This window comes from Paramisgurnus dabryanus, chromosome 3 (assembly GCF_030506205.2).
Source record: "Paramisgurnus dabryanus chromosome 3, PD_genome_1.1, whole genome shotgun sequence".
In the NCBI taxonomy this organism is placed as follows: domain Eukaryota; kingdom Metazoa; phylum Chordata; class Actinopteri; order Cypriniformes; family Cobitidae; genus Paramisgurnus; species Paramisgurnus dabryanus.
In genome coordinates, this window is record NC_133339.1 from 48,518,090 (window position 1) to 48,629,720 (window position 111,631).

Below are 111,631 nucleotides of genomic sequence, written 5' to 3' on the forward strand. Positions count from 1 at the left end.
CAGTAAAGTATTCACTATATTCACTGAACTTAACTTGTGATTACAGTAATAGAGATTTTTAACAGTATTTGTCAAGTGTGTTGTTATGTACAATAAACATTTATTTTTCTGTAAGCAGATGTCCTGGATGTTGTGTTTTCCATTTTTATTAAGTTAGTGTCTAATGGATGCTTGTAGTGTTTTATATTATAGACTTATGTGTGTATGATTTGAAAGCTTAGTTTGATTTTGAGTACAAGTGAAATGGGTTTGAAGGAATTGTTTGATTTTGCTAGAAGAGTCAGGGGTTCTGTGAATTTTGTTTAAAATTGGGATTTGTGTTTAAGGTTTTGAGAAAATGAGTGATGGTTTCAAAAAATGTGTTTTAGCAATTCAGAAAAACTGTAATGCAGGACCTGCTGCATTTTTATAGTGCTTAAACCTGATTGGTGTGTGTACAATTTAGCAACAGTGTGTTTGTGCACCGTCGCTCCTCTATGTTTCTTAGTTTGTTTGTTTTATATGTCCTTTTAAATGTTTTATTTTGTCCATGCCAGTCACTGTGGGTCTACGACCACGCTACCCTGTTTCAGATTCGTTCGCATGTTGAGGACTTGTCGATAGGCAGTGCAAACAAATGTGCCTTTTCCTTCAACACGCTGCCATCGTATCTTCAGCGCTCTTTGGAGGATGTGTGTGCTGTAGGCTAAAGCGGCGCCGACGACGAGGGAGACGTGCAGGTGCTCACGTGAAGCAGAGACTTTGGCGGAGGTCTTGTGCTGTTGTGCTGTGGGAAACAGCTGGCGGCATCATGGATCGGGCAGCGGAGCCTCGGGGTTGGCGGTGTTCTCATTTGCTGTCAGTATATCCGGACGGAGGTTTGTCAGCGATGAGGTTTTATCAGGATGCAAAGTTTTCACCACATGTCAGAGGAGCAGACTTGGGCAATTTGATCGGTGTGAAGATGGTAAAGTCGAGCCTTATTTCAGCAGCCCCTACGGTTGCACAGACTTTACAGATGTCGCTTGTAAATGCACGCTCGATCTCAAACAAGACATTTATCTTAAATGACTTTATATTACATAATGTCTTGGACTTCCTATTTATTACAGAGACATGGATAAATCGGGATGAGTGTAGTCTTTGCGAGGAAATTTGTCCATCTGATTATATGTTAATAAATACACCGAGACTGATGGGTCGTGGCGGGGGTATAGCGACTGTTTGCAAGCAGCAGTATAAATGCCGCCGTTTATCGACCGCATGTTATTCGAGCTTTGAGGTTCAGTTATTAAGACTTGAGTTTTATAAGTCTGTCCTGGGAGTAGTTGTTTATCGACCCCCAAAGTATAGCCAAGTTTTTATTCAGGAATTTTCTGAGTTTTTATCTACTATTTTATTACTGTCTGATCATATTTTAGTTGTTGGGGATTTTAACATTCATATCTGTTGTCCTGGGAAGCCTTTGGAGAAGGAGTTTTCTAATCTGATGGACTCACTTAACTTTATACAACATGTACTTGGTCCCACACATGAACAAGGACACACTTTGGACCTTGTTTTTTCTTTAGGTTTGTCTATCTGTGATGTTGCCGTAAATGATGCCTGTATTTCAGATCATCTGCCTGTTACTTTTAACGTAAAGGTCCAAAGTGAGAAGGTGGAGAAACAGTTTTCCTATAGACACTCCCGTACAATCACGCAGTCCACACCACAGGCGTTTGGTGATATTTTTAGTACTTGTTCTAATGTTTCATGGCCTGAGTCTGTAGTTACTACGACAGACCCAGATGAGTTACTTACTGTTTTTAATTTTGTGTGTTCTGAAATTTTAGACACTGTTGCTCCATATAAGATCAAGCATAGTAAAGTTAATCATCAGCCGTGGTTAAATGAACAAACTCGGACTCTCAGACAACAGTGTAGGCAAGCAGAACGGGTTTGGAAGAAGGAAAAACTTGTGATCCATCAACAGTTTTTACGTGATTCACGGGTGGGATATCAAAAGGCTGTAAAGGATGCTAAATCAGCATTTTTTTCCAAAATTATATCACAGCACTCGAAATCACCAAAAATTTTGTTTCAATCGATTAATAGGTTTCTAAACCCAAACACTGTCTCAATACCACCATCCACTGAGTGTTGTGAGAAGTTTTTAAATGTCTTTTTAGATAAAGTAAACTCAATTAGATCTGGGTTTCAGGACCGAAATGACTTGTCAGGAGGTATTTTTAGAAATGTTAGTACGTTTGATAAGTTTGATTTGGTTTCAATTAAAGACATCAGTCTTATTATTTGTAAATTAAATCGCCCAGCTGCTAGTTGGGACGTTTTACCTTTTGATTTGCTGGCCGCGACATTTGATTACATTGGGCCTTGTATTACTGCCATGGTTAATTGCAGTCTTTATACAGGCATTTTTCCTTTAAGTTTTAAGCAGGCGGTTATCCAGCCCCTTCTTAAGAAGCCCTCTCTCGACCCGTTGGATTTTACAAATTATAGGCCCATTTCAAAGCTGCCTTGTATCTCTAAAATTTTGGAAAAGGTAGTTTTATCTCAGTTAAACACTTTTTTGGCTAGAAATGAGGTGTTAGATGTCTTTCAGTCTGGTTTTCGGGCAGGACACAGTACTGAATCAGCTTTACTGCGAGTCTCAAATGATTTATTACTTATTGCAGATTCAGGTAATGCTGGGGCTCTAATTATGTTGGATCTTAGTGCTGCTTTTGATTTAATTGATCACGATATTTTAATCAATCGTTTGCATGACGTTGTAGGGCTGAGAGGTATGGTTTTAAAATGGTTCTCCTCATATTTAAGGGGTCGTTCAATTTGTGTCAGGGTTGGGGATTTTTCCTCCCGGCCAGCTTCTCTTGATTGTGGAGTACCTCAGGGTTCAATTCTGGGTCCTATTCTCTTTTCTTTATTTTTGTTGCCTTTGGGCCAAATTTTTAAGAAATATGGTATATTTTATCATCTATATGCTGACGACATTCAGATTTATTTACCGATTGGAGCTGGAGGATCAAGCCCTACTTTATCCCTGGTTGCTTGTTTAAAGGAGGTGACTACTTGGTTAGAGCAAAATTGCCTGCAGTTAAATGCAAGCAAGTCTGAGGTCATGGTGTTTGGTATGAATAAGGACGACATTAGTTTAACGGACTTCCTAGGTACATGGGAAATATATGTTCAGCCTAAAATAAGAAATTTAGGTGTAATCTTTGATTCTGCACTTATGTTTGACCATCAGATTAAAAACGTGGTAAAAAATTGTTTTTTTTCAGTTAAGGACTATTGCGAAAGTAAAATCGTTTTTGTCTGTTCCTGATCTGGAAACAGTTATTCACGCATTCATTTCTTCACGCTTGGATTACTGCAATGCTTTATATACAGGCGCCAGTCAATCTCTTATTTCAAAATTGCAGCTGGTTCAAAACGCTGCAGCGAGGCTTCTTACTGGTACTAAGAAAAGGGAGCATATTACACCAGTTCTGAAAAGGCTCCATTGGCTCCCTGTGAAATATCGGATACAGTATAAGGTTTTGTTATATGTTTACAAAGCTGTTCATGAGTTGGCCCCAGAATATATCAAGGATCTGGTGGTTAAGAACTCTGGCAGATCCCAAAGGTCTTTTAACTGTTTACTACTATATGTTCCAAGAACGCGTCTCAAGACGAAAGGGGATCGAGCGTTTTCAGTCGTTGGCCCTAGGTTGTGGAATGCTTTGCCTCCTGATATTAGATCTGCACCGTCAGTTGATGTTTTTAAAATTCGTGTGAAAACTTATTTGTATTCTGTATCTTTTAATTCTTGATGCTCTATTGTATATTGTATTTTGTATGCTTTATTTCATGGTTTTAATTGTACAGTCCTTTGGTCTACGTCGTAGTGGAAAGGGCTATATAAATAAATAAGACTAAGACTTGATGGCTGTGTTTAACAGATTGGCTAGGGTGTGGTCATTTGACAGTCAGTCAGTGCTTTGGAATTGCAAGGTAGTGTCATCCTGATATATTTCTGTGTCTAATGTATACAAGTGTGTTTAGTGTTTTGCAAATCACTGTGTGTAATGTTTTGCAAATAGTGTGAAGCTGACAATGTGCTTACAGTTGTGCAAATCTAGCCTTGTGTTTTGCTCCTTGAGTGTTAGGTTTTAATAATTGTGGGAAAAAAATAATTATAGTGTGTAAGCAATTGTAAAAAACTGTATCTCTTCGCCTAGCTGGATCTGGCCAGAGAATTTCATCAACATCACAAGCCATATCCTCATTAGCAAGACAACGTGGGAAGAACTATCTTGAATGTTGAATCCATCCTTGCACAGCTACGGTGTCAACTTGGTCACAGGCATCCTCCATGGCCTGAATGAGGGGTACCTGAGTCTGGAGATAGTAAACCTTCCACTGCCATGCAGAGAAAAACTCTTCGATATGGTTTAGAAATGGAGAGTATGATGGAAGATATAGTACTGTCAACTGTGGATGGTGTTGAAACCAGTTCTGGACCCCCTTACGAAAAAGAAGTTTATTGAAGTGTGCTATAAGTATTCTTCTTTTACAGTTTTTCTGAATTGCTAAAACACTAAACCCCAATCTCTGAACCAAATTTATAGTGGCCTAAACCCATTTGTCAAATCATGAACTCTTTTTGCAAAATTTTAAACACAAACTTCTCACTAAAACACACATTTCACACTGCAATGGACTTGTTTTATAAATGCTAAACACAGGCAGGCAAAAGTTGAACACAACTACAACACAGTTATCATCGAGGTAACACAACAACTCAAAATTGTACACACTTGTTTTCTAATGGTATTTTTTACCAATTGTGTGGATTGGAAACAGTCTGAGAGGCTCATGAAGAGTATGAGGAAGAAAAGGACACCAGAGACGATGCAATTGACAAAATTTGCTGTTGGATTGCTGACTTTTTACAAAATACAAGAGCTGCTTACAGTAATATTGAAAACTTACTATTACTTGCAGTACTTACAGTAAAGTATTCAATATTTTCACTGAACTAAACTTGTGATTACAGTTATATAGATTTTTAACATTATTTGTCAAGTGTGTTGTTATGTACAATAAACATGTATTTTTCTGTAAGCAGATCACCTGGATGTTGTGTTTTCCATTTTTTAAGGTAATGTCTAATGGATGCTTTGTAGTGTTTTATATTACAGACTTATGTGTGTATGATTTGAAAGCTTAGTTTGATTTTGAGTACAAGTGAAATGGTTTTGAAGGAATTGTTTGATTTTGCTAGAAGAGTCAGGGGTTCTGTAAATTTTGTTTGAAATTGGGATTTGTGTTTAAGGTTTTGAGAAAATGAGTGATGGTTTCAAAAAATGTGTTTTAGCAATTCAGAAAAACTGTAAACTTAAAATAAGAAAGTATACTTTCAGTTTACTTTTTATGTACTTCTCTAAAATGTACTTTAGGTACTTCTCAGAAATATACTTAAATTGTACTAAAGTATACTTGACCTATACTGACCGAAATGACTGTATATTTGGCCTATACTTGTTTACTGACATATACTTAAAAGTATAAAGTAAAAATGCAACAACGAAAGCTACATCAAGAAAGCTGCAAAAAGCCATATGAATAGCCCTGGTCAAAAATAAATATACTTTATTGTATTTCAAGTATATTTAACTTTGAAATAGTACATTACAAATATACTTTGAAAGAAATGTACCATATTTGAATATATTGAAAGTATGCTTACAACATATTTGCTTACAATTAAACTTTTAACATATTTCAAAATAATTATAATTTAGTATATTTTCTAAAAGTATACTTTAAAAAATATACTTGGAGTTAAAGTTCTGTGCAATTTTTAAAGTATACTAATTTGAACTTATTTTAAAGTTTATTTTAGGTATACTTTATCTGTTAAAGTTATCATTATAATAATGCACTGACAGCATATTTATAAAATACATCATTTACCATCCTTTAGAAAAAGTAAATTTTGAAAGTATATGTAGTGTACAAATGTATATTATCTTTATGGAGAATCTTTAGTGTTAGTAAACTAGTAAGTTATTAATTTTGTGCTGCAGGTATACTTGCAAGTATTCTTTTACTATACTTTTAGTTAACTAGTGTACTCATAGTGAAAGGGTACATACAAGTGTTCTGTTAGTGTACTCTTAGTAAACTAGTAAGTTACTAATTGTGTGCTGCAGGTACTTGCAAGTTTTTTTTACTATACTTTTAGTTAACTAATAGTTTACTACTCAACTTTACTTTAAGTGAACTTAACATCATACTATAAATATAAATATATTGCACTTAAAGTACAATACAATGTTCCTGTGTATTCATTTTTTTACTTGTACCTTTTAATTGTACTTTCAATTTGAAGCTAAATCTTTCGTATGCTATCAGTGAGCTAATCAAACAAAAATAATAAATACAAAAATGAAATATATATATAATGGGACACTACAGGGACACTACACTATATTAAACTTATATTTTATTCACAATAGAATATCTCTGCCCATCTTGACCTCTGAGAGACACTGCCACACTTTTTATACCCAATCATGTTGCCAATTAAGTTGCAAATTGGTCCTTTAGTTGTTCCTTATATGTACATTTAACTTTTATACTCTTATTGCTACCTGTCCCAACTTTTTGGGAATGTGTAGCTCTCATAAAATCCAAATTGAGCCAATATTTGGCATGACATTTCAAAATGTCTCACTTTCAACATTTGATATGTTATCTATATTCTATTGTGAATAAAATATTTTATTTATTTAAGTTTATGAGATTTGTAAATTATTCCATTCCTTTTTTACTCATTAAAAATGGCTGAACCCCCTGAATATTAACTTTCGTTCTGGACTCCATTTCCCATAATCCCGCATGCCTGGACTGATTAGTCTGCCACCTGAAACTCATTGAACAGCCTATATAAACTCTCTGGCAACATTCAGTCAGTGCAAAGTCTTGATTTGTACTGGCTGTCATTGCGTAGCGGTTTGCCTGCCTGCTTATCTATCAGTATTTATTAATCTTGATCTGTTTTACCTGGTTTATGAGTATGTTGCCTGCCCTGACCCTTTTGCCTGTTTCATGACTACGAGTTTGCTTGCCCTACATTGCTGTGTTTGCTGTTGTTTGACCTTGCCTGTTGGAAAATGAGTGTGTTTAATAAAAACCTGCAGATGGATCATCAGTGTCAAAGTGCTTTGTTACACAAGCAATATACAAAAGTAACATACTAGTTTACTAAGAGTACACTAACAGAACATTTGCATGTATACTTTCAGTATATGACTAGTAAACTACTAGTTAACTAAAAGTATATTAAAAGAACACTTGGAAGTATACCTGCAGCACACAATAAGTAACCTACTAGTTTACTAAGAGTACACTAACAGAACATTTGCATGCACACTTGAAGTATAAGTCTAGAAAACTACTAGTATACTCATGAGTTCACTTGCAGTACAAATGAAGAACTAATTGTGCACTAGTTGTACACTTAAAGTTGACTACTCTTACACTTATAGTACACTTAGAAGTATACTTCCATATACTAAAAGTGGGCCAATTTAGTCCCAAGTGGTATTCAAGCAGTACACTTACAAGTATACTACTAGAACATAAATGTTAGTACCCTTACTACATAAAGTATACTTAAAACTATTCTCCAACATTACTTAAGTATACTTAATAAAATGAACTTGAAGTATACTTCTTTTTCATAAGGGCCAAAACGGAATGAAACATTCCAGATGACAGTGTATTTTATCTGCTGCATTTCATACCTGCTGTGACAATGTGGTGCTATCTGTCCAAAAATGAGAGAATGTGAGATGTGTTCTAGGGCCCATTTTGGCATAATGGAGGAGAACCCTATGTTGTGAAATGGCAGCGCGAAGGGTGGTGTTACTTTTACATTGCCCTGGGACATTGATTATAGTCCGGTGGCCAATGATATTTCTGCCTCTTCTTCTTGCTGTGCAATGATAATTTTGCAAATGATCTGAAGTGTTGTGCTACTTTGGTGTAGGGTTGTGTTAATTGTGTGTAGTGTTTTGAAAAACCGGGCCCTGTTTTCAAAATTGTGCTTAAAGGGATAGTTCACCAAAAAATATTTCAAATATATCATCTTTTGTTCTAAACCTGTATGAATTTATTTTCTCTGATGAACACAAAAGAAGATATTTTGTTAAATGATGGTAAGCACACAGCTGATTGTAACCACTGACTTCCATAGTAGAAAAACAAATATTATGGAGTTATTGTGTTAAATTATGAAGAAGATATTTTGATAAATGATGGTAAGCACACAGTTGACAGTACCCATTGAATTCCATTTTATATGTTTTCCTACTATGGAAGTCAATGGTAAAATCAGCTGTGACAGAATTTTAATTTTTGGGTGAACTATCCCTTTAAGCAATCGTAAAAAAACTGTAATGAAATTCTCTGGCCAGATCCAGCTAGGCGAAAAGATAATGTATAGTATCCCTGCTGAAAAAACAACATAGACAAGCATCATTCCCATGCTGGTTTGGTGCTGGTTTAGCTAGTGGTCACCAGCACAATATATATTATGACTAAAATGGAATTTTGATTTTGTGACGAAAATCTCGGTCTGTTATTTTTTCCCCAACATTTTCTGCAGTAACTTATAAAAAAGACTTAAGATTATTGTGGGAGTATTTTTGTATTTTCAAAATACTAATTACTTGTATTTTTTTTAAATACAGTTTTCACATTAGTATTTTGTATTTTATTTTGTTACATTTCATGAGCCAGTATTTGTAGTTTGTAACAAAATAGTTTTTGATGTATTTGAGCCCACCTCTGGATAATGGTCCTGGATTCCATCAATAACTCACTGTATAGGCACTGTATAGAGTATGAATTACTCAAAAATTGGCTCTGTGTATCACCCACAGGCTCAAGGGGGCAGTAGAGAGAATTCTAAAAGGGGAAAATCTGTGCACTCATGGCCATAAGATCTAATACTAACAGAGAAATGCGTATAACTCCTTATGAAATGGTAACAGGGAGACCAATGTTCAAAGCAAACCAAAATGAAATGAATTTAGAGCATGAGGAAGATAAAAATATGAATTGAATGAGTATATAACTCCACTAATGAGCTATTTTACAGATTGAAAGCAGACCCACGTTTCCTGTGGGATTACCAGAGTAAGTCGGGAAGGCCCATACAAGGTCCGAAAAGCTATCCCAACAGCTGTTAAGGTAAAAGGTTCCAAATTGTGTTATCATAATACTCAGTGCATACAGGCACCAGAGAAAACGAACCCGGCGACTGTCTTCATGTCATCATGACAAGCTTGTCTGATCGAGATAGTGGGTCGATTTTTTCTGTATAAAAACAGGGTCGACCCAATATCCAGACATGATAAGGAACTCTGCATTGAAGCGGAGGACTGTGGTGACCGTCCTAAAAAGACGCCTATATTCATGATTCGAAATGAATCAGAATCTTCTAACAACACAACAAAAAGAGAAACAATAAACCCGTTAGAAAAACTTGAACACTGACAGCTATCAAAACCGCATCAAACGTACACCAAACTATAAACCCACAACTCTGTGATGCACATGCTGGCTTTTATAGCTGCTGATGTCATAATTCATACACTCTGTTACTATAGTTTATTATTGTCATTATATTTTATATTTTTTTATTTATAGATATGTGAATTATTCTATCTACTCTATTGCGATCTAGTTTATTTTTTAACAATAAAATGCCCAGTAGTGGCTGCCACCCTCTTAAATGTTGAGATATCTTGGTGAAAAACAGAAGCAGCTTTACAATCATATTTTATAAATATATAGATCATACAAACAACGGTTATGTTGAGCGAGCTGAAATGAAAACAGTTGTATTAGATTCTCTTTAAATATCTTAATTTAAGCCATTGTTTTATGTAGATGATATTAGGCTATACACCATGCCCATGTGGTCATTTGCAAAAGGCAGACAAAGTTAATAAAACATTCTTCATAGAGACCTGCAGTTGTCACTTTTTGAATTTGTTTTAACGTAGAAAAAGTCACTTGAATGCATTGATACGTCATGTTAGTAAAGGTGCTGTGGCTTGCATATAACAAATTAACAGCACTGACATTGTATGTCACATGTGTCTGTCACACACATAAATCACTCAATCCAGTGTCACATGCACTTGAATGTGTAATTTTTATTTAGTTCAAATAACCTAACTTTTTTAATTAACATTTTAAGTGTAGGGCTTTTAATATAATTTCCTCATTATAAAATGTGCAGTTTAATACACCTTTAAAGGGGGATGTTGTAGGGATGGTTTTATTGTGTGCACTTGTTTACCAAACAGTTACCACAATTTTTATTGTGAATTTTGTTGTTTTATTACTACATTTCAACAAATAATTTATATTCATTTATAACAGTTTTGAACTTCCTGTTTAAACCAATAGAGCTAGAGAATACACACATTTATGAATTTGTTATTTAATCTTTATGACAGGTAACCTCTTTGTCAGTGAATTAGAAATATAAAGCATTTTTTTATAAAGATAAACATTATGTGTGCTGTGCTACTGTAAAGCTCAGTGGTAGAGCATTGCGTAAGCAGTGCAAAAGGTCAAACACACATGCTGATAAAAATGTATATCTTGTAATGCACTGTAAGTCACTTTGGATAAAAGCGTCTACCAAATGCGTAAATGTAAATATTTATTTATTTATTGTTTAACTAAATTATGTATTTTGGTAGGGTATCTTATATTTTGTTTTTAGTAATAGCACTTTTAAGGCCGTAGTGATCTGAACAAATATCAGTGCTTATGTGTCCTCCAGATTCTTAAACTGTAAAACAGTTTCCCTGTAACACCAAAAGACAAGTCATATATTAAAAAAGAGTTAACAATAACAGCAAGCAGTGATAGTCTATCAGAAGAGGCTTTCTCCTTGAAAAGTTATTCAAAATAAATGTAACATGACAACCCATAGTGTTTTAATGCAATTTCCTAATGTGCATCACCCATTATATGCAAAATATTGTGTATATTATGTAAAAATGTGTATTTCATTTGCAGTAGCAAACATTTCACATTAACACTACTGATGCATCTGTTGAAGGAAATTACAAACCTGAAAGTTTTGGCTTGTTTCTGGAAAAAATTGAGCTTCTCAATCTCTTCTGCAAGTCTCCTTAAATCATCCCCCTCAAATTCTGGTAGGGCTGAAGCCTTTAGTTGTGGACAGAAAATCGGTACATTTCATAACAAAGCCCTCAAAACTCATTTCAAATAACTCTGTCTGCTACTGCTCAATAATATTAAAGAAACTTTGTGTTCTTCCCCTTCAGGTTACCAAACAATAGCATATACGTACTGTGCTGTTCATATCAGACAGGGATTTCTTCACAAAATCAGTATCTGTACTGTCTGGAGCCAGATGAAACCGACCACCTGTTTTATGAGCCAAGCACTTCAGAAATTCAGTGCATGCTCTATTAATGATCAAATAAAAAGGATAAAATTAGATAAATACAGTTCAAAAACACATAAATGTATACAATTAGAATATGGTGTAAATGTATTAAGTTTACTTTGTGTTTATCCAAGTTTAGCTGATTGGTGCCAGATTTACTATACGCTAGCACAAACCATCATTTTGGCGTTAAATAATGACTGTCGGGATTTACTAACGCACAGTGGGAACATTTTTATTTGCTGGAAGAAAATAAAAGAAGAGTCACAAAAGAAGTCACACAATAGCAGGTGTTTTAAAACTTCTTTTTTAACTAAATTGTTTGTCCTCCAGTTCTTTTTAGTGTACTATGGCTTTGTTAGCTGGGATGTTCTAGGTGCTGAACTCAAGCGCATCAGGCATTAGTAGATCACCCGCACCTCATCAGCTCTGCTTAGCACCTCATCTGACCCTGAAGTAATTTCCGCTGCTCTTAGTAGATTGTGTTGGTCATTATAGAAATCAGCTGTTGCGCCTATGTTATTTAATTTGTTTATTTGTAGTAAATAACCCGCAAATATTACCACTGCCCTGGGCGCTTTTTTAGAATTGCGCCCTTTTTGTGCTAACTTGCCCTGTTTAGTAAATCTGGCCCTAAGAGTCTAAACAGCAGAAAAACACACAATTTTTTTTTACAAACCACAATTCTATGTACATTATCTTGACTAGAACTGCACTACCCAGGTAAAAAGGTAGTACACTTTCATAATATACTTAAAGTGCTTTATTTTCGCACACTAATTTTGTACTTAATATACTAAAAGTTCATCTTTAGTACTTTTTAAGATGTTCTTTAGATTATCTAATTGTACTTCACTGTGCTATTTTGAGACACCATGAATTTGAACTAAAATGCACTTTTAACATACTATCTCTGTATTAAAAAAAGCTCTGTATTGATAAAAATGCCGCTTTTTGAACAAAATGTTTTTTAATAAACCTACCTTGAGAGGTGATAAAAAGAGAACAAATAAAGATATGATTAATTTTTTTTCTCTTGGAAAGCAGATAGAAGCTTTCATTTGTTTTATGTTTATATAATTCAATAAAAAATTCTACTTCTAAGGCATTCAACTTTTGTGAAATCATAAGCAGTGCTGGTGCTGTCTGGCAACTTTTTTTTAATGCTGGCGGGAAAGAGTTCAAATAAAAGGGCACAAAATAAAGCATTGAATTTTAGTTGCATTGCTGTACCACTCTTACACTACATTACAGTTCACCTGTCATGGCAGTTGAATGCGGTAGTGTGTATAGTGACATGTTTCTCTTTTCTCAGTGTTTCTGCCTCTCTCAGTATCAACCTATGGCTGGAGTTAGACCCTCCATCACTCATCAGATAAAGACTCACTGCATCTTCTAAACCACAGCTTGTCTGCAAACAAAAAAGCATATCTGAAAACAGCAATTGAAAAAAATTCTCACACAAAGTATTTCAATGATAGGCTTCATGAGCGTGTGACAAATTTACAAGCTTTTTTGCTGTGCCACCATGTGGCTAAACAGGGCAAGACTACCACTACTACCTATCCTTAAAGTTTCTAGACCTTGGTTTAGTCTGCATAATCAGTTTTGGGGCAGAAAATAATACAGTTTTTTCAGTCGCTAACAAGCATCTTCAAAACTCTTAACACAATTAGCACAGCATCGATCTTTTGCGGCCATACAATTCACACATTTCATGTCGTTTTTACACAATATGCAGTCAGTAAACACATTTCCACAATGCTAACATTTTCTTAACAGACAAGCTAAAATTATGGATTGTTTTTGCAATATTTACGAATGTTAACACACAACATCCCACAACAGGAAAAACAATATTCCAAACCTTAGATACATTTTAAAAACCTTTATGTTGGGTAAATTAGGCCAACCACAGCTGATTCCAGTCTGGCTTAGGTTATTTTTTCTATTACATTGATACTTATACAGTAAAAGGAGGACTTTGAGGAGTGATGTTTTTGTCTGTAATGTCTGGACGAGGAAGAGTAAGAGCAAGGGGCACATGGAGAAGAGCAGGCCCAGGGAGAGATGCAGGTGCAGTGAGATATGCAGTGAGAGGTTCAGGAGCAGTGAGAGGAGCAGGGTCAGTGAGAGGAGCAGGGCCAGGGAGAAGAGCAGGCCCAAGGAGAGGGGAATGTAGAGGTGTAAGAATGCGTGGTGGAGGCATTCCAAGGGCTGCAAGAACAGTAGTCAGAGATGAAATTCACTGATTTCAGTAAGAGAGGCTGGTGAAAGAGTGCAGCCCAATTTTAGGAGGTTGCCTCCATTATACGCATCTTTCAACAAACCAACAGGTAAGAATTGCATTTTACATGGATTGTTTCTATTCTCATTTGACATGTCAATAAGGTCATACAGTAATGCATATGTAAAAAGTTTTGTCCCTCTAAAGAATGCAACGTCTTCCACCCTCTGGGGGAAGAGGAAAGCTCCTCAATAATGATAAAGATCAATACTGTAAAACTTTTTCTGTTCTATCATACCGTACTTCCTGTAGTCAACAGTAAAGGGAAAAAAACTGATTTGCTTTTACTCGAATGCTTTTGAATGTAAACATTGCTGTGCATATGGACATACAGTTCCCAACCAAGACATTTAGCGTAAAAAAGGTGGATTGCATGTTTTGCATGTAAATACCTGTAAAACTTAAACATAAAAGTCTATGCTTTTTTTGTAATTTCAACAATAGCCAATTATTTTGAAACCTGGTGTACTTTGATTGACTGCATGTACCGTGTGAAGTGAAAACGAGTGTTATTCTTTGACAGAATAATTTCATTTTGAGTCAGATTTCCAGTGTTTGGTAAAGTTAGTGTGTGCAGATAAAGATGTGTTCTATTTTGAAATGAAGAGTTAGTAAATATTTAACAAAATGTGTTTTTGAGAAGAAAATTATCCATTTGGCCAATTGTGTTATGTAGGTGTGAGTCTGTGTTAAGTGTTTAGAAAAAGTATTGGAAGTATGGGTAAGCGCTTGTTAGGTTGAAAAAAACTAATTGCTACAAAAGCAATACGGTTTTCAGCAATTTGTGCTTAAACCCTTAACAATATGTGATCCTGTCTGTGAAATTCAGGTGAAAGTTTTATAATCTAATGATGAGATGAGGTGCATTAAACTTTGATTTCATTCGTTGATTTCACATAACCTTTGGCATTATCTTACTCTGTCATATTTTCAGGTTATATTTTCACAGAATGTTCTTTACATGATTTAGGGTGATTTTATGTAGATCACAAAAAGTTAATCACAAAAAATTTGTTATATATCAGTGCGAGTACCTGTAGTGCTTGCAGCATGCATGAACCTCCGTGTGGGCTGAGCTGATTAAGCCATAGCACAGCATCCTTACATAGATCCTCTGTGGACTGAACCAAACCAGGCTTCCAGAGCCGTACCTCTCCAGAAAATGCCACCATATTAAACCTGACTCACACACGAATACACACACACACACACACACATATGCACATGGGATTTTGAGGTTATAAATATTTTTTTATAATATACAGTACTGTTGTTGTTCATGCTTCTGTTTGGGACAGGTACAATTTCTCAATAATAAACAGATATTGATGTAAATATGGGTGTTCATATGTTAATAAACATACACTAAAAATGCTGGGTTATTTTCAACCCAGTTTTTGGGACAAAAAGGATGCGTTGTAATTTAACCTATGCTGGGTTGTTTTAACTCAAAATGCTGGGTCAAATATAAACATTTTCTAGGTTAATTTAACACAACAGCTGGGGTCAGGCCTTTTTTACCTCAACGCTGAGTTGAAAATAACCCAGCATTTTTAAGAGTGTATGATTTTGCTTCACAACCATGAAGATTCAGTTATGTTTGGTTTCAATAAATAGTATGGGGACTAGAGTAAACTTTACAGTGCAGTATAACCTGAGATGTTCCTGGGTCAACGTCACTCTGGGACAACATTTCAAAGAAATAATCAGATTTGAGAAGTTAACTTTAGATTTATAGTAAAGTTTAGGCTTACAACCAACGTTAGGTGCTTATATTAGGTACGTTAACATGCAACCAAAAATCAGTTTGTAATCGTATTGATGGCTCAATCGTATTGAAAAGCCTTCATGTAAACACCTTAATCAATACGATTGAGGTCGATTGAATGCAAAGTTGGATCGTATTGAAGGGGGTGGTGTACTCCGATCTGTGATCGGATCAGCAGGAGAAACATATCCATGTAAATGCGTGATTTAGTATTTTCTTAACTGGATGCGAAAATACATTGTACACATGCACAGAACATTTGTGTTCAAGTTCACTTCTTTTATTTACCTCATATTTACGTCTAATATAAATCTTGTCACAGAAACATGCAATAGCAAGGCCATGGCAACACATTATTAAGGTAATCGGGTCACGCAATGTACATTCTACAGCGTTCATGTATACTTTCATAATATAAGGCTACATAAAGCAATAAAATAGTGTTGTGCCTTTTGAAAATTTTGTTTATATGTGAAAACTTCTTCAGAACAACTTTCTCCAACTCATTTTAGGACAGATCAAACTTGAGCACTGCTGACTCTGTTTATAGACACTTTGAATGCGTTTGCACAATAACTAAATAGTCAAGTTAAAACAAGTTTGTATTTAAAGTCAAACAGCAAACAAAACTGCCGTTACCTAAAGTAAACTGTCTGTATATCTTGTATAGTCCTCTACACTTTATTTTAGTTTTCAAATCATGAAAACATGGTGCATATTTATTAAAAAAATTATAATTGCTATTCTGCTTAGTAGATTTGTATGGATATTTAAGGTATAAAAAGGTATTGAAATACATATGAATATATGCATAGTCTAATAGATAACTTTATACTGTATATTGGTTTAGTAAGAGGGGAATTCCTCTTCATACCCTACAAAAAAAAAAAAAAAAAAACCTTTTCTAGGAGGTGTTCATCTATAGTTTTTTACAGTTAGGGTTTTTGCAATGTAGTGTTGTCTTTTTAATTTTACTCTTTGGAGAAAGTAAAACTGTTATCCCAAAGAGGTGGTGTTTTAAATAAATTACTGCATCCACTACAACAACAAATTTGACCTGCCTTATGAACACATGTGGTTTTGGATCATTTCTAATTAAATTTGAACATAAATTTAATCAATGTGTTAACTTCATAAAACAGAAAAGTAATGGGGAAAACATGTTTAATCACTGTAGTGCCTAAATTATTTCTTACAGGGTATAAAAAACCCTTTCTCAGATTATTCTGAAAATTAGAGGGGTGTGAAGGGCCTCCAACATAAATTTTGCCTAGGGCCTCAAAATATTTAGAACTGGCCCTGCTTTGTACATTTATCCAGAGGTAAACCATGAACTCGACGAGAGATGCTTTGTGCTGGGGGGCATTGCAATGTCCTCTGCTTTATTCAAGTTCAAATTTGGCTACTGTAAACTGTCTTCACAGGTTGTTTTTTTCTGCGGATTTAAGATGAAAGGATTTTGTTTATTAGTTATTGGTATTTGGACTGTGAACATTTGGACTTATTGCATAAGAAGTTGTTGTTTTTGTGGTCTAGAGATGTATATGGAGTTGTATTTTACTGTAAGTGCCACGAGTGATAGTGTTTGCCAAACATGCACAAATATGATTGCTTAGAATGGAAATGAAGCCAAAGTCTTTACTCACTGCGCCACAGAGGACTTGCTGTCAGGCAAGGCACAAACATAAAGTTGATGCCTGTAGAATCTGCCCAAATTTGGTTAATCACACAGACAGCTTCAACAGCCATTCTAAAATCTGTGATTAACTGAAACATTGCACTAGCTGAGAATTGGACCAAGGATGTAGCTGGTTGTTACTTTGTTCAGTAACAAGGTTGTTAAAGCTCCTTGTGTGAAACTGCCATCTTGGTTATGGTCAATAACAGCAGGCTGCTCATTGGTTCAGTTAGGAGGATGTTAATCCAGACTTTGCTGTTTTTGCGGTCTCTGTTTTCATGGGAGAAATCTACCAATGCTTTAGGAGACCACAGCAACTGCACAGATATATAGAAACTCAACAGGGAATCAAACTAGATGTTTGTAAGAGATTATTGATTTTAATAGCAAGGAGCCTGTAAAGAAGGGCAGGTTAATATACTACTTTATAAGCCCCCATCATTTTAAAGACCACTTAAGTACTTTTTAACGGGAGTGATTTGCAAGGCCAACTTAATCAGCACTGAACTGAACAGCAGTGATTTACAAAGTCAGCCCAGCTGGCCCTGAACTGGACAAGGGTTCTACCTTCTTGCTGTGGTCTTGAACAAGACATTGGATTCCATGTGATCCATCAATGCTTCCTGAAAATTATGCTGCTAGAAGCTTCCACTTAACTTGTCAATTGAATAGGTTGTTGAAAACACTAGGAGAACACTTACCAAACGTGCTTTTACATGGAGACAAAACAAAACAGTTGTTAAAAGTCAGCCCAGTTGGCCCTGAACTGAACAAGGGATCTATCTTCTTGATATGGGGTGCGTTCCACTCCAGTTTTAGACACGAACTCGCAAACTTCCCTAAACACTTCCCCCCAGGGGGAATCCCTGTCACCATTTTGAAGTGCGTTCCATTTTGTCAAGTGGACGAGGGAAGTTTGTATGGAAAGACCCTCGCTCCCTCGATTTTGACTGAGGGAGCGAGTCTACTTCATATGTATTCTTCAGGCAGCTCCATATCCCACAATGCATCACTATTGTGACATAACTTCAGCAAATCGCGCTTTGGTTCAGCCGGTGGTCATTGGTCCCATAGCGGCTGGGCATCATGTTAAAGGACAGCCAGTAGATCAGTGGTGTGATGACCTTCACAGATACAACAAATTGGGATGCTTTTGCACTTGAATGTGCATTGGGATGGTTTTGATACACGAAGCTGGCAACCCTGGCTGTGCGCTTGCGCAGACGTTCGGTTTATATGGAATATACATGTAAACGAACATTAGATTGCAATATTTAGGGTGCATGTAAACTGTATTGTCGTAACCTTTATTCGTATTAAATTCAGTCGAATTGACTAAATTTTGTGCATGTAAACAGCCATTTTTATTCAATTCCTCTGTTTTTATGGACTGAAGATACAAACAATTTCCTCTGTGACAGACTCTGCCCTAGTTAGGCTAGGGTACAATTATATTTATCCAAAATAAGTACTTAGGTTAATTTTATTTACTCAAAATTAGTTTAAACTCAATTTCATTTGCGTTTCACTTGGAAAATGTGATTAAAATGTTCATGACATTATTGAAATGTTTCAGTTAAAGAAAGCAAAATATTGCTTGCTATGATGCATGCAATAAACATAATTAAATATCACTCTTATGAAATCATGGTTTATCTGACCCTAAAAGAAAAGTAATTGCAAAGCAAATGTATAAATATATTTAATTGCCATTTAAGAGGGAAAATAATTTACCTTACACTGTTTGCATGGAGCTGGTCCCAGATCAGCAAAGCCAGTCCTTTCTGAAGATCAGAAAAGCAAGAACCCATAGATCCAGAAACATCCAGCAGAATACAGACTGTCTTCTCCAGCACTGTCCCAAACATACATCTGCTACCTGACAGGCAATGATATTATTATTAGATCACATTTTTAACAAAAAGAGATACACACGCCCAGAGATAAACTCTGTGTAATGTCTCTGTTCCAAAATCAAACAGTTTTTTGTCAAATGGAGCTTCACAAATGACAGATTTAAATATTTTGAAACATGGCAGCAACTGTGTGTATCGCAAGGACATAAGACTTGATTTACAAGAATTGCTTGTAAACAGCGAATATAACAACGTAATGGACGAATATATAATAAAATATACTTCCAAAACTAAATGTTTGTCAGAACAATTCATAATTTGAGTTTATTTAACAATTGGTATGTTGTGTACTCATCTAAACATACACAAATGAAATATATTCAGTATGTCTGCCCCACATCTATAACTTTTAGGGCTTTATTTTAACAATCTAAGCACATGGTCTAAAGCGCACGGCGCAAGTGCATTTAGGGAGTGTCTGAATCCACTTTTGCTAGTTTAATGATGGGAAAAATGGTCTATACCCCTGGCACACAGTCTAAAAGGGTTGTTGCTATTTTTGTAATGAGTTATGGGTGTCTTTAGGGTGTAACATGAAATAAACCAATGAGAGTCTCATCTCCCATCCCCTATAAAAGCCAGTTGTGCTCGTGTCATGCCGATTCCCTATTAACATGGCGGAGTTTGTAAGCGGAAAAACTATAAGCCTAGGAAGAAGACCGCCAGTTTAAAATTTATGTTAAAAAAAATTGTGTGTTATTTATTGAAATTGTTATTTTTGTAATTAAAGCTTTAGTTCTCTTCAGTTATTTCAGTAATGGAGTAATAAGTAAAATAAGCAGTGTTTTATTGCTAATAAAGAATGAAGCATGATCACTGTAATCTCAAAAGGTTTTTTATAGGAATAATTGCAAAAAAAGGTTTGCCTAAGTAAAAATACTTTATTTGTAATAAACAGGAGATAAATATTTTACAAACTTGTGTAGACCCGATTCAGCACTGGGACAGCACCTGAGTGTTTTGAAAAATATTACTTAAAAATGGTTCTCATTTCACTATATCCAAATAAACAAAGTCATCATATACAATAAATCTGTGGTGTAGCATTTAAAAAAAATCTAAAGAAATGCAATATTAGGACTTTTTAAAAAAGAAAAAAAAAGATAAAGCAGCTCTTCTGCCAGATGATCTTCAGTTTCAAGCCTTCAAGTCCAGTAAACTGTCCTCTTTATGTCCAAGAGACTCAATAATATTTTTTTTTTCATTTTAATCCTTAATTGTTTTTTATTTAAAAACGTTTGTGTGCTATCCATGTGTGTAATAAGTAAACGCCCATGGTCTTCCTGTTTATAAGCGCATATTACTAAAGCGCTCTTTAAATAACAAAAACAATATGGCGCCAGGTTTAAGTTGGTCAGTGGTGTAGTCTATTTTAGTTGCCTCAAAATAGAAACATGCCAACCATGCCCGTGCCAACCACCTTGTTTCCAGCCAGCACGCCCCATGGGCGCACAATTGGGTGCAAATGGATTAGCTATTTAAACAACGTGATGCTGGACGTGAAAATGATAACTGCGCCGGGCTGAAACTAACAAAAAAAAGGGGTTATAATAAGACATTTCATGTACCTGTCAGTAACCACTCCAACCTCCGATTGTATCGCTGCATCAGTTTCTGGGTCTCATTTAGATACTGCTTTAACTCACCAGCAGTCAGATGCAAGTGTTTAACACTCCCCTGTGATAATAACCATTAAGACTGTATAGTCAACTTGTTAGCACAAATCTACTGTATGTACGATATCACTGGTGTGCTTACATTGATTTGAACGCTAGGGAATATGCCACAGTACTTAGCAGACACTCTTTTTTGGACAGATGGCACCATTTTTTTGGAATGGGAGCATTCTGGCCCAGACAGCATTTTGTGAAGGTCCATCTTCAGATTTTTTATACCAAATCTTTTCAGCCACTTAAACAATAAAATCAAAAGAAATTAATCCTACTGAATCCTTTATGATGTACGCTGATATTATTTTTTTCGGATGGGTGTTTTGTCAGTCAAGCCAACAAATGAGATGTACCTGTTTAGTTGAACAGAGGTCTTCGTGTTTTAGTAGCTTAATGGTGGTGATAGACTCACGCGTGCTTTTTGGTTTTGGATATTTCTTGAAAACAACACCTGTCGTAAAACAGTCATTACTTTAGATCATCCAGAAATGGATATGAGGGGAGACATTTTAGTTTGAATTATTTGTTTGAATTTAGTGATCCAAAGAACATCTACTGCCACTAACCTACGCTACCGTCTTCCATGTAGAAAACAGACTGTGATACTTTGATTCTCCTCTGATCAGCAGATCTCAAATGTCCTGCTGGTTTGCTGACATCAGTCGTCTGGACTAAAAATAAACACAAAAGACAAGTCTGAAAAAAATTAAATGCACCATCGGTCACACAAATAGCCTCAGTCTGATGATGTTTTAAACTGGGATAAATATAGAGCTGATAGGGGGTATGCTATTATTCCTTACAAAAATAGAGTCCTGTATACTGTATGGATGAAGTCTATTTTAAGATAGATCTCTATTCATTACAGTTTGGATGTTGGTAAGACAACAGACCTGGTGGGAAATCTGCTTTAGAGCTGCTTGGTCTCCAAGCAAGTCTTTTCTGTGCTGACCTGACCTTCTGCCTATTCTCCTGTAAACATAATAAATCATTATAAAAAATTTGACATTAAGATGACATCTTTTACTAATACAGAATTCATTCACCCATAAAAAAAATATAGATAAAAAACCCATAAGACTTTCTCCTGTGAAACACAAGATGCTGTCAGGCAGAATCATTGAAAATGCCAGATGACACAAGCATTATATTAAGTCTTCCTAACCATTTGATAGTTTCTGCAAAGAAAATACTGAAAGTAGTAAATGCATTTAACTTTGATTGACAGCCAAAGCCAGTGTATAATTTTATGGAAAGGTCTTCATATGGATTACAGATAGTAAATGTCAGATTTTTTCTATTTCTTTTATGGGTGAATTCAAGTTTCTCCAAAGTATGGCTTTCCACCAAGGAAAAGATCAATTTGGATGAGCATGAATTTGAACTACGGCTCAGGTAGATTTGCTTTTCTACTATTTAAGAAAAAAAAATTTGTGTGTGATTTTTAGTTTATATGTAATTACAGAATTTGTGTAACAGCCAATCAAATTTCAGCCAGCTTGAGGCATTTTAGATGGTTTTAAATGGACATGCTTATCCCAAAAACCATAGATGCTGCTCAAATTGCAGGGTCTTTCTGGTAAACCTGGTTTACAGTACTTTTGTTTGTTTTTTGACTAGCTGGTTGAACTTATTAAGATGATTATTGGGAACACCAGCACACCAGCATCTAAAACACACATAAACCAAACACAGTACAACTTCGGGTAGATGTCCACATAGAATCATAGAAGTCCTTTTACAGTTTATTTCTGATAACAAGGGAAATACATGACAAGTAAATTACCTTTCGTTCATATCGTATCTAACAAGTATCAACTATTACTCTGGGCTAATGTTACTGTGTAAAATGAATGTATTCAATGTTAGCTACAGGTCCTTGAATTCTTGCCTGGCTGCCAAACCTCTCGACACAGTTGTGATCCATGCTCGTCGTCTTCCCTTGTCTTTAGCAAACCAAAACATTTTATTATTTTATAAGGTATTTGTTTCAGAGATCAGTTTAGCCACTAGCCAGACCCATAAATAAATAAAGACCGGAGGTTTACTTCGGTTCAGACGCGTAACCCTGACTAGACCTGTTCGAGTCGCGACTCACTCGGATCTTTAACCCGGATCTTTAAATTAACTCATGAGTCGCGAGTCTCTAGTGTCATTAACCCGGATCAGTTGAGTCCTACTACAATTCAATGTAAAACCATAAACAGCACCACCACACACGCAAACCTCTTTCAACATTATTGATGAGACTTCGCTCGCACTACAGATCCACTCGTAACCGGCTGATCTGCGCGAGAACTGACCCGAGATTCTCACTCAGAGCCGGAAACATTGCAAACTCAAGAGACCTGCGGATCCGTGCGAGCCGCGAATTGACCCGAGTTCTCACTCAGAGCCGGAAACATTGCAAACTCGAGAGACCTGTGGATCCGCGCGAGCCGCGAACTGACCCGAGAATCTCACTCAGAGCCGGAAACAACGCGGACTCGAGAGACATGCGAATCTGCTCTGACTCGAGAGTCTCTCAACTCGTAACCGGCTGATCCGTAACCGACTGATCCGTAACCAGCTAATCCGCCGGCTGATCCGTAACCGGCTGATCTGCGCGAACTGTCTCTCCGACTCTGGGGGCTACATAAGCAGGACAGTTCTTTTCTATATTTTCTCTATATTATTATGCTATTGTTATTAGGCTTCTTTTTTAAATGGTCGACCATACACACCAAACCTAAAACCTATAAGCATGTTATTTCAGAAGTGAAAGGCTTTTGTTATGGATTTGCTTTTGAGGAGACTTCAATCGCTCTATAGATCCACTAACCGGCTCCGGCTGATCCACGCGAATCAGCCGGTTAGTGGGATCTGTAGAGCGAGTCTCATGTCCATGGTCTGCGAGTCTGCAATGTTTCCGGCTCTGAGAATCTCGAGTCGCGTGGATCAGCTGGTTACAAGTGGGTCTGTACTGAGTTTCCTTGGCAATTTAGCAATACTGACTCAAATGACTCAAGTGAATCACACAACCCGGATCACTGTAGTGAGTGACTCACAATAACCCGGATCCTTAAAAGGAATCGAGTTTGCCAGGCCTAACCCTGACAACGTGCATGCGCCAGATGAAACCATCTATATTGGTGACAAGCGGCACTGGTCTTTTCAGCAGGGGGTAATCGTGAAAAAACATAGGCAATATGACATTCCGGTAAACTGTTATATGTTTGCATTGATCTGACCTGTCTAGCAAGACTAAGTATTGTGGGTCTTGGAGGAGGTAGTTTTGCACTGCGGTCTGAAGTCTGGGGTTTGATGAATGGGCTGCTCATCTCCTGAAAGCTTTGTTCTGATCCTTTGATGGAGCTCCTCTGGATCAGAGAGTCCACCAACTCAGTGCACTGCACCAAAACATGAGAGAAATATACAGTATGAACCATACCAATTAAAATTAAACGTCATGGTTAAATCCATTTAAAGTCATTTTACTTGTGAAACGGGTGTTTTGGTAACACTTGATTTTGATTTTCCACTTTAGATATAGATAATTAGTATTTTACTGTCTGCTTTACTGTATATCTGCTAACACTTTATATCAACTTATTATCCTAATCAAGTAGTGATGAGGACGAGTCAAGACCGAGTCGAGACAGAGTCTGTTGGTTTTCAAATAGAGTCGAGTCTGAGTCAAGACCGAGTCATTGAGGAAGCAAGTCCGAGTCGAGACCGAGCTGAAACCAAGACCATAAAAACATGTTAGTTTTCGTATTCATGATTTAACATCTCCCCGGTTAATAATCAACAGTTAGGCCTACAAACTAAGCTAGATTGGGAATTGTTAAGAGGAGCAGTCTTAACATCTTAATATGGACTATGCTTTTACTATCATAAAAAATCCCTACCATATGCATCTCTTCTGCCTATTTTTCTAGAGATAAATAAACGGCTCTGATGGCAGTATCTTTGCATTGCACCATGGATGTCAATGATGTTGTGTGTTTTTTTATATGAACATAAATAATGCGCTGGTCTCGAGGGCTCGGTCTGAAATTACGAGTCCTTCTCCTCTCACTGTGGTCCGAGACCGAGTAAAGACCGAGTCTTTAAAGAAACGAGTCCGAGACGAGTCTGAGAAAGCAGAAAATCGGTTTTGAGACCCGTCTAGAGTCTTACATCACTATAACCAAGTTCTTTGGGTTTTGATAAGTTATGTGAAAGTGAAGTGACCTATTTGCCGATGTATGGTAACCCATACTTGGAATGTGACCTCTGCATTTAACCCATCCAGTGAGCAATGAACACACGCATAGCAAGTCGTGAACACACACACTCGAAGCAGTGGGCAGCCATCACTGAAGTGCCCAGGGAGCAGTTGGGGTTAAGGTGCCTTGCTCAAGGGCAGCTCAGTCGCAATTTGCCGGTTGTAAGCCTGACTCTCTAACCCAGTGGTTCTCAAACTGGGGGCCTCAAGATTGTGCCAAGGGGGCCCAGTTGTATGACCTTTTAAAAAATACATTAACTTATCATAGATTCTGTGTAATTAAACTATAGAAAAATAAGGCTACTAACCATCAGCACAACATTGTATAATGTAATATGTTTTCAAATTCAAATTGTAAGTTTTAGAAAGGTTATTGTCATAAATTTTATTTGGGGGCCAACAAAGGTATGCACCGTACACAAAGGGGGCCGCACACCGAAAAGTTTGAGAATCACTGCTCTAACCCCTAGGCTATCACTGCCATTATTTAAAGATTGTGGACACGTGTCAGGTACAGAAAACATCTCACACATACTGTACTGCTCTGATCTTACCTTCTGAGAATAAATAGCAGCCGTTTCCATTTCTTCAATCAGGAGGCTGATGTCATCACTCTCTATGATGCCTGCAGGGACAGTCAAGGCACACACATATTTTCCACCACACACAAACACAAGACTTCCTCCTGTTGCAAACCTTAATGGGCTTACAGAACATGTGGCAAACAAAGTCAACAAATTTTGTTAGACATTATTTGTTACTTTGTTACATTATTCCAGACCTACAGACATCATCTGTAAATAACAGAAATGTTTTCCGTCGTTTTAAGACAAATGAGGGCAAACAAAACTGCAAAGTAAAAATGAGCTTGATTGTGACCACAGGATATTTACAGCACCTCCACCAACCTCAAAACTTCATCATATGCTCCCAATGACAAAAGCAGAAGAGTTGTTTCGGACATTTATGACATCAAGATTATTGTAATACCTTACTGAGTGGATGCCCTGGAAGTTCATTACTAAAAACTCTAATGTAGCAGCAAAAGTTCTTATGTCAGCACAGCATTGTGACTGCTTATTAAGCACCATACACTACAGTATACACTAAGTCCGGTGAGAGAGAACAAAGTTGTTCAGTTGTTGTGAAAGTAGTGAAAATGACTACGTTAACATGCAGCCAATAACCCAATCAAATCCGGAATATTAGCAATAACCCGGTCGAGCACGTCCATGTTAACACCGGCAAAAACACGAATATGCTCATATTCCTGTTTTTAAAATCCTGAATATTAGCCCTGAGTTAGCCCTTTTCTAACCCTAAATTTTGGTCATGTAAACACGTATCGGCATATCCCCATCAAAAGGAACATCGATTTGTGTACTGCGCCTGTTCAATTCGCAAGGAATCTTGGTCTTTTGAGAAGAGGATCTTCTTGTATGCGCCAGAAAACCTGCATGGAGTAGAGGTTAGCAAGATGTAGCACAGCACCACACTTTTAGAGCGCGGAGGAAACCAATCGCAACAACCGCGCTTTTCACGTTAAATTCATAAAGCTATGCCCTTCTTGTTTTTCACATCATACATGGATAATAAATATCAAATAGATTGTCAAGAGTTAAGAGAGTAACTTGTTTTTTTGTGAATTTCAATTCAAAATGTAATACTATGCTATTCATATTTCGTTAAATCATACAGTGAATGTGTGGAAAAAGTGAAAGATGAATAATTAAAGCGTCGTCTGCATCTAGATGCAGTATCTAAGATTAAAATTACTTTAATCTAACTGATCAACACAAATACAAAGCGCCATAATATAACTGATTGCTTACCGGCATTAAAACCACTTAAAAAAAAAACTTTATAGTTTTTTTCTTTGTATACAGCGTCCGCTCCGTGGATAAGGAAGCTGCAGCCAATAACGTCGGTGGCTTTATTAGTATTAACTGACTGAACACTTGACTCTTACCTGGACATTTAGATATGAATGTTTTTCATCAACAGTATTTGGGTGAAACATTATAAACATTGATGATCATCTGCCAACTCGACTGTTTCTGCACGTCCTCTAGAGAGTCCGCTTAATAAACGCTTTTCGTTCGATCCGCGTGAGCTAAACATTTTTGTTCTGTAATTTTTTACTCGCATAGGCTATATTTATATATTTTTGACCAAGTAACACTCAGGATATAATGTAAGTTGTTATAGATAGCATATAAGCTTGATCTGAAAGGATGACAAATTAGTCTGATTAAAAATTATCTATCCAGCTTAATTTAGCCAAAATAATGATTTATTCGTTTTTATACTTTATAGATGTTAATTTATTTACTAATATATTATTGAAAATGCCATGAATAAATAATATTCATTGCCTTCTGTAGGCTATTGCATTCGTTTTGTACATTTAAAGGTGCATAAATACTGTCTAATTTTAATTTCTTTAAGACACTGTTGTGTTCTGTATTTACAGATGCTCTGTAAATTTGCACTTAAAAAACCCTCTTGTTAGAAAATTGTTCTTCAATTAATTTTTTGTTCAAAAAAATATTTAGCTGGAGGCTAGTATAGCTTGTTAATCTTTTTCTCATAAAAGGAAAGACATGTAACTTAGTCTTCCCTGCTTCTACATGGGTGCACCTTGTTCTGGATTTAAATAATAATTTTATTTTAGTAAATGAAGGCGGTAAAACCGCATAGCGCACTAGTGAGCCACGCAAAATCACTGCATTTACCGTTTAATCACAGTTTACATCGGGATATTGCCAATTTCATGTATACAGGGGTAACTCTCTCTGCTCACGCATGTAAACGGGTAATTCCGAATGTTTCAGAAACCCGACCTTAACCTGACCATAACCCGAATATTTACAGCATGTAAATGAGTCATTGTGCTAACAAATTAAAAGCATTAATAAAAGCTTTTGGGTAAAGTTAACCAGTCATTCAGTGGCTGTGGGCGGGGCTTTGTTAGTGTGACATCACATTACCAAGAGAATCAAAACAGCATGTCTAATGAGACTGCTTTGGTGTAATGGAGATTTAAAAAGCATGAGTGGGTGGATATTTGTGATTGTAGGGTGGTTGTGTTCACTCACTGCCAACACACAATTATGTCCAAACACCTTGTTAAAGTGGATTTTGCATAATATAGGCCCTTAAATATTAACATTTTGCAGATTCTGCAAGGGGTATGTGCTCTTATGAGATTAATTGTAACTATCCATGTAGGCCACCTATGGTCACTTCTCACCTGTCTCGGTCACCCAAAGAAAGCGCCCATGACCTGCATGTGCCAGGCCACGCAATGCCCGGGCAGTGACAGCTTGAGTGGAGTTGCAGGACACAGGGCATTGGATAGTGTCCTTCTCTCCGGTGATCAGGCACACATGGAGATTCAGGTTTGCAGTTCTGCAGTGCTCAGACACATAGGCGTTGACAGAAGCCTTCAATAAAAAAAATAATAATAGGATGTAAATATTGTGAATATGTTTTGGAAATTCAGAGGGTTTTAAATCATATTTTTACTCAAATGGTGGTTTCTCATTATTTTCAAAAAAATGTACACATAATTTAGGTGTTGACCCAAATGCTATCGACTCTTTGGTGATTCTGTAGTGGGCATTCTGTGGTGTGGTGGTTATCAAAAGTGGTTGCAAAGAAAGGCAACAGAAATGTATCTCTGCCATTTGGGACAGAGCCATTGGTTAGATTATAAAATAAACTCACTAACCAAATCTTGATCTGGCATTCCGGTGGTCAGAAGATAAACTCCACAAGTTAATGAAGATTCTCCATACGGTTCCTCTTCTAGAACATTCTGCAGAGCAGCTAGAGTATTACGACCCCCGCTGCTCTCTGTTCCCTGAATCCATCTGAAGAAACACAAACATACAGACTTCAAAGATTAGCTATCAAAAACTTCAATTAAACTGAAGACCCAGAAAAGCAGTACAGAATGACAGGTTGCATACTTTGGAGTTCTTGATTTCAGTGAAACTAAGCTGAATTTGAAAAGTTATTAAAAAGACGTGGTTTGGATTGCAAAAAAAAAACTGTAAAATAAAAACAAAGTTGTCCTCGTCTCTTATCCATCTTTTATTAGTAGTCTGTCATACTCCCCATTGTTGCTGCTGTCACTTCAATAAACCTTTCCATTGTTACCAGTTACATCTACATCTCATTCTTGCCTCTGAGTCAGTGTAACAAAAGACCAGACCAAGAGTACAGCCCATTTCAAGAACTGGTTGATATTCTCTGTAACCCCCTTTCTGTTTTACACATCACTGCCAGAGTGTTTAGAAATTTTGGCTTATTGACAAAGGCCCCCCATTTTATTTCCTGGCTCTGAAGGGCGTTCTTCAGGCTACTAGGTGTGACTGAAAGCCTTGCATCCGGCTACCATGCCCAGAGCAACAGGAAAAAAAATCAGGAGCTTCCTGTCATGGTCACCAGAACTTCTGGAGTGAATTCCTTCCCTGGACTTTGTGGTATTATTGCAAAATTTGTCATGTACGTTATAATTTAAATTTACATATCATAATAAATTTGACATGCATATTTTCTTAATAGTCCTACAGACAATTATTTTTACAGTAAACATCACTAATATACAAAGTTTTTTAAAAATGTATATGCATATACAGCACTACCAAATAAAAATTCCTTTTACAATCTTACAAACAACTTTTAACAGTTAGTACTGCTAATAATGTATAAACATACATCTTTTAAGTAAATTAGTTACACATCACCATACATCACCAGTCTCATAACCCCCTTTGTAGGACACACGCACCACATATGGCGGCACGCGTTAAATCAGGCTTGTGCCCAATTCAAAATTTCAGAATTGGCCTCGATTCAATTCATGAATTGGAATTTGAATTGACTCCTCCCTACAGGAAGTTGAATTTGAATTGGAATAACAGGAAGTGGAATTAAATTCATGGCAATTCAAAGAAATTCCATATTCACACAACAGAAAGAATCTCACATACATTCATTGTTAGGAAAGTAATTTGGAAAATTGTTTGCCAACCATTTTAAATACTTGGTTAAAGTAAAGCATTCTGGGAAGCATTCTGGGAAATTAAGTCATGTTCCATCGTGTTCCACAAAATTACAATAAAAAAAAATCAAACTTAATTATTTGTTATGTGACTAGAGTTTTTAACATTAATTGCTGTGGGAAATCTTTTCCTGTTAATGTAATCTGTACAAGTATTTCAAACAAATATAATGTATAGAATATGTAATGCAATCATATCTGACATATAATACTGAAGCTTCATTTTTAACACTTCACTTACTGTATAAGATGTATATGAATTTCTTTGAATTTCTAGTGAATTGCAATTCTGCTTCCTTTAATTCAAATTCAAATTCAACTTCGAATTGTAATTCTAGATCCTGTTTTTGACATCAATTCAAATTCAAGAATTGAATTGGAATTAAGGACTCATTCTCAATTCAATTCTGAATTGTTCACAAGCCTGCTTTAAATCATACTCTTACTTGCATTCCTCGGAATAAGTTGTCATACGCATGTTTTTCATTAAAGGTGCTCTAAGCGAATTGAAGCGTTTTAGACCATAAAACACTTTTTGTTACATACCGGAAACATCTCCTCACTATCTGCTTGCTGCCTGTCCGCTGATCAAACTGTAAAAAAACGCGATCTCTGTAGACAGCCCAGGCTTCACAAACGGCAATATCAACAAATGGCCAAACCTAGCAGCACAAAACAAAACAAAGTATTCCAGCCAATAAACGACAAGAAGGATTTGGGGGTGGGGGTTGGGCGCGTTCATGAAAGCACGGAAGGGAGGGGGAGGGGGAGGAGTTAGCTACGCTCTGTCTGTTTGAAAACAGTTCAAACATCAACAGGAAGTGACGTCGCACATTATTCGCTTAGAGCGCCTTTAACGCGTTAGAACCAATGAAATGTCATTTTACTACATTATAAAGCTTGGTTTTGCAAGTCAATTTAACCTGCTATTTTAAGTTTTGGCTTGTGAAAAGTTGGTATAAAAAGTTTAAATTGTTTAACCTAATTTGTTAATTTAAAGTAACTTAAAAATATATAATGATTTGACAAAAATGCTACATAAGTTTTTAAGTGTGGGTTTAGCTGAAGAAAGGAAATCATATATATCTAGGATGGCACAAAGGGTGAGTAAATTACCACAGGAAGGAATTAACACAAACATGGGCATAGAATACGCACACCCTTTTTTTGTCATCATTCCTGCCCATGTTTTATTGTTGGTAACTTAGATTTGAGTGAAGTTACATATACCCAATCACAGGTGAGCGTTATAAGGCGAAACATCTTTTAAATATGTTTTTAAAGGACGCGAGCGGGAACAGTGTAGCCCCGTCACTGCGTTGTCTCAACCGCATTGCTGTGTCGGCACAAGCGATAATTTTACATGCTTTTAGGTTTTGGCAATTTAAATATTTAAGCACAAGAAGACGAAAACAGATTTACTTACACCCAGTTTGAAAATTATGTGTGTGCGCCCTTCTGACGCATATGGCCGTTATGCCTCATATCAAGACTTTAGAGTTCAGAGTTCTTCTATTTCTTTTGCATTACAGTAGAATTGTCTTTCTACTTCTGTATTATGGCCCCAACAGTGCTTACTGGAACATTAAGAAGCTTAAAAATGCACCTTTAACCAATGTCATCATTATATTTATTATAGGTTATCACTTATTGGGAGCAGTACATGATGTGACTATACAAATCACAACATATAAGAAGGAAAATGTTGGCATTATTTTTTTACTTAATTGGGAGCAGTATGCTAGCTGGAGCCATTCACTTCCAGTCTTTGTGCTAAGCTAAGCTAGCGGGGGCTGCGTCAGACAGAGTTACAGGATGCACGGAGATGAGAAAGGTACGTATGGACTTATCTAACTCAGGGGGATACAGTGAATAAGCTAAATTCCCAAAATGTGGGCGTTTTCCTTTAAGACCTAAATGGTCATGTTCATGTGTTAAATACTTGTTTCCTGTGTTATTTCACATTATAACATATAACTTATTTTTTTGAACTTATTTGTTTTGTTTTCTTTGTGTGTATGGATTACTTGGATTGTTACCAACATCTGGTGAAAATGTCATGTCAATAGCACCTTGGAAATATATTTACTGAGAAAAAAGGTGACATGTTCAAAAATTATTTCACCCACTGTCTGTTTTTTGTCATACTCTTGCACCCTAGTAAGTCACATTGTTGTTCTCCTTTAGATAAACGTGTCTGCTAAATGCTTAAATTTAAATAATGCTTGGCTTATCAGACCCGTAACCCTACTAATAAAAAAAGACTAAGAAAAGCATGAGAAAATAGGGCACAGAAAGAGAAGTACAGCAGCTCTGTCCTCTTACTGCCAGACAGCTTGCAGGTTTTCATATGTGGTGGGCACCATCTTCTCTTGCCATGACTTGACATCTGATCCAAAACTGTGAAGAACATTAACAAAATCATGTAAAATGCTTCACAACAAACAGTACTGGACATAAATAACACTGTACAGTACATGCCATGGTTTGCTCCTGTTATGCAGTATGGGTGAATGGAGCACAAACTAACGCATGGTAACATGTAACACAGCTATTTTACGTAGTATCAGAAGAAACACAGTATATGGGGAAATAATTAAGCTTTTTTGGCTTTATCTATATATTGTATGTATTGATGCATAATAATAGAAGGATGGTTAGATGAAGAAGGATAATAGATGAATTGATGTGTGGATATCTATCTGTTATAGACTAACAATATCCACCACTAGTATATACATGTGCTGGTCATATAATTAGAATATCATCAAAAAGTTGATTTATTTCATTAATTCCATTCAAAAAGAGAAACTTGTATATTATATTCATTCATGACACACAGACTGATATATTTCAAATGTTTCTTTCTTTTAATTTTGATGATTATAACTGACAACTAAGGAAAATCCCAAATGTAGTATCTCAGAAAATCAGAATGTTGTGAAAAGACCCCTGGTGCCACACTCTAATCAGCTAATTAACTCAAAACACCTGCAAATGCCTTTACATTTTCTTGTTCTGTAGGCTACAAAGTCATAGGGAAGACTGCTGACTTGACAAAAAGACAAAAAGTTGTCCAAAAGACGACCACTTACACCTTGCACAAAGAGGGCAAGACACAAAAGGTCATTGCAAAAGAGGCTGGCTGTTCACAGAGCTCTGTGTCCAAGCACATTAACCCTCTGGGGTCTAAGGGGTTTTTAGGGCCCTAGAGAAGTTTTGACCTGCACTGACATTTGCGCTTTTTTCAGTTACTTAAAAACATAATAATGGCAAAAGATTTACAATTTCTAAGTCACTATTTGGTTGGGAAGACAATGTGCAAAGAGGCTGGAAAGCGCCTGAATAATCTGTGATTGACAGCTAAGGAAACAAAAGACCTGCATAATGAGCCTTTAACGAGCGAGTAAACAAGGATTTAAAGATGTGATGTTTGCAATCGCGTCTTTTATAGGCAGTGCCGGTCCTAGATGCTGGGGGGCCCTAAGCAAAGCTTTGTGAGGGGCCCTCTGTCAGTGCATTCAGACCCTTATAGCATAGCACACATACATCTCGGAGACGTCTATTTGATGTCTGCGTTTACATCTGCAAGATGTCTTATTTAAATTGTTTTCTCATCTGCAATACGTCTGTGAGACGTCTCCTAAAAGATGTCATATAGACATATTGAAGATGTCTGCAAGACGTTTTTGATTTAGAATGTATGTAAAGCAGCTCTTTTCCTTTATAAGATGTTTTTACACACCAGATGTATTCCAGATCTCCAGATCTTTACCAGACATCTCACAGACGTACCTGTGCTATCTGGGTAAAACCCAGTCAATGTTGCTGTTAGTTAGTTGTTAACTAACCACATAGTGTATTATCTTATAGCTGTATAATATTCCCATATGCACATTACTTTGAAACCCTGACTGATAAACTTGCTGATTATAACATGAAACATGTATTTGCTGATAAGTTGTTTTGATTTAAAATGTGTTGTGAGAAGCACTAAAAAATTTACCTGATCTAAATGAATGTAATGAATCAAATTAAATTACATATAAATACATACTGTTAATACACAGGGGTTAAATTGGGATTTGTTATGTGGGGGGGGGCTCTGTGGGGAGGGGTACTTCGAGGGGTAACATGTTTAATACTGATGACAGCAAAGCCACTGGTGTGTTTCAATGACATTCTGGACCTCTGATAGGATTTGATAAGTTTCAGCTTTAAAAGAGCATTTCACCCGTAGAAACATTAATCTTTATTGAAAGTGTTATATTTGTAGTCGAAATGTAACATACATTTAGAATTTGGTGCCTATTTGACAGAGAAAAGGGGTGTTTGTAGTCTCATTCCCTCAACAAAGACATTGCACTTCCTTCTTTCAATGATGCAAAATGATGATTTTTACATCATTGAAAGAAGGATGTGCAACACTGAAATCTGTATTTCTCCAGTCTCAGCGGCAACTGAGAAAATGATGCATGACCATTCAAAAACATGACTGGAGTTCTAACTATACAAAGCTTAATGCAAATGGGTGAAGTGTCCCTTTAAAGCTGTCACAGAGGTTGACCCCAAATATTTTAAAAATAGTGTCTGATTTTAAATATTGCAAATCTATGAGTTTGACACCCTATATCCATTTGTTGCACATGTCATTATGCACAACTGATCAAACTTTAAAGGAAGTTAAAAGAATCAATCTCCTTGAATAATTCTAGGCATAAGATGCCCAAAAAGACTCAATTAACAAGATAAGGTACAACACACAGTACTGTATCAGCAACATGTCTTAGAAATTAGCCATAGAGATTCCCTATGCTGGTCAGCAGCTACAATCATATAGTTAGGTTTGATTTGTGTAATCAAAATACATTATTTTATTATCTATACAATGAGTTATATCCAGTGTTATCCAGTTAACATACTGTAATTAAACGAGTGACATATACTTTAATCCTTTACAAATTTCAAGTCTTCTATTAAGTTTTCTCGACGTGGGCACCATTCTTACCTCTCTCTCTCTCTCTCTCTCTCTCTCTCTCTCTCTCTCTCGTCAAATTATCCTGCACGAGAGCGCGTTCTTGAAGTTCAAAGGAAAAAGCGCGTGTTTTCGCGGCAATTGTGTCACCCAATTCGCGTCATTTGAATCGCCAATGCTAAGACGCGTGTCTTTACATTGACTTAATCTGCTCGCGCAAATCCTTTATCTTGTTCCCTTGCTTCACGTTTTTTTCCCTTTATTCTGCTCCAGACGGATAGCTTTGTCTTTGTTTTAAATCAATGGTGGGCATATAATATGCGCATCGTTACCAAATCACTCTTCTGCGTCATGCACGCGGCCGTTTCTAAATTTGAAGGCTGCAACCTCCGGATCATGTCGCATATGCGCGCTGCATACGTCATCAAGCCTGATTTATTTAAGTTAAATAAGCATTTCATTTGCAAGTCATAAGCATAATATAACAATTAACCATTAACTAAGAATAATAGTCAACATTATAATTGTTAATATTCTAAAATACGTTTTTATGACGCATATGCAGCCTACAAATGTGACCTCTGAAGGCTGCAGCCTTCGGATTGAGAAACTGCCTGCATGTTGTCCGAGTACATATCAGTGATTTAAGAAATCATTAAGTATTTTTAAAAACCCGCACAAATTCGGAAGTTTGCAAATTATTTAAATTATAGCGTCTTGTTTTCATTAAACATAATAATAATTTTTCTTTGATATAATGGTTTTAAATAATTCTGAGATCAAGGGGGCCCTCTAGTGGTGCGGGGCCCTATGCAAATTGCGTACTTTGCGTATAGGAAAGACCGGCACTGTTTATAGGAATACCACAAAGCGCGTCAAATATGAGTTTGTGTGTGTGTTTGGCCGTCGATCGCGTCACACTGTCTTGACGGAAGCACAAAGAAAACATTCGCTTTTGGAGATAACTTTTTGTTACAGGCGCGACTAAACAAGTATTTTGATGTGATGTTTCCAGCACTCAGATTAAAACTCAACCAGCACTGAATGCAGAGATCAGAGATGGCGTGTCCATTACGTGCAGTTGACTAATAAATATGGATGATCTCTGCTCTTCCCATCAATGGAGCGTGGCGTGGATCATTATAGATAATGCAGTAACAGGAGAAAGATGATATCCTTCTTCTTATACTGTTAACAACAATTGACAATATTTGTTTTTCCATTAAACTTACATCATTTAAAAGTAGACATTCCAAGAATTATGTAGACATTTATCTTTTGTTTGTATGACAAGTATTCGTTAAGTTACAGTTCATTTCAGGAAAAGATGTGGTAGAAAAACGTATACAAGCAACAGGAATAACCACACCCTGGAGAGGACTGCCAAACAAAACCCATTCAAAAATGTGGGGGAGATTCAGAAAGAGTGGACTGCAGCTGGAGTCAGTGCTTTTCAAGAACCAGTACGCACAGATGTATGCAAGACATGGGTTTCAACCATCGCATTCCTTGTGTCAAAGGACTGGGCTGCTGCTGAGTGGTCCAAAGTTATGTTCTCTGATGAAAGAAAAATTTTGCATTTCCTGTGACAATCAAGGTCCCAGAGTCTGAAGGAAGAGAGGAAAGGAATACAATCTATATTGCTTGAGATCCAGTGTAAAGTTTCCACAGGCAGTGATGGTTTGGGGTGCCATGTCATCTGCTGGTGTTGGTCCACTGTGTTTTCTGAGGTCCAATGTCAACGCAGCACTATAACAGGCAGTTTTAGAGCACTTCATGCTTCCTGCTGCTGACCAACTTGATGGAGATGCAGATTTCATTTCCAAGAGGACTTGGCACCTGCACACAGTGCCAAAGCTACCAGTACCTGGTTTAAGGACCATGGTATCCCTGTTCTTAACAGGCCAGCAAACTCGCCTGACCTTAACCCCATTGAAAATCTGTGGGGTATTGTGAACAGGAAGATGTGATATGCCAGACCCATCAATGCAGAAGAACTGAAGGCCACTATCAGAGTAACCAGGGCTCTCATAACCCCTGAGCAGTGCCACAGACTGATCGACTCCATGCCACGTGCATTGCTGCAGTAATTCAGGCAAAAGGAGCCTGTGTGTAATGAATGAATATAATATACAAGTTTCACTTTTTGAATGGAATTAGAGAAATAAATCAACTTTTTGATGATATTATAATTATATGACCAGCACCTGTATAGGCAGAAAGAATAGTATTGAATGATTTGTGTTTTATTGGAACTTTCCAGCAAGTGTAACAACAAAGCCTCTTCCTAGGGCTGAAACGATTCGTAGAGTTACTCGATTAACTCGATTCAAAAAATTCCAAGGCAAAAATTCTGCCTCGAAGCCATGTTAAATTCCTATGACGCGCACTACATGCGCCGAGATCTGAGTCACACGGACCGTTGTTCAATGTTCTGGGGCCGTATTCACAAAGAATTTTAAGGCTAAAAGTAGCTCCTTACTGGCGAATTTAGGAGCAACTCCTAAAAATAATGGGGGTGTCACTCCTAAATTTAGGACTCCTAATTTTTTTCACTAAGAGTAATTCACAAAGCATTTTAGCCCTAAAAGTAGCACCTAAGTCTGGGACAGCTTAAAAGAAGTCGAGAGGACTCCTAACTCACTAAGACCTATTCACAAAAGATCTTAAAATGCCTTAGGTGCTGATCCTCCTTAACATGGACAGTTTCACCAACTCAAAAGCATTGCACATACTTAAAAGCACACTTTAATGTAAGCATATTGTTTATGACATTTGTTTCATAATTCATTACATTCATGACAAGCAGGAAGTTTTTTAGAATTACATGAAACAATAATGATATTAAATATTTAATATTATAGGCATACCTGTTGCCATGCTAGTCTGTTTAAAGGCTGCAATCTCAACCCTCTACTGCGATTATAATGCATATACCACCGCCTCTCGCATTCGTCCGGGGTCCGCGACATAAGCGGGAATGCTGCATTGATCTGCAACAAATCCTCTCCCCAGTGATGCGCGGGTTGATCCGAAATGAGCGGATACCTGAGGTCACCCGCGGTCACGAGTCATCCAAAAATATTTTTTATGATATTCGGGTCGCGTTCGGTCGGGTCGTTTGAAATAAAGATGGCAATTAACTATTAAACAATTACTACTTAAAAAAAATGCTGGCCAGGGAGCGGGTCGGGTATTTATTTTTTATTTTTTGCGGTCCGACTTGCGTGCGGGTTAGTTGAAAACGTTGGTCGGGTGCCAGTTGTTTTGTACATTGACCCGCGCATCACCGCATGTCTCACGCTTAGTTTTGCTTCATATCTCAGTGCCGAATTTCCCTCGTATTACGTTTCTTTTTTCCACCACCAACTGGGCCAGCAGCAGCAAAACTGATCCTGCATCCATTTGGGCTTTCTTTTTCGTTTTGGCGAGTTCCACCATCATTTATTTATTACATTAGGCAGGCTTCTTTAATATGGGCAACATTTCCTTGCTTTAAGTAGTCTATTTAGGCTAATAGGATGTACATTAATTAAGCAAGTGTTAATGCAATGTCGTTTTATTATTAGGCAATTGGCGGTTTTCATTTGTATTAGGCTTGATTTAATTTAATTTAATTCACGACTTTTCTTTTATATATGCATTTCGATGGCATTACTATTATTATTATTTTGTATAGGACACAGACATATTTCGATATTGTAATTCCATGATTTGGTGCGTCTGTGTTATGTTCCGCATGACAGCCCTGTCATCTAACAACCAATCACCGTGGTCATTGCGAGGCAGCTCGTGCATGAGAATTGACGTCATCCGTAGCAACGAAGACTCAAGGTGTGTTCGACTTCATGCGGCGCTGTGCAGACCGATCGGCGGCTGACTTGAAGCAGTGCAAGTAGTAAATATGGGCGACATACTGTCAAAATGATTGATGATGACCTTTGACCTCAGGGGAGGGGTGACCTTTTGACCTGCGAGGGAGGGGCTGACCTTTTGACCTGCGAGGGAGGGGGTGACCTTTGACCGGACCACCCACGTCGTGAACCTTTGACCTCCGGGGAGGGGCTAACCTTTGACCGGACCTCCCACGTCGTGAACTTTTGACCGGACCACCCACGTCGTGAACTTTTGACCGGACCTCCCACGTCGCGATGAACTTTCGAACCGACCGCCCACGTTGCTCTAAACTTTTGAACCGTCCTCCAGCGCTGCTCAGAACTTTTGAACCGACAGCCCGCGTAGCACTGAACTTTTAACCGGACCGCCCACATTGGGTTGAACTTTTAACCGGACCGCCCACGTCACGTTGACATGTTTACGTCCGGGGTTATCTCCGGGACGCGTTAAATCATGTCCTCCTACGATAAAACAATAAAAAACAGTGTTTACACAAGCGGTCTTCATTAAAACACATTCCAGGCTCCCATCATAATTTATATAAGGTGGGGGCCCCAATACGTCTAATAAAAGCCGGGAAAATCACAGTTACGAAAATCACAAACATGGATAGCCATGCGGATCGTGCGATACTACGGTGAGTGCTGAAAAACTTTAACTTTTAACATGAGCCATTTTGCAATGTGTGACATCATTATAAGCTGCCTCTCTACAAATTATTTTGATCAGGGGATGAATAGCTTCATTAATTAAAAATTTTTATGTGAAATGATCAAAGAAATTAAGTGTTCTTTCTTTTCTTTTTAACGTCATCCTGGCTTCTAAGGCTATATTTATGGTGAAAATAAACTGTAATTATATAAAGTAAGATTAGAAAATATGTTTAAAATGAACTTTCTCTAATAATCTTAGCACTATGTACGGATACGACTGATTAAAAAAACATGTTCAAAAGTATCAACATAATAAAAAAGGTTTCACACAGCGGCAGATGAAATACAATCTATAAGAATATTGAACATTGAATTCTGTCAAGATGAACATTTTTGGTGTATTTTCTCTAGAGATTAAAAACAAGGCGTCATTTTTAAATGTCCTATTCTGCATTTTGTATAGATTAACTGATTTTCAAAACAGAAATTATGTTTCGTCAAATAAATTGTTCAGTAATACAAAGATATGGTCTTCTGCCACTTACACAGTTCGTAGTCCTTGAAGCTCCATTCCTGAGAGAAATGACCGGGTGTTGGACTGGTTATTTAACACGGTTTTATCTTCGATGAGATGATATTCTATTTGCAAAACAGATACTGCAGTCTATTCGTGTGATCCGACGACACCCGTGCATAAGGAATTCTGACCTACGATAGTAAGTACCCCAGCATAATGACATGATTAAAACAAAGCTCAGCAGAGCACCGCATAACTGTCTGTAACTCGTAAACTACTGTCCCCCTAACGTCATGTTTACGACACGATATTAGCCAACCATGTTGTGAATCCAAATATCCGTGTGATTCAGATAGCCCCGGCTCAAAGTTTTGTGACCCAAAGATCGTTAGTTGTACTGTACTGTCATCCAAGTATGTCGAATTAATTAAAAGTAAGCATTGCAGCGCGCCGCGCAAGTGATTTTATCGGTTTTCACTCGTAAAACATAACCTCCTAACGTCATGTTTTTATGATCTTCTGAAGCTATGTTGATAAGTTACGGGCTCTGGGTCTTTACTGTCATCAAAACACAACTCCTTCAAGGCGTTATGCATAAATGCAGCACTCGTTCCATGGACCGTTGCTGCCCTCTTCCGGACATCTAATCACCAAAAAATTCTCCGTAAAATAATATATATATATATTTATTCGGTTTAGTTATGTACTTTGGTTTAAGTTACGTCTATTATAACAGTCGGATCGTTCTTACCACAATACGATTTCATTTAACATTTTAAAAATTTGAATATTAGTCCGTGCTAAACAAAAAAGTTTCAGCACTATGGCTGCGATGCCCCACCCATCCTTCACTATAAAACATTACAACACACGCTTCCAGGAGTCCAATTCAACTTAAACAACACTTTGAACGAGATCACTGCGTAAAAAATATGGCACACTATGACGGTGAGAGAAGGCGATTTTATTATTTGTGTTGGGGGTGATTACAATTGTATTTAGCTTTTATTATGCTATATTCCGGTCAGTTGTGACATAACATTATGTCTACTCTAGGATATATTTGTGAACGAACTTTACTATGGCATTCTCTCATATTTCTTATTAATTAAAATATTGCTAAAATTATCACAATACTATCGATTTTACGATTTGTGTTTTTAACGCTTACAATATTATAAAATCAAGTTTCTGAAAACTCACGTCTCTTAACGTTTCTCTAGGCTAAGCTAAACTGTTGTATAGCTTTTGTCTATTATTGAAAATTATCCCATTGCATACGGTTCATGTTTTTAATACTTTTGTGAAAATAAAAACTTTTGTATGTCGCATAACAATGACGTAGCATGATGCTGATGACGCCGAAATTATAGGACGCTTGACTATTGCTACATTTTTAGATTTAACTAGCTGTAATAAATTGTTAACACTTTTTTTAATTTATCGGAAATGGTTGTATTCATTTAGGAATGCGTTCGATGTGTTTGTTTTTGTTTTGTATTGTTTTTAGCCCACAGAGGTTCATTTTTGGCAACAGTCACTATAGCGCTTCAGTAGAGTGGTCGCCATTTTGGAATGATATTTCGGCAGCCATTTTGGAATGAAAATTCTCGCAGCCAAAATGGGGTGCTGTGGACAAAGTTTTCCAGTAGAGGGCGCCATGTGACTGCATATTGGGCCTTTTCATTTTGTTACGCTAGAGTGAGAACACTGTTGGTTCTGTTGTTGCTGAGCACGGTGTTGAGCTGCGGGGCGGCCGCTCTGCCTATGTAAATAAAAATTTATATTAATCTACCTCCATGTCTCTACATCTGTAGGCACCGCAAGATATTACAGAAACCGAATGTGAAACCGGAAGACGTCGCAATGATAATATATCTCTCTGTAATCTCCCCCAACCAATTATATATTTAATTTTTAATGTCTTGATGATAACAGGAATGTTTCTTAGGTTCCTGTGATGACTCGCTTATTGACTTTGAAGATCTACGTAAGTCCCTAATTGTCTTAATATCTTTTTGCAGAAAATTAATTGTGATAGTCAATGCTGCATGAAAAAATCATTTAAATCTCTTTAAAACATTTCAGAGACTGTCATTTTTATTAGTGTAATACTAAATTATTTATTTGAAATAGTGACTATACCTCTACACAACGACTACGGCAGTGGCAACGGTAAATGTTTTATTTATTTATCTTTGCTTATTTTATATATTTATTATTATTAAATTATTTTAATTAATTTATTTTTTATTTTATTTTTTAATGGTAATAATTCTGTGTTTCAGGGTTTGCCGATTCGACTACGGGTGAATTTCCACGCGAACCGAGTGTTGAACAGGTGATCATAGATTTGACAGCCGAACACGAGGGGGACGAAGCGATAGAACTTTCAGATCCCTTGTGGGAGGAGGGGTTCAACGGTGATGCTGCAGAGGTCCTGCCGCTATACGGTGAGTCATCTTTTCACTCGTTGATTATAAACTGTAGTCGCAGCTTGCTTATTTCTGATTTGTTTACTCATGCAGAAAACTGTATCGGGTGCAGCGATTGCGAGCCGGGCTGTAGCAACTCACGTCAGAGCGGATGGGGGCAATCATCCGGGGCTAGTGATCATAGCGCATGCGACGATGATGAGTCGGACTGGTCCGAGTCGCAGATGAACACTTGTGATCAAGCCTCCGGGGTTGATGACGACGAATTGCCATCGAGTGGTCAACAGACACCGAACAGTATTCAAGCTCCCATCGATGAAAACTTATACGAACAGATTGAAAATCCTCAACCGGTTCATGAATTTGGCAACATAATACTGGTTCAAATTGAACAGTTTAAAAACCATTTTGACAATCGTGACCGTGAGCTTCATAGCAGATTAGACACTTTCGACCGCAAACTTCAACAGTTAGACGATCGTGTACGTCAGATTTATGTTCAGCTGGATGCTCATGATGGTGCTATTCACTTGGGTCTAGATAGACAGCGTTTAGCTATAGAGGAAATAGCTCGTGATTTACGCCACCAAATTCAAACTATCGACAATTCAATCGGTCGTTTGCACAACTTAACGCAAGAACAGATAAGAGAAAGACGTCTAATGTTCGAAGCCGTGTATGCTATGGTTTTCCCGATATTTTATCCATAGTGTAATTTTTATAAGACATAACATTTTTACTCTATATCCGATGGTATTTTACATTTATCTACCTCGTGTTTAAGATATTACCATATATCTACCTCATGTTTTAGCATGTATTTTGTTTTTATCTAGCATTTATCTACCTCATATGTTTTTTGGTTTTAGCAATTATCTACAGCATGTTTTATCATATATCTACCTCATGTTTTAGCAATCATCTATAGCATGTTTTACCTTTTATCTACCTCATGTTCTAGCATTTATCTATCTCATGTTTAAGATTTTACTGTTATCTACTTTTTGTAATATCTGAAAATTAATGTACAATGAATAATGAAAATTGTTCAGACGTTGCACATAGCCGCCATTCTCTTTCAGATCAGTCACAGGGTGCACTGTCTGAAGAGGCCTGTAGGTCGCAACAACAATTGTTAAATGCTTATCCGAATTCCGAGTCGTCGCAGCAATTCACCCATTTTGATTCGGACCCTCAACTACAAGAACTGTTAAATACGCTTTACACATACACACACCAAGATGGCGGCGCGCTACCAAGCACCTCAGGTCCATCTACTACCTCGGCAACCCCTACAGACGCTATCGAACCCATACAGACGCCCCCTTCTGATACACCGTCACTGAGCGCAGTCGATATCGAAGCGTTGATACGCGATGGTGGAACCGTAAATGACTTTCACGTTTATCCGAGACCTCGTTTCAATAGCGTGGAACTGCAAAGATCCATGAATCTGAGAGAGATTAGAGCCACAGATTTAGCATCGTATCACATACGCCTGCACGACACCATGAACGAAATGGTAACATTCGCCAGACGAATCGGAGGTGACAACAGTGTGATCAATTTCACGCTAAGAGGTCCGCGTCTCAATTCTGATGTATCTGTAATTTTATCCCCAGGAAATAATTACGACGTCACGATATTTACAGATCAAATTGAAAAAATTTTACAGAGCGACGAGCGACTATTGTGTGATGATATGGTCGAGATAGGCGCTACCGTGGCAATGAACAGACAGGGAGGTGTTCGACGCAAACTTACGGATTTGGCTCTTGACCAGGTGATCAAAAGAAAAAAGACGAGTTTGTTTTGTCCTATGAATATCTCTAATAATTTGTGCTTTTCTATCTGTCTCGCACATTTTCTCGATCCCGCATTACCTGAGAGCGACCTGGAAAGACGCGCAGCGGTCATTCAAAATGACACGGGATTCTCGATTCAAGACAAGATAGGCCTTTGCGACATAGCGAAGTTTGAAAGTCTGTATGACGTCAAAATAGTTGTTTTTTACAGAACAACAGATGGACCGGTAGAAACATTCGCAAATCAGAGCGATCCGCATCCGAAAACGTTGCACCTTTACTTACACGATGAACACTTTTACACGATTCTCAATCTAAAGGCGTTCATAGGCTCCAACTACGTATGCAGGTTCTGCTATAAAGGGTACAACGACGTTAAGCATCACCACTGTAGTCGGATCTGCAACGTGTGTTTCGATCCCGATTGCTACAAACATCCTAAAAGAACCGTACATTGCGCCGATTGTTTGCGTTTTTGCAAATCCGATTACTGTTACAAAGCGCACAAGAAAATATCCCGGGGCAGAGACCGTGTGCCGTGCGATATGATAAAATACTGTAAGCTGTGCAATAGACGCTACGATGTTTCAGGCGCTAGAGATAATCACAAATGCAAGCCCGTCCAATGCGTCCATTGCGGCGAAGATCTCGGGACCGAGGGGCTGCATCAGTGTTTTATTCGGCCTATAAATCCCAAGGATACTAGCGAGAAGTACATCTTCTACGATTTTGAAACCCGTTACGAAAACGGAAAACACGTCGCCAACTTTGTATGCGCGATCACTTTTCAAGGTGAGAAATTTGTAGCGGAGGGACCCTACTGCGTATCGTACCTAATCAACCATTTCAGGCAACGACGATATAAAGGCTACACTTTCATTGCCCACTACGCGTCCAAATTCGATTCTTTTCTCATTTTGGAATATTTTTGCAAAGCTGGGCTTACGTTGGACATCATCATGCAAGGTTGCAAATTAATCTACATGTATGACAGCGTGTATGCTCAGCGATATATCGACAGCTACTCGTTCATTCCCATGGCCTTGTCTAAGATGCCTGCAGCGTTAAACTTGACTACTACGGAAAAAGGATACTTCCCCCATCATTTCAACAGGGTGGAAAACGAAAGCTATGTAGGCCCATACCCAGATAAAAAGTTTTACGGCTACGATAACATGACCGACAAAAACCAGGCAAAGTTTGACGAGTGGTACGCCACCGTTACGGGGAAATTCTTTGACTTTAAGAAAGAGCTGAAAGAGTATGGCGTGAACGACGTGGTCTTATTACGCGAAGCTTGCATGAAATACCGTGACGCGTTCATCGCATGCACAGAGCTCGACCCCTTCAACTTTACAACGCTGGCTAGTTGTTGTATGGGCGTGTTTAAAACGCATTATCTCGACAGTAAGACGCTGGCTCTTACACACAACAACGCATACGTTCAAAAGAGTAAGACGTACTCGAACGCTTCGATCGAATGGCTTGAGTATGTTAAAAAGACTCGAAACTTGGACATTCACCATGCCCTGAACCACGGTGAAGTGTCTATCGGTAAATATTACCTGGACGGGTTCGCGGAATTCCAAGGTACGCGATACGGGCTCGAATTTGCCGGCTGTATGTTCCACGGCCATTCATGCCAGTATCCGTCGCATTACACGCATCCCATGTCGGCCGTACCCTACGGCGTTCTCAGGAGACAGTTTGACGAAAAGGTTGATATTCTGCAGAATGCGTATGGGTTAAAAATCGAGGTGATGTGGGAGTGCGAATGGACCAAAATGAAACGAGACGATCCCTCGGTAAAAGAATTTATGAGTACCTACTCTGCTCCAGAGCGACTGAAGCCCAGAGACGCTCTCTTTGGCGGTCGAACGAACGCCTACAAACTCTATCACAAAACGGCAGAAGGAGAAAGAATAAGCTATGTCGATTTCACCAGTTTGTATCCCTTCTGTCAGTCTACGAAAACCTACCCCATCGGTCACCCCGAAATCATTTTCAATGATTTCGAGCCGATCGAAAACTATTACGGTCTTATCAAGGCCGTCGTGTACCCTCCCCGTAAATTACTGCACCCCGTCCTGCCGTATAGATGCAATGGAAAATTATTTTTTCCACTGTGTCGTACTTGCGCGCATTCTGAAAATCAGACGTCGTGCTGCAGTCACACGGATGAAGAAAGGGCGCTCTCAGGTAGCTGGGTCAGTATTGAGCTTTTGAAGGCCGTCGAGAAGGGGTACGTGATCGCTAGGATCGATGAAGTTTGGCATTTTCCCCAGCGTTCTGATAACTTGTTTCGTGAATACGTGAAAACGTTTTTGCGATTGAAACAACAAGCGTCCGGCTACCCCGCGAACGTTGTCACGGACGCAGACAAAGCAAAGTACATCCGAGATTATTACAAAAAAGAGGGGATACGTCTCGACCCCGAAAAGATCAGTTACAATCCTGCTCAGAGATCCATCAATAAACTACTGTTGAATTCTCTTTGGGGGCGCTTTTCTATGCGCGAGAACCTCCCCAAAACGCTACTCGTGAAAAAACCTGAAGATTTCACCAGAATTGTTTTCAACGCAACCACATCGCTGAAATATTTCACGTTCGTCTCGGACGACGTGGCTCTCGTTCAGTTTCAAAAACCCGAAGGCGAATTGTGCAAAACAAACGACATTAACGTGTTCGTAGGGGCATTTACGACCGCTCATGCGCGACTGGAGTTGTACGAACTCATGGATAAACTCGGCGATCGTTTGTTATACTCTGACACAGACAGCGTTATATTCGTTTCAAGGGACGGCGACTGGGACCCCCCGCTGGGGGATTATCTGGGGGAGCTGACGAACGAATTGGACGACGGTGATTTCATAACAGAGTTCTGTTCTAGCGGACCAAAGTCTTACGGCTATCGTACCGCTAAAGGCAAGGTGACTATGAAGGCTAAGGGAATAACCCTAAACGCAAAAAATTCTCAAACGATCCGATTAGACACTCTGATTGATCTGGTCGACGGCTATGCTAAATCGCGCTATAACTCGCGCTGCCTCCTGGCGCACACTGAGAACATTGTGAGAGATAAAAAGCATCTCACGCTGCACAACAAATCAGTCGTCAAAAGGTTTAGAGTCGTTTATAACAAAAGAAGACTCTTGGGAAATTTCAGCAGTGTACCCTATGGGTTCTGAACACAGGGGGATGCGGGAGGCTTCTAATTTTGATTTCAGGCTCCAACACCCTTTCTCATGCATCGTCAGTGGGCCATCCAATTCAGGAAAGTCATTTTTCGTTAAACTGTTGTTGGAAAATGCTACGAATGTGATTTCTAAAAAGATTGATCGCATTGTGTTCTTGTACGATTGTTGGCAACCTCTGTATGATGAACTGCTTAAATTGTACAACATTAAATTTGTTGAAGGAATACCACAGAGTCTGAATGATGATGATTTATTCCCAAACGATCAGAATTCGTTACTCGTGCTAGACGACTGTATGGACGAGGCTAGCGCAAACAAGGAGGTCCAAAAGGTTTTTACTCAGTATGTCCACCATCGAAATCTCAGCGCTATTTATATCGTACAGAATTTATTTGCTCAAGGGAAATCCAGTAGAACCATCAGCTTGAACACCAATTATTTGATTCTGTTTAAAAACCCCCGCGATGCCAATCAGGTCGCCGTGCTGGGTCGTCAAATGTATCCCGGTAATGCAAAATATTTTATGGAGTGTTATCAAGACGCTACCAGCCAGCCCTTCGGATATTTATTGATAGACTATAAAGCGAAAACTCCTGAACAATATCGTCTCAGAACCGGATTGCTTTCCGACAGCCAAGTGGTTTATCTCCCGAAAAAAAGAAGACCGTAATCGATCGTCATGTCTGCGAGACTTCGAAAACATTTGCCTCTGTTAAAGATGCTACATAAGGCTACGCCTAAACAGAGGTTACTTATTTTACAATCGGCATCTGACGAGCTCATTTTAACGCTGTGCGAAGTAGCTCTTAACATCTTATACGGCACGATTCCGATCAGCCCCAAAGATTATCGCAAACTGAAAAAGAGAAGAGCGGAGATTAAACTGGTAGCCGATAAAAAAATCAGCCTGTCTGCCAAGAAGCGCGTTTTGAACCAGAAGGGTGGATTTCTTTTGCCTCTACTCAGCGTGGCGGTCCCCTTTATTTCCAGCTTAATAGCTTCTAAAACGGGGTGATTATGGAGTATGCGGAGAAAATGTATTTAGTCCCGCGCCACCAACTGGACAAGCTGAAATCTGAAAACGTTCGTGAGAACATACAGCAAGTTGTCGAAAATGATCTGGACACTTCCATAAGAAACATTTTACTAAGGTCCGATTTGGATCAATACGAAAAGGTCAAACTTTACTCCAACATCCTGACGAGGTATTTAGCGGTCGTTAAACAAGGGGATCAAGAGAGCGCCGCTTTAACGCTGTCCTTACCACAAACCACCAGCATCGTCGCCGATCGCAAAGACGACAAAGACGAGGCTGAGATGGACGCTGTTGCTGACGAAGTGATGAAGAACGTACCCTCTAGAAGCGTGAAAAACAGTCGGTACATATTAGAAAAAATGACCAAAGCTAAAGATCTGTCTGCGTGGAACACGTCGGGGGAGTTTGTGTTTAAGGGACAGCCTATTCCGGGATCGCACATGCTCGATTTGATAAAAAGCATTACTAACCCCCAAAAGGTCAGAGATGATCGAAGACCGATGGGGTGGAGCGAGTTTCTACAAGCCTTTGCCGAATTAAACATACCCTTTTCCACAGTTCCGAGTCAACATGTTAGACGGGCTATTCATTCCTTAAGAGGAACGCCTTCGCGGTCCACACCCCCGATAACTCATTCTAAAAAAGCTATGAAGCGTTTACACGCGTCTACGCCGCGAATCGATGATTCAGAAGCAATGTTTAAATCCCCTTCTATCGACCGAAGAGCATGGATGGAATTTTGATGTACAACTACAGATTTTATAATAAAAACAGTAAACATAGAATGTCTTTGAGTCTTTATTTAAATACACCATAATCTCATTTATTCAATAAGCATGCAAAAGAATTACAAGTCTGGACACACATATTAATTTTGTCCTTATCATATTTTTCATTCCTACGTAATCGTTTCACAAAAAGCGATACCATTCTATCGTTTTTAATATAATCATCGCTATAAAGCTTCATCACGTCGCTATAGTCGCGACCTCTGATTAAATGGTAAAGAAAAAACACACAGTGCTGTCCGCAAACATCCGTCGTGAGATCTTGAACTTGTCTGCCCGAATATAATATATCGACGCTGTTGAGCGCTAAAAAGTTTTTGATGGTGTATGGAAAACGTTCATCCTCTGGAGGATTTCCGAAGCTGTCGAAAAAATACGATGATCCCTCTCGATCGAAATAAACAGCCAGCCAGTGTTCGCCCGGCAACTCCGAAGGGTGAGTGTTGATTATAGCCATCGAGGGAAAGACCCTTAACGGCCTTTCGGGAAGTTGATCGCACGGGAGCACTCCGAGAAAATGAGTGTTACATGAAATTTTGTCCATGATAGCCGTGAGTTGTAGAGTATTCATTTCGCTCAATAATAATCGACCATGACCTGTCTGCGGTTTGAAATCTGTATGATCGAATCAAACACTGCATAAATAATCATCGTGATGGTGCGGGGTAGTGGATTTTTAAACCGCGCTTCCAGCCTGATGTTCCCGGATTTGACCAGCGATAGATGTTGACCGCACTCTTCGTCGGGGGTGAGATTAAACGCAAACAGCGAGTATCCCGCCAGAAATTCGTCTCTATCGAACGCGAGAGCGTGGTTTTTCAGATGTCTCCCCGTGGACATTACCAGTTGGTAATATTCACGCACAGCGGAGCCCGATTCGAAATCCGGCTGCAGAGGTTTTGACGGTATTTGTTTACCGTCGGCATAGATGGCCAGGAATTCCAAATCGTAATGATTGAAAGTGAATGGGTTTTTATCATAAGATCCAGAAAAAGCGTCGTTATCAACCATCCCCAGGATGATTGATTTCGGCAGCGTACCTAGAAACAGATTTTCTTGATTCGAAACACGCGATCCTGCAGGTAGAGAGATGGTTTTAAGACAAACTCTGTCGACGGGGTACTTGGCGGTCGTGCTGAGCAGCGCCTGGGCGTGACCCAGTCTGACGGCTGGCGACACGCTTACTTTCTTGACAAATAGGGATGCCGACAAGATTTTTACTTTGTAGGCCACGTCATCGCTCCTCATCAGACAGAATTCATCCTTACCCCTGATCAGGCGTATTTTAACATCTACGCCGTTTATCAGTAATTTTTCCTGAAAGAAAATGTCAGCGTGAATAGGTACTAGCAGCTCTACCGCTTGGCTGCCATGCGTGAAAGACGATCTCTTCAGCAGGCCTCTGTTTCGTCCTACGGGGTCACGGACATCCGTGTGACCAGCGGTATCCTTGTAAAACAGACCGGGCGTGAAAAGAGATTCCAGAGTATCTTTACTGTAGTTCATGAGACACTCTATGATGCATCTGTAAGGGTAGGTGCTTGAGCTCTGAGAGATCAATCGGTCGCCGAGGCTTATATCAAGTTGTGAGAAGAGGGTCGCCCCAGCGTAATTTATTAGCCCGACAGGCGCGGGGTCCGCGATGTCGGCGCCGTTAGGTCTCGTGATTTTAAGTCGGAGAAAGAGCATCGTGTTATTTAGATCCAGATAATCTTCACCCGTGCCGGCGATAAAAAACTCCAGAGGTGCAGAGTCTGATATAGCCGATAACGGTGGCACCTCTAAATAATCATTTTTCTCAAGAGACGTCTGCGTCGGCGGAACTGTAAATATATCCAGCTCCGACTTGATACATTCTCCAGACATGTTGTGCAGTAATGCCATGTTAGAATATGGTCTTTAGGGATCTCTTCACCGTCGCGTTTCGTTTAGCAGGCTTCTTGCGCTTTCTTTGCGCTACTGAGCGTTTCTTCCGACCGCTATTTGTTTTCTTTATCGAATGACCACGCCTCCTCGCTCCCGGGGGTTTATACAGTCGTTTGCGTGCCATAACCATCAGGCCTGACCCGTCTTGAGGTTTATCGGTATGAAAGCTCGATAGAGCGTTTGAGACGACGTCCGACACTATGTGTTTAGCAGCCGTTTTTAGGTGAGGCTTCGCTATGCTGAATCCTTTTTTTAGCAGCGGCACTGCCATTCTGAACAATCCTCTGAAAAGACCGCCTAGACCGGCGCCATACATGACGGAGCCTCCAGCGTATCCCGGTAGTCCAGAACCGGCCTGGTCCCGGTAATAGGCGACGTAATCGTCAGCGTTCATCGCGCGATGATTGTAATAGCTCATTTTCAAAGCACAGATTGTTTAGCCGGTTTAAAGTGCAATTTTACGACAACTTTTCCGTGAGAAAAAGGTATTTCGCGATTTTGGTCGTCCTTTAATTCGACTGTGATGTCCGTGATGAGCGACTTGTTGATCGACACGTAGTGAGGTTTGTCGTACCTGATACTGACGGAATCTTTGTCTTTACCCGTAATATGTACGCATCTCAAAAGGGGTACTTGCGAGTCTCCCACGGTCTGGTATTCGATAATGTCGGTGTAAACGTAAATTGTGTAAAAGCCGGCGTGGATATCAGTTTGGTGAGGAGCATACGTCAGGACATCTCTTTCAAAATCAGCTTTTGCATGGTAGTTTTCTCGTCCTAAAGGAACATTTGGTATCAAACCTAAAATATGGGCTAGCTTTCCGTAGAAGGTCAATGAAACGTTGGGCTTAGCCGACAGAAAAACTTTGTTTGTTATTTGATCGAGAGCTAGCACCCCTGATGTAGTTAGCACGGCGTTGATCGCTTTAACCACTGTCTGAACATTAGCGTAGTACCCGGGATGGATATTTAATCTCTTTGAAACAAACAATCTCGATAGTTGGTCGACCTTAGGGCTGTCGGGATTTTGGGTTACATCTATCTTACGGTCGGGGTACATGTTTAGCAAGAAAGCTCCGTCTTCCCGGTTAAAGTTGTACCAGCTTCTAGGATATTCAATCTCGCACAATCCTACCGTCCATCGTCCTTTCAAGTCGATAGGTGTCGCTAGTTTTGTTCTGTAGCTAGATATTCGATTGTCGGGGTAAACTGACAAAGAAGCGTTGCACGGTAGTGTGACGTAGAAGCCGTCGTCGTCCATGGTAGCTTTTGGTTCAAATGACTACGCGTTTCATGAACTACGCGTTTTTAAGACGGTTGCAAGTCCACCAGGGCTTTTTTGTCTACGTAGCTGTTAAATTTAGCGGGCCAACCTAACCATTTGACTAAAACGAGAGTATTTCGGCCTTGTTTTTTCTCCTCTAAAATCTTTTCTACCTTAAACGACTTGTCTTTGCTCACAATAATTTTTTGTAGTTCTTCTTCGTAAAAAACACCGTCGATGATTTCTCCATCATAATCTGAAAGTCTGTAGACCGGAGGCTGTCTCGGCACACAAGCGGCCACGGTGAAAAATTCTTCTGTGTAGTTCTGCTCGTAACCTTTGGCGAAAGTGCCTCTGACTTTAGAAATTCTCACGACATCGCCTACTTTAAATTTAAACGACCGTGTCTCGTTCTTCATACCTGCGTACAGGTTTTGAAACACCAGGGACTCGTTTTCCTTATTGACGTCGACCGGCCGCATTTTAATACTCCTGTGATAACCGGTGTTGTATCCTAGCGTAATGTCTTGTAAAACATCGATGTATCGACGTGAATTAGTGGCCGTTAAAAGACGCCACATCCTGCTTTTCAATGTCCTGTTAAATCTCTCTACGACACTCGCTTTCAAATCGGTGGCGGTAGCGAAATGGTAAATGTCGTGCTTTTTCATCAAATCTTGAAAATGCTTGTTAAAAAATTCCTTACCCTGGTCCGTCTGCAATTTCTGTGGAACTCGTCCCTCTTTGAGTATAGATTCAAAGGCTTTAGTAACCTCCGGACCGCTCTTATTCTTTAGCACACGCGTCCATGCGTATTTACTAAACACGTCTATGCAAGTCAGTAAAAATTTTATATTATCATTCTCCGTGGAATAAGCGGTCATGTCGACGAGATCCGCCTGGAACTGTGTATCCACACCATAAACAACGACTCTATTCCGTTTGTATTTTATAGGAGCGGTTCTATGTAATGTGTAGGCGTCCTCCCCTGACAACCACTCTGAAACCTGTTGATCGGTAAGCCTAACGCCCGTGTCCTTTAAAACGGCATCTTTTAAACGCTTTTTACCTCCTAACGAACCGGGGTTAGACGGCGTGTAATATGCTTTCTTCATGAGCTCTGCCATGTTAGCTTTTTCCCCGTCCGCAAAAGAATGGGTGACAAAGGTTTTATGCTTCAGATTTTATTTAAATGGTTACATAATATGGTTACATACGACATTAGCTAAATAAATGATTACATAGGAGTTTAAAATGGTTACATAGGCGTTTTTAATAAATGGTTAAATAAGTATATAAAAGGGGTTACATGATGTTGAATACAAAAATGGTTACATAAGTAAATAAAAATGCTTACATGATTACAAATCAAATGATTACATGTAGGATAGATAGATAGTAACATTGATATGACTTTATAATATATCCAGCCAGTCGAGAAAATGTACGCAAGACATCATGTTTCGGTCGAGCATGTAGTCGACCAGAGTTTCGACAATTTTGCTAATCTCGTGTTTCTCATCTTTTGAAATCAGCACCAGACAGACCTCCGATACATATGTACACATACACATGATTTCTGTAATGCCCATCTCATTTCTACATTTACACACAATGTCCAAAACTTTTCTGAGGTTAGCACAGACCGACACACGGTCTTTAATGCAGAAGTTACTCATACTGTCCCATGAATTTGACAGTCCTCTCACAGCAGCCATTTTTTCCTTGAAATTTGAAAGACGAACGCTTTCCGCGGCGGGGTCATTTTTCGACTCGATCGCCTTATGCACCAAGTCCATCAGTTGCCTTCTGTAATACCCTTTAAACAAAGAGGGTATTATGATTCGTGGTCTGCAGAAGTTTCCCATGTTTTGATGGTTACTCTTTAACTGAATTAGATTTCCAGAAATCGACGATGTCAAAAATTAGGGCGTCTGTGTCGTCGCCCTGCAGGTTTTCTGAGATTTCTTCTAGTTTCGAGACGATGTTCGGCTCGTCTTTTAACTCGTGAAGAATAGCTCCTGCGGCTCCTTGAATAGCCCGAGGATCAGCCTTTAGCCCGCTGCGCTGTAGAACGTAGTTGACGATGGGATGTAGGATGGGTTGAAACAGCTTGTCTGTAAACTCTCCAAAGTGGGAGTCGAAAAAGTATGAGGGTGGTTCATACAGACAGGAATGTCGGCGCTGACTAGGGTGGTTTATCTCGCACCCCAGACACTCTTGCTTGATCTTGTTGTTGACGAGGTGGTTTAGCAGCACTCCGATCACTCCTTTAATGATTTTTAATCCGACGTCTGTAAAGCATCCATCTGTGCTATCGAGTGTGTTATCGGCAGCATTAGCGCTCAGTTCTTTTAGGCGACTCAGACTCTCCTCTGATGGCCCTCTGAATTCTTCGGTAAGGTCGTCATCGGGTAAGTGTTGGTTAGCGTTGTCGTTGTAAGAGTCAACGTCGATGTAGAGAGAAGGACCGGGGGTGTTATCTGGATAGCTGTCTTGAGACATTGCTGGTGGAGGCGGTCCCATCTACTGCTTTATAACGGTCGTGACGAATGGGCGTAGTTAATGGGCGGAGACGGTCCTACAGAGTATTGGCCACGTGAGCATTTCTCGGGGTGGAACAGCTGTACTTTAACTTTGCAATAGCCATCATGCATGTCACACCACTTGAACATTTTGTTTATGGTTGAAAAAATGTTTTCCATACCACGCAGATCACGCCACTTGAACAAAAATTGCAACTCATAGAGAGTGTAGTGCTCGTCACGTAGAACCCCTACCAGTGGCTCGCGAAGCTTTGTGTTGTCTTTGCAGAAGAAAAAGTAGATGCAGTCCCCCGGCCTCTTTTTAGAATGGTCGCCCACCACTCTGTACCGTCCTTTGGGTGTTATAGCATCCCATTGTGCTATGTACAATGGTTCTTCGCGACAGTCCTGCAGATCTTTCCAGACATTGTTGTAAAACAATGTCCAGTCCTTGTCACCGAAAACTATGCGCGAGTCCAGTCCTGGTGTATATTCACCTTTTTTCTCAGTGTTGTAGAGTATTACAGTACGAGTCTCTTTGTTAAACTTGTAACCGACTACTATGCTACTTTCTAGCATAATTTCATCAGCAACGATGTTCTTATTTTCATGAAGAAACTTTGTCAAGCAGATATCCCTACGCTGTTTTTTCGGAGCCATAGCGTGTTGATTCAAGTCGAATTGCCATTCTCGCGTCGGAGTATCGCACGATCTGTACGGGCTATCCATGTTTGTGATTTTCGTAACTGTGATTTTCCCGGCTTTTATTAGACGTATTGGGGCCCCCACCTTATATAAATTATGATGGGAGCCTGGAATGTGTTTTAATGAAGACCGCTTGTGTAAACACTGTTTTTTATTGTTTTATCGTAGGAGGACATGATTTAACGCGTCCCGGAGATAACCCCGGACGTAAACATGTCAACGTGACGTGGGCGGTCCGGTTAAAAGTTCAACCCAATGTGGGCGGTCCGGTTAAAAGTTCAGTGCTACGCGGGCTGTCGGTTCAAAAGTTCTGAGCAGCGCTGGAGGACGGTTCAAAAGTTTAGAGCAACGTGGGCGGTCGGTTCGAAAGTTCATCGCGACGTGGGAGGTCCGGTCAAAAGTTCACGACGTGGGTGGTCCGGTCAAAAGTTCACGACGTGGGAGGTCCGGTCAAAGGTTAGCCCCTCCCCGGAGGTCAAAGGTTCACGACGTGGGTGGTCCGGTCAAAGGTCACCCCCTCCCTCGCAGGTCAAAAGGTCAGCCCCTCCCTCGCAGGTCAAAAGGTCACCCCTCCCCTGAGGTCAAAGGTCATCATCAATCATTTTGACAGTATGTCGCCCATATTTACTACTAGTGCATTCCGGTTAGTAATCTTGTCCGACTTAAGCTGGCGCTGCAGGCACGTGACTGTGTCATATGGTTTTTAAGTACCGCGAGAGCGGTTCGAGATCAGCCGCCAGAGTTAGCCAGCGCAGTTCCCGAAGAGGAGCTGCACGGGCTGTAATGACGACACAGCTGTTTCAAGATTGGTCGGATTCACCACATGACAACAATCACGTGTGTTTCGTGTGTATTTTCACGCCCTCAGTTCCACAAATGCTCACAAATCTGTATTTTTATAACAGTTAAAGCTCTTTTCATGTAGTCGCAATGTTATATTGTGTCATCTTCATCAAAATAAAATGGATAAAAAACGTAGACCCCACTACATTGGTATTTAAATAATATATGCTTATGTTGAACTTTATTCTTGTAAAAACAGATGCTGTAAGCCTCTTCAGTTCCTCTCATGCTCATACACGGACATTCAAAACAGTATAATTCACTTTTTATGTAGTTTACATCTTACAAATCATGTTTAATGCGATTAAGCAAGCAAACGGCACGTGATCAGCCATGCCTGACGTAAATGCAGCAAACTACGGGAACCACAGCGTGTCCGACTTCACGTCTCCGTTTTCAGCTCCTCCCCGCCTGCACGCGGCTAATCTCGCCGATCGGTTACATCCAGCCACAGCCGATGTCGAACACATTTTCACTCTTAGTTTAGGAGTTATCATTTTTCCTTACTAAAAGTAGGTCTGAAAGGCGTTGTGAATAACTTTTAAGAGAAAACTCCTAGCTAAAATCTTTTACTGCGATTTAGGAGTACTCTTAGTGATAAGATAAAATGCTTTGTGAATACGGCCCCTGGAATCATAGCGCATTTTGAATTTAGTTGGCGCGATGGCGGAGATGTCCATAAACGGCAGAGAATGTCTTAAGTTTGGGATAAATGCATTCTTATCATTACATTACATTCAGCCTCTGAACCGAAAACATCCACTGCTGTTTCACCAAGCGTCAATGAAACAAGGTAAAGAAGCCAAGCCTATTGATGTTCGCTGATTTTAATCCCATACTGTATGTGTAGCGATGTCGTTATGCGGTTTGACTATATATGACGTTTAGCTTTGATGTTTTTAAGTAGTAAACGTATTCACGTTTAATTGCAAGAGAGTATAGCTTAAAAAGAACCCCTTCAAACACACGCATGCAGCTTCGTCTCTCTTATGCGAGTCAGACCGATCACGCAATGCATCACATATGCTTAAACTTTTATGTAGCCACGCAACAATAATTTCAGCTGCATGCATTCACTGTATACAGCGGGACGTGATGTTGTGATTTTTCGAACGGATTCTTAACCTAAAATGCACCGTAATTCAAGTGATGCAAACCAAATGCAGCATTCTATTGAAAATGAATGTATGTATTTATGCCGTACCAAAATGCAATGAAGCAACTGAACGTCTGACTGGGGTGTCACTCTTCCTCATGCACAGCAAGCGTGCACACACAAACACAGGTGCACGTGCGCGCACACACACAGGTTGTTACCATAGCAAATAGGCTCACCCCTGAAATTATATATTATTTGTTAGTAGCCTAATGGTAAATGCTGCAGGTTTAGAAATGTACATAAACCAGATATTTACTTTGATGTCAGGGCTAGAGTGCACATTAACCTGTAGTACACATTAATAAATTAAAGTGCTTAATTGTTGGCACTGGCACTTATAAACACTAAATGGGTAAAAATAAATGAAATAAATAGGCTTAATTTTGGAGCCAAATACCTCTGTTTTTTTAGAAATAAAAGCCAAATGCTTGAAAGGGGCCATGGCATGAAAATCTGACTTTTTCCATGTTTAAGTGCTATTATTGGGTCCCTAGTGCTGCTATCAACCTAGAAAATATGAAAAAGGTCAACCCAGTAACTTAGTTTTGGTAAAACATTCTCTACAAGCACTTGAAAAAATAGGTCGTTGAAAATTGGCTCTCCTTATGATGTCATAAGGAGCTCTTATTATAATAAAACCACCCCTTAATCCAACCACAGCACTGTCATTTAGTGCAGACAGAAAATAATTCACAGAACAATTGAGTTTCAATTTCAACAAACCACCATCATTGTGATCAGTGTTTGAATTTCATCCGCTCATGTGCATTTTAAAGGACACACCCAAAACGGCACATTTTTGCACACACCTACAAAGTGGCAATTTTAACATGCTATAATAAATTATTTATATGGTATTTTGAGCTAAAACTTCACATATGTGCTCTGGGGACACCAAAGATTTACTTGACATCTTAAAAAAGTCCTGTGACATGGCCCCTTGAACATTTTACAGCCACGTCATTTTCGTTAAGCATTATTTGTTTTGGTTGTTTAAAAACACACAAAAATTTTATCGGATTACTCGATTAATCGATCGATTCAGTGCTAGATTAATCGATTACAAAAAGAATCGACTTTTGTTGTAATTGTGTTAGAATGGTAGATTTAAGAAACAAACGTTAAGTGTTTATTTGTAGCAGAGATGTGTGTGTTTCTTTGATCCACTTCAAATGTTGACTAGTGTATATTTGGTCACATGTGACTACATTTCAGTGACTTGATGTAATTTACCTGTACTGTACTGTACTGTACTGTACTGTATTGAACTGTACTGTCCTTTTCCATGTGTGTCTTAGCAGGTATGTTATAATAGTTTATCAAAAAAAGTGTATCAAATCAAATATCATCATATTAAAAAAATATTTAAACAAACATATAAGGAGTTACACAAATACAACATTTCCTCAAGAGATGAAGACTCATGGGTTCAAATGAAAATCTGTCACAATATAAATGACAAAAAAACAGTGTCACAGTGATCCTGTTTGTTTGTATGACCTACACAGTGACATTGAAGCTGTGTCTATTAGGCAGCTGTTCCTGTAGCAGGAGCCTGATAGCATGCTGGATATGTAGCTGGTAGTGGAGATTTATCCCAGACATTTCCAGAAGAACTTGTACTCTGGGACAGACAGAGAGAGTGAGTGAGAAAGACAGACAGAAAGAGAGGGAGAGAGAAAGGGAGAGATATAGAGAGAGATTTTACATAAATTAGACAATGTGCAAAACTCTTAAACAGCTTTTTCCATCACTCTAAGGGGGCGTGTACACCAAGGCTTTAACGCCGGTGGCCGGCGTATGTTTTCAGTTGTTTCCAATGAAGCGCTGCACTTTTCAAAAATGGCAGGAGCTGCCGTTTTCCGAGCACTCATCGCTTTTCTACGTTCAACGGAAACATTTCCAACTTTGGATGAACGTCAGCTCGTCAATGTCACTTCTCACTCAGCCGTCCAATCACAGTGGAGGAGGGGTGGGACAAATATCACAACAACCAACCAGCGCATAGTTTAATGACTGATAAACAAAGCAAAAGTGTCATAGCAATCAAAGCACTTGCAACTCTGGCAAGCGCCCACAGTTGGTGTCCGGCTGGCATTTTCACCCACCTTTAAACGCTTTTGCTGTCACCTTATATAATGATGCCTGATCAAGCAAATCACATATTTCTACACAGGTCTTGCAAGTAGCCACGAGTCCAACCTACTATCAAATCACTGGCTGAGCTAGAACGTGAAGTACAGTACTAATTTGCATAGTCTTGTGTTAAAACTTTAGTTAACGTTTATGACTAAGGTCATGACAGCAATTTCACTGACTATGTAAATTGTAAGGCATGGAGTGACTGATGCTTTTAACACCCATCAACCAACATCTCACTTCATTTAGTAAATGTAAATTAAGCTTATGACTAAAAATCAGCTAATTAGATGCCAACTTTAGGTGAAGAGCTATAGGTCCTTACCTCTGCTCACATATGGCTCCCCATATCTGCAGACTGCCTGTCCTGTTCAGATAATGAACTCTTCTTTCAAAGAGATGCACTGCATTCATGAGCTTCCTCTGCATACCACACACATGAAAGACAGAACAGAGGGAAGAATTTAAGATCCCACCAGATCTTGGGGAAAGAGGAGCATATGCTTGGGAATTGTTCAACTTAAACATGCTGTAAGTGATTTATATAAAATAGCATGAATAAAATGTCCCTGCAATCTAAATGAGAGATGTGAAGATACATAATATGTGACACCAGTCTCTTTATCTCCAGTGATTCCATAGAATCAAGGAACTGAACACTGGCCTGCAAGATCCACTTTTCTGCAATACTTAGCTTCAACCTTGAAAAAAAGCAGACGAAGCAGTCTGCACTTTAATTGCTCTAACAGTACTTGGGTCATACGGCAATCGTTCTGCGCAGCACCAAAGTCCTTTTAAGGAAGTCGCGTCACTCCACCGCCATATTTGCAATGCCTCCAGGTCTTGTTAATAAAGCATGCTGGAAAAGTGCGTACGCAAAAGTTGTGATCTATAAAAAACCTAATTTGATGGAAGAATGGGATTGCAGGGTGGGATCTGAGGATGATTCATGTGCGCACAATTGCAGGTGATCTGTGACTTATAAAGGGAACATTGCTTTGTTTTATAAATCATAATATTTTTAGGTGTATGCCATTTTTGGCTTTTCTGCATACTTAGACTAATAGTAAGAATCCTACGCACAGTTTTATAAATGAGACCCCAGCACTTTAGGAGGTATTAAGTGATTTCTAGTTCTTGATATATGGTAATTAGCTGGTCTAAGAGGGTTGATCAGTTCCAGCTGGTGTTCCTGATTAATCAGTTAATTGATTAAGGCAGACAGAAATGGTTTACCAGTTCTAACTGTCTTAACCCTTACGAAAAAGAAGTTTATTGAAGTGTGCTATAAGTATTCTTCTTTTAAACTTAAAATAAGAAGGTATACTTTCAGTTTACTTTTTATGTACTTCTCTAAAATGTACTTTAGGTACTTCTCAGAAATATACTTAAATTGTACTAAAGTATACTTGACCTATACTGACCGAAATGTCTAAGTATATTTGGCCTATACTTGTTTACTGACAAGTAAAAATGCAACAACGAAAGCTACATCAAGAAAGCTGCAAAAAGCCAAATGAATAGCCCTGGTGAAAAATAAATATACTTTATTGTATTTCAAGTATATTTAACTTTGCAATAGTACATTACAAATATACTTAGAAAGAAATGTACCATATTTGAATATATTGAAAGTATGCTTACAACATATTTGCTTACAATTAACCTTTTAACATATTTCAAAATAATTATAATTTAGTATATTTTCTAAAAGTATACTTTAACAAATATACTTGGAGTTAAAGTTCTGTGCATTTTTTAAAGTATACTAATTTGAACTTATTTTAAAGTTTATTTTAGGTATACTTTATCTGTTAAAGTTATCATTATAATAATGCACTGACAGCATATTTATAAAATACATTATTTAGCATCCTTTAGAAACAGTATATTTTAAGTAAATTTTGAAAGGATATGTAGTGTACAAATGTATATTATCTTTATGGAGAATCTTTAGTGTTAGTAAACTAGTAAGTTATTAATTTTGTGCTTTGCTTACTTGCAAGTATTCTTTTACTATACTTTTAGTTAACTAGTGTACTCATACTGAAAGTGTACATGCAAGTGTTCTGTTAGTGTACTCTTAGTAAACTAGTAAGTTACTAATTGTGTGCTGCAGGTATACTTGCAAGTTTTCTTTTACTATACGTTTAGTTAACTAGTAGTTTATTACTCAACTTTACTTTAAGTGAACTTAACATCATACTATAAATATAAATATATTGCACTTAAAATACAATACAATGTTCCTGTGTATTAATTTTTTTACTTGTACCTTTTAATTGTACTTTCAATTTGAAGCTAAATCTTTCGTATGCTATCAGTGAGCTAATCAAGCAAAAATAATAAATACAAAAATTATATATATATAATGGGACACTACAGTGGGACACTGTAGAAATTCTGAGTAAAAAAGGAATGGAATAATTTACAAATCTCATAAACTTATATTTTATTCACAATAGAATATCTCTGCCCATCTTGACTTCTGAGAGACACTGCCACACTTTTTATACCCAATCATGTTGCCAATTAAGTTGAAAATTGGTCCTTTAGTTGTTCTTTATATGTATATTTAACTTTTATACTCTTATTGCTACCTGTCCCAACATTTTGGGAATGTGTAGCTCTCATAAAATCCAAATTGAGCCAATATTTGGCATGACATTTCAAAATGTCTCACTTTCAACATTTGATATGTTATCTATATTCTATTGTGAATAAAATATAAGTTTATGAGATTTGTAAATTATTCCATTCCTTTTTTACTCACAATTTCTACAGTGTCCCAACTTTTTCTGATTTGAGGTTGTATATATATATATATATATATATATATATATATATATATATATATATATATATATATATATATATATATATATATATATATATATATATGGCTGAACCCCCTGAATATTAACTTTCATTCTGGACTTCATTTCCCATAATCCCGCATGCCTGGACTGATTAGTCTGCCACCTGAAACTCATTAGACAGCCTATATAAACTCTCTGGAAACATTCAGTCAGTGCAAAGTCTTGATTTGTACCGGCTGTCATTGCTGAGCGGTTTGCCTGCCTGCTTATCTATCTGTACAGTATTTATTAATCTTGATCTGTTTTACCTGGTTTATGAGTACTGTATGTTTGTTGCCTGCCCTGACCATTTTGCCTGTTTCATAACTACGAGATTTGCCTGCCTTACATTGCTGTGTTTGCTGTTGTTTGACCTTGCCTGTTGAAATATGAGTGTGTTTAATAAAAACCTGCAGATGGATCCTCAGTGTCAAAGTGCTTTGTTACACAGGCAGTATACAATAAGTAACCTACTAGTTTACTAAGAGTACACTAACATAACACTTGCATGTACACTTTCAGTATATGACTAGTAAACTACTAGTTAACTGAAAGTATATTAAAAGAACACTTGGAAGTATACCTGCAGCACACAATAAGTAACATACTAGTTTACTAAGAGTACACTAACAGAACATTTGCATGTACACTTTCAGTATATGACTAGTAAACTACTAGTTAACTGAAAGTATATTAAAAGAACACTTGGAAGTATACCTGCAGCACACAATAAGTAACCTACTAGTTTACTAAGAGTACACTAACAGAACATTTGCATTTACACTTTCAGTATATGACTAGTAAACTACTAGTTAACTGAAAGTATATTAAAAGAACACTTGGAAGTATACCTGCAGCACACAATAAGTAACATACTAGTTTACTAAGAGTACACTAACAGAACATTTGCATGCACACTTGAAGTATAAGTCTAGAAAACTACTAGTATACTCATGAGTTCACTTGCAGTACAAATGAAGAACTAATTGTGCACTAGTTGTACACTTAAAGTTGACTACTCTTACACTTATAGTACACTTAGAAGTATACTTCTATATACTAAAAGTGGGCCAATTTAGTCCCAAGCGGTATTCAAGCAGTACACTTACAAGTTAGAACATAAATGTTAGTACACTTACTACATAAAGTATACTTTAAACTATACTTCAACATTACTTAAGTATACTTATAAAATGAACTTGAAGTATACTTCTTTTTCGTAAGGGAAACAGCAAGAAAAAGCAAAAACATTCATTAACCATCTTGATCAAACATACCTGATACCGTTGCAATGATGGAAGATCTACGTGCAAATACTTCACTATTCCATCAATCCATGTAAACTGTACCATGAACCGCTGTGGACAAATATGATCAGATCTGAGTCAGTTAGATACTGTAGTTTAGCAAGACTTCCATTCATAGGTGTGGAAGGAGAGGAACATCACCTCATGAACTGTAGAGGCAATTGTCTTTCCCAGGATTGGCACAAATGTCTTTTTTGGAGAATAAGCATTAGAAGCCAGCAGCTGATACAGGTCCAGCTTCTGAGCTGCATATACACAAACGTAAGACAGTGTAACCTATTTCATTTACTTATTTTAGGTATCTTACAAGATCTACTGGTTAAAGGTCCCATTTTCCTGTGTTTTTGAAGCTATGATTGTGTTTATGGTGCGCAATATAACATGTTCATGTTTCATGTGTAAAAAAACACAGTATTTTTCACAAAAGTTAGTTAGCCAATGTCTTCCTTGCAGAGATGGGACCAAGTCACACATGTGCAAGTCTCAAGTAAGTCTCAAGTCTGAACCTTCAAGTGTCAAGTAAGTCCCAAGTATTTTTTTTCTTGGGCAAGTCAAGTCAAGTCGAGTCACAGGCTATGTCAAGTCAAGTCAAGTCAAGTCCTGTAGTAGGTCAAGTCAAGTCCAAGTCAAGTCACCTTATTATTGTAATTTTACCTGCAGAATCTGATCTTAATAAAGTGACAAGATATACAGTAAGTAACTATCAGTAAATTACAATAATTTGGATTTGCATTGTAAATACTCATGTTCAGTAAAATACATCTTGGAATCAAACAAAATTGTAACTTCATAAATTATTTAACAAATAAAACAAATAACAGCTTAACATCCAACAGACCCCTCTCTGAACACCTCCCTCTCTCTCAAACACAGTTCACGTACAACATTAAACTTTGTTACATTTCTCCCCTCTCTCTCTCTCTCTCTCTCTCTCTCTCTCTCTCTCTCTCTCTCTCTCTCTCTCTCTCTCTCTCTCTCTCTCTCTCTCTCTCTCTCTCTCTCTCTCAAACATGTGCCCAGAAAAAACAAGTGCGTCGCACCTCTTCCGTTCGCGCGCCTAAATTTGAAATAACGAACTTGAGCGCACAAAAGACGCGACATGTGAACCGCCCCTAACATTGTAGAATCAAGTAATTTTTCTCTGTGTGTGTGTTCAGGTGGCAAACTTGAAAAAGAAGTATTCAAAAATAAGTATTTAAAAAAATAAATCAAAATTATTTTGCCCACATTTGTCCCCAACACAGTATGCTACGTTACACAGGGCTACATTAGCTATTATTACCAGTGTTGGGCAAGTTACTTCCAAAGTGTAATACTACAAATTACTGTCATTTGAAAGTAATTAGTTACATTACAATATTACTGACTCTGAACTGTAATGAGTTACACTACTTTTGCGTTACTTTTGAGTTACTTTCATCAAAATAACAGAAGTATGACTAGGCATTATAAAATGTTAAAATGCAGTTTATTGATGCTTATAAATCTAGAAGTTATGTGTTGGCCCTCGAGCTTTGAATAGGCACAGTGAAGACTTATGGCAAAAAAACAGTAACAATGACTGTCAGAGTCATAAACATAGACAAATGATCTGGTAAAAGTCTGGTAAATTATGGTAGACATACCAAACACAATAAAGCTAGAGCCCACTGTAATGCAAACTATAGACTAATAACAAGACATGCAACCTCTTTTCATTTCTATTCTTTAATTCACTTTTAATTCAGATTCACAGCACAAACCTGGCATGCATTGGGTTGACACAACTTATCAAAAGTGCTATTGGAGGATCAGGCCTCAAGGAAAACAGCTCATTTCAGTACAATATAAGGATTACATGTAGACTAGCATATAAAACATAGACAAACAGAGGAACACTGCTTTTTGCCAAACATTGCATATACAGTAGGCTCCCATACAAAGGCTGGTAAAAACTTTAAATAGTGATGTTTAAATATACTATTTAAATAACCATGTTTAAGTCTACATTAATGTTATGTTGTAGTTTAGGTTGCTGTTTGTAATAAAACTGTAGATAGCATAGGAATAGCCTAGCAATCTATTATGCATATGGACTTTAACCATAGCAACGTTAGCTTACCTTATCATTGCTGGTGTGGTGAAATGGATTTTACTGGCAAGATTTTTAAAAGTCTCTTTACTTCTGAGGTTCAAGCATATGGAAGGTTTTTTTGGTCTTTTTTAAATTAATTAATTAAATTATAAAATAATTAATTAAATTATAAAATAAAAAATAAAAACGCAAAATATGTCCCAAATTTGAAAAAGAAATGCTAAAATAAAAATTTAAACATTATATTAACTTATTTAATTTTCGTTTTTAACGTGATGAAGCATCATTCCGGCCAAATTGAAAAATTAAATTAAATTGATGATTTGACATTTCATTTTCAATATAATCTTGAGTCAAGACTGACAATATTAAAATAAAAAGGCAAGCTTGAAATGGAATCTGTAAATATTTTTTTTTAAGGGCTTTTTATTCATGCCCAAGCAATAATAGGGACAAAATTAAAATAAAGTTCAGTTTTAATTTTATGTTCTCTTTTATTTATTGGTTTTCATTTTCTTTTTCATTTTCGTTTTCATTTTCGTTTTCAACTTGTATGCAAATTCAATGTTAATCAGTGGGTGGGGTTTACTTGCTCATAAAAAGGGGATTGGCTGAAGCAGCATAGATATGTGAAGCAGTGTTGCCAAGTCAGCGACTGTTTTGCCAACTTAGCGACTTTATTGCTACATCTAGCGACTTTTAGACCCATTTAGACAAACTTAGCGACTGTTTGGATTAATCCTAGCTTCACATCTGTACAGAGAAGCTACTGTGTCGCATGTACCGGCCCACGAGTGCTGGGTGGCGCTGTCTCGGTGAAATGTGCGTCTGGTGTCTCTGTACATGCTGAGCAGCAACATATTAGACTGTACGAGCTGACGCGTGGATGAGATTCGTGAACATTGTTTACATGTCAAAGGAGGAACAAACAATAAAAAGGGGCTGGTCCACTGTTATATATGTGCGTATTTTCACACATTTGATCCGGTGAGGCGTCAGTCATTCTCATCAAATGCATACACATAGCACAGTGTGATTATCGTGCAATACATATGCCAAATTCCGGAAAGTATTGGCGTATCATATGCTCGCAAAATCGGAATTTGGCTTATGTATAGCACGATAATCGCACGTTATTTGTATGCATTTCATGAGAATGGACATACATAGACAGGTCACTTACTTTTGCAGCGGGCACACTGGTACAGAACAGACCTTCAGCCTTTGTGACGGGGCTCAGCTTCGGCCCAATTTAAACCCTTCATCCTCATGTGTTACGCTGATTTGTGAGTAGGGCTGTGACCGTACAGGATTTTGTTTTACCGCGGTGAAGAAGCAACAAAATCACGCGGTTACAGCACAACTACCCACCCCAGGAAAGCAGTAATCTTATATATTATTAAAACGACAAATTATATTAGCAATAACAGCATGAAATAATATGTATTTCTTTATGTTAACTTTTGTTTTTATATCTTTTGCATATACTATTGATTATAGAACTTTTATGTCACCGTTTATAGCCCATTTTATACAATACATTTCATAGAATAACAACCTGAAAAGCTGTAGAAAGAATATGCAGTTTAAGATTGTTTCTGGTGAGTTGTGCAAAACCTGATTCCTATTTCTTTAGACATTGTTTTTCGGTTAACTTTCCGTGGATAGAAACGCACTTCTCCAAACTTGTTGAAACGCTGAATAATTTATTGTACAAAAAATGGGTTAAAAACAATGACAAAAACGGTTCCATAATTGATATTAAACTCAAAAGATATCGAAAATAAATAGTTTTTAATGTTATTATGATTAGTATGTTTAATTCGATTTTTTCAAAGTGGATACAAAACGAAATAGCCTATTGCATCATTCCGTAAATAACTGCGCAAAACTTATGGATACTCCAATCAATGCTTTCAATTTCAGCTGTCCATTTACATCATCAAGAAGATAAGACTTTTTTTTAACCCGAGCTGGAGAAATTCACTTACAGCAGCTCCAGATATAAACACAGCATTCAACCAAATAACGAGTCGCGCTGTCGGTAAGCGCTCACCTGCCTTCATAACGATAGTTGTCATGTTTGCCCATTATAGTTTAAAATTATTATTATGCTATTATTATCATCACCAACACACAGTGCCTGCTTCTCCTTGAACGAGAAATAATGCGCGTGGCTCGGACTCCTTGCACATGAACTTGCATTGCACTGACATTTCCTTGCAGAGATGATGTTATTCGCGCAGGGGTTTAAAACCAGGGAGTGTGTCGGTACCGTTCAAGAAATCAGAGCACCTGTGCATGACACGCTTCATGTTTAAGAAGGTTGCGGCCGTGACATCCCCGCAGCTGGCATCTCACGTATGGCCGTAAGCGGCAAAATCGCCGAGCGGATTCAGCTTTTCTCTTGTATTGGAAGCGTTTTGTGCAGCATTTAGTGCAAATATGTTTATCTTCAAGGGTGCCTGTCATGAAGTACCATGTCCGGAGAAGGAATAGGATTTTGGGTGCACGAGCAAGGCGTGTGGACCAACTCGGCTTCCCCTCTGTAACCGCCCCCGTTTTGCCGCTTTCCGCACGTCTCCTTTTGAAAAAGAACTAAACACTCGCGGTTGCCGCGTACCATGTGAAACGGCTACTGCGGTGATGCAGTAATGCGTTATCGTCACAGCCTTTATGTGCTTGCTTCAGCTATGGTCAGAACTGTATGTTGTGTCCAGTGCAGTGTACAGGGTAGACCCTGAAAGACTTGCATTTCACAGAGGACGCAAGTCCTGATACGATACTTGTAAAGACAACACATAGGCTGAATAAACAGATAATGTTCATATAAAAGTAAGTGACTGGTCGGTGTATGTCTTCAGCTCGTTAAACTGACGCCTCACTGGATCAGATGTGTGAAAATACACACATACATAACAGCGGACCAGACACTTTTAGTGTTTGAAATGTAAACAATGCATGCGAATCTCATCCACGCGTCAGTTCGTACCGTCTAAATTGTTCACTGCTCAGAAAATGCACAGAGGGTAGACGCCAGGCGCACATTTCACCGTGACCGCGTCACCCAGCAATCGTGGGCCGGTACAAGCGACACAGTAGCCTATATGTGCAGATATGAAGCTAAGATTCATCCAAACAGTCGCTAAGTTTGTCTAAATGGGTTTAAAAGTCGCTAGATGTAGCAATAAGGTCGCTAAGTTGGGAAGCAACACAGTCGCTGAGTTGGCAACACTTCAGCCAATCCCATTTTTTTTTAGCAAGTAAACCCCACCCACTGATTAACATTGAATTTGCATACAAGTTGAAAATAAAAGTGAACACGAAAATGAAAATGAAAATGAAAAAGAAAAACAGAACATAGAATTAAAACTGAACTTTACATTTTGATTTTGTCCCTATTATTGCTTGGGCATGAATAAAAAGCCTTTAAAAAAATTATTTACAGATTCCTTTTCAAGTGCCTTTTTATTTTAATATTGTCTGTCTTGACTCAAGATTATATTGAAAATGAAATGTCAAATCATCAATTTAATTTAATTTTTCAATTTGGCCGGAATGATGCTTCATCACGTTAAAAATGAAAATGAAATAATTTAATATAATGTTTTAGTTTTTATTTTAGCATTTCATTTTCAAATATGGGACATATTTTGCGATTTTATTTTTTATTTTATAATTTAATTAATTATTTTATAATTTAATTAGTTAATTTAAAAAAGTCCAAAAATACCTTCCATACAAGCAGCACAGGAGACCAATAGAAACGTTCTGTTGCTTTTTGCTCTCATTCGCAGAATTTTGCGTGTGCGGCGCTACCGGACCTGATTGCGACCACTTTAGTCAATGCTTATACAGCCGCGGACTTCCCAGATTCGGCTCTTTAAGAAACGCGTCAAATACAAAATTAAAGTAAAAATGAACATGCTGTATACAGCACCTGGAAACAGACATACGCTGCGTCCCAAATCGCCTACTTCCATACTATATAGTAGGCAAAGAGTACGAGAAGTAGGGCTTTTCGCCTACTATATAGTATGGAAGTATGCTGTTTGGGACGCAGCCATTACTATTTTACCCGCAGCTTTTTCCTGTGTGGATGCTGGTCACGCGCATTGGTCAAAAATAAAAAAATTAAAATAACACGTCTATTTTTGAAATGCATTGTTGTAACGCGCTCGTTACTAAGACTGTAACGAGTAAAATATTACCAAAATTTTATTAGTAATGCGTTATATTACTGCGTTACAGCAAAAACTGATATATTACTGTAATATATTATATTTTGTAATGCGTTACTCCCAACACTGATTATTACATTAGCTAACTACCAACTAACCAGATATTAACAAATTGACAAGCACTTACTGGGCATAATGGCTCTTTAAATGACGACCAAAATTGAAGGTTGCCGTCTGGTGACCCTCCGTACCCCTCCGGCTGACATGTTGATATCTGATCTAAGTGGGCGTGGTGTGCGTAAGGTACGAGAGGGCATGACGAATGATAGTGTCGTGATTCAGTCATGACAACGACATTCTCAGCCTGCGCACCAGCTGGGTCGACTTTATTTTTTTAAATAATTTATATATTTTATATTTAAACTGAAAACATGATGTGAATAACACTCAAGTCATTCAAGTCATCGTGTCTCAAGTCAAGTCAAGTCCCGAGTCTTTAACTTCCAAGTCCGAGTCGAGTCTCAAGTATTTTATTTTTTGTCAAGTCAAGTCACAAGTCACAAAAATAGCGACTCGAGTCGACTCGAGTCCAAGTCACCAAGTCACAAGTCCCCATGTCTGCTTCCTTGGAAGTCCCTCCATCAGAAATTTTAACAAGTTCTAAATGTGTAGCTTGTTTTGTGTGTTGTGATACGACAGCAGCTTAGCTTAGCCAGAGTCGATTGAGCTTAGCTGGCGACTGACATATTCCTGTGGGCGGAGGTTAGTCAGAAACTTTTATTTTGACGTCATTAAACTGGAAAGTACAGTAAAAGGCTATAGTCCATATAGGCCGTTCGCTGTGGGATTTGAAATGGGAATTCTATTAAATAAAATATATCGCTTGACATTGAACTTTGAGCTTTATAATTTTGCAGGTATTATTTATGCTGTTACAGCAACATTACACACTAACTTAAGTTTGAAAAATGGGATCAGGAAAAATTGGACCTTTAAGCACCCTGCACACGACAAAATATCATATGAGAAACGAAATAACCAATGATACTGCTTCCCATATAAAGGTGCTTTCACACCATATCGTAATCACCTATAATTACAAGATTTTAAAAGAACACAACCATATTTTGGGGTTTTAGCTTATTCACCGTATCCCCAGAGTAAGTCCACACATACCTTTTTCATCTCTGTGCATCCTGTAACTCTGTCTGACACACCCACCGCTAGCTTAGCTTAGCACAAAGACTGGAAGTAAATGGCTTCAGCTAGCATACTGCTCCCAATAAGTGACAAAATAACACAAACATTTTCCTTTAAATATGTCACACTGTGTACAAATATGAGACATAAAAAAGGTCATATGAGACACAGCGATCTTTTAACCGTATACATACTGGGAACTACATTCTCAGAAGGCAAAGCACTGCTACGTTAGCCTGGTATAACCAGACTCTCGTACATTCATTTCATTTGTACAGAGAGTCTGGCCAGGCTCCATTGGAAAGCGTTACTTCCGTTAAGAAGGGTCCATTGTTGAAGTTTAAAACTATTGGATCTGCCCAGAGTCACTCAGGATCTGCCAAAGCCAATCGCTAACATGTGGTCGTGACGTATATCATGCACCGAAACCGTCCGGAAACAACAAGTCAGAATAATCAGACAAACAAAAGTTAGCAAACCTGGTTCTTGCTCCGGCTTCAACTTCTGTATATTCGGCAGTTTTGCAACAACGGACCGAATAGCTTTTCTCACGTCTTTCTCCGCTGCCATTACTGAACTACAACTCAAATTGACGCACGACCTCAACGTCATCGTTCTTAGCCACCCCCATCTGTTCGCTGATTGGTCCTGCAGATTTTTGCAGGAGAAAACGAAACTCTATAGAGCCATCCCAGACGTACTGCTGAAGCGAAATGAAAAATAAGCAGAAGCACGTAGGAGGGCAGAGCCAGGCTACTGCTACGTAGGCGGAGTGATTGACGCAACTCTGAGCGAACTCTCTGCTCCTCACCAGAGGGCTTCTCGGGTGCTGCGAGCAAATCACTCTGCTCAAGTAGCAGTGCTTCGTCTGCTTCTTGTGAGAAGTATGCTAGCTGGAGCCATTTACTTCCAGTCTTTGTACTAAGCTAAGCTAGTGGTGGGTGCATCAGACAGAGTTACAGGATGCACGGAGATGAAAAAGGTATGTATGGACTTATCTAACTCTGGGGGATACGGTGAATAACCCCAAAATATGGGTGTGTTCCATAAAACGTTCACTTCCACATTGAGCTTGTAATCACAGCCTATAGACTGGGAATCCACCCGAGATTGAATACTTTCCCACTAAACAGTATTTAACAAAAAAAAGTGAATGACCGAATACACAGCACTCATAAAAGAGTAGGCAAAAAGTACCCGGATGTCCTACTATATCCGACTAGATTCTGAAATGTGCATTCGATGAACACTTCATGAGGCCATGGGATACTGAAAAATCAGTGCAGGGCATATTGGTGTGTTACCCTTCAGTCCGTGGGTCTTTAGCCATTCACTAGAGCTGATGGGTACCGGGTCTGCGGGTTGGATACACAGTGGGGCACTGACAGAACATGATGCAGAAGTGGAGTCAGAAAGATTGAGATGGTTCAAACCCATGGAGATCTGTTAAGACAAATATAAAGGGGCAATCAGTTTTCAGCCCTTACAATGCTATAATGATCTTATTCCATCACTGCTTATAATATATGCCTGTAGTATCACCTCTGACTGAACAGTGACAGGTATGCCTTCAAGTTGACCCAGACGAATGCTCTGAATTTGGTTAAGTATATCTCGAGCTGCTTTAATCTCAGTCCAGAGCAGCTCCATATCTGTACTGCTATCTACTACACCCTTGTGAACAAATACACACACAAAATTAAGCTACATCAGAAACAGTGGCACCAAAAATATCAGCCAAATCAGAGCTTTTTTACAACTAGCCTAAATTATTTAACCAACTCAGATTTTAAATATCTTGGAATACACACTGATACAAATCTTAATTTTAAATCACATATTAAGAAGGTTTATAATTGCATTAAATTTAACCTTGCAAATTTTAGACATGTTCGTAGCTGCATGTGGCATAAATGATATTTATATGATATATAAATGATATTTATGCACTCAATAATTATATCCCATATCATCTACTGTATGACAATCTGGTCGCAAACAAGCAACACTTCTTGCAAACCATTAATTTCCCTATATAAGAAAACTCTTAAAGTACTTGATAAGAAGTCCACAAATTATCATCATTGTCATGTTAAAAAAAATACAAACTTTTAAGTTTTGAAAATTGGATTAGATACACAAATCTCTGTCTCATGTACAAAATTCAACATGGAGTGGTTCCTAATTTATTGAGCCAGTTTGTAAATACTGTACCAAACACAAACAGATGCACAAGGAGTGCAGCAAGAGGTGACTGTATTGGGAAGAGTATATTTGGCCAAACAGGGCCAAATATTTGGCGGTCAGGGCCGCTTGTGAATGGATCCTTATTCCAACACATATTGGGAATTTCAAAACTTGTGCTTCTTTCAAATTTGAGATAATACATTCTGAATTAAAATGGGTATTTGGCAATAATGAAATTAAGATAAAGGCTCCGCGGGATTTGCTTCGGCACTTCTCTCCATTAATGCCAATATTAGTCTATATCCTCTGTCTAAATTATGTATTTAAGACTCAATTAATATTTAGTTATACATTGAAAAACCTTTACTCACCAAGATTAGGCTACATGTTTTTGTTGAGGAAAATGATTAAATCCACTGTAAATGGCCTCAGCGCGGTCCTGCGCTTACTTATAGTGCATCCAGCACCATTGAACTTGACCGCTCATTTACTACGCAAAGCTGGAGCGCAAGCCCGGCCCGAGCCCGTGTAAAATGTTAGAAATGAAGCCCGAACCCGTCGGGTCCGGACGGGTCCCGTCGGGTTCGGGCAAAGATCTTCAGCTCTAGTTTAGATGAGTATGAAGTTGATGTTGATATTGACAGATGGTGCTTACTTTTGTACTGATTTTGTTTTTATTTTATATCTGTGATTAATTATCACAAAGGCGCTCTCTGTTTTTATTTTAAACATGCTGTCTATGAAGTGTGTCCGAAAGCGTTTCTCTGAGCTGCCCTCATGCCTCCGAACAGTCGGAAGTCAGTGACTCATGAGAAAGTGAAGCAACAATCAGCTGTCTAAGTTTTCGGATGCAGCCATAGGCCCATTATACTTAGGTGCGATTTATAGTCATTTATGCATAGGTTCTATGCCATAGGTTATACGTAGCCTGACATGCAGCTCTGCAAAATTGTAACAAACGCATCTTGCTGAATGCATGAAGTATGGTTGGCTTGGCTGAAAATGTAATTTTAGAATTGTGGCTCACTTCATATGTGGTGGATAATATAGATTTTTTAAATTCACATTTTTATGACATTTGTATACACCTGTTTCTCGAACGTGGAATGTGACGTATAACCTTTCCGGTCCGAGACTTCAGTTTTAACTGCCAGCAGGAAGGGGCGTAGTGGGAGCACGGCATGCATAAAACATTCTGGTAGTTTCTATGAAAGGTTTTACTGGATGGATTTGTAAATACAGATGAGTGCATGTGCGCCACGTACATTCAGCTCTTGTGCATGGGGTTAAAATAAATGTTTTGTAGAGATTCTCGAACGTGGAATGTAAAGCTGCTTTGTAACAATTAACAATTGTGAAAAGCGCTATATAAATAAAATTGAATTGAATTAACTGCGTTTGTATTAGCTATTATGGCAACCCCTAACTGCATAAATTATGTCAGTCTTCCTGGATTTCAGAATAAACATTAACTCTTTCACCGCCAGCGTTTTTAAAAAAAGTTGCCAGCCAGCGCCAGCGTTTTTCATAATTTTCACCAAAGTTAAATGCCTTCCAGAAAATGTTCTTCTTTAAATAAATAAACATACAATATACCAAATGAAAGAACAGACCCTCTGCTTTCAAACAAAAAAAACCGTTTCATCCTACCTTTAGTGGTTCTTTTGCAATCAGCTTTTGAATATGGGTAGGTTTTTGCAAAAACACCATATTTTGAGCAAAAAGCAAAAATAATTCCATATTTGTGACGGACTTTTCATAGAGATCCCATTCAGAGCGATCTTTAAAACAGACACGGACATGCAGCAGCTTGCCATAGGGCAATACTTCCGGTTTTAAAAAGTTGCGGAAGGGCGCCACCTGGTGGATAATAGCGGTATTGCGGAAAGACGGAAAATCTCGTCATTGGCGGGGAAGCGTTTTCCCTTAATTGACGAGATATCTCGTTTAGTGGTTCACCGGAAGTCATAAGCCGGAAAGCTCAAAGATGGCGGCCCCCCGCATTTACCTCAAGAAACAGGTGGATAGAATTGCTCTTCTGCCTTCATGTGAAATATTTGTGTTCACTAAAACTCTGACTTCTTTACATGAATTAAAGTTTACAATTTGAAGAAAAAAGCTTGCAACTGTGCTATTATTGCACTTTAGTTTCCATTATTTTACCAAGTGGTTTATTATTGTCCTTCCTCAAAGGTAACTCCTTATAGTTGAGGTTATCAATTCAATTCAATTTTGTTTTTCATCTGATCGTGATGAAATCTCAATTCTTATTTTGTTAGACCTTAGTGAAGCATTTGACACAATAGATCACACAATCTTACTTGATAGACAAGAAAAACTATGTTGCATCAGTGGTCAGGCGTAAGCATGGTTTAGATCATATCTAACCAACCGCTACCACTTTGTTTATGTAAACTAGTCTATCAAGTAAGATTGTGTGATCTATTGTGTCATATCACGCCTCGGTTAAATATGGTGTACCGCAGGGATCAGTTCTAGGTCCTATCCTGTTCTCGTTATGCATGTTACCTCTAGGAGACATCATCAGGAAACACAACATTAGTTTTCACTGCTATGCAGATGATACCAAGCTTTACATCTCCTCACATCCTAGGGAAACCCACCAGCTTCTAAGCTAACTGACTGTGTTAGGGATATAAGTGACAAATAACTTCCTTATGCTTAACTCCAGCATGACAGAGATCATTATTATTGAACCAAAACGCTCCAAACAAAATACGTCCGATTACAAATTGCCCATAGATGGCTGCACTGTGGTGCCGTTTTCCACGATCAAGAACCTGGGTGTGTGACGTAGGACAGCAATCTATCCTTCGATTGTCATATCTCCAATGTCTGCCACATAGCATTCTTCCATCTTAGAAATATCTAGAAAATACGCGATATGCTCTCTGCATCAGATGCAGAGAAGCTTATCCACGCTTTAATGACCTCAAGAATAGATTATTGTAACTCGTTACTCGGGGGATGTCACACAAATCAGGTAAATAAGCTTCAGCTAGTTCAAAACGCCACCACAAGAGTCCTCACTCGATCTAAGAAGTATGACCACATTAGCCCAATTTTGGCATCTTTACACTGGTTACCAGTTAAATATCGCATACACTTTAAAATATTGCTAATCACCTATAAAGCCTCAAATGGCCTAGCACCTTTGAATCTTAGAAAATTACTACCAGAATACAATCCGTCACATACATTGAAATCGCAAAATTCTGGTCACTTAATTATTCCTAGAGTATCAAAAATATCTAAAGGTGGTTGATTCTTTTCCTACTTAGCCCCTAAGCTTTGGAATGATTTGCCAAAAAACATTCAAGAATCTGACACAGTCGATCAGTTTAAGTCTAAACTAAAGACATTTCTCTTTAACAAAGCATTCACATAATGTGTCTAGTAAATTTACCTATCCAGCAACAGTTAGCGTGTCCGGAAAAAAACATTCACATAACTCGCCTGGGAAAAATATTTATGCCGCTATAGTCAGGCTGTCTGGAACCAAGCGTATATTAAACCACAATACTGTGTGATACTTCATTACATGTGGACGGCGCTAATAAGATTTTGTTTCTCTTTCCCTGTCTCGTCCTCATTCCAGAGGACAATGGGACTAACAGACCCAGCTCCAGCTGCTGTGGAGGTCATCACGCCACTGATCCACTAGCCTTCCTTCAACGTGATGCCCAGCCGATGTCAGACCAACGTCCCTCATCTACTCTTCTTATTCGTGTACATATACATATATATTATGTTTTAATCCCCATAAAATTAGAGTTAAAAATCTAACCTATTATATAACATATCCTCTATAGCAGAGGTCCCCAACCACCGGGTCGCGACCCAGTACTGGGTCGGGGTCGTGGAAAAATTGCCACCGGGTCGCAAGAACGTCCCGAAAAAATGTGTATAATAGCCACACTCTCTCTCTTTTTCTCCGCCTCTCTCTCTCTACCAGCGCATCAGCGATCACATTGCTGTCATTAGAGTTTGATCATACAGTACTTCTAAAACACAATCGATCAAAGTATTGCGGAGCTATGACTTCATGAATCATTTGCAAATGTACGTCGCAATGATGTACATATGCGGAGACGTTCAAATGTGTGACAGCGCAAATGACTGAAAAGTAATTATTTTATTCTTCTTTAAAACAACTTCAGAATTATCCATCGATCGTAGCACCATGATCAAAATAAACTATTAGGCTAATAATATTTTAACGGCTACACTTTTAACGTAGGTTTGAAAGGAACCTAAACTTGTCAATCATCATTAATCATGGTAAACGTGAGTCTTCGTGCCTCTGCGCGCAGCCGCAATTCTTCTGGCATCTCTCCTCCTTCACTGCATTTTTCTTCTCTTCTGTTACTTGGAATTGGTTCTCGAGCCCGACCAAGATTCGAGCTGCCTTCGAGAACAGCAAGACAAGTTCGTTTAGGTTCCATTAATTATTAAGACTAAATGGGCAGGCAAACTAGTAAAAACAATGAAAGTAAAAAACAATCCGCCAAAATATGGTTTTACACGTCTATAGAAAATATACTTTAGCCTAAATAAAGCAATTATTAATTTTCCTCATGCATGGTTATCTTTACTTTCGTTTAAAAGGTAAATTTCGAAAAGGAGGATTTTCAGCACGTTTGAACAGCAACTCAGCAACCCCAAACCCCCCCCCCCATCTCACCCCCGATCCGCGAAATTTTTTTAAAGATTAAACCGGTCCGTGGTGAAAAAAAGGTTGGGGACCCCTGCTCTATAGAATCAGCTATGTCCGTCTCTCCCAAGGTTTTTTTCACCTCCTAGGACTTTTAGTTTTCGCCCACAGGGTTTTTCTCCTAGGGCAGTGTTCTTCACATCCAACCCTAAAGAGCTGGTGCCCAGCAGAATTTAGCTTAATCAAACACACCTGAGCAAGCTAACCAATGTCTTCATGATCACTAGAAAATCACAGGTAGGTGTGTTTGATTAAGATTGGAGCTAACCCCTGGGGAGTCTGCTGACATTGGCTTAACTTAGCACCCTCTTACATACGTTACATTTTTACTACGCTCGCTAGTAAGGTTAATCTTAACCGCTGTATTCTGCTGTTTATGTTTTATGATTTTTTGTGTTTTTTCTTGCATCTATTAATGTAAAGATGCTTTGAAACAGTTAAACAATTGTGAAAAGTGTTATATAAATAAAATTTAATTGAAATGTATTTTGTTTTTTTGTTTTATTTATACCCCTTGTTAATTTTATTTGTATTGGATTAAACTTGTACGATTATAATTTTTTAGTCTTTTAAGGTGTGACATTGTTCGATCTTCTCAGCAGATGTAAAATAGCCTTTTTGCTAATTCTGGCACATTTTACATTTTCAAATGTATTATTAATGTGCATTGTCCCTGTTAAATAAACCTGAAATGAAATAGTTGTCCTAGTAACCACATTAACATGAATCACATTAACAATCCAATAAGGTTTACTAAACAAAGTGTTTAAATATCTCAGCTACTGTAGTATGCACTTACAGTAAATGTAATGGCATTCAAAAATTCTAGGGCTTCTAAATGTGAGATCTATGTAATACCAATTTAATAGAGATATTTCTGAAGAATGTTAATGTGATCACATCAGGTCTGCTTTTTCACAAATTACCAGAGCAGCAGAAAACACATGATATTTCCCTCCGGTAACTGCTGCCATTCGCTTCACCGTCTCCTGTGTGAGGAAAAGTCAATCAGTGACACTGAAGATAAACAATACTTTTAATATATTAAAGCTGCAGTCGGCAACTCTGGAGGATTGAGATGACTTCAAATGTTTAACATTTTCATGCCCCTCCCACACTACCACCGAGCAACCTCCCATCGAGCATACTTAGATTACTTTAGGGGTGGAACGGTACACAGAAGTCACGGATCGGTTCGTACCTCGGTTCAGCCGTCACGGTTAGGTTCAATTTCGGTACAATGGAAAGAAAAGCAAAACAAAAATGCAGAAGGCATATATTTTTTTTAGTACTTAAGATAATCTTAAAAACATAGGTGTCCGTATCGGTGTTATTGTGAGATGTCATGAATATAAACTGAAATGCATTTAACATACTATCTCGTATAACAAAAATGTATAAACTTGTACTCATCTTTTATACAAAGATGGGATTCAAATCTATTACAAGTTACCTGAAAACATTTATAAATTACATTTTAACACATTTATTTCATATTAATGTACTAAAGAACAAAAAAAATGTAGGCTTGTAGGATGCATTTATGTGTGTACGACTTCATGAGGCGCTTCAAGAAACGACAAGTGGATGATTTCAGAGTAACGCAAGAGCGATTTGAAATCTACCTCCTCCGCAAGATTTCTCCCAGTACTCTGACACTGATGGCGCTGCGTAAAGTTGAGCATAACGTACTTAAAAAACGGAAAGCAGCTGAACTCGACAGAACTGCCCTGTGTTGCCTGCACCATTTATCTCCTACTTCTCAGCGTGAGAAATACAAGGTGTGGCGTGTAAACTGACTGAAATGCGTGTGTCTCATGGAGAATGCATGAGATTTGAGAGCCCTGATTAGATGTACTTCCACTCACATAAGTTACCCAACAACTGCTGAAAACGCCAACACACAGTCCTCGTCTTTTCCACCAATCTCTCGCCTGTACTACTGTAACTGACTGGAAAACTGAAGTTTTGCCAAACATGCAATATTAAAGAGGCCGGCGGATCCTCACCACCATTTGCCATACTCGCTGTCGCTATTATCTCACTCACTCACTCACTAGACCGTCAACCTAACAAAAAACTGCAGACTGCCAGAGAATGTAAACGGGCTCTGATAGAGCGCATACATAGGCGGAGATCGGCTGCATCGGCGTCAATCAGAACTTCAGAGCTAAAGCGGGGCTACAGATTAGCTGTCCCTGAAGAACCCGCATATCTAACAGTAGTTCTGCATTACATGAATTATTTTGACGTGAAGTTTTTTTTTTTCATATCGTGTATTCTCAGTTTAAATTCATGCACCGAACCGTGACCCCCCCGTACCGATTCGGTTCGAAACAAATACATGTACCGTTCCACCCCTAGATTACTTACATAACACTCAGGCAGATGCATGTGATATTGTGCGCAAGGGGGGAGGGTGGATCTGTGGTGTGTGCAGGAACTCTGATTAACAGGCAGATTTTACACAGCACTGCACAGATTGGACCAGATGAACCGGCCTAAGCTGATTGGACCAGATGAACCGGGTGCGGTGGATTTTTGCCAAACAAATAACTAGGTGGAGGTAGAAGCGCAGGTTTTTTCTTAAACAGTCTAATTGAAATGAAAATGATCAAAAAAATCTTGCAGACTGCAGCTTTAAATATAGAACAGTTTACACTTACAATGGCGGCTGGACTGCTGCAGTTGTAGGCGACTGCGTGAACAGCAGGCATTTTGGTTTGCACTAAATAATCACATATCACGTCTACCATCTGATCAGGGCTGCAAATAAAATATACGAAATCAGAAAAAAAAATTCCCTTGCAAATACATGTATCCTTAAAAAAATATATGGTATGATATGGTGTAATTGAATTACTTACTTTATAAAGTAATCGCTCCAAACAAAATATGACCTTTATACTTTCTTTTCAAAGAATAATTTAATTAGAATCTCAGAACTACTGGAATTATGTCATATCAACTCAAATATTGTACTCTGTACTGTTCATGTCTACAGTCTCAGAAATTATAATCAGAAGACCTGCTAGACGACAAGCAGTCAGGCTTTAAATCACTCCACTGAGAAGGCACTTCTATCAGTCACGGCAGCACTACTTCTGTAAGGCAGAATCCTACTCCTAGACCCTGCTAGACTTCTGTCGGCCGCCTATGACACAATCAACCATAAGATCCTACTAGCCACTAGCCTACTATGGATCACAGGTAATCCTCTCTGATGGTTTAAATCCTACCTCTCAAATAGATCCTTCAGGGTGTCATTCACAGCTCACCAGATAGTCACTGGGGTCCCTCAGGGATCAGTGCTTGGACCACACCTTTTCTCCATCTAAACAATATCCTTAGCACCTATCATACAGGTGCATGGCTACTCCTACCACTGTTATGCTGATGACACCCATATCTTCTCTATTTCACCCAGATGATTCCACTATAGCAGCACGCATTACAGCCTGTTTAGAGGACATCTTGGCTTGGATAAGGAAACACCACCTCCAGAAGAACCTAGCGAAGACAGATCTGCTTGTATATTTTGCACAACCCAAGGTACAGTACAACCTCTCGATTCAACCTGGTAACACAACCAGTACACCATCCAAAACTGCCAGAGACCTCTGTGTAATCTTTGATGACCGGCTGTCTTTTACTGATCACATTGCGATTTACGTTATACAACATAAGAAAGATCAAATCATATCTTACGGAGCATGCTGCACAACTCCTGATCCAGGCTCTTGAAATCTCTAGGCTGCTACTGTAATGCTCTCTGTTTTAGGTTGGACTACTGTAATGCTATTTCTGTGCGGGCAATCAAATGGTTTAGCAGCAGCTCGGCTCATCTTCCAGGAACCCACAAGAGCTTGTGCTATTCATTTTTCTCCACTGGCTACCGATTAAAGCCTGTATAATGAATGTCCCTAGTTCTCACTTACAGAACTTTCACTAGCTCTGCGCTGGCATACTTATAAACTTTTCTACATCCTTACACCCCATGCAGAACCTTGTGTTCAGCAAATGAGCGGCACCTTGTGATACCTTCACAAAAGTGCACTAAATTACTTTCCAGCTCATTCTCCTTCACTACTACCTGCTGGTGGAATGAGTTGTGAAGAACTAGTAACTTGGCACTGTTTTTGAATTATTGCCTGCATACGACAAGTCACTTCATTGTTTCCTAATCTTTGTAAGTTGCTTTGGATAAAAGTGTCTTCTAAATTTCAATTGTAATGCCTGAACTACCAGAAATCACAAATAATTACTTCTGTTCTTGCTAAATGTAATAACTTGCAGCTGAAAACCAAGTACTGTTAAATGGTACGTCGAACAAACAAAATTAATGTGCAAACTTTCTTTCAATCTTCGGAATTTGTGTATCACGCCATTTTTCGTTTTCAAATTAAACCAAATTGTTTTTTTATTTTTCCATTTCCCACAAAAAATATAGAAAAATTTAAACATTTTTAAAAATACTAAATATTAATTTTATAAAGAAAATCTTTGGAATGAGGCAGAAAAAAATGGCTGACCTCACACTGAATCCAAAAAGACTAAAAAGGTCTAGAAAGTACAAAATGTATTTATTAAAGTGCATAGTGCAAAAATGTGAATTGAAAACAGAGAAACATGAGCAAACGTTTGGTTCTACGCACCTGAAGAAACATAGTAAATTGAGATTTCCCTATAAAGAAAATCTTTAAAATGAAAAACAACAGTTTATAATATTTTCTACTAATAATCCAGAACCTGGAAACAGGAATCAGGTGGCAGGTAAGATTTTTGTAGTTTATTAAATGAGGTAAACACAGGTGATGTCAATAGAGAGTAAAATGAAACAGGTCTTCTGAATAACACTTAACTTGTGAGTAATAGAGTCTTTGTTTGCGGCTTTCTTTGTTTGGAGTGGGAGAATGATATGTAGAAGAGGACACGAGGATGATTAAGGCAGGATGAAGATAGCAGGTAAGTTAAATGGTGAGAATTTCAGGTAGAGTCTAGCGTCTATCACTGAAGAGACCAGACAGAAAGTGAATGAGAGAGTGCAATATATATAGGGAGTGAGATGATGGGGCACAGGTGATGGTTAATGCTCAGGCGAGTGTGAACGAGGAGGAGTGAACAATGAGGATGATGGTGCTGGTGATGGAGTCCAGCAGTACCAAAAGCTGGAAATAAATTCTCAGACTTTTTCTTTAATTTAGGGAAAGTTAATCAGCAGAAAACAAAAACAGAATTTGACCACTATCATTTGACCAATAATTTTATGGAATTTCATAATTGTTTTTTTTACAATGGTGTATAACCAAATTTGTATGTATTTGTTTAATTTCCTTTCACCCGTGACATTAGGGCGGGGTTAGCAGTGGAGTATCATTATTTTTTCTTTCTAATAATTGTACATTTTTGTACGATTTACTTCAGACAAATTCATACAAATTAGCAAAATTCACAAATTCCCATGAAAGCAGGTTGGACAACTGCAAAATCAAACAATGTTTTTATATTATAGCTGACAACGACTAAGTTCTATCTCCGACACATCTCCGATTTGGTAGAGATTGCAAAAGCAGTTGGGGGACATTATAAAACCTTTAACATGAACAAAGCTTAATGTTTAACACAAGACAGTTAAACCCTTAGTATACACTTTATCAATCAAGCATACTAGGTGATTACAAGCAAATGACCCCAGGATATAAACATAACATGTTAAGTGTGTTGCTCCCATAGTTAATAAAACCTTAATAAAATATAGCTAATAGGTGTGTTTGACATCGGCTGTGGCCGGATGTAACCGATCGGCGAGATTAGCCACGTGCAGGCGGGGAGGAGCTGAAAACGGAGACGTGAAGTCGGACGCGCTGTGGTTCCAGTAGTTTGTGGCATTTACGTCAAGCATGGCTGATCACGTGTCGTTTCCTGGCTTAATCGCATTTGTTAGATGTAATCTACATAAAAAGTGAATTATACTGTTTTGAATGTCCGTGTATGAGCATGAGTGGAACTGAAGAGGCTTACAGCATCTGTTTATACAAGAATAAAGTTCAACATAAGCATATTATTTAAATACCAATGTAGTGGGGTTTTTTATCCATTTTATTTTGATGAAGATTACACAATATAACATCGCGACTACATGAAAAGAGCTTTAATCGTGAAACAGCTGTGTCGTCATTACAGCCCGTGCAGCTCCTCTTCGCGAACTGCGCTGGCTAACTCAGGCGGCTGATCTCGAATCGCTCTCGCGGTACTTAAAAACCATATGACACAGTCACGTGCCTGCAGCGCCAGCTTAAGTCAGACAAAGTTGCTAACCGGAATGCACTGCTTCAAGTCAGCCGCCGATCGGTTTGTGCAGCGCCGCATGAAGTCGAACACACCTAACAACTATATGAGCTTTGGTCTTTGGTAGGTCCATGTGCTTGATCGCTGAGACCTTTTTGGGATCTGGCTTGATTCCTAGTGGCATAAAATCCTAATTGAATAAAAACACCAGCATCTAAATCTAAAGGTCTGTGTATTCAGAATCAGCAGAAAATAAAAAATAGAAAAGTCTGAGTTATTTTAAGAAACAAATTGTGTTTACTTTTTTTCTGTTTTAAAGCATATACAGTCAGGTCCATAAATATTGGGACAGAGGCACATTTTGTGTTATTTAAGCTGTTTACAAAAATGTATTTCATTTACAGTCATATTATGACTATTGACTTAAAGTGCAGATTTTCAGCTTTATTTTGAGGGTATTCACATCCATATTGGCTGAAGAATTTAGAAATTACAGCCGTTTAATATGTAGATCCCCCTTTTTAAAAGGGTCAAAAGTAATGGGACAGTTGACTTAAAAGCTGTTTTATGGACAGGAATTGTCTATTTGTTAAAAATGTCCTCATGAATGACAGATGTAAAGGTCTGGAGTTGATTTTAAGTGTGGCAATTGCATTTGAAAGCTGTGGCTGTGAACCTCCTGCTATCTATCTGATGGATTTGTTGTGTTTTTGAAACCTAAATATACCACCTGCATGGAGATGTCCCTGAACCGAATGATTTTAAATGCAATTGCCACACTTAAAATCAACTCCAGAACTTTAACATCTGTCAATAATGAGGAAATTATTTAACAAATAGACAATACCTGTCCATAAAACAGCTTTTAAGTCAACTGTCCCATTACTTTTGACCCCTTTAAAAAGGGGGAGCTACATATTAAACAGAGTTTGCACTGTAAGTCAATTTTCATAATCTGACTGTAACTGGAATACATTTTGGTAAACAGCTAAAATAACACAAAATGTGCCTCTGTCCCAATATTTATGGACCTGACTGTATGTCTTAAAGGCTTTCTAAATTGTTGCTAAAAATCAGTTTCTTTGTGAAGAAAATGAATGGCATTTTGGACCCCTACTGATGTCTTTCTATTATTCTAGGAAAAAAATAGGTTTCAACCATCTCATCAGACACAACCAATTATAGTACTCAAACTATTTTAAGGATTGCTGCTGCAGGTTTGAGTTAAGAATTAATGATTCATTAACTGAGACAAACTCTTACCATGAGCCCAGGATAATGAAAAGTGTGTCCAACTCTGAGTGGATCAATACCCTTTGCAAAGCCTGCAGGAGATCACAGCCTCCACCTGCCCGCAGCTGCATAACCCACACACGACTCTCTCTGTGCCTGAAATTATATACATGTAACATGCAGTACTGATTCAATTAAAATAACTAACTGATGTAATGATAAACTTTAGTAGAAGTACAGTTGATCTACATTCACCTAAAGGATTATTAGGAACACCATACTAATACTGTGTTTGCCCCTTTCGCCTTCAGAACTGCCTAATTCTATGTGGCATTGATTCAACAAGGTGCTGAAAGCATTCTTTAGAAATGTTGGCCCATATTGATAGGATAGCATCTTGCAGTTGATGGAGATTTGTGGGATGCACATCCAGGGCTCCTGTTCCACCACATCCCAAAGATGCTCTATTGGGTTGAGATCTGGTGAGTGTGTGGGGGCCATTTTACAACAGTGAACTCATTGTCATGTTCAAGAAACCAGTTTGGTCATGGTGCATTATCCTGCTTGAAGTAGCCATCAGAGGATGGGTACATGATGGTCATAATGGGATGGACATGGTCAGAAACAATGCTCAGGTAGACCATGGCATTTAAACGGTGCACAATTGGCACTAAGGGGCCTAAAGTGTACCAAGAAAACATCCCCAACACCATAACACCACCACCATCAGCCTGCACAGTGGTAACAAGGCATGATGGATCCATGTTCTCATTCTGTTTATGCCAAATTCTGACTCTACCATCTGAATGTCTCAACAGAAATTGAGACTCATCAGACCAAGCAACATTTTTCCAGTCTTCAACTGTCCAATTTTGGTGAGCTTGTGCAAATTGTAGCCTCTTTTTCCAATTTGTAGTGGAGATGAGTGGTACCCGGTAGGGTCTTCTGCTGTTGTAGCCCATCCGCCTCAAGGTTGTGCGTGTTGTGGCTTTATAAATTCTTTGCTGCATACCTCGGTTGTAACAAATGGTTATTTCAGTCATAGTTGCACTTCTACTAGCTTGAATTAGTTGGCCCATTCTCCTCTGACCTTTAGCATCAACAAGGCATTTTCGCCCAGAGGACTGCCACATACTGGATGTTTTTCCCTTTTCACATAATTCTTTGTAAACCCTAGAAATGGTTGTGCATGAAAATCCCAGTAACTGAGCAGATTGTGAAATACTGAGACCGGCCCGTCTGGCATGGATATTTCGATAATTATCGATACTGTAATGTCTAAACGATGCCAATATTAATTTCCCAAAAGATCGATACTAGCCGAGCTGTCACTTTCACTTTTCTCACTCGTCTCAATCGCTCTGTTTAACAACAGTGAAGTGAACTGAAAGATGCGTTGACGTGTGGCGATATAAAAAACCCAAGCTGTATAATTTTTTTTGTATATAAAATGTATACCTTTTTTTTAACTTGCCACTAAATGGCGGAAGTTACAAAAACGAAGTATAAAAGAAAAAAAGGGAAGTTCTAGGTCTGACATCATGACTAGTGTACGGCAAGACTCATTGGTCAGGTTCCCGGCCTGTACTTTTAATTTGAAGTTTAAGTTCAAGTCCGTGTGATACGTCAATAGAACAACAACGTCGGAGTAAATCCAGAGCTCGCCATTCTGTAACTGGGGTCTCGTGGCTCGTTTCGGAGCTCACTTAATGTGTGCGAGAGAAAGTGATCAAACGGGTGACGGATTTATGCTTTGCTATCCTTGCCGAATGCGGAATGTGCAGGAAGCTATGAATGGTTGCTGAATTGCCGAGGAGATTCACTATATCGGCTGCAGGACTGTTCCGGACGGCTTCGCTTGAAGCAACTATGAATGGTTGCTGAATTGCCGAGGAGATTCGCTATATCGGCTGCAGTAGCCTTTCAGGTAACACTTTACGGTAATGGTACATGAATTATCATGAATTCATGTATAAATTCATGCATGAAATATGCATTCATTTATGCATTAATATCTCATGAATCATCAAGAACTAACACGAGTTCAACGTCTTTCATTCATGACTTCATGGATGAACAACACCTTAATTAAAACATTAACTAAGAGGAGTACATCATCATGAATTATGATTTATTACACATGATCATGAGGTTTTCTTTGTTCACAAAAAAATCGGTCTTCACCACCCATTGTGGATAAAGCTACAGTAGTGGTGGTAAATAAATCATCATATATTCCATTATTAACTAAGCATTAACTATCAATGACTTCATCATGTGTTTGGCCCCTCAACTAAAGTGGTCACTTGGTGCTTTGAAACACTTATGAACAATGTGGCATAACTGGGAACATTCAAATTCTGTGGGCATTCAAATAAAGTGGTCATCATTAACTAAGCATTAAAGGAGCATTTCACCCGTAGAAACATTAATCTTTATTGAAAGTGTGTCATATTTGCAGTGGTGGACAGTAACGAAGTAAATGTAATTCGTTACTGTACTTAAGTAGTTTTTTCGCGTATCTGTACTTTACTCAAGTACTTTTATTTTGGGAGACTTTTACTTTTCCTTCACTACATTTTAAAGTCAAATATCTTACTTTTTACTCCACTACAATTTGAAAATTCGGTCGTTCCTTTTTATTTATCAGTGGATAAAAAAACGTAACTGGATAAAATAAAGCTGCAAAAAAAAAAAAATGCACACGTGATTCGTCAAACCACCAATCAGGGTACAGCATGCGCTTCGTTTTGAACTTGTTTTGGTTGCCGTGCTGGTTCACGAAAGCTACGCGAGTGCATCAGCCAGCATATCGTTTGGAGAATAAAACTGCATTTAAAAACAACGGAGGAAATTACTTGACCCGCCACAACAACAATGGCCTTATTTACGCAAGTTTTTTAAGTCCTTGAATAGAAGAACGAGTCCTTCGTGTCTTCTCAGCCTGCCTCGAAACTGTGCTTTTTCTTTTTACAAGAATACTCCTTCAAATCTAAGGAAACGCGTAGAGGTAAGGCATTTTTATTCTGGTTATATTTTTAATTGAGCAATCTTAACAGTAGCTTGCAGAAAACTGTTTCATTGTGTAGTTAAAATATATACGATGTTATCATGAATGAATTTTAAGTAAGTTAGCTATGCAGGCTGGAGCTATTTTTAGCCGTATAGTTAGCAGTTTCACTTAAATTCATTGAATTTGAAGCTCAGTGCTGTGTTATTGTGAAATGACAATCAATCGCTATCAACACTGTTGTAAAATATAAATGACATTTTGACTAGCCATGCAGTGTAGTGTAGTTTGCTTATACAGGAAGGTGGATTACTACATATTATAACTAATATTTTCAAGTTTTGCTTCCAAATATTAATAGATTCCATATATATTAATAGATTTATTTATGTATTACAATATACATGACATGCTAAAGCACATTAAATGTTTCTTAAATTATATTCTGTAAGGCTTATTGTATTTGCCAAAGGAAGGGAGACTGGTTTCTAGATATTTAATGTCTAAATCTTTTCTTTTGCAGAGAAAGCATGGTAGCCAACATTAAAAGGTATGTTACTGTAACATCATCAAGGAAAAGAAACCTGGAAATTGAGGATGCTCCATCAACCTCCAGATAGTAAAAGAAAACTCCTGTGAACCTGTGCTTAATTCAAGTTTTTACTACACTTAAACTGTTAAATTATTTAACAAATACATCTTGAAATGAGACTTACTGCTCTCAAATCCTGGGGCCTCATTTATCAACAGTGCGTAGAAAATGTTCTATATTTGTACCTACGAATGAAATTTAGAATGTGCCTAAGTACAAAAAAATCGGGATTTATCAAACGTGCGCACGGGGTTCGTACGCACATCAGTAAGTAATCCTTATGATAAATCCCACTTGTTCTTAAGCACCATGCTCGTGCACGTTCATGGTCATTTGCATTCCGAAACGCCTCCAATGAACCATATATGGTGACAACACCTCCCGTTATAAGTCACGTGGTTGTGCTTTTTCCCTCATCGCAATAATGGCAAAGAGAGCGAAAAAGAGGAACTTTACAGACACAGAAATTGAGTTACTGGTGGATGAGGTTAATAACACATCTGTTTGGTTCACTTAGTATGGGAGGAATGACTAACAAAAGAAAACAAATCTGCATGGGAACATGTTACCAGTGAGTTTAATTCCGTTGGGTATGAGAACACTTTTAGAAAAAAAAAGGAAAAAAAAACGCGTCACAGCACACCGACGTGAAATCTGTAGGAGGACAGACAATGACAGAACTTTACTTGGACAGCCGCATAACCAGCATCATCGGCGTGATCTCTGAAAACGCGCTCCCGGCGGAATGGATGAATTGCCAAGTCTTCCAATAATGCAAGATAAGCCACTGTGTCAAGCATTTGACGGAGCTTTCTAATATAGGGTTTAGACACTAATTTCATTAATTTACTTCAACACTGATTTGCAGTTACTTTATTAACAGTAACCATTTTTAACACCTTGGGGTGGATAATAAATAGGCAAAGTGTTCTTTTAACGCTGGGGATGGACGGTCCTGTGTAGTATCGCTATTCTACCACTAGATGCTCTGCGTACGCATACTCAGAGGTGTGCTTATATTTACACACATTTCTACGTATAAGTGCAATTTGATAAATTCCACACTTTGCGTAAAACTGTTCCTACGCACACTTTACGCACACTTCTGTTCGTACGCACGCTTGATAAATGAGGTCCCTGTTATTTCATTTGTTGCTAAAGGAATTGTTTGGCTTTAAGGTTTTAGGCTTATGATAATTTTAATAGACATCAGTGTCTGAATAATTAATGTCCTTCTATTAATAGATTAGTGAGCCAAGAGAGTTTTTTCACATAATTTGAGTTTCGTGACAATATGATACAGACATAATAAATCACAGTACTTTTGTACTTAAGTACATTTTGATGCAGATACTTTTGTACTTTTACTCAAGTAAAAATTTTAAGCAAGTACTTCTACTTTAACTTGAGTAATATTTTACCCTGGGTATCTTTACTTTTACTCAAGTACATGATTTGTGTAATTCGTCCACCACTGCATATTTGTAGTCGAAATGTAACATACATTTAGAATTTGGTGCCTATTTGGCAGAGAAAAGGGGTGTTTGTAGTCTCACTCCCTCAACAAAGACATTGCACTTCCTTCTTTCAATGATGCAAAATTATGATTTTTACATCATTGAAAGAAGGAAGTGCAACACTGAAATCTGTATTTCTCCTGTCTCAGCGGCAACTGAGAAATTGATGCATGACCATTCAAAAACATGGTCATGCATCCACATCAGTAGCATGGTCCACATCAGTAGCTTTATACTGTACATTAAAAGGTGACTCTTTACCAAAAAAGATCAACCTGTTTGTAAAATATTTTTTCTTTTTTTTTCTTTTTTTGTAAAACAGCTTTATGTTTTTGAAAAGTTTTGAGATATACAGGCACTTAAAATAAAGTTCATGGTGTATGTACTAATTTCCTTCTCAGCTCTTTCCAGCTGTTGATTCAACTGGTTTATTCTGTTTATATATACTGAATAAAGCAGTAAAAGTTAAGATCAAAGTCCATTTGTGTCCACAGTACATTGTTTGCAACGGCTTGAACCTTCACTTTCATATTGATGTCATTTCCCAGTTATGCCACATTGTTCATAAGTGTTTCAAAGCACCAAGTCACCACTTTAGTTGAGGGGCCACACACATGATGAAGTCATTGATAGTTAATGCTTAGTTAATGATGACCACTTTATTTGAATGCCCACAGAATTTGTATGTTCCCAGTTATGCCACATTGTTCATAAGTGTTTCAAAGCACCAAGTCACCACTTTAGTTGAGGGGCCACACACATGATGAAGTCATTGATAGTTAATGCTTAGTTAATACTGGAATATATGATGATTTATGTACCACCACTACTGTAGCTTTATCCACAATGGGTGGTGAAGACCGATTTTTTTGTGAACAAAGAAAACCTCATGATCATGTGTAATAAATCATAATTCATGATGATGTACTGTACTCCTCTTAGTTAATGTTTTAATTAAGGTGTTGTTCATCCATGAAGTCATGAATGAAAGACGTTGAACTCGTGTTAGTTCTTGATGATTCATGAGATATTAATGCATAAATGAATGCATATTTCATGCATGAATTTATACATGAATTCATGATAATTCATGTACCATTACCGTAAAGTGTTACCGGTTTATTCATTGTTTGCTCTTTCATGAGTTTTCTTTAATATAAAATCAATCTGTGAATGCATTTGACTTGGCAATTTTTCCAAGTCTGGTGCCCGAACTAAATAAATTCCAATTTCTTATTCTTTTTATAATTCGTTCGGGGTGGCACCATTACATAAGTGGCACCCGAACAGGGACTTGAAACATTACAGTTTGTAAAAACTCAGAAACCTGAACTGAAAACGGGAATCCTTAGATTGTGTGGGAAAGAACTATTGAATTGTGTATTACATGATTTATTATTTTTATTTTGAAAAAAAATTGGTGTTTATATATAGATGGTTTCATCGGACGCACGCGATACACGTCTGGATCCGAACCTTACTTTCGGTTTCGTTTTTTAATGGTCTGACTAGTTGCTAAACTGATCTCTTGAACAAATGCCTCGTCGAAAATAACAAATCTTTTGGTTTCCTAGGTAATCTATGTGTTGTTTTGTTTGCTTGTTATATAAATAAACTATGTTTAAAGAATTTGTTGTTATTTATTATTAGCGGAGTTTACCGGAAGTTAGGTGCGGACCGCGACAGCGGCTTGTTTATGTTGTTACTGCTGAAACGGTCTATATATATATATATGTAAATGTGTTGAACTAGAAAGCTATTTTTCCTGGTAAAAAATTTTTTTGATGGTGGAACTAATACGGTTTTTTATTTGTGAACCTCATTTATTTGTGAACCCAGAACATTATGGAAGGTGGTTGGGACAAAAACTGATGATTTTGCGTGTGTTTGTGCTTCTGTGATTTAATCTGATTAATTGGGTTAATATAAGCGGTGCAAATTATAAAAACCTGCAACTGTGGTAATTGATTGCTTAATTGAACCAAGTGATGACTGTTGAGTGAAGTCGATAGACTTATTCAAACCACATCGGGTTGTTATTCTGTTTAATTTTGTTATTGAGAAATTTTCAAACTTTTTTACATCTTTATTTTTATACATTGACATTTATTGCATTTTTCCATATTACACACAGCACAACAGTTGCAAACAAATATGGCTGCCACACCCTCACATTCCCCATCGTCATTTGTGGAAATGGAACCCCCTGATATTGCTACTCCTCTCTGGCATTCTGCATTTCATCCACACATTGTACCCCCTGTTCCCCTTCATACTCCTCATCACCCGAGTTTTATACAAGCTAGCAGTGTTAACACCCTAGTTGATAGTAATCCAGTTCAAACTCTCACATGGGAACCAGCACTGCCTGTGGACAACATGCAGATATGTACTTCACCAGAGCCTTCCCCTTTATCTTCAGTATGTCAACAGGACTTGCCAAGAACCTTACCTACTCCTAGGAAGGAACTGCAGCAACTTCACACCAAGTGCAAGAGAATTGGGATATATTGGTGAACCACATACAAACAAATGAGAACACTGTGGATGCACTCACACAGGAACTCAAAACAACATCTGCACACCATGGTATCCTGATTTCTCAACTCAAGGATCAAGTAGAGAATAACCAGCAAAAGGTACTTGGCTGCATCTCTGAAACTAAGCAGTTTGTTAAAGGAGAAGTAGATCAACTAGCTAAAGCGGTTATATTGATGTCTACAGAACTTCAAAAAGATCAAATTACCTTTGTGTCTGAGGTACGGTTCATGATGGAACAACTTCAGAATGAACTTCAACAGGATATTAAGTCTTACCTTGTCACCTTTCAGGAAAATCATGACCAAATGTCTTCAACCCTTTACTCAAACCACTCAAACTACTGAAACACTGTGAACAGTTGTCAGAGAATTACATACCGAAATTAAGAAGAATTTCGAAACTCAAGAAAAACAACTGTCTGATTTCATGCAGAAAGAACCGTTCTTGTCACCTGTATCAACTCCTGAATTACCTGCCATCTCCAACAATGATCTCTCTTCCCAACCCTCTGCTGTTACAAAGAGCGATCACCTTAAGCTTACTTTCCCTACTTTTGGTAAACCATCAGATGATCCTGACCCACTGTTATATCTCGCCCGCTGCCAAGACTTCTTGGTAGTTCATCCACTTACAGATGCTGATATCATGGCCACATTTCGCTCTGTTCTGTATGGCACTGCCCGGGATTGGTGGGAAGTGGCACGAACATCTGTAAAAACGTGGAGTCAGTTTGAATCTGCTTTCCTTTCTGCCTTCCTTTCAGAAGATTACGAGGATGAACTCGCAGAAAGAGTACGAACCAGAACTCAAGGTGAAAAGGAAAGTATCAGAGACTTTGCATTCACTTACAGAGCACTCTGCAGGAGATGGAACTCAACCTAAACTGAGAGTGAACTAGTGAAAATGATCCTGAAAAATGTAAAGCCATTCCTCGCTAGTCAACTTCGCAGTCGAGTCAACACAGTTGACGAACTGGTAAAATTAGGCCAAAAACTTGAGAAAGATTTTGAACACCAGCAACACTTTGAAAAACAGACAGGTTTGAAGCACGTTTCCCCACCTCAAAGAACCATACCCAACCGCCCAACAGAAAGAGTGAACCAACCTCCAGCGCAATGTTGGAGATGTAAAGGCCATCACTCACCTGGGACCTGTCCTCGTTTTATGTCTGGTCAGTCATTTCATAGTTCACCTCAATCCCATTCTTCTAAACACTCTCCACGAACCACGTTTCCAAGTTCTCAAGCCAGTGGGCCCCCTACAAATCATTTGGTTAATGCGTTCACCAAAAAGACCTCAGCAAACAAGAAACCTCAACTATCTGTATCTGTTCCACAACAGTTAGTTGTACCTATAAGCATTGGCTCTTGGAACGGAAAAGCCATTGTAGATACGGAGGCAAGCTACACACTTCTACACGAAAATCTCTGTAAAGAGATTAGTGCACAAAAGCTTCTTCCTTGGACTCGAGGTCCTCTTTACTTAGCCAATGGAAAAGCAGAGATGCCTCCAGGATGGATAAATGTTTATATCTCTCTTCATAAGAAAGTTTTCTCCATATATACTGTTGTTCTTCCTGCCAAAGCCTTAACTTATGCTGTTGTACTAGGTTTGGATTTTATTTTTTCTAGTGGCCTGCAGATCAATGTGGCAGATCATAAATAAATTTGGCAGATCAAATTAAAATCTCACCTTGCTGAGAATTATCCTTTCCAGCCTGGAAATGCCAGTCTGCCTGGCACTAATGACTCCCAACACAAAAAAGGGAAGACAGAAGGAACAGATTCCAGTCTTACCCTACTAAGTTCTGTTCCTACTCCTCAATGTGCTATACCTCAACCACCCACCTGCCTTGATGATAAGACATTAATAGACATTGCTGTAGATACTGCCCACTTACCTCCTGAAGACAAGCAACGGCTACGGCAAATTCTGGAATTAAACCCTCAAGTGTGTACACTTCGTCCAGGACGTACTGAAGTCTTCAAACATAAGATTTATACCACACACCAAGTGCCTATAAAGCAACAACCATATCACACCACCCCTGCAAAACAAGCGGTCATAAAAGAGCAGCTGAAGGAGATGTTGACCTCTGGAATCGTGGAACAATCACATTCTGGATGGGCCTCACCAGTTGTATTAGTACCCAAAAAGGACGGAAGCCTCCGATTTTGTGTGGATTACAGGAAGGTTAATGCCTACCCTCTACCAAATATTACAGAACTCCTGGAATCTCTCTCTGGAGCTTCCATCTTTTCCACCATTGACCTTAACTGTGGTTATTGGCAGGTAAGCATGGAGCCAGAAGTAAAGAAGTAAAGCTAAAACTGTTTTTATTACCCCTACTGGACTATTCCAATTCAACACAATGCCCTTTGGATTAAAAAATGGGCCCGCCACCTTTCAAAGGATGATGGAGAGCATATTGGGAGAATTGTGTGGAAGTATATGTTTCGTCTATATCGATGACATCATCATTTACTCTCCCTCTGTAGACCAGCATTTTATCGACCTTCAGGTTGTCCTCCACAAACTGCAAATAGCAGGACTAACAGTCAATCTCAAGAAAAGTAGATTATGCTTGCCAGAAATAACTTTTTTGGGGCATGTCGTCAATGTTAAAGGAGTCGCGGCAGACCCAAACAAAGTAAAAGCCATACATGCCTACCCAGTGCCCACCAACATCAAAGAGGTCCAATGCTTTTTGGGTTTAGCTGGTTGGTACCACCGGTTTGTACCTGATTTCTCAAAGATTGCTAAACCTCTGAATGCACTAAAGAAGAAGGGATGCAACTTTCACTGGACTCCTCAATGTCAAACCACCTATGAACATCTCAAATCATGCCTTACCTCTCCTCCTGTCCTTGGTCATCCTGACTTACAGTTTCCATTTACAGTCTACACTGATGCCAGTGATACTGGACTGGGTGCGGTGCTGACCCAAAGAAAGGACCAGGGACTGGAACAAGTGATTCCATATGCCAGCCAAACCTGAAACCGTGCAGAAGCCAATTATTCGACCACAGAGAAAGAGTGTTTAGCTGTAATTTGGGCTTTGAAAAAATGGCAGCACTATCTAGAATACAAATTGTTCACTGTGGTTACAGATCATTCAGCACTTCAATGGGTGATGTCCTCCACTAAAACCACTAGCAGTCTAATCAGATGGGCTCTACGGCTTCAAAGATTTGATTTCATCCTTGAATAACGGAAAGGAAAATTAAACATGGCACCTGATGCCCTGTCCCGAATCCATACTGGTTATGGTGCGTTTAATATCAAACCCTAAAAGGTGAGAATCAAAAACCTGCGAGCAAACTGCAACAAACCGTCACTACTCGACCAAACGAAATGGTTGGTGTAGACCTTATGGGACCACTCCCGCGGAGCACTCAACAAAATGAGTATCTTCTAGACTTCGTAGACTACTTTTCTCGTTAGGTGGAATTCTTTCCTCTGCGTAAAGCAAATGCTCAAACTGTTGCATCCCTTCTCCGGAAAGAAATCTTGACACGGTGGGGAGTGCCGGACTTTATCTTGTCTGATAGGGGTGCACAGTTTATTTCTTCAGTGCTCCAAGAATTATGTCAAAAATGGGGTGTGGAACCGAAGCTTACTACATCCTACCATCCACAAACGAATATGACTGAGCGAGTCAACCGCACGCTTAAATGTATGATTTCTGCCTTTGTGGATGATAATCACCGGAAATGGGATCAATACCTACCGGAACTTCATTTCGCCATAAATTCCGCTGTCCAAGAAACTGTCGGAATGACTCCTGCTGAACTTCAGTTAGTGCTAAACAAGCAAGGAAATTGAAAGGACCGTACCGTATTTTTAAACAATTGTGTCCCCTAAATTATTGCATCTCCCTAGAATCCAATGGTGAGGATGTCCGCACAGTACACGTGACAAACATAAAACCGTGTTTCCCCACTGCAACCGAACTAGCACAACAAGAAGAGGAAAGGATCAAGGAAATATTTGATGAATCTTTAGAAGAAGAGGAGTTCCTTGGATTTTAAGTCTATATCGGCTGCAAGACTGTTCCGGACGGCTTCGCTTGCCGCAAGTACTTTATTTTACACACACACACACACACACACTCTCAAGTTCACGCTACACACGCATTATCTTTTAAGGGCGAGTCCCGCTGAAGAGAATCTTTACTTTGTTTCCTTTTTTTTGTGTGGACATTGAACTTTTAAACATTTATAAACTTAAAAAACTGTCTTCTAATGAGTTCGAGAGCAACTAGTGTTTCATTTGCTCATAATGTGAACTGGTGGATAACTTTTTTAGCATAAAATTGCACATTAAAGCTTTACAAAAAACCCGTACTGTAAAAAAACACATTCACAGTTAACTGGGCTTTTTTTTAACTTGCCACTAAATGGCGGAAGTTACGAAAACGAAGTATAAAAGAATAAAAACGGAAGTTCTAGGTCTGACATCATGACTAGTGTACGGCAAGAATCATTGGTCAGGTTCCCGGCCTGTAATTTTAATCTGAGGGTCCAGGGTTCAAGTCCCTGTTCGGGCGCCACTTATGTAACTGGAAAAATTGCCAATTCAAAATATTTATAAAGTTATTTAGTTCCAGGATAAACTCAGAAAGTGCCACCGAAACACAATGAAGTATTCATTAAATTCATGACAAAAAAAATGCATTCACAGATTGATTTTATATTAAAGAAAACTCATGAAAGAGCAAACAAGAATAAACCCATACAGATAACAAAGGCATCAGCAACCGTGTTGCCCTACAATTGTTCCTTTACAAAAAAATTCAAAACACATTCAAAATGAATTTGAGTTAGAAAAGCAAAGAAAACAAAAAGTTGTCCACCAGTTCACATTATGAGCAAATGAAACACTAGTTGCTCTCAAACTCATTTGAAGACAATTTTTTAAGTTTATAAATGTTTCAAAGTGCAATGTCCACCCAAAAAAAGGAAACAAAGTAAAGATTCTCTTCAGCGGGACTCGCTCTTAAAAGAGAATGCGTGTGTAGCGTGAACTTGAGAGTGTGTGTGTAAAATAAAGTACTTGCGGCAAGCGAAGCCATCCGGAACAGTCCTGCAGCCGATATAGCGAATCTCCTCGGCAATTCAGCAACCATTCATAGCTTCCTGCACATTCCGCATTCGGCAAGGATAGCAAAGCATAAATCCGTCACCCGTTTGATCACTTTCTCTCGCACACATTAAGTGAGCTCCGAAACGAGCCACGAGACCTCAGTTACAGAGAGGCGAGCTCTGGATTCACTCCAACGTTGTCGCTCTATTGACGTATCACACGGACTTCTTCTTCTTCTTCTTCTTCTTCTTCTATTGACTTTTAATGGCGGATGGCAAACCAACTTATGGTGCATTTACCGCCACCAACTGGACTGGAGTGTGAAGCACTGGTAGGCATATGACATTCGCATAAAAAAAAAAAAAAATTTAAAGGTTAAATTCTATCAAATACTCCTATTTCTTTAATATATTTTATTATAGAACCATATATACTACTTTGTTTTTCTTATTCTTTCAATATATTTATCAAATATCACACGGACTTGAACTTGAACTTCAAATTAAAAGTACAGGCCGGGAACCTGACCAATGAGTCTTGCCGTACACTAGTCATGATGTCAGACCTAGAACTTCCATTTCCATTCTTTTATACTTCATTTTCGTAACTTCCGCCATTTAGTGGCAAGTAAAAAAAAGGTATACATTTTATATACAAAAAAACTGTATACAGCTTGTTTTTTTATATCGCCACAGACGCGCATGCGCACTCGTCTCATTCGCTCTTTTTAGCAAAAAAGTGAATGGAAAGATGGCGAGTGTGGCACCTGCGCGACCGGCTTTGGTTGATACAGCAGGAGTGCTATCTGGAAATATGTTGCATATGAAGCAAATGATCATGGAAAGCCGAAGGACACAAGCAAGCCAATATGCAAGAGATGCTACAGAGCAGTGCTAACAAAAGGCGCTAACACCACTAATATAGAAAAGCACCTGAGAGACCGACACCCGGATCTACTGTATATAAAGAATTTCTCGAGGTTGGTATTATTATTATTATTATCCATTACTGACACTCTATCCTCCAAGTTGATACTGTTAAGTGCTTTGACACAATCTGTTAAAAACATAAATAAAGGTGACTTGACTTCATGTCGATTGTCGATCCAGTGAGCATTGTTTTCGCGTGTGATCCACGCATTTGCATTTAAATCTGTTCATCAAATACGGTTAATGTATTAACCAGCATTTATGACAGTAGGTAATAAAAATATAACGGATGATGTTAGCTCTTGTCCAATGAAAAACTATTAACAGATAGAACTTTGGATTTGAATTAGTACTAACATTAGTGAATGTTAGTTTAAATCAACTTTGAACTAAGATTAATAAATGTTTTGTAAGTATTTCATTGTTTATTCATGTTAACTAATGCTAACAAATATTTATTACCATTAACCTAAGTTCTTATATTAGTTAGTTCAGAAGTGTGGTCTAAAAAAAATGTTTATTTAAGTTTGGCATTCTCTTGTGGCACCAGAAAGAAAATGAGACTCGACCTGCAACAAAAACAACACAATTACAACCTACACTTCCAGCTGTATTTGAACAGCAAAGAAAGTATGAAGCAAACTCAAGTGAAGCTAAGAAGCTGAACAGGGCTGTAGCAGTGTACATATGCATGGATCAGGTTCCTGTGTATACTGTTGAGAAACCTGGCTTCAAACAACTTCTTGAACATTTGAACAACAGGTATGCCCTTCCTTCACAGAACTTTTTCATGCACACTGAAATCCCAGCCCTATATAACGAAACAAAAGAAATAGTCATGAACCATCTTGGAAGGAAAAACATTTTTTCATGCACCACTGATCTGTGGACAAGCAGGGCCACTTCTACGTTCATGGCAGTAACTCTGCAATTTATCACTGAAACCTGGGACATGCAGAGCTGGTGTTTGGGCTGTATTGGGCTCAACACGGAGCACACAGCAGAATGCTTGAGGGAAGCATTGGAAGAGATGGTACAAGAAGCATGGAAGATGGACATGTCATACCTGGCTGGTATCACCACTGATAATGCTACAGCAAACAAGAAAGCATTTCAGGAAGACTTCACATGGGTCCCCTACTTTGGGCATAACTTGCACCTTGCCATTAACAAGGGCCTGAATATAGACCATGTGTCTGGATCACTGTCGAGGTTGAGAAAGACAGTGTCTGCCTTCAGCAGGTCACAAAAGATGTTGTGACAGCTGAAGAAAAAACAAAAATATTTCCAACTGCCTGAACACAGAATGATCCATGATGAGCCCACACGCTGGGACTCAGCTTATGAAATGGTGGAGAGATTTCTAGAACAACAGCAAGCTGGCTGTTCAGTTCTAGCTGATGATCAGAAGAAATGGCACCTCATGCCCAAAGATTCAGATATTACAGTTCTTGAGACTGTAAAAGAGGTATTGAGCCCCATCAGCTCTTTCACAGATGCCCTTAGTGGTGAAAAACACACCACTCTCTCTGCACTCCTGCCTCTGACCTGGAAGACCTTCTCTACTTTGACAGTTGAGGAAGGTGACAGAAACCTAAAACATTAACTTAAAGACAACATCTCAGACAGAGATATGAGAACACACATCTGCAGCTAATATTAAACACAGCCACTTTTCTTGACCCAAGGTTCAAGGACAGTTTTGTAACCTTAAGAGAGGAGGTTAAACAGAATCTTGGAAGTAGGGGGCCAAAGTCAGCAAACATCATCTTCAGATGACAAGCAGCAACCAAGCAAAAAAACTAAATCAGATCTGAACAGTCTGTTAACAAACATACAGGGGGAAAACAAGAATGAACATCATCCAGAGAAGAACGTGAGGGTGCAGAAACGGAACTCAAAAATGAGTTTACAGTATATGAAAAGATGCCTGAAATCAGTGCGGGAGAGGACCCACTCAGATGGTGGAGGACACATGAGACAACTTTACCTCACCTTGCCCAGTTTGCTAAGAAGTATCTATGCATCTCTGCTTCAAGTTTAGCTTCAGAGGGTGTATTTAGTACATCAGGGCTCATTTGCAGTGCAAGAAGGGCACAACTTACAGCACATTGACATGCTGGTGTTCCTAGCTCAAAATCTGAAAGTTGCAAAACAACTGTAGGATACAGTAATGGGTTTCAATCTGATTGTCACTCACCTCTGTAGAGAAAATCTGCATATAACTGCAGCAACAGATTTCATTTAATTATTTTGTTTACTAATATGTTACTTGATGCCTAAGATTGCACAGATTTTTTTTTCTTGAAGTTTAAGTATCTTTTGTTAACAATGTGATTGCATTTGATTTTACTTGGAAATACAAAAGATTGCACTTTTACTTGCACTTTATTGTTTTTTGAATGTATGGCAATCTGAGAGGCTTTGGAACAAGTGCAGTACCTCAGGACATTTTTGTTCATGTAAAATATACCTCATTGTCATGTTCTAGAGTTGTTATATTTAGCTTTAAATAAAAAAAAAACTTAACTTTGTGGCAGTTTTTTTCCCTCTGTGGTATCGAAAACGGTATTGAGTTATCGATACATTTCAAGGTATCGTATCAAAGTTAGAAATTCTAGTATCGTGACAACCCTACCAACAACCATGCAATGCTCAAAATTGCTTGAATCACCTTTCCTTCCCATTCTGAGATTCAGTTTGTAGTTCAGGAGATTGTCTTGACCAGGACCACACCCCTATATGCATTGAAGCAACTGCCATGTGATTGGTTGATTAGATAATGGATTAATGAGAAATTGAACAGGTGTTCCTAATAATCCTTTAGGTGAGTGTATATTTTTGGTTTTGAATGAAACATATCTATATTTGACATTTTTCTCAACCATTTTGATTTACCCTGCAAGCAAATTTACATTGAAAAGACGTCTTATAGCAGTCCAAACACAGCCGAGACATTAAGGCTTAAACAAGGCAAATGGCCTGTCAGTGAAAATTGTCTGACATGATGGTTATTTTCGGCAAAAACAATATGTAAGCAAATTGAAGTTTATTTTGGCTAGAAGTGTGCTACTCATAGCCGGACTATCGGGTCTATAGTTAACCTTGATGGGGAAATGGCAGCTAATGCTTGCTGTGTGCCTTCCCCTGAAGCATTTTGCTTCTTGTTATTTCAAACAGCCTTCACTACGGGAGATACTTTGACACTGTATAATGTTGTCTCTAGGTACTTAAATCTATTCAGATTTCTTCCCTCCTCTCCCTAGTGGTTTCTTGGCATCTTATACAAGCACAAACTGTTCTGACTTATACCCACTCATCCCAAAATTACAAACCTAAAGCAATAAAAAACACAACCTTCTACATAACCAAGAAATGCATCTATATAAATCAAGAAAATAATACTGCACATAATCTCACCTTAAAATGATCAAAACTTTTCAAAAATAGCTTGTTGGAATAAATAGTGGGAACCAATAGAGAGGTACAGTACAGTATATTCCCTGAGCTGAACATCACTCACCTCAGTGGGCAGGTATATACTGGTCTGTCCCAAAGGCTGCTGACATCTGTGCTATAGGACAGTAGATACAGTCGTTCCTTTAAGTGTAGCTGCTCCTCAATGAGCATCTGTTATGATGTAACAAGAGTAAAGAAAATCACCATAAGTGTCTTTATAATAATTAGCACATCAAAGGAAGGACATTAAAGCAATTAATCCTACTAATAGATGTTGCTGTAGCTCTGGTAGTCTCTCCTCAGAACAATTAAAATTCGATGTGTCAACAAGGACTCCAAGTCTGGATCCATTTACCACCCCAAACACCTATCAAATGAAATCAACCCAGCACAAGATAAGAACCATTATAACATAATCATTTTCTTATTGATGTTAAATGCTAAATGATGACATTATTAACTATGTTATATAACCTGCCTACAAATAAATATCTATTCTAACTGACAAATAGGAGTATTCAACATTCACCGTAATTGCATTAATGCAATCACACATGGCGTTCATAACAGTTCCAATGGTCTGCATTAAGTACAAGGACACAATAGCACATCGGGGACCTGATATTTTTAGTTTCAATAGCCAGTGCAAAGAAGATTTTTGCTTTAAATTTTAGTAAAAAAAGTCCTGGCACAAGCATAGGAACCCTGTAACTAAAAAAGTAAAGATATAAGAGAGATCAAGTTTACCTTTTTGCTTCCTTGTGTGAGACACTTCATTTGATCATGGTACATCTCAATGGCTCTGCAGAGAGCAGATCAACACATGCATTATGTTTATTTAATTGCACTAGGACATGCACTGCATTTGCTGAGATTGATAAAGCATCATCATGGCTCCTGTAAATGTAATAGTGATGATCCTCACTTGTAAAGCTTTTCTTCAAAGTCAGCGAGTGGCACAGTGCTGATGTGCATGTGATGTGCATCTCCATTCTCAGGCCTGCCAAAAACCCGTTCAACAACAGAGGACACATAGGTCATCCCAAAAGCAAAGAAAACAACTGTTTTAGGACATTATGACATTATTTTCATGACATTTACCATAATTGCTTTTATGTGTGAAGGAGAGTGATTTTTTTCCTGAAATTGTCATGAAAATTAGGCTATTTAAATAAATAAAAAGATCTTTTTAACTGAAGAATTCATTTGCATCAGCACCAAAAATGGTTTTGGAAGTCTGTGTCAAACAAATGGGTAAATTTAACAGTCCACCCAATCAAATATTGTAATTTGTACAGTTTCTCCTATTGTATTCTGCACTCTCTAGGGCACGCACTGAAGACTTTCACTCACCATTGAACATGTGCTGTTGGTCAATAAAATAAACAGATTTGTAAAAAAAGATGTTTCAGATGTTTAAATGAAAGTAGAAGTCTAAGCTGAGATCTGTTTCTTTCATTTATGTATTCAAAGTTTGAAGAACAGCATGTACAGTAATTACAATTTTACAAGATGGTTTTAACTTAACACATAGCAAATAAAATAACAACAATAAAAAACAGTCTGAACAGATATTGTGTCTTACATATGTTTAGTATTGCAGAGTGAGATCAGATGTGAGAGAGTAAGTCCACAGCTCTCCAGACTGTGTGACTCCAACCACTCCATTGAGCTCTGAAATCCAGCAGTGTACTTCTGCACCTTCTAAAAATTAACAGTGACATGACAGTCTGCTTAAGGCATATTAACAACATTAAGTCAGATGATGTCATAAACCAATAATATATAGGTATAGGTATGTGTTTAAGTAACATGATCTTTATTTTGTTTCATTTATTCAACTACCCACAACATTTCTGCCAAATTCCTAATAAAATTAATGTTTTTATTTGCATTTATCTACTAAATACTGAAATTTTAATACTTTACAATAAGGTTCATTAGTTAACATTCATTAATTACATACAGTTAACATGAACTAATAATTGTTACATGAGCTAATAACTGCACATATACAGCATTTATTAATATTTGTTAATGTTAATTTCAACAATTACTAATACTTTATTAAAATCTTGTTAATGTTAGTTAATGCACTGTGAACTAACATGAACAAACAATTAAAAGCTTTATTTCTATTAGGGTTAGGGTTAGTTAATACATTAACTAATGTTAACTAATGAACGTTATTTAACTAATGAATGTTTTAAAGTGTTACCAATGTTTTACATGTATTTTGCAATAGTTAAAAAATAAAAATTTGATGGAATTAATCACATCTTTCATGTCACAATCACATCTTTGTCTTTTCCATTGCTGTTGGGTGACTCATGTCACTCCTGAGCAGTGGTGGCCGGTGACTTGTTTTTCGAGGATGCACAATGTGACGCTCGTCATAACATATATTTAGCCCATCATGTGTGTCATGTCAAAATACTATTCGGCGTGTCATGTTAACCATGTGCATCATGCATCTTGTCAAAATAACTGCCTTCTGCAGACCCATAAAAGGGTTTGAGATAAAAGTGATGCTCACGTTTGCCAGATACTCGCTTAATCTCATGTGTAATCAGAGTTTTGTGTTAAGTTAGTGTCTTGCGAGTATTTTGTGAACGTGAGCGTCTCTTTTATCATAAACCCTTTCGACGCATGTGCAGCAGGCACGTATTTTGACAAGACTCATCATGCACATGGTTCACATGATGCAACAAACACATATTTTGAATTCGCACCCCTCGGAAGATAATTTATCAGCCGCCACTGCTTTTGAGATTTGCTTTTGTTGGAATTCAACAAACACTGGACTGAAATTGCACAATATGAAATTATGATAATATTTTTCAGAGGCTGTATATAAATACTGTTTATATATAATGTATATATACACTGTTTGTGTGTAGCCTATTATTGTATAAAGTGACAGATGGTAAACCACAAAAAGCTTGTACAGAATGCAGTAACCATTATGTCTTCAGTTTGATTGCCTCTGGAGACCAACAGGCCAATATTGTCAGAGGAATCATCTTGCATGTCCCTGGAAGAGGAGAGATCATAAAGAAAGTTTACTGGTCTACAGAAAGAAAGAAAGAAAGAAAGAAAGAAAGAAAGAAAGAAAGAAAGAAAAGGGAGGGAGACAAGGAAGGAACGGAGCTAAGGGAAAGTTACACTGTAAACAGCTGAAAGCAAAAACCAAAGCTGAATCTGTACTGTAAATTGAATACACTTTAGCTCCATGCTGAGATCATTGCAGATTTCTTGAGAGGAACTTGCAGATTTGTGAGATTGATGTGATTTGGTGTCCTGTGATGACCATTTATGGACTATTTGAGATTACCACACATCACTCTTCCACAATTACCATAATGTACAGCTCCCTTTATAAAAAAATACTACTGTAAATACCATCATGTTGTCATGTTAATACTACAATTAATATATTATATTTAGAAAATCATGAACACATGAAATCGCCTTTGAACAGTGAAAGCGTTTCTTTCGGCCTTTTGTGTGAAAGCCTTTACAAATGAAACACAGTTTTACTCTCGGGCCAATAGTAGTAACTATAGAGAATAGTATTGCACAATTACTGCAGTAACGTTAAATATGGCATTTTGCTGCTTTTAGTATGTGAACGGTTATTAATATTTACCTTCACGAGATCCGAGCGCTTTGCCCAAGAGTGCGTTTATCGTCGCGCAGTCTGTAAACGTCCTTGTTGAGTTCAACCTCGCCGGTGACAACGCGTCTCCGTGGCAACCGACAGAGCTCTGCAACACGAGAGACCTTTGCTTCGTCCCAGATGAGTTACTGTAGCATTAAACTTTGCCTTAAAAGGCTGTAGGCTACTGTTTTCGTGACGATATATATTTTTTTAAGTATAGGGTTTATATATTTAAGTGCCTAGCAAAAGAGTACGAAGGCTTGTTGCCTAGCCGGCGACATTTGTGATCGTTTATAATATATCACACATTAAATTAGTAAACATTACAAAGAATTTGTATTTTTTTACTTCAGTTAATCATTGCTTATGCATGCGTATATTAATTGTGTAAACTCCTCGGCGTTGACGAGTATATGAAATAGTTTATGAATTATATGCACGGTTCTAGGCTTCATGCATAGTGTGCTGCGCAAACCGATGAAATATGACATCAACATATTGCGAGATCAGCGCGAGACACGCGCGCGCACACACACGCACGCACGCACGCACGCACACACACACACACACACGCATACTGCAGAAGCAATGGATCTGATAATACACAGTCTATGCTTTTATTTGTAAACAATTAATGCATCAGGACACAGTTCATTGCTTAAAAGTCCCGTTCTTCCTAATCCCATTTTTCAAACTTTAGTTAGTGTGTAATGTTGGTATTAGAGCATAAATAATACCTGCAAAATGATAAAGCTCAAAGTTCACTGCCAGGTGATATATTTTCTTTTGAGTGGTGAATCAAACAATCAAGTTTAACTTGATAATTTGTTGCTACTGAAATATCCCTGCTGATCATCTAAAAAATCAATAAAACCATTACAGAAAATTCTAATGGTGTTCATTAAAATACCAATAGGAGCCAGCTTTTACCATTAAAACCACTACACTCTAGTGTGTTTTGGGCCATATTCCATTAGAACCAATACATAGAACCAATACATACCATTAGAGACCAACAAAGACCAATACCAAGGATATGTCACAGGTCGGAGCGGACCACCAATATCGTGAGTCTCGCTCCTCCCTCAGTTTCCACCCCGAGGAGGTCCCAAAAACACCCCAATGACCAGACAGACGAGAGCAAGTAAATTAAAACAATATTTATTAAATTAAAAAAGTGTAAAGGGGAAGGGATTCTTAAAATGAGCGCTCTGGGACTGGAGAGCTTTAGTTCCGAGTCACTTCTGACTCTCACGGGGATTTACAGGTAGGTCTTCCGACTTCCTCTTCTTCTTTATCCACACGTGAATTACAGGTGAGTATTCTCAGCTTTTCCCCCTTGTGTCTCCCAGGTGAACTGCAGGCAAAAACTTCCAGCCTCCCTTCCTGGACACAAAGGACGGATACAGGTAAGCACACTGGTAAGAGGATGGGTAAGTACCTTAGACTGGCGGCCTTGGCGTGTAAGGGGTACACTGGCTTGAAGCTTGGGCGTCCAGAAGGTGATCAGGTGAGTGTACCGAGCTGGGAGCTTTGGGCGTCTAGAAGGTATACAAGTGCGTCCCTGGGCTTGGAGCTGGAGGCGTCTAGAAGGTATACAGGTAAGTACACTATACTTGGAACTTTAGGCGTACAAGGGGATGTACAAGGGAACACGCTGGGTTTGGAGTTTCGGTCATACAAGTAGGTATCCAAATGGGTTCACTGGGCTTAGACCTTGGGCGTACAGGTAAGTATACGTAGGTATACTGGGCTTGGTACTGTGGGCGTACAGGTAGGTATACAGGGGATACCCTGGACTTGGAGCTTGGACGTATAGGTGAGTATACGGGGGTATACTGGACTTGGTACTGTGGGCGTGCAGGTAGGTATACAAATGAGTACACTGGGCTTAGACCTTGGGCGTACAGGTGAGTATACGGGGGATACCCTGGACTTGGAGCTTGGACGTACAGGTGAGTATACGTAGGTATACTGGGCTTGGTACTGTGGGCGTACAGGTAGGTATACAGGGGATACCCTGGACTTGGAGCTTGGACGTACAGGTGAGTATACGGGGGTATACTGGACTTGGTACTGTGGGCGTACAGGTAGGTATACAAATGAGTACACTGGGCTTAGACCTGGGGCGAAAAGGTAAGTATGCAGGGGATACACTGGACTTGGTACTTTGGGTGTGCAGGTAGGTTTACAAAAGAGTACACAGGGCTTAGACCTTGGGCATACAGGTAAGTATACAAGCAATACACTGGGCTTGGTGCTTTGGGCGTACAGGTGAGTATACGGGGGTATACTGGGCTTGGTACTGTGGGCATACAGGTAGGTATACAAAAGAGTACACTGGGCTTAGACCTGGGGCGTACAGGTAAGTATGCAGGGGATACCCTGGACTTGGTACTTTGGGCGTGCAGGTAGGTATACAAATGAGTACACAGGGCTTAGACCTTGGGCGTACAGGTAAGTATACGAGCAATACACTGGGCTTGGTGCTTTGGGCGTACAGGTGAGTATACGGGGGTATACTGGGCTTAGACCTGGGGCGTACAGGTAAGTATGCAGGGGATACCCTGGACTTGGTACTTTGGGCGTGCAGGTAGGTATACAAATGAGTACACAGGGCTTAGACCTTGGGCGTACAGGTAAGTATACGAGCAATACACTGGGTTTGGTGCTTTGACTGCCTGAGACAAGATGGCCACCGGTAATGACGTTAGAGACTCCGCAGTAAGACATCTAGCCTTATTTATACATATCTATGATGAAGATGATGTGGTTGATGAGGAGGAAGAGAATAAGGAAGATGTAGTGAAAGAAGAGGAAGAGTATGAGGAAGATGTGGTGGATGAGGAGGAAGAGTATGAGGAAGATATGATGAATGAGGTGAAAGAGTATGAGGAAGACATGGTGGCTGATGAGGAAGAGTATGAGGAAGATGTGCTGGATAAGGAAGAAGAGTATGAGAAATATGTGGTGGATGAGGAGGAAGAGTATGAAGATGATGTGGTTGATGAGGAGGAAGAGGCGGTGAAGAGGAGGAAGAGTATGAGGAAGACATGCTGAATGAGGAGGAAGAGTATGAGTAAGATATGGTGGATGAGGAAGAAGAGTATGAGAAAGATGTGGTGGATGAGGAGGAAGAGTATGAAGTTGATGTGGTTGATGAGGAGGATGAGACGGTGATGAGGAGGAAGAGTATGAGAAATATGAGGTGGAAGAGTATGAGGAAGATATGATGAATGAGGAGGAAGAGTATGAGTAAGATATGGTGGATGAGGAGGAAGAGTATGAGGAATGTGTGGTAGATGAGGAGGAAGAGCATGAAGATGATGTGGTTAATGAGGAGGAAGAGACAGTGATGAGGAGGAAGAGTATGAGGAAGATATGGTGAATGAGGAGGAAAAGTATGAGGAAGATATGGTGAATAAGGAGGAACAGTATGAGAAAGAGATGTGGTGGTGGATGATGATGAAGAGTATGAGGAAGATGTGGTGGATGAGAAAAAAAGATTATGAGAAAGATGTGGTGGTTGAGGAGCAAGAGTATGAAGATCTCTCGCAAAATCTCGCGAGACTTCAAAAGCATGTTTAATATTAATGATTCGCGATCTAGGCAGCTCCGACGTTCTTCCGATCAGGTTCGGACACTCTTAACACACCTCACACCAAGGGAAAATCTGATAAGATAATCTGTAGAACAATCAAGATAATCGGGACATAGCTAGGATTGTCGGAAGGGGGGAAATCGGCCCAAAATCAGCCCGATTATCTTTTGGTGTGTACCCAGCATTAGGGGTCTCAAGGGCAGTACAAATGCACACCACACAGATTTAATTCTGGCACATTAACTTTACATTTATGCTTTTGTTTTATGTACCATCGCATCCCTCATGTGTCCACACAAGAGGGAGATCCAGACACAAGACTTAAAGAACTGAAAACAATGCAATTTTTATGTTATTTTAATCATTTTGTCCCATTTTAAGTTTTTACCAATTTGCACGTATCAGCTTTTTTGAAAAAGATTGTACTGGGGGATTCACGTTTTATGGACTACCAAGTAACATGTTTCAGCTAAAAAAAAAACCCACTTCTTTACTGTTCTGCTAAAGAAAAACATGTCACCTTTTTCGTGTGACAGAGTTTTAGGAGGGTTCAAAAAGGCAAAATGACTCCAGTTAATCATATCTCATGCAGGACCCTGGAAGCAAAAGAAACTTTTTCATAGAACGAGCAGAGCTTTATGAATTTGACAGCTTGAGTAGAGAATATTTGATTCTGTCTTTTTAATGTCATTTACACTGATTCTAGCAGCAAAGTATTAACGAAAATAGTGATTTTTTTCTTGATTCAATTTAATTTTGTTTTATTAATGATAAGCCAATAAGGAAAGATTATTAGTATTTCTTATAGCATCTTTGATATATAACCTGATAAACAGTAATTAATGATTTATATATAATATTGTTAAATTTATATTGTACATTTCTTATACTTTGATTAATTAGTATAAAAGAATTATTGTGATAGTATAAGATACAATAAGGTGATACATTATGGTAGTATGGTGCATGTTCCTTGACATGTTTGATTTTATGTTTTAAAAATACAACATGTAATGGTAAACATTTTAGTGGTGTGGGGACATCATCCTGCACTGTTGAGAGCACCTTTTTATTGTGTTTAGTAGCTCAATTCTATGTAATTCCTTGTAATTTCTATACCTCTAATCAACATCTTTAAATTAATGGTTTGATCTTTTTCTTTCCTTCACATTTACATTTCCTTATTAAACATATACTGTAA

General features: G+C 38.5%; 2 protein-coding genes across 2 annotated transcripts; one reads left to right on the forward strand and one right to left on the reverse strand.

Annotated features, from left to right (window-relative positions):
- Positions 1-10,774: 10,774 nt before the first annotated feature.
- vwa3a (von Willebrand factor A domain containing 3A) lies at positions 10,775-104,952 on the reverse strand. Its single transcript, XM_065269195.2, has 30 exons — positions 104,754-104,952; positions 104,094-104,168; positions 103,916-103,970; positions 103,434-103,535; positions 103,233-103,339; positions 86,066-86,191; positions 81,181-81,280; positions 79,441-79,503; positions 73,135-73,266; positions 72,897-73,035; positions 64,279-64,382; positions 64,108-64,188; positions 60,298-60,395; positions 59,338-59,457; positions 32,435-32,509; positions 28,772-28,913; positions 28,292-28,484; positions 25,593-25,663; positions 24,020-24,178; positions 21,683-21,761; positions 21,356-21,460; positions 21,143-21,240; positions 20,878-21,030; positions 20,688-20,796; positions 18,938-19,082; positions 14,792-14,936; positions 12,730-12,881; positions 11,372-11,489; positions 11,129-11,226; positions 10,775-10,859 (listed from the first exon to the last, which is right to left on the reverse strand). Exons 1-30 carry the CDS (start codon positions 104,834-104,836, stop codon positions 10,820-10,822), a joined length of 3,267 nt encoding a protein of 1,088 aa, XP_065125267.2. The 5' UTR covers positions 104,837-104,952; the 3' UTR covers positions 10,775-10,819.
- LOC135748468 (uncharacterized) lies at positions 41,698-48,810 on the forward strand. The gene is made up of 4 exons (XM_065266697.2): positions 41,698-42,141; positions 42,288-42,326; positions 42,440-42,604; positions 42,680-48,810. Exon 4 carries the CDS (start codon positions 43,617-43,619, stop codon positions 47,577-47,579), a length of 3,963 nt encoding a protein of 1,320 aa, XP_065122769.2. The 5' UTR covers positions 41,698-42,141; positions 42,288-42,326; positions 42,440-42,604; positions 42,680-43,616; the 3' UTR covers positions 47,580-48,810.
- Positions 104,953-111,631: the final 6,679 nt, after the last annotated feature.

What these genes read in the sequence shown, in the direction of transcription:
- LOC135748468 (XM_065266697.2), top strand. Translation starts at nt 43,617, where the DNA reads ATGAATAATGAAAATTGTTCAGACGTTGCACATAGCCGCCATTCTCTT.
- vwa3a (XM_065269195.2), bottom strand. Translation starts at nt 104,836, where the DNA reads ATGGAGTGGTTGGAGTCACACAGTCTGGAGAGCTGTGGACTTACTCTC. An exon ending in CTCTGCAATACTAAACATAT is followed by an intron (nt 104,169 to 104,753) that starts GTAAGACACAAT and finishes GGTTTTTGGCAG; the next exon opens with GCCTGAGAATGGAGATGCAC. An exon ending in GCAGCAGTCCAGCCGCCATT is followed by an intron (nt 79,504 to 81,180) that starts GTAAGTGTAAAC and finishes TTCCTCACACAG; the next exon opens with GAGACGGTGAAGCGAATGGC.